General features: G+C 42.1%; 3 protein-coding genes, 1 long non-coding RNA gene and 2 pseudogenes across 11 annotated transcripts in view; 4 read left to right on the top strand and 2 right to left on the bottom strand.

Annotated features, from left to right (window-relative positions):
• STEAP3 (STEAP3 metalloreductase) overlaps nt 1-11,484 on the top strand; it is a 49,250-nt gene extending 37,766 nt beyond the window's left edge. The window contains exons 4-5 of the mRNA XM_021695804.2: nt 1,088-1,252; nt 8,588-11,484. Coding sequence (XP_021551479.1) covers nt 1,088-1,252; nt 8,588-8,869 — 447 coding nt within the window. The 3' untranslated portion in view covers nt 8,870-11,484. The remainder of the gene's footprint in view (nt 1-1,087; nt 1,253-8,587) is intronic.
• A 21,812-nt stretch (nt 11,485-33,296) lies between these two features.
• LOC110585765 lies at nt 33,297-62,804 on the top strand. The gene is made up of 3 exons (XR_002480635.1): nt 33,297-33,399; nt 45,526-45,763; nt 62,764-62,804. It is a non-coding gene; the product is annotated as an uncharacterized LOC110585765 (long non-coding RNA).
• Nucleotides 57,254-117,226, bottom strand: C3H2orf76 (chromosome 3 C2orf76 homolog). 7 transcript variants are annotated; one of them, XM_021695885.1, is made up of 8 exons: nt 117,141-117,169; nt 94,278-94,362; nt 93,398-93,555; nt 91,580-91,724; nt 74,386-74,436; nt 70,511-70,548; nt 66,209-66,290; nt 57,254-57,648 (listed from the first exon to the last, which is right to left on the bottom strand). In XM_021695885.1, the coding sequence occupies exons 3-8, from the start codon at nt 93,497-93,499 to the stop codon at nt 57,572-57,574; spliced, it is 495 nt and encodes a 164-aa protein (XP_021551560.1). In that variant the 5' UTR covers nt 93,500-93,555; nt 94,278-94,362; nt 117,141-117,169; the 3' UTR covers nt 57,254-57,571. The 7 variants fall into 7 exon arrangements, with proteins under 7 accessions (XP_021551560.1, XP_021551561.1, XP_021551564.1 ...); XM_021695886.2 differs by lacking the exon at nt 117,141-117,169 and adding an exon at nt 116,953-117,074; XM_021695889.1 differs by lacking the exon at nt 93,398-93,555 and having other exon boundaries at nt 117,141-117,163.
• LOC110585762 lies at nt 94,266-95,079 on the top strand (annotated as a pseudogene).
• LOC123324361 lies at nt 102,725-102,852 on the bottom strand (annotated as a pseudogene).
• A 7-nt stretch (nt 117,227-117,233) lies between the features above and the next one.
• Nucleotides 117,234-123,043, top strand: DBI (diazepam binding inhibitor, acyl-CoA binding protein). 2 transcript variants are annotated; one of them, XM_021695894.1, is made up of 4 exons: nt 117,234-117,408; nt 118,458-118,575; nt 121,062-121,124; nt 122,748-123,043. In XM_021695894.1, the coding sequence occupies exons 1-4, from the start codon at nt 117,400-117,402 to the stop codon at nt 122,819-122,821; spliced, it is 264 nt and encodes an 87-aa protein (XP_021551569.1). In that variant the 5' UTR covers nt 117,234-117,399; the 3' UTR covers nt 122,822-123,043. The 2 variants fall into 2 exon arrangements, with proteins under 2 accessions (XP_021551569.1, XP_044769525.1); XM_044913590.1 differs by lacking the exon at nt 117,234-117,408 and adding an exon at nt 118,043-118,256.
• The last annotated feature ends 21,136 nt before the right edge of the window (nt 123,044-144,179 follow it).

Genomic DNA, 144,179 nt, shown 5'->3' with positions numbered 1-144,179 from the left:
ACCATTTTGCTCGGCCCACCAGACTCATTTTTAATATTGTATCTGGTAACTGGACCTGGCTTTTTTGTTTTGTTTTGTTTTGTTTTTTTCCTGTTGAAAGAGTTTCTCACAAACCTGTATGAGTCATTCTGTTTTGCAAAGCAGGGACCTGCCTGCTAAGGCAGAGTCACATTCCCTAATAGAAAATACTGTTCCTTGATCTGCTGCTAGAATGAAAGGACCAGCATTTCCTGGGGTTTCTCAGAGAACACCTTGACTTCCAGGAACTCTGCTATCTGGTCTGGTTGGCAAATGACGGTTCCAATGGAAAGACCTTAATAAAAGCTTCCTCAAGTGTGTGCGCCGTATGAGGGAGTGCCGGCCAGGCTGGGAGTGGGGAGGCGGGGTGGTAGAAATCTCCGGGCCCGCAGGGGCTCCCTGGTTTGTGTCTACCTCTAGCTCAGTGGGGGATCCCAGAGCTCTGGGAGGGCAGGCACCCTGGCTCCCTGCAGCCCAGGGCACAGCACACAGCAGGTGCTCCATAAGTGCTCACGACTTGGTGATGGTGATAGTTGTCAGTCTCTGTCGCCTGGCAACAGTTAAGCCAAAGCTATACTCCTCAGGCGGAAATGGGGAACCGAGTGGGAAGTCGGGAGCTGGTGGCTTTGAGTCAGGAAATGTGGAGGGGTCTAGTGTCTCTGTGCGTCTTTGTGTGCCCTGAGTGGAAGGCGGTGGTCTGCATGGCTTACTGGGCTGGTTGACTGGCCCCAGGAAGATTTGAGAAAGCCAAGACCCCGACTGCCTGGGTCCCAATCCCAGCTCTGCCCTCTACTGCCCTGTGCATGACCTTGGGAAAATGACTTGATCCTCGTGCCTCGTTTCCCTCATCTGTAAAATGGGGATCATAGTGCACGCTACCTCATGGGGTTGTTGAGGATTAGAGGAGCTGATGCCTGAAAAACACCTAGAACGGGACCAGGCCCACGTGGGACGTGGTGGGGGTGTTAGTCTTCACAGTGTTTCTCTGGCCCTAAGCTACCCTGTCGCCCACACCCCGGCGCACCAACCTCTGCCACTATGCTCATGGTTTTTCCTCCCCCCACGTCAGGTCCTGGCCAACAAGAGTCACCTGTGGATCGAGGAGGAAGTCTGGCGGATGGAGATCTACCTCTCCCTGGGAGTGCTGGCCCTTGGCACGCTGTCCCTGCTGGCTGTCACGTCACTGCCCTCCATTGCAAACTCGCTCAACTGGAGGGAGTTCAGCTTTGTTCAGGTAAAGTAGTTCTTCCTGTGCTGGTGAGCCTCAGCTCACGTGGCGTTGGCCCCGACACTCCATGAACCAGCTTGACTTTCATAATCCGTGCGACACGACCACTCCCTCAGACGCTGGGGCCTTCCCGAGCCTCGAGGGCTCCCCCCAAGTCTCCTGATAAAGGGGCTGCAGGACAAGCTCATCATCTGGGGAAGCCAGATGTAGACATGTGAAAAAATTAGACAACAGAACAGTGAACCTTGGACTAAACATTCTCCATTCCTACAGTTCTTGAGCTTCCCAAACAAAATTGCATGATTTTGTGCAGTCATTGCGTATCTCACTGGTCTAGCTGGCAGTTAGTGAGCCAGTGAGTGAGCCTCGCCGACCACTCAGCAACCTCCTCTCACCCGGCTCTCTGGTCCCCTTTAACCCCTTGATTCATACAGGGCCAAAGAGGAGGTGAGCATTAGGATCACCGGTTTATAGGGGCTAAAACACAGCATGTCCCGAAGGACACCATTCCTATGAGACATCAGAGAAAAGGAGATCTGTAGTCAAATAAATTTGAGAAAAGATTTGCCTTCCCTAAGACATTCACAATGCACTTTGGCACATCAAAAATTCTAGTAACATCTACAACAAACCAACCCTGTTAACCAGACTTCTTTGAGCGTGAACACCCTCCCTCCCCCCACTTTTTGGGGTTTGGTTTTTTGTCTTGTTTCTGGTTTTCAGAGTATGGCAACTGCACTCCACCAAACACCGCTTAGGAAATACTGCCAATAGCACAAGGCCTTTATGCAGGTATTCACTCGGGCAGTGTTTATTGAGCACTTACTGCATGCCAGGCATTGTGTTAGGCCTCCGATGTGAGAGGGAACAAGACAGGCACAGCCACGTTTCAGTTACAAGGCCGACTGAGACAGGGGCAGTTTTTACACTGCTTTGGCATCCCCCACTGTTCTCTATACAAAGTACGTGGTCAGCCCCCAAGTGTTGGCGGATTAACTCATCCCCTCTGTGGATAGGTGCTGACTAATACTGGATTCTGCCATTGATCTTGGATCAGGGCAGAGAACAGCGCTCATATCCACCCCCAGTATCAACAAAAATCTGTCACATCTCTTCTCTGTGTGGTGAGGACACAGTGCGGGATTCACAGAGGGACACTGACCGTGCAATGCTCTTATGTAATCCTAAAATTAATTGTCCCCGATTGGGGACGCTAACATACCTAGAACAAAACACAGTTGTGGTTGTTTTGGGTTTGTTTGGTTTTTTGAAGTCTGTCTGTTTCTGAATCTCACTGGCTCTGCTCATCTCGGAAGGTCTCCGGAGGAATGCTCAGGGCTGACACATGCCAGCAGCAGAGGGGGAAAACAGAATTTTATTTATCTGCTGCTAATCCCCATGTGTCGCACACCCAAATCTTGGATTTTCCTGTTCCTGCTTGGAGTATCCTGTGGTGCCTGGTTTATCCACAATTAAAACAGACTGCAGGTCGCTCCCCTCACCGAAAAGTTGCCCCGTTAAGCAGCTGTAGATTACAAGCCCGGTTCTGGCTGCCGGAGAAAGCCAGAGGATTTGATTTTGTTAGGGAAAGCGGACTGGAACCTCAGGAGCCGTGCTCGACTTTACATACTGAAGAGCTGAAATGTAAATATCGAAGTCCCTCGGCCACTGCAAGAACAGTGGGGGGTTGCAAGGCTGGGAGATGGGTAAGAAAGGCAGGGTTTTACTTGGGGAAGTCAAACGCCCATAGTCTGTCCACGAGAACAAATACTCTGTCTCCCGAGAGTGCTAATATAGGGAGGAGGAAGTCAGCACCCAGAGCCTGGGGTCCAGCTTTGCATCCCCCTGTCCCAGCTCTAGAATCTTGGGCAGGTGACGAACCCCACCTGAACCTCGCCTTACCTGTAAGATGGAGTTAATGCCTGCAGAAGTGTCATGAGCCCCCGTGAGAAAAACGACATGTGGAAGAAAGTAGAAAGTATTTTGCTATTATTCTTAGGGTATGTGGCCACATTTCCATTACCCCTGACTAAGCTACCAACCACCCATTTCTGAGTTCACGAGAGGCCAAGAGACTCCCATCCTGGGTGTCAGAATGGTCCAAGGCTGGGTTTGCAAACCATGGTCAGTACTCACTGGTGGGTCGTGAAATGAATTCGGTGGATCACAACCAGCTTTTTTTTTTTTCTTTTCTTTTTGTTTTTTGTTAAAGATTTTATTTATTTATTTGACAGAGACAGCGAGAGCAGGAACACAAGCAGGGGGATTGGGAGAGGGAGAAGCAGGCTTCCTGCCGAGCAGGGAGCCCGATGCGGGGCTCGATCCCAGGAGCCTGGGATCATGACCTGAGCCGAAGGCAGATGCCTAACACCTGAACCACCCAGGCGCCCCACAACCAGCTTTTTAAAAATGAAATAGGACAAAATGTTACAAAAATGTCAGAGGGCCTTGCATGTTCTAAGGATAGATTTTTTTTCAGTATTATATTGATTCAGTAGTTATATTTACATATGTGGTGTCTCTGGTTGTGTCCAGGACAGTAATGAAAAGTGTGGTTCTTACTGCGAGCCACCATCTCCAATTTTGAAGTCACAGAGCTCTTTTGGAGAATTACAGATACCCAGAACCACCCCTGACCTACGGACTCAGATGTCCAAGCAGTCTGTTTTCGTGAGCTCCTTGGGTGACAGGTGCACGTGTGTGGTAACCATTGGGGTGGCGGACCCAGGTTGTGGAGCCAGCAGATTCTGGGTTTCAGTCCCAAGCCCGCCGGTGTCCGGACCCCGTCTCCTCCCGCTGCCACGCACGACCACCGGGGGTCACCAGGGCTGAGCAGCTGGCTGTGGAGAGCCGTGCCTCTCCATGGACTTGGCCTGACTCCTAGCTCTGTGATGATTTATGGAGCTAAAAGTCATCAAAACAGTGTGTTGACTCTACAGTGGTGACTTGTGTTTATGTTTATCCTTTTGTTCGAGGCTGTTTTCAAAGGTTTAAATTTGAGGTTTTGTGGTTATGGCTTTATGGCTCTGGTTTGGTCTTGGTGTGCTCACTGCTCGAAGTTAGCCAGCTAAACGTTGTTAGGTTGCAGAATTGCCAGGTCAGGGCTGCTCACCTGCACAGGGACATTAGGGTTCTCCTCTAGCAGCTCAGTTCTGCCCCAGGGTTAGAGGGACTTCCTGTGACCTCGCCCACTCTAGCCACCTGCCTGAAATAATGACAGAGGCCAGCTCTGACCCCAACTCTGTGAACGATTGTCCACAGCCCCTCTACGCCACAGTAAGTGACCAAGAGCAGGAGCCACTGACAACCTGGCTGTTTCTTTTTTGCTAACAAGCTTACACACAATATAAACGGCCTTAGCTTGAGGAGTACGGGGGGTTGTTGCAGTGGGGGGGCGGTGTGGGCTGATTGTTGTTTCAGATTGTTGCCAAGGAGAGAAAGGGTGAGGAAAACAAACTCACTGGAACCATCCAGGTATCCCATTGGGATTGCAAAGTCCAAAGGCCCTTTGTTACTGGCTGATCTTTGGCTGTCAGCCCTCTCTCTAAACCATTAGCCTGAGGCTGGGGCTTCCTGCCATCTGTTACCATGGAATTTTGGATAGCAAAAGGATGGGGATGCAGGAATGGGAGCAGCATCTCAGTGCCCTCCCAGTGCACGTCCACATTGTCTAGCACAATCCGTCACTCCAAATTAGGGGCTGGGGATGGCAGCCCACGTGGGTCAAACACTGGAGCTCCAGGACATGTCACTAAGGGAAATGCTGAGGCCTCCCTGGGGGGCCACCAGGGCTAGGTCCCTCGGCCTGGGTGGGTTTTCATTGCTTCAGCATCTGGGGAAGCCCCACGAGGCTTCAGTGGATCTTTGTGGAAGGCACACATAGGATCAGGTCCATCCTAATCAAATAGCCTGGGCAAAGGGACACACAGAGGCCTCTCATCCTGATGCTGGAAAAGCTTGGGTGATGAGAGTCCCCTAAATTAGTTGTTCTTAGTCCTTACTGCACATTAGCATCATCACTGAATTTCTAAAAGCTAATGATGCCTGAGCCCCACCCCAAACCAATCTCATGTGCATTTCCGGGCCGGGCTTGGGCATTCATATTTTTCCCAAGCTCCCCATTGTTTTACCATGGAGCCGGATGTGAAAACCACAGTCTCAGACTCAGGGGTAAAAGGCACTTCCCAGCCATCTGAGCAAAGCCCAGTAAATCCATGTGAGTAAGGGGAGCCACGGTTTGGGGCCAGGCAGCTGGCTGGGAATGTCAGGGCAGTTGTCCAGCTTGTTCAAGATTTATTTCTGATGGTCAGTGCTAGGGACCTTTCCTTGCCCCTCAATTTTTTTTATTGTAGTAAAATAACGTAACACAAAATTTACTCTCTTAACCATTAAGTAAACAGTTCAGTGATATTAAGTACATCCCCACTGGGGGCAACCATCCCCACCATCCATCTCCAGAGCTCTTTTCTGTCTTGCAACACTGACACTCTGTCCCCATGAATCACTAACTCCCCACGGTCCTCTTCCCCAGCCCCTGGTGACCGCCATTCCACTCTGTCTCTATGACTTTACCACCTCATATAAGACAATCCTACAGTATTTGTCTTTTTCGTGCCCAGCTGACTTCACGGAGCATCATGTCCTCAAGGTCCGTTCATGTCACACCAGGTGTCAGAACTGCCTTCCTCTTTAAGGCTGAATAATATTCCACTGTTTAGAAATATCCTGTTTTGCTTGTCCATTCTTCTGCTGGTGGGCACTTGGGCTGCCTCCATGTTTTGGCGACTGTGAATATGGGGTGTCCACATATCTCTTCAGGACCCTGCTTTCCATTCCTTTGGGGTATAGATCAGAAGTGGGAGCACTGGAGTGTGTGGTAATTGTATTTTTAATTTATTCAGGGAACCCCCCCCCCACCTTCCACAGCAGCTGCCCCTACCCACAGTGCTCAAGGCTTCCAATTTCTCCACATCCTCTCCACACTTGTTTTCTGGCTTTTTGACTGTAGCCATCCTCATGGGTGTGAGGCGACAATTCATTGTGGTTTAGACCTGCATTTCCCTGATGATGAGTGATGTTGAGCATCTCTTTGTGTGCTTATTGGCCATTTCGTAGCTCTCCTTTGGAGACACTTCTATTCAAGTACTTTGCCTATTTTTGAATTGAGGTGTTTGGTTTTCTGTCGTTGAGTTTGGGAGTTCTCTATAGTCTGGATATTAATCCCAAATAGTTCCTCAGTGCTGGAGACCTTCTTAACCCCAGTTTTCAATATCGATAGATCAGAACTTTTAGACAAAGTGGGTGTGGTTCAGAAGTTTCGAGGAGATTTGGAATTCTTGATAGATACATCTAGAAGTGATGAGGAGCTGGTTGTGACTCACAGTCAGGGAGCCTTCCATTTTGGGGGATGACCATTTTAATATGACATACCTGTGGGTAGAAGCACAGAGCCACCCCATGGCTCTTCCCGACAGGTTGTGCAGAGCCAGGAAATTGTGAAAGATGGGATAAAAACATCTTCAAAGTTATTAAAAGCCAAGAAAACACAGAGATGGCTAGGAAGGCTAGAAACTGGGGATCTTTTGGCAACTAGTATTTTTTAGGGGTCAAAAATGCTGTACTTGGGAACCTATCTATGAACATATAGTGTAGAGCCATTAGGAAATGTTTTGTTTTTTTCATAAAAGTATTGCAAGCAATTCTCCTGAACAATGTTCTTCTGCATACCAAGGTTGACCATCCTGGCATAAGCAAGGCGTCCCCCACAATAGAGAGGAGCAAGAATGAGGCATGGTAGCAGAATCAGACCCACTTAGAACCGTGCCTGAGGGGAGTGCAAGCAAGACAGTGTCTCTCAACCAAGCCCCCTGGATCAATGCTGACAAGTGGGGCTGGAAGGAAATCCAGGAGGCCCAATTGTAGCTTCTCTGTGGAAAGCTCCAAGCCAACCTATAAAGAGTACCCCGAGGTACCGTCATACTGCCACATTTCAATTAAGCCCTTCCAGTGTCTCCTTGGAGAAAATGCATATGTGTTCATGGCTTGATGAGCCACTGCTATTTTCATTCCTTATGTAATAAACACAGGGCTCTCCTGCCCCAGATCTCTCAGTGGTTCCTTGGTGCTTACGGAATGCAGTCAGAACCACCCAGTGCTTCTCCTCTGTGCCTTCCACAAAGCCCTGCCCCTTGCTGCCCCAAGCTCTCCATCATCCCTGGCTCCTCTGGTGGCTGCAAAATGCCCATCCATATAGCGCTTCCCCCACATCTCCAACTTTAGCTTTGGGGACCACTTACTTGTCACTGAGGCTCAGTTAGTGGCTTGCCCAGGGTCACAGTGTTGTTCCAGTAGACTCTGGAATGCCTCATTTGTCGTCCACAAGAAACTGCCCAAGATTCTAAGGCTAGAGCTACAGATCAGCACTCCCCAGCCATTTACATGCCCCGGCTCCAATGGAAAGTCAGGATTGTATAGCCCTTGGGGTGATGAAGAGCAGCTTGTGGCTGGAGGTGGCGCACAGAAGCCCACCTGTGGCTCAAGGGCTGGGACGCTCACCTTCGCTGCAGGATGGCCTAAACTGCTTCCGTTTGGGTTTGTGACTGTCCCGGTCTCCATGCAGTAGCGACTCCCTTCTAGGCAAGAGAGGAACCTGGCGGGGTTTCCATCTGAGGTGTTGATGAGTCAGGGTGTGGGTAGGAGGGGAGGGACCAGCCCCTACCAAGAGCATCTACGTGATGCTCGAAAGCCGAGGGCTTCACACATGGTGTCAAGTCACCCGGCCTACAGGCCTCGGAGCCGCCCTCACTACTGATGCCAAATCCACACGCCAAGTACATTTGTTACTTTGTGTCCATGTTTAAATCAACTTCAAACCAATTCACTTTTTTATCTGGCCTCATCTTAGGCCAAATATTTTTGGTGAAATTATGGCTTGGATATGCTGTCAGACACCTGTTACTCTACTATACATTAAACTATGCACAGAACTAGTAAAATGTTTTTAAAATGTTTTTAAACATTTTAAACATCATTCCATCTAAAGTCCTCTAGCAGCCACCAGTGGTACAAATAACACAGTTCGAGGAAAAGCAGCATCATTTACCAGATCCTCATGATTTAGTCGATCCTTACACACCTGCAGGGTAGAGGCATTATTCTCCTTTTTCTGTTGGGGAAACTGAGGCTCAGAGCATTTGGACAGGGCTGGGATTGGAACCCAGAGTCTCGACTACCAGAGCAGTCCTCCTTTCTCCCCCTCGGCCAGGCAGGCAGAATAGCCCTTGGTGGAATCACCCCGTGTCACCACCCTGGCCCTAACTCCATCCTTCCTTTCTCCTGCAGTCGACCCTGGGCTTTGTGGCCCTGGTGCTGAGCACCCTGCACACACTCACCTATGGCTGGACCCGTGCCTTCGAAGACAGCCATTACAAGTTCTACCTGCCTCCAACGTTCACGCTCACACTGCTCGTGCCCTGTGTTGTGATCCTGGCCAAAGGCCTGTTCCTGCTCCCCTGCTTCAGCCGCAGGCTCTCCAAAATCCGGAGGGGCTGGGAGAAGGATGGTGGCATCAAGTTTACTCTGCCAATGGACCACACCCTGGCCCAGAAGACGAGCCACGTGTGAGGTGCCTGCCTCTGATCCCAGAAACCAGACACGGGCAGGACAGTGCCCTGGGCCTGTCAGGGCTGCTTTTCTGGATCGTGCGGTCTGGTGAAATTGTGCGCCAAGTGGTGGTTCGAGGTCTGAATTCCTGGGACCCACATGTATGCGGTAATATTCAGAATGGCACACGTGCGGGTGTGACATATATGTTCATATAGATTTCATATATATAACGGGATTTGCATTTATACTTAGCTAAAAAGTTGAGTCCCTGAGATTTCAACTTGTAGATTTAAAAGCCAGTGCCAGACGTTAGGAGAACAGCACCTCACCCTATTGGGATCTCTGCAGGGACGGACACACACTCTTTGCACAGAAAAGGCAGTGAGAGGCTTGTACCTTGGTGGATTCGATCCATTTGTGTTCCCACTCCCTTTTTGCTGCTTTCCCGAGGCTTTTGCAGAGCCGGGGCTCTAAGGGGGCAGATAAGAGCGCGGCCTGGAGCCGGATTCGGTGCACCAGGCTAAAGAGTCTCGAGCAAGCAAGCAGAGCAGGGGGAGGCCTCCTCCCTCATTCACCTTCAGCAGCAGCAGGAGGTCAGGCGGGAGCCAGGGCCCCTGGGGGGTGAGCCTGCTGTCTGTACCCTGGGAGCCAATTGTCGAGGGGTCCTTTGCCAGGTCAGGGGGGCAGGCGATCCGGGCCCAAGCTGATCTCCCCAGTCCTCCCTGAGCTGGGGAGATTTTTTTTTTCCCTGAAAGTCCGAAGTCACCACAGCGGCGGCACATTGATCTCTTATGGGAGTGTGAAGTCACCTCTGTGCAGGAGCTACTAATGAACCATCTTGAGAACAAGTGTAATTTCTTTCCCTCCTTTAAGTTGGTGATGACCGTTCTTTAAACCACTGTGCCTTCTCACCTTTCAGATCATTAGTGTGGATATCTCTTAGGAAGACCCAGAGCAGGCCCTCTAAAAGTCAGCTCGAGGGGGAGGGGAAAACAAGGCAGACAGCGCTCAGCATCCCAGCTAAGGCTTTCCGGGGCCCCACCCAGCGCATGGAAGGACTGATTATCTCCACTGAAACCGTCCCGTGGAAAAATACTGGGGACCTCATCAGTATGTCCTCCGCTACTACTGCCGGGCAGAGAACCTGCCAGAAAACCACACTGGCTCCAAGTTCCCCACTGCTCCAGGGAAACAGGGAGAACGTGGGCAACGGGACACCCCAAGAATCACCAACCCCAGGCGGTCACGCTTCAGAATCATTGGGGAGGGTCTTTTCTACCAAAGCTACAAACTTGAAGTGCTGCAACCCCAAAGCACAAGAGGCTGGACCACAGCCAGGGTCATAGGACACGTGTCCTCAAATCCCATGCTCGTTCCTATTGAAACCACTTTTATGTCCCCTGTGGAGAAAAAGCTGTTTTGGGCGGAGCCCCCACACCCTAGAACCAGGATGATCTGTCACCTCCACATAAAAAGCACCTGTGAACACAAAGGGGATGAAGTCCCAATGGAAGATGCAAGTGAGGCAAACGCTGGACTCTGCTCTGAATGGGGAGCGTTGGTCATGCTTATGTCTCAGGTCTTCCCGGCCAGGGGGGATCTTAGGAACAGAGAGTTGAGCCAGCAAAGGCTGACAAGACCGCTGCGAGAAGAGGAGGCCCCTGCCTCCCCCAGGGAGGCCTCATGAGCTCATGTCTGTAGAGCACATTAGGGTCCTTCAGTGAAAAGGGGAAAAAAAAAAAAAAGCCAAGTGCAAGAATATCTCATTAGGCCAGTGACTGATGGAGGGAAGGCGGTGCAGGCGAAGCTGTCTGCTTCCTGCTGATGTTTTCCATCTGCTGCTTGAAGGCTGAGCGGCAGAAGCTTGTCTTCCAAATGGGCCCTGATGAAGCGGCCGCTGTGTTCCTCGGAGAGGCTTGCTGGAAAGGAGGCAGGCGAAGCACAGATTCCAGCATTCGATTCATAAAATGAGGGCCCGTCCATTTCCTGCTGATTGGAAGTGGAGAGAACAGGGGCATCTGGGATCCACTAGGGATCTCCAACCCCAGTCAGTATTGGCTGCCTTCCTTCTCCAGCCCTCCCTGGGCCCAGGGAATTTCCTTATACCAAAGATGCTGACTTCCAGCAACATCCAGTATGCTCCCTTCCCTTCCCTGCCCACCTCCTGCTGCAGGTGCTCCTAGGGGAGGGAACTGGTTCCAAGGTGGATGGCAGGAGGGAACAGGTGCAGCAGAGGACCTGGCCACCTACCAGCTGGACAATCAACTCATGAAAGGCAGGGTGTGCTGTGTGCTTGGGCTTGATCTGGTGTCTGTTGCTCTTCCCTACCTCGCCAGGCAGCTGGCAACAGCATCCCCATGAGAGCAAGTCACTCCCTTTCAGCCTGGTAAACTCTATGTGCCTCTGGGTACAAAAGTGCCTGAACCAATGTGCTCCAGAAGTCCTAAATGCCATGGTCTGAGGTTGATGTTTAAAATCAATGCCACTGAAACAGTCTGTGTATTTTGTGTTTACCTTGTAGAGCTTGTCTAAGAAGCAGCAAAAATAAACACCTAACCTTCTGTGAATTTCAGGCTTTTATTTCTGTCCTGCCGATCACTGCCCACTCATTCATTCATTGGCTCCATGAGGCTTCTGATTGGCGCTTGCTCTGAGTCAGGCAGTATGCAAGGGGGGGGGCACAGAATGATCTGGGCTAGAGCTCACCCCTGAGGAAGGACAGGCATGCAGACCTACAGCAACAGGTAAGGAAAGACAGATGAGATCCAGGCGACAACGTGGTAGGGGGGAAGGGGATCGGTTGTGTGTGCAAAAGGAGCACCCTAACCAAAGCCAGTGGAGTCAGGGGAAGGCTTCCCGGAGGAAGCAGTGTCTGTGCTGTGGTCGGAAGCCTGCAGCTTTGAATGTAGGTTAAGAGCAGTGGTGCTTGTCAAACTAGAGTGTGCACAGGAGTCACATAGGGATCTTGTTCAAACACAGGCTCTGAGCCACTGATCTGGGATGAGGCTGAGCCTGTGCATTTCTAATAAATTCCCAGGTGACATGGATGGTGTTGATCCTCAGACACTCTTAAGTAACAAGGGCTTAGATGGCTTCCTTTGTCCCTGCTGTGCTGCATCGCTGCGGTGTTAACCCTCCCCAGGACGTTGGTTCCCTGGCAGCCCTGGAGAGGTAGGCCCATGCACACTGCAGATGCAGCTGCAGCCCCTGTTCTCTGAAAGGCAGAACACCGACCTATTATGCAGTCAAGCTTTTCTACTAAAGCAGAACTGTCTTACTGTATAGGGGGAAAAAGAAAAAAGAAACCCACGTGCATAAAGCAGTCTAGTGGCTAAAAACCATTTCTTGGGAACAATAACCAAAAGATGGCCTTGAGCCCACGAGAAGAGTCTTCCAAAGAAAGAACCGTGGTCAGAAAACAACTTCACTACAAATCATTTTCAACAGCAAAAAATATCTCACGCTTGGAGTTTTGTTTTTCTACTCTGTGTCCTCCCACACATGATGCTGAGAGTTAAGCTTTAAAAGAAGTGATGAAAGAATGTCCATTATTAAGGTGGTTCACACAAGAACTAAGGAGTGACCAAAATAACTCCTAGAAGTTTAAGAGAAGATTTGTCACTCAGCTCTTTGACAAGCTGAATCTTTTCCAAAAGCAGTGACGTGGGCCCTTGTCTTCTACTGGGTCACTGCCCTGCTCTCTTTACAAAGAGGAAGCTGGCAGAAACTCTCAGTCCCACCAAACCAGCACCAACTCTTTCTAACAGATAATTTGAAAACCCTTTTTACTCACCTAAAATGAAATTTAGAAATAGAATCTACCTATGCATACACTTTTTAAATCAATATAAGGTCTTAATTGAAACATGAAGTAGAAATAATTTACACTAATATATACTATAGTAATAATGAATAGTGATTATTACGAGTAATAATCTTACAGTAATTGGTTTTAAGAGAAATACAATGAACGTAACATTATCGACCTCCTTTATAACTGACATTTTAAAATAAGGGTTAAAGAAGTGTATGAGTGTGTATGCATGTAGACATGTGCACTGAATGTTTGAAACACGGTTGAATGCTATGGAGCAGTCAAAGAGGGTGAAGACCAATAAATGTCCACTGGATTTGGAAATACGGAAACTTTACAGTGAGAATGTCAATGGAATGTGTTGGAGGACTGGGGATGAATGAGAAGTGAGGAAATGGAGGGCAGCGGACAACTCATCCGAGATTTGGCTATGAAGTGGGAGAGAGAGAGAGGATCGGAAACTGGGGAGAAATGGGGTAGAAGAAGGAGAGCTGGGGATTTTTCCCCATGGTTTTAACCTGAACATGTTTTAGGTATTCCTGGAAAAGAACAAGATGAACAGGAGTAGTTGAAGGTGAGTGAGAAAGAGAGCGAGAGAAAGAGAATGGGAATCAAAGTCCCAGAAGATATGTAAAGAAATGAGGTCCAGAACACAGGGAGAAGCGGCTTGTCTTTTAATATTAGGAAAGGGGTGCCTGGGTGGCTCAGTCGGTTGAGCGTCCGACTCTTGATTTTGGCTCAGGTTGTGATCTCAGGGTTGTGGGATGGAGCCCCACATCCGGCTTTGCACTGGGCATGGAGGCTGCTTGGGATTCTCTCTCTCCCTCTCCCTCTACCCTCCCTCCCTCTCTAAAAAATAAATTAATTAATTAAATTAGGAGAAAAGGATAGGTGCCAATGGGTGGAGGATTTACTTTGGTGACGTAAGGTGTAGAAGTTCTTTTCTGATGATGTCTGTATCCTTTGTAGAAAAGTCAGTGGCATTTGCTAAGCATAACCGTGAGGAAGAAGATTTGACACTGACGGTTGAAGAGGGAGGAAAAGGTTAAAAATAATTGTTGGAGAAAGTGAAAAGGCAGCTGTCCAGGGAACCTTGATACAATTAGCCAAGACGAAACAAAACAAACAACTTGTTTATAACATTTTTTGTCTAAGGTGAAATGTACTAATTTTGTTTAGTGTGCAAAGTGGAGTTTTTGCTCAGGTAAATTCTGTTTTCCCCCACCAATTTCTGTAACAATTCCAGGTACTTTAACTTATTCAGTTTGACCTCTAATACTTACTCAAAATGCTTTGGATTCATTTTGTTTTCTCTGTTGAGAAATGGACAGTCACAAATGGAACTTTTGATACACTTAGCAAACAAAAGCCTCCATGCCAATCCTCCCATAAAGTGAATAATCAACCCCTTGTTTACTGAGTGTTGATTTCATCTACCAGATGAGAAACCTAGCTTATTTCTATAATTTCTATCATATGCAGAGCCTACTCATAAAAATCTAATTTATCCAACAGTTAAAACTGTTCCCTAACTAGAGAATTCATTAAGGCTTTCACTTCCTGAGGAGTCTTCCTCCTACAAAGCAACTGGTTCTTGGACAAAAGACATACTTTTTAACGTACTGCTAAACTCTCAGGAGGTAAGAGAAATCACCAAGGCAGAAAAGAAATGGGAGTATGCATGCACATACAAATAAACCAGATAGTGCTATCCTTGGCTCCTGGCAGAGGCAAATTTAAGTCCTTCCTGCCTCAATTCAGACCAACCAAGTGGGAGCTCAGTATCTAAGATCAACAAGCCACAGGTGAGAATCGGCAGAAACACAACTCCCCAAGACTTCAAAGAATAGAATTATCAAATAGAAAATAATGATATATTAAAGGATTAAAAAATAGAGTCACAAAAATAAGTAAGAAATAAGGCACAATGAAAGGACCAGGTATGATGAAAAATAGAAAATTCAGAAATGAAAGATTGTTGGAAACAAACCTAATCTGATGGATTTAACAGCTGACTGGAGAAAATCAGTGAATTCTAAAATGGAGCTGAAGAAGTTGCCCAGAATGCAAAAAAAAAAAAAAAGAGAGAGAGAGAGAGAGAAATGGACAGAAAATATAAAAGAGAGGTTAAAAGAGCTAGAGCTTAAAATGAAAAAGTCTAACATACAAATAAGTGGCACTCCAGAAAGAAAAAATGGTAGAGAGGCAAATTTTAAAGAGATAAAGGCTGAGGATTTTCCAAAAGTAATAGAAGACTAGACTCTCAAAAAGCAGAAAGTACAATGTATACCTCTGAGCAGGAAAGCAAATGTGAAAAATGAAACCACACCTAGACACACTAGGAAGCTCAAAAAGCAGCTGGAGAAAAATGACAGATTATTTACAATTGTGAAATTATAACAAACTTAACAAATCAATGGAAATCAGAAAATAGTGATCTAATATCTCAAAAGTACAGAGAGGAAATAATTGTCAACTTCTTTTAGAATTGTAGATCTAGCAAAACTGATCTTTAAGAAAGAAGGCAAGGGGCGTCTGGATGGCTCAGTCGTTAGGTGTCTGCCTTTGGCTCGGGTCATGATCCCAGTGTCCTGGGATCGGGCCCCGCATTGGGCTCCCCACTGAGTGGGAAGCCTGCTTCTCCCTCTCCCACTCCCGCTGCTTATGTTCCCTCTCTCGCTGTGTCTCTCTCTGTCAAATAAATAAATAAAATCTTAAAAAAAAAAAAGGCAAAATAAGGACATTTCAGATATGCAAAGATTGGAGAGTTTACCAATAGTTTTTATCTAAAGAACTTCTAAAAAGTATACTTCAGATAGAAGGAAAATGATCCCATGGGGGGGGCCAAAAAACAAGGAATGGTAAACAAAGAAATAGTGACCGTGAAGATAAATCTAAACAAGCCATGTCTATATAAAATAACATTCATGTCTATTTAATGTGAGGTTTTTTTTAAAGGGGACACTGAAGGACTGGACAACAATGACATGTAAGGTGACTGAGTAAATGATTGAGTTAAAATGTTCTGAGACTCTTGTATTTGTTCGGGGGTGGGAGAAATTATGGACTAATTTAGATTTTGTTAAGTAAGCCTGGAAAAATGCCAAGGGTAACGACTAAAAACCTAAAAATATAACATCCAAATCCTGAGGAGAGGAAAAAACAAAATAAGAAAACAAACAAGTAAAAATTCAATTCTTAAAAAGCAAGAAAAGAGAAAAATAGCATAGAAAAAGCAGGAGACATCAAAAACAAAAAGTAGCTGTTAGAAACAAATCCACATATATCAATAATCACAATATATACAAATGGATTAAACTCTTGAGTTAAAAGACAGAGATTACCAGATTGGATTTTTCAATATAGTTATATACTATTTATAAGTGGCATACCTAAAAACTAAAGATAAGCAATAGTAAAAAAAATGTGTTAGGCAAAAACAAACCAAATGAAAGTTGAGGTGGCTAGATTATTATATAAAGTATACTTTATGACAAAGGACAATATTAGAGATAGAGTCACTATATAATGATAAAGATTTAAATATTTTAGAATTGTCTGCATTTAATAATGCAGTTTCAAAATACATGAAGCAAAAAAAAAAAAAAGAAATGCAGACAAAATCATTGTTATACTGGGAAATTGCAACAAACAAAAAATTGTGTGTGTGTGTTTATAACATAAGAAGCTTGGTATCATAAAGAATAAGGAAATTATGTTCTTCTCAAGAAAACAAATAGAAAATATATTTGACCTGGGCAAATTTCAAAAAATTTCAAGGAACAAATGTCATACAGATATACTTTCTAAACTTGGTGCAAAGAAGTTAAAAATCAAGAATACAAGGCTGCATTTTAAATGCCCATATATCTTGAAATTTAAAATACAGATTTCCAAATAAGTCATAAATCAAAAAGGAAATTAAAGTGAAATTTTTTTCAAAAATTTAAAATGGAATGGTAATTAAATATCTCATCAAAAATTTGAGGATACAGCAAAAATATTACTTAGAAGGAAATCAACAGTCTCAATTATGCACTAAGAATTAATACACTAAGAATCAACCCAGAGAAAGTAAAAAGAAAGGCACACTAAATGTAAGAGCAGAAATTGATGAAATAGAAAGGTCAGTATAAAGGACTGACAAAGTCAAAAGCTGGTTTTATGGTAAGATGAATCAAATAGATCAATCTTTGATAAGGCCAGTCATGGGGAAAAGAGAAAAGACTGAGGAAATCTTAGGTATAAAAAGACAAAACTACAGATGAAACAAATTTAAGAGATAGTAAGAGAATACTACACATGAATTTATGTGATTAAATTGGACAACTTAGAATGGACAAAAATATAACTTACCAAAACTGATTCAGAAAAAAAAAAGTTTGAATATTCCTCAGTCATTAAAGAAATTCTATCAGTAGTTTAAAATTTTCCCACCCCCCAAAAAAATTCCCACAAAAAACCCAAGGCCCAGATGGTTTGGCAGCAAAATTTTACTAAACTTTTAAAGAACAAATCATTCCATCTTACATAAACTCTTCCAAAAATTATAAAAAGATAAACTATTCTCCAACTTATTCTAGGAGGCAATGAGTGATAATAAAAATAGATGAGAACTATATGAGAAAGGAAAATTATAAGCCAATCTCACTCATGAACATAAATGCAAAAATCCCAAATAAAGATATCAGCAAATTTAATCTTGTGATATATAAAAAGATTGAATACCATGACTAAGTTTGACATATTCCAGGAATACAAGTGTAATTTAATATAAGATAAGAAACTCTATAAATATTCACTACATTAAAATTTTTTTTTGAAGATTGATTTATTTATTTTAGAGAGAGAGCAAGTACGAGTAGGAGGAGGAAAGGGAGAGAGAATCTCAAGCAGACTCTGCGCTGAGCACAGATCCTGACCCAGGGTTCAGTCTCACGACTCTGAGATCATGATCTGAGCTGAAACCAAGAGTTGGATGCTTAACCCACTGTGCGTCCCAGGCAGCCCCCAAATTTTTATCATCTCAATTACAGAAAAAGACATGATAAAATTCAATACCTCTTCATGATTTAATTTTTTAAAAATCTCATAGCAAAATAGGAATAGAAGAGAACTTCCTTAACCTGATAACCTATTAAAAATTACAGAAGGGGCGCCTGGATGGCTCAGTCATTAAGCGTCTACTTTCGGCTCAGGTCATGATCCCAGGGTCCTGCTCAGCAGGAGGCCTGCTTCTCCTTCTCCCACTCCCCCTGCTTGTGTTCCCTCTTTTGCTATGTCTCTGTCAAATAAATAAATAAAATCTTTAAAAAAAATTTTTTTTAATTTTACAGAAAAAAATTTACAGCACATATTATTCTTAATGGTGAAATGTTAGCAGCAGTTCACTTAGAATCAAGAACAAAAATGCCCATGATCACCAGTCCTATTTAAGATTGTACCAGAGGTACTAGCCAATGCAAAAGAAGAAAATAACACATGAAATAAATGGTATAGGGGCGCTTGGGTGGCTCAGTCAGTGAAGCATCTGCCTTATGATCCCAGGGTCCTGGGATAGAGCCCTGCATCGGGCTCCCTGCTCAGCAGAGAGCCTGCTTCTCCCTCTCCCTCTGCTGCTCCCCCTGCTTGTGCTCTCTCTCTGTCAAATAAATAAAATCTTAAAAAAAAAAAGAAATTATTTATATTTTTATATATATATATATATGTGTATATACACATATATAGAGAGAGAGAGAAAGACACAAAACTGATTATTTACAAATAACAATTTCTTGGGACACCTGGGTAGCTCAGTCAGTTAAGCATCCAGCTTCAGCTCAGGTCATGATCCCAAAGTCCTGGGATCGAGCCCCACATCAGGCTTCTTGCTCAGCGGGGAGCCTGTTTTTCCCTCTGCCTGCCGTTCCCCCTGCTTGTAAGCATGCTCTCTCTCTCTCTCTCTTGCTCTCTCTGACAAATAAATAAATAAAATCTTTTTTGAAAAAACAAGTAATAATTTCCTATACTGGAACCCCAAAAGAATGTAGAAATTTTTATAAGTAATAAGAGAGTCTAGTTATTCTTAAACATGTTCAAAGAACTAAAGGAGACCATCTCTAAATAACTACAGGAAAGCATGAGAATGATGCCTTATCAAATAGAGTATCAACAAAGAGACAGGAACTGACCATGCTGGACCTTGATCTTGGACTTTCCAGTGTCCCAAACTATGAGGAAATTAGTTTGTTATTTATGCTATCCAGTCTATGGTATTTGTTATGGAAGCCTGAGCCAACTGGGACAACCATGGAGACCAGAGGCAGAAAGGTGACATATTTAAAATGCTGAAAGATAAAGAGAGTCAACCAAGAACTCTAAATCCAGCAAAACTATACTTGCAAAATGAGGGACAGGGAGGTCCACTTCTAACATGACAGCATGAGGAGCTCCAGTGACCACTCCCCAGTGAAACTGGTAAAAATTAATTTTGAAAACAAGCATTTAAAGCCTCTAAAATGGTTTTAATGGCAAATAGCAAATGACAAAACATATATTTAAGAAAATTTAACCCCCGCCCCTGCCAAAATTGGTAAGAAAGGCAAGAGTGGTGGTATTTGAACTAAGACCATGCCTTTCCTCCCTCTTCCAGCTTGGTGAGGTAAAGACTCCAGAATGCTGCAGCCAAGAACCCAGGGCTCCCTCTCCCCAGGCCACCAGTTGAAGGGCTCTCTTCCTAGGAGAAGCAGAACTTCAGTGTTTCTCATTGTACCCCCAGCCTCCTACTGCTGAAGCTAATTCCAATCAAGTATTGTTGAGAAGTGTGGGCTCCCTTCTTCTGCTTAGCCCTACTTGTAGAACAGAGGCTCTACCTTGGGTGTGGCATGCTAAGAATACTGGGGCCCCAATTACCCTTGTTCCAGCTCATCAGGTAGTGGTTCCCTGCCAGGAGAGGCAAACCAAAGGGACTTCAGGCTGCTGCCATTACTCTACCACTCACCTGCTAGAGCAGGGGTATGACTCAGAAGCTTGCCATTGTTCCCACCTGCACCTCTAGAGCCTTGGCTCAGAGATTAGCCTAAGTGGAGAAGCAGGCTATAAAATAGATAGCTCCTAATCTCTTCCCAAGGAACTGACTTCATTTTCAACAGAGCACAGGAAGTTCAAACCTAAGGGCACTGTCAAGAACACCAGAGGTTTTGGAGAAAGGCAATGGGGAGATTCATGGATTTTAAGAAAACACAGCCTAGAATGTCAGCAGGCTAGTTTACAAGAGAACCATGGAGTAAGATGGCTGGAAAGAACCCTCCTAGGATCAGAACAAATATCAAACACAGACCTAAGAAACTACTCCTTCAAAGGAGCCACACTTTGGGGCACCTGGGTGGCTCAGTCATTAAGTGTCGGCTCAGGTCATGATCCCAGGACCCTGGGATCATGACCTGAGCCAAAGGCAGACGCTTAACGACTGAGCCACACAGGCACCCCAATAAATAAAATCTTTAAAAAAAAAAAGGAGCCACACTTTGATTGGATTAGTCTGTAGAACAATTTTTGCCCCAGGGCATTACTGGAATCAGCTAGCAATTAGTGGAGTTTAACAGCTAGATGTGGTCAGGGAAAGAAAGAGAATTCTACCAATACCACTGTCATCCCAAGGGAACTATGGGTATTTCCAAGTTGGATCTCCCTGAGGAGCAACATCAGAAGCCTAACACTGCATAGGAGGGAGGAAATAGATGCCATTAAAATAATCCAGTCACTAAAAAACAAACAAGCAAATAAAAATAACAAACCCTGGTGGGGAGGGAGGGCAGTATCCAGAGTTGCTACAATATATTATCCAAAATGTCTACTTTCCAACAAAAATATATGAGGCATGCAAGAAACAGGAAAATATAACCCATATACTGTGAAAAAAAATATGGCAACAAAAACTGCCTGTGGAAATAACAAGATACCAGATTTCATAGAAAAAGCCTTCCAAATACCCATTATAAATATGTTCAAATATGAAAGAGAAATGAGGATATTCATAGGTAAACAAAAACTAATATGATTAGTTTATATATAATTACATATATTAATTATATATAATATAATTAGAGATAATTCATCACTAGCAGACCTGCTCTTACAAGATATACAAAAGGGAGTTCTCCAGGCTGAATTAATAGGACACTAGACAGTAACTCAAATCCCCATGAAGAAATAAAGAACTTGGTAAAGGTAACTACAGAGGTAAATATAAAAATATATAAATGTATTTTTTATTTATAACTCTTTCTCCCATCTTGTCACCAGCTAGACCCCAAGACCTGACTTCTACTGCTCACCTGCTTGTACCCACTGACCTCTGTCCCACGTTTTTCCTCAATCTCTTCTTCCCAGTTGGTCTCTTAACTCATGCAAAAGACCCTAAATGCATAACATCCCAGTGCTGGAAACCAAAACTACCCCTCAAGCAATAATGACTGCTCAGAGGAAGAGCTCTAGTGGCCCAGACCACCCAGACCAGTTTGAGCTTAACCCCCAACTCATGCCAGTGCAGTTGGGCCAGGGAGTGACCCATGGAGTGACCAACAGTCATTTTACCTCATTATAATACTAAAATCTCCATCCAACGAGGAACACAAGCCTCATTACATAATATACAATGTATGCATAGGCCCATAAGGTGCATGCATGACTTATGCCTGCCTATACATATGAGGACAAGCTCCCCTATCTAAATATTCATCCTAATCCTAAATAAAAGGAACCCATTCACCCTTGCTCAGGGACTCATGGCTTTGGAAATTATTCCCCATCATCTCCTTATTTGCTGCGAATAAAGTTTCCTTTGTACAACAACTCACCTGGTGTAGTTTCTATCTGTGACTCACCAAGGAGTCAACTCACGTTAGTTCAGTTACGATCTAAAAGACAACACAAAGCAATAATTACATATCTGTGTGGATGGGCACAGTATATAATGATGTAATTTGTACAATAACAGCACAAAGGAGGGAGGATGAAATAGAGTAAATAGGAGCAAAGTTACTGAAATTAAGTTACTACTGAAATTAAGTTGGTATTAACCCACACTAAATTGTTATAAGTTAATATATCAATTATAAGTCCCAACACAACAATAAGAAAATGAATTAAAATATATAGTAAAAGAAATGACAAGGGAATTGAAATGGCACACTAGAAAATGTCTATTTAACACAAAAGAAATAATGGAGAAATTGAGGAATGAAAAAGAAGACATGGGGTGCCTAGGTGGCTCAGTTGGTTAAGCATCTGACTCTTGATTTCAGCTCAGGTCTTGATCTCAGGGTTGTGAGATCAAGCCCCATGTCTGGCTCTGCACTGGGCATGGAGCCTGCTTAAGATTCTCTCTCCCTCTGTACCTCCCCACTTCCTCTCTTCAAAAGGAAAGAAAAGAAAAAGATAAAGGAAACAAATAGCAAAATGGCAGTCATAAATCCTACCTTATTAGTAATTACATTAAATGTAAAAAGATTTAACACTCCAATTAAAAGGCAGAGATTGGCAGAATGGATTTTCTTTTCTTTTTTTAGAGACCCAACTATGTGTTCGCTGCAGACGCACTGTAGATTCAGTCACAAATAGGTTGAAAGTAAAAGGATGGGAAAAGATATACTGTGCAAACAGTAACAAAAGAGAACTATATGATAAAATACTATATGATAAAAGACTAACAGACTTTAAGACAATATTTGTTACTGGAGATAACATTTTATAATAGAAGTGTCAACCTATCAAGAATATATAACACTTATAAACATACATGCACCTAACAACAAAAATACATGAAGTAAAAACTGTTGGAATTGAAGAGAGAAATAGACCACTCAACAATAATATTTAGGCCATTTTCAATGACAGGTAGAAAAGCTCGACAAAAGATCAATAAATCAAAGATTTGAACATTATAAAACAACTAAACACACATCTATAGAACACTCCATCCAACAACTGCAGAATATACATTCTCAAGTACACATGGAACATTCTCCATGACAGACCATACAGTAGGCTATAAAACCAGTCCCAATACATTTTACAAGACTGAAATCATACCAAGTACGTTTTCCAACCACAGTGGAATAAAGTTGTAAAACAATAGCAGAAATACATTTGGGGAATTCACAAATATGTGGAAACTAAACAACACACCAGTTGGTCAAAGAAGAAATAACAAGGGAAATCAGAAAGTATTTTGAGATGAATGAAAACAAAAACATGATATACCAAAGCTTGTATGATACAGCTAGAGCAGTGCTTAGAGAAAAATTATAGCTGTAAATACTTATATTTAAAAAGAAGAAACTTCTCAAATCAATAACCTGAAAAAACTAAAAAAGCAAAAGCAAATGAAACCCATAAAAAGCAGAAGGAAATAATGAAGACTACAGTGGAAATAATGAAAACAGAGAAGAGAAAAACAATACAGAGAATTCACAAAACAAAAAGTTGGTTCTTTGAAAATATCAACAAAATTGACAAACCTTGACTGATCAAGAAAAACAGAAAGAAACCTTTGAATGAATAAAATCAGAAATGAAAGTGGGCACTTTTGGGGTGCCTGGGTGGCTCAGATGATTAAGCATCTGCCTTCAGCTCAGGTCATGATCCCAGGGGCCTGGGATCGAGCCCCACATCAGGCTCCCAGCAGGGAGCCTGCTTCTCCCTCTCCCTCTCCCATTCCCCCTCGGCTTGTGCTCTCTGGCTCTCTCTATCTCTCTGTAAAATAAATAAATAAAATCTTAAAAAAGAAAAGAAAAGAAAGTGGGCACATTACTACTGACCTTCCAGAAATAAAATGGGTTATAAGAGAATATTATGAGCAATTGTCTGCCAACAAATTAGATATATTTCTAGGGCAAATTCCTAGAAAATCACAAACTACTGACACCAAGTCAAGAAGAAAATCTGAACAGACCCATAACAAGCAAAAAAGATTGAATTAGTGATGAAAAAACTTCCTACAAAGAAAAACCCTAGACAAGGAGGCTTCATTGGTAAATTCTGCCTAATTAAGAAAAAAAAAAAACAATCAATGATAGTCCTTCACAAACACTTTCAAGACAGAAAATACGAGACATTTCCTATTATGGGTTGAACTGGGTCTCCTCCACACAAAGCCCCCTGCCCTGCCCAAATTCACATGTTGAAGTTCTAATCCCCAGTACTGCAGAATGTGACCTTATGTAGAGATGGGGCCTTTACAGAGGAAGTAAGTTAAAATGAGGTCATTAAGGTGGGCCCTAATCTAATATGACTCATATCCTTATAAAAAGGGGAAATTTGGACAGATGTACATATAGAAGGAAAATGATGTGAAGACTCACAGGGAGAAGATGGTCATCTACAAGCCAAGAAGACAGGCTTGGAACAGATCCTTCCCTGGCAGCCTCAGAAGGAACCAACCTGCTGCCACCTTGATTTTAGACTTCTAGACCTATGAGAACTATGAGACAATATAAGTCAAAACTATGAGGCAGTAAATTTTTATTGTTTAGGCCAGCGAGGTTGTAGTACTTTGTTTCAGCAGCCCTAGCAAACAAATACACTTCCCAACTCCTTCTATGCAGCACCCTCATAATGAAACCAGACAAAGCCATCACAAGAAAACTACAAATCAATATCCCTTATAGATATAGAAACACAAAAAAAGTCCTTAATAAAATACTAGAAAATTGAACCCAGTAACATATTAAAAAATGTTACAATCATAGCCAAGTGGAAAATCAATGTAAAAGGCCATATTAACAGATAAAGGACAAAAATCACCTAACTATCTCATTAGATGTGAAAAAAAAAGCATGTGAAAAAACCCAACACATTTCATGATAAAAATACATGATAAAATAAGTATGGAAGGAAACTTCTTCAACCCGATAAAGGGTTTATATGAAATACCTCTAGCTAACAACATAATTAATGGTGAAAGCTGGGTGCCTTTCTCCTAAGATCAAGAGGAAGACAAGGATGATCATTCTCACCAAACTGTACTGGAGTCCTATCCCGGGCAATTGGGTAAGAAAAGAAATAAAAGGCAGCTAGATTGGAAAGGAAGAAGTAAATTATCTCTGTTTACAGATGACATGATCTTGTATATAGAAAATCTTAAGGGGGGCGCCTGAGTGGCTCAGTCATTAAGCATCTGCCTTCATCTCAGGTCATGATGCCAGGGTCCTGGGATCAAGCCCAGCATCGGGCTCCCTGCTCCGTGGGAAGCCTGCTTCTCCTTCTCCCACTCTTCCCTCTCTCGCTGTGTCTCTCTGTCAAATAAATAAATAAAATGTTTAAAAAAAAATCTTAAGGAATCTACTAAAAGATTAGAGCTAATAAGTGAATTCAGCAAGGTTTTAGGATACAAGATCAATATGTAACAATGAGCTGTACTTCTATATCCAAGCAATGAACAACACAAAAATGAAATTAAGAAAACAATTCCATGGGGTGCCTGGGTGGCTCAGTCAGTAAAGTGTCTGCCTTAGGCTGAGGTCATGATCCCAGGGTCCTGGGATCGAGCCCCAAATCAGGCTTCTTGCTCAGCAGGGAGTCTGTTTCTCCCTCTCCCTCTCCCTCTGCCTCTCCCCTCCCACCACTGTGCTCTCTCTCACTCTCTCTCAAATAAATAAATAAAATCTTTAAAAACAAAAATAATTTCATTAATAATACCATCAAAAATACTAAAATACATAAGAATAAATTTAACTCAGGGCGCCTGGATGGTACAGTTGGTTAGGCATCCAACTCTTGGTTTCAGCTCAGGTCGTGACCTCAGGGTCATGAGATCAAGCCCCACCCTTAGCACGAAGTCTGCTTGAGATTCTCTCTCCCTCTCCCTCTGCCCCTCCCACTCGTGATCGCTCTCTCTAAAATAATAAATAAATCTTTAAAAAAAAGAATAAATTTAACTCAAGAAACAAGAAAAATCTCAAATAAACAAACATTACACTTAAAGGAACTAGAAAAAGAAGAACAAAGAGTCCAAGGTGAGAAGAAGGAAAGAAATAATAAAGATCAGAGAAGACATGGATTGGAAGAACAAACATGGTAAAAATGTCTATACTATCCAAAGCAATCTACACATTTAAAGCAATCCTATCAAAATACCACCAGCATTTTTCACAGAGAACAAACAACCCTAAAATTTGTATGGAACCACAAAAGACCCTGAATAGCCAAAGCAATCCTGAAAAAGAAAAGAAAAGCTGGAGGCATCACAATTCTGGACTTCAAGCTATTGTACAAAGCTGTAGTCATCAAGACAGTATGGTACTGGTGCAAAAACAGAAAGGTCAATGGAACAGAATAGAAAACCCAGAAATAGACCCACAACTATATGGTCAACTAATCCTGACAAAGCAGGAAAGAATATCTAATGGAAAAAAGACAGTCTCTTCAACAATGATGCTGGGAAAACTGGACAACAACATGCAGAAGAATGAAACTGGAGCACTTTCTTACACCATACACAAAAATGAATTCAACATGAATGAAAGACCTAAATGTGAGACAGGAACCTGTGAAAATCCTAGAGGAGAATACAGGCAGCAACCTCTTTGACCTTGGCTGTAGCAACTTCTTACAAGACATGTTGCCAGAGGCAAGGGAAACAAAAGCAAAAATGAACTATTGGGACTTCATCAAGATAAAAAGCTTCTGGGCACATGCACCCCAATGTTTATAGCAGCAATGTCCACAATAGCCAAACTATGGAAAGAACCTAGATGTCCATTGACAGATGAATGGATAAAGAAGATGTGGTATATATACAATGGAATATTATGCAGCCATCAAAAAAAAAATGAAATCTTCCCATTTGCAATAACGTGGATGGAACTAGAGGGTATACTAAGCAAAATAAGTCAATCAGAGAAAGACAAATACCACATGATTTCACTCATATGTGGAATTTAGGAAGCAAAACAGATGAATATATGCAAAGAGGGGGAAAAGTTGGTGGGGGGAGCAAACCATAAGAGACTCTTAATGGTAGAGAACAAAGATCAGAACAGAAATAAATGACATAGAGACTAAAAAAAGAAAGCGAAAAAAGAAAAAAATCAACGAAACTTGGATTTGGTTCTTTGAAAAGATAAATGCAATTGATAAATCCTTAGCAGACTCACCCAGAAAGAAAGAGAAAGGACTCAAATAAATAAAATCAGAAATGAAAGAGGAAAAGTAGAAATTGACACCACAGAAATACAAAGGAGTATAAGAAAATACTACAAAAAAATTATCTGCAAACAATTTGGACAACCTAGAAGCAATGGATAAATTTCTAGAAATGTGCAATCTTTCAAAACTGAATCAGGAAGAAATAGAAAATCTGAACAGACCAATTACTAGTAATGAAATTAAAAAAAAGTACCAAAAAATAAAGTCCAGGACTAGATGGACTCACAAGTGAATTCTACCAAACATTTAAAGAAGAGTTAATACCTAGTGTCCTCAAACTACTCCAATAAAGAGGAAGGAAAGCTCTGAAATACATTCTACAAGACCAGCATTACCCTGATACCAAAACCAAAAACACCACAAAAAAAGAAAACTACAGGTCAATATCCCTCATGAACATAGCGTCACAAAAAGTCCTCAACAAAGTATCAGCAAACTGCATTCAACAATACATTAAAAGGATCATTCACCACAATTAAGTGGGATTTATTCCAAGATTGCAAAGATGGTTCAATATTTGCAATCAATCAATGTGATATATCACATCCACAAAATGAAGGATAAAAAAAATCATATGATCATCTCAATAGATGCAGAAAAAGCACTTGACAAAATTCAACATCCATTCATGATAAAAACTCTCAACAAAGCAGGTTTAGAGGGAACATACCTCAACATAATAAAGGCCATCTATGAAACACTCACAGCTAACATCATATTCAAAAAATATGTGGGTAAAAATGGTAAAAAAAAAAAATGAGCTTTTCCTCTAAGGTCAGGAACAAGACAAGGATGTTCACTCTTCCCATTTTTATTCAATTAGTACTGGAAGTCCTAGCTATGGCAATCAGACAAGAAAAAAGGAATTCAAGGCATCCAAATTGGTAAAGAAGAAATGAAACTGTCACTGTTTGGAGATGGCATGATACTTTAAATAGAAAATCCTGAAGACTCCACCAAAAAACTACTAGAAGTAAAAAATGAATGCAGTAAACTCGCAGGATACAAAATACCCTGAAATTGGGGCATCTGGGTGGCTCAGATGGTTAAGCGTCTGCCTTTGGCTCAGGTCATGATCCCAGGGTCGTGGGATCGAGTCCCACATAGGGCTACCTGCTCGGCGAAGAGCCTGCTTCTCCCTCTCCCTCTACTGCTCTCCCTGCTTCTGCTCTCTTGCTCTCTCTGTAAAATAAATAAATAAAATCTTTAAAAAAAAGCAAAAACAAAATACCCTGAAATCAATAGTATTTTTACATACTAATAATGAAGTAGCAGAAAGGGAAATTAAGAAAACAAACCCATTTACAATTGCAACAAAAATAATAAAATACCTAGGAATAAACTTAACCAAGCAGGTGAAAGAGTTGCACTCTAAAAATTATAAAACATTGATGAAAAAAATTGAAGACAACACAAATGGAAGGATATTCTATGCTCGTGAATTAAAAGAATTAATACTGTTAAAGTGACCATTCTACCCAAAGCAATCTACAGATTCTATGCAATCCTTATCAAAATATCAACAGAATTTTTAACACAACTAGAACAAGTAATACTAAAATTTGTATGGAACCACAAAAGGCCCTAAATAACCAATGCAATCTTGAGAAAGAAAAACAAAGATGGAGTTATCACAATTCCAGATTTCAAGATATATTACAAAGCTGCAGGGGTGCCTGGGTGGCTGTCATTAAACGTCTGCCTTCAGCTCAGGTCATGATCCCAGGGTCCTGGGATCCAGCCCCGCATCGGGCTCCCTGCTCGGCGGGAAGCCTGCTTCTCCCTCTCCCACTCCCCTTGCTTGTGTTCCCTCTCTCGCTGTGTCCTCTCTGTCAAATGATTAAATAAAAATCTTTAAAACAAAACAAAACAAAACAAAAACAAAGCTGCAGTAATCAAAACAGGATAATCCTGGCACAAAAACAAACAAACAAAACAACAAGAACAACAATAAAACCCCCAAAAAAACAGACACATACATCAATGGAACAGAACAGGAAAGCCCAGAAATAAACCCACACTTATGTGATCAATTAATGTATGAGAAAGAAGGCAAGAATTTACAATGGGGAAAAGATACTCTCTTCAATAAATGGTGCTAGGAAAACTGGATAGTTACATGTAAAAGAATGAAACTGGACCACTTTTTAACACCATACACAAAAATAAACCCAAAATGGATTAAAGACCTAAATGTGAGACCCAAAACATAAAAATCCTAGAAGAGAACAGAGGCAGTAATTTCTCTGACATGGGCCATAGCAACATTTTTCTGGATATGTCTGCACATGGGAAACAAAAGTAAAAATAAACTATTGGGACTACACCAAAATAAAAAGCTTTTGCAAAGTGAAGGAAATCAACAAAACAAAAAGGCAACCTACTAATGGGAAAGATATTTGCAAATTATATATTTGATAGGGGGTTAATATACAAAATATATAAAGAACTGATATAACTCAACACCAAAAAAAAAAAAAAATCCAATTGAAGACAAGGGCAGAAGACCTGAACAGATATTTTCCCAAGAAGACATACAGATAGCCAACAGAGGCATGAAAAGATGCTCAACATCACTAATTGTCAGGGAAATGCAAATCAAAACCACAAAGATATATCATCTTACACCTATCAGAATGGCTAAAATTAAAAAGACAAGAGATAACAAATATTAGAGATGATGTGGAGAAAAAGGAACCGTCATACACTTTAGGGTGGATGTAAATCAGTGCAGCCACTGTGGAAAACAGTATGGCGGTTCCTTAAAAAACTAAAAATAGAAATACCATTTGATCTATTAAATATACTACTGGGTTATTACCCAAAGAAAATGAAAACATTAACTTGAAAAGATAACTGCACCCTTATGCTTACTGCAGCATTATTTACAATAGCCAAGATATGGAAGCAACTTAAGTGTCCATCAACAGAAAACTGGATAAGGAAGATGTGGTACACACACACACACACACACACACACACACACACACACACACACACACGGGAATATTACACACTCATAAAAAATGATGAGATCTTATCATTTGCAACAATAGGGATGGACCTAAAGGGTATTATGCTAAGTGAAATACATCAAGCTAAGAAAGACAAATACCATATGATTTCATTGATATGTAGAATCTAAAAAAGCAAGTAAATAAACAAACAAAAAGCAGAATCAGACCTATAAATACAGCAAACAAGCTGATGCTAAAAGGTGGTAGGGGGGTGGGCAAAATGGATGAAGGAGAGTGGGAGATTCAGGCTACCAATTATGGAATGAAGAAGTCATGGGAATAAAAGGTACAGCATAGGAAATATAGTCAATGATATAATAGCATTGTATGGTGACAGATGGTAGCTACACTTGTGGTGAGCACAGGATAATGTATAGAGAGGCTGAATCACTATGTTGCATGCCTGAAACTAATGTAACATTGTGCATCAATTCTACTCAAATAAAAAAAATTAAAAATAAGTAAAACAAAAGGAATGAATTTAACAAGAAGATGTAAATACACTGAAAACTATGTAACATCCATTGAAGAAATCAAAGAAGACTTAAACAACCAGAAAAACACTCCATCTTCACAGATTGGAAGATTTAATATTGTTAAGATGACAACATTCCCCAAATTGATCTACAGGTTCAGTGTAATCTCTATCAAAATTCCATCTGGCCTTTCTTTGCAGAAATTGATAAGCAGATCCTAATATTCATATAGAAATGCAAAGGACAGGGCGCCTGGGTGGCTCAGTCGGTTAAGCGACTGCCTTCGGCTCAGGTCATGATCCCGGGGTCCTGAGATCGAGTCCCGCGTTGGGCTCCCCGCTCTGCAGGGAGCCTGCTTCTCCCTCTCCCACTCCCCCTGCTTGTGTTCCCTCTCTCGCTGTGTCTCTCTGTCAAATAAATAATAAAAATAAAATCTTTAAAAAAAAAAAAAGAAAGAAAGAAATGCAAAGGACAGAGAATAGCCAAAACAATTTTGGAAAAGAACAAAGTTGTAAGATTCCCACTTCTCAATTTCAAAACTTACACAAAGCTATAAATAAAAAAGACTGGCATAAGGATAGCCATATATATCAGTGAAATAGACTTTAGAGTCTAGAAATAAACCCATACAACTATGGTCAATTGATTGTCAACAAGGGTGCTGACTGAATGGCGAAAAAATGGTCTTTTCAACAAATGGTGCTGACACAACTGGTAGTCTCACACAAAAGAAAAAGCTGGACCTCTACCTCACACCATATATAAAAATAACTCATGGGGCGCCTGGGTGGCTCAGTTGGTTAAGTGACTGCCTTCGGCTCAGGTCATGATCCTGGAGTCCCTGGATGGAGTCCCTGGATCGAGTCCCGCATCGGGCTCCCTGCTCAGCAGGGAGTCTGCTTCTCCCTCTGACCCTCCCCCCTCTCATGTGCTCTCTCTCATTCTCTCTCTCTCAAATAAATAAATAAAATCTTTAAAAAAAAATTAACTCAGATGGATATGCAACTTAAATGTAAGAGCTAAAACTATAAAACTTGTACAACAAAACATAGATGTGAATCTTCGTGACTATAGATTAGGCAGTGGTTTCTTAGACATGGCATGTAAAGCACAGGAAACAAAAGATGAAATAGATGACATGGACTTCATCAAAACTAAAATCTTTTGTGCTTTAAAGAACACCACGAAGAAGTGAAAAGACACCCCACAGAATGGGAGAAAAATACTTGAAATCTTTTATCTAATGAGGAACTTGTATCCAGAATATATAAAGAACTCTTACAATCCAACAGTAAAAAGATACCTGATTATATGCTAAAAGCCACCAGATTATATTCTTCATAGGTAAGTTTTATGGTATGTGAATTATATCCCAATTAAAAGAAAGAAAGTGATTCAGAAGTAAATGTGAAGAAACTCTGAGAATACCTTAACCAATTTAATTCACATATATTCTCCTGATGTGTATCCAGAAGAGTGATTTATGATGAAAAGACATTTCAGAGAAATAAGAAATGTTAAGTCATAAGAAAGCATTATGTCATTTTTTAATTGACAATAATTTTTCTTTTATTGTTGTACCAAAATTATGTTACATCTTACATAGATGGCTTCTTAGAAATATGACTTTACAGATATGGCCCTGCAGGTTACTGGGGAAAAGGAGGTAATAATTAATAAATGGTTCTTGGTCAATCAATTACATGTGGGAAAAAATCAAATCCCACCTCACAACATTTATTAAAAACAATTCCAGATAAAGACTCAAGTTTCAAAGGTAAAACATTAGCACTTACAGGAGAAAGTAGAGAACATCTTTATGACAAAGGGGCTGAGAAAGAGTCCTTAACAAGACACAAAGGGCACTAAGCATAATAGAAAAAAATATACTCAACTATATTAAAACTTTTAAAGTCACTGAATGGTACATGTTAAAATGGTAAACTTGATGTTATATGAATTTCACCTCAGTAAAAATATTAAAAACTCTTTGTTTATCAAAAGACACCTTAAATAATATGAAATAGTAACTATACTGGAATTAAAATTAAAACTTAACGTAAATTAATTAATTAATTAAAGTCTCCTTAAAAGAGAGAGAGAGAAAAATAATTTGCAAGAACTAAAATCAATTTTTTTAAAAAAAGACAACCCTAAAGAAAACTGGAGAAAAGACATGAACAGGCAATTCATGGAATAGGATATATGGGGGGAAAGTAAGCATACGAAGAGAAAATGAAAATGAAGGAAAATGCAAATGAAGACCACAAACAGCAAACTATTTCCACCAAGCAGATGTGGAAAATTAAGAAATCTGACAAGTATCGGCACACCTGTGGATCCATGAGGGCTTTCATATTCTACCGGTGACAGCATAAACTGATGCAACAACTTTACTTATTTTTAAAGATTTCATTTATTTATTTGAGAGAGAGAGACAGATGGCGACAGAGATAGCAAGAGAGAGCACACAAGCAGGGGGAGAGGGAGAGGGAGAAGCAGGCTCCCTGCAGATTATGACCTGAGCTAAAGGCAGACGCTTAACCAACTGAGCCACCCAGAGGCCCCAAGATGGAACAACATTAGAAAACAATTTAGCACTATCTTGTAATGCCAAATATTTGCCCTATGAATGTGTCATTTCCCACCACCACCCCCCCCCAAGGAAACTTAGAAACATTCCTGTAGGTGTACAATAGTAAATGTCTATACAAGTATTCCTGGGCACTCTGGGAAGGCAACATGCTTGGTGTTGTAGGTGTGTAATCTCTCCAGATCCCCCACAAAGATAGAGCAGCCAGGATTGCAAAACTAAAATCCCACAGGCAGTACCTACGACAGACCATCCCACAGATCCTGCGAACCCTAAAACTGAACGGGTGGAGACACACCTACAAGACCTTCGTGGCACAGCAGCTGAGTCAGAGGAAGTGACAGAGCAAGGCCACAGACCTAAGAACTTCAAAATAACCAACAGGCAACCACGGGAAAGCCAGTGGGCCAACTAGAGAAGGGCACTTGACCCGGGCAGCGATCCACTGACTCTGACAGCAGGTAAGTCCAAGGGGCAAAGTCTGAAGGGACCGGGGAAGACTGGGCCCAAGAAACACTCAGAACTGACCAGGCCAGGCTCACAACCAGGACAAACCCCAGCTGAGGAGTAACTGCCAAGAACAAAATCCAAAGGGAGCAGGTCAGGAACACAGAGAAAAAAAATAAATGAAATAAAAGGACCCAGATAAAAGCAGGGAGGGAGATGCCATAGTTCTTCGGTACTTAACAAAAATGACAGAAGAATGTGCTGTAAAGTTGTGAAATTAGAACAACTCCTATACCTCCTTTCTTAAAGTTCAGGAATTCTAATATTATGTAAATGTAAGTCACAGTAAAAAAATTAAAGCCAAATCCCATACTGTTATTTAAGGAAAAAGTAAGGAGCAGAATAACATCCCTGTGGATAATGGAAGCATGCCGGAGAAACGCACAGATGCAAACTGTAACCTAATACTTCAAAGATCTATTTATTTATTTGAGAGAGAGAGCACAAGAGGGGGTTGGGTCAGAGGGAGAAGCAGACTCCCCACTAAGCAGGAAGCTCATGTGGGCCTCCATCCCGGGACCCGGAGATCATGACCTGAGCCGAAGGCAGATGCTTAACCGACTGAGCCACCCAGGCGCCCCTGCAGCCTCATACTTCAAAATGGCAAGAGAAAAGAGAGGAGATGGAATGTGAGCCTACAGGTTAAGGGAGATTTAAAAGACACTCTTAAAAAAACATAGGCAAAGCTGAACTGTAGTGTTTAGGACTGGTGACAAAACAGCGAGACCAGAGGTGATCAGCGTAAAAACCAGGCTGGGGGAGGGAGAGCACTGTGTTCGGAAAAGGGAGCATGTCGGGCTGATGGGGTCAGAGTCAGTCTCCTTGCCTTGCGGGTCTTTAAATGCATTCCCTTGTTAACTAATTAACTTTCATTTTGTTTTATGCTCTATATACATGTATATATGTGAGCATATAATGCCATGTTAACAACTAAACTTCTTTTAAAAAAGAATGCTCACAGAAGTATTATTCATAATTGCTCCAAAATGGAAACAGCCCAAATTCCACGGAAAGGAGAACGCATGAATAAATTGTACTATTCAGGCGATGGCCAATTACCCAGCAATGAAAATAAACCACCCATTGCTCCAATTAAACAAAATATAGACTGAAAATAGCCAATAGCATAAAAAAAAGAAAAAAATCAAGAAAAAGCTGTAGGATACCATCTTTATAAACTTCAGAAACCAAGCAAAAGCTATATAATACATTGTTGAGAGTCTACATACATATGTGATGTTAAAAACTATTTTAGGGAGGCAAGGGTGGTAAATACAAAATTTAGGATGGAATATACATATGGGATTTTTAAAACTATGTGCTAAAGGGAAGGGAATGAGAAACCCAAAATTCAGGATGGTTTTCACTTCGAGGGAAGCAACAAGGATGAGATAAGGAAGGTGCTCATGAACTTTCTTCTTAGGTGGTGTGGTGGGTTGGTTGGCAGTGTACTTCCCATTACCCTGTCATAATTTACCAATATGTTCTTCATGAAGAGCTTATCAGATCTGCAGACAAAGAGGGAAAGAAATGAAAATGGAATTCTCCCTTTTACCAGCCATCTGCTCCTTTACTCAGTGGCTCAACAGATAGTTGCTGTGTGCCCATTGTATGCCAGGCACTGGGTGAGGCTCTAGAGCAGAGCAGTGAACAGAACAGACCCCACTGCTACCCTCTGGGAGCACACAAGCTCCGAGGACTGGAGATGGTGCTGAGTGTGAAGCGACTTTTCAACATCTGCAGAAGGTAAGAGCCAGGAGCATCCACAGTAAGCACGATCAGTGTCAGGATGGGTGGGAGATCCCCTCTCAGTATCCCTTGAGGGAGGTGATTTTAAAATTAAGGCAATTAAATAGTCAACAGGAAACAGCAGAAAAGCAGACCAGCACTCCCAAGACCGAGGTCCCCCAACACTGCTGATTCGGTTCCATGAAGAAATTTTAATTTTCTTAAAAACAAAATATATAGGGGCACCTGGGTGGCTCAGTCGTTAGGCGTCTGCCTTCAGCTCAGGTCGTGATCCCAGGGTCCTGGGATCGAGCCCCACGTTGGGCTCCATACTCAGTGGGAAGCCTGCTTCTCCCTCTCCCACTCCCCCTGCTCGTGTTCCTGCTCTCTCTCTCGCTCTCTCTGTCAAATAAATAAAATCTTAAAATATATATATATATATATATATATATATACATGCATGCATACACACACATACAGGCACGCACCCAGGTTATTCCGAGTTTATGTCCTCCCCCGGTTGCTGAGTTAGGATCTCCTTTCAGTTACCTATTCACAGTGACGATGGACGGTGGCCAGGCTTTGTTACACTTTAGGAAAGTACTGTTTAGTTTTAAATGTCCTTACTTGGTAGAATAGAGAGCTGGTGAACCCAAATCAATCCCTAAGATTTAAACTATTTATTATTTAAATCTCAGAGTCTCAGAATTGTTGTCCGGAGTCGTATTTGAACCCCACACTTTCTTTTTTCAAAAGAGAACACAGGGAAAGTGGGCTCACCCCTTAATCACAAGTAATGGGCAGTGTCATGTGCTGGAAGAGAACTGGCCTGGGTTCAGGAGCTGCCTGGGCTGACCTTCCAGCACAGAGTGGACAAGGTCAGCAGCTTCTCCTGGGCTTAGCTCCTGCATCCAGCAGTGGGGATGAAAGCCACCTCCCAGGCTTGTTGCGACAATTAAAGGGGATACTACATGGATGGTAGAGGAGAATGCATGTAAGGAGAGCGCTGGTTGGCTCGATTCCTGGCACCCAAGAGCACCAGTGTGTGGACTTCCGCGTGAGTGTATACACACGCATCGTGTACGCATGCGCATACTATTACACATACAGCCGGTCCTGCAAGATGACTCCATTACAGAACCAGCCTGCAAGAAGTTGTATCAGAAGCTCCAGGGATCCTTTGGGTGGAGTGTGCTGTGTCTGAGGTCAGGTGCTTAATTGGTTAGGCACTTCCTGATTCTGTCAGCCAGGGTAGCCAGCAATTTGCCCTCATTTTAGTTCCCCTTTCACCATTTCTGCCATCCCAGAGAGTGCAGGAGCCTTATTGTCTTTATAGCAACGTTTCCTTCAAGTCGACTCACTTTTTTCCTTGAATACATTAATTTTTAACGTGCTCCTGTGGAGAAGCAGCATAGCACAGAGGTTAAGAACACAAGAGTCTAGAGCCAAACTGGGAGGGTTACTACGCTGCCTCCCCCACTTCTGAACCTGATTTAACCTCCTCGTGCCTCAGTTTCCCCATCTATAAGATGAGGGCAATTATAGTTCTTATTGCAGAGGTTTATAATTAGGTTATGAGAATCAGCGCTCTTTCTAAACATTTAAAACGAGCCTTCCACAGCGTAAGTGCTATATAAGTTGGCTAAAGGAGACCTCTAACATCAGTGGGAAACCAGGATCACTTGCTTCTTAAATAAAACATTAAAGATGAAAACAAAATGGTGCTGTTAAATTCTAGCTAGATAGTTGCCTGCTAAGATACTTTAGCAGAGTAGACCTGGTCTCATCTTAAAAAATGTAAAACAGAGAGAAAGGCAAGAGGTGAAGGAAATCTTCAAGACTTGCCAAGGGCAACCCGAGGCCGCCTCCTCCACCCAACCAGAAGACCTGGTTGAAGCAAAGAAGACCTGGAGAAGCAAAACAAGACTAACTTTCTCGCTGTGCTACCCCCCTGAAATCATCCCCTGGTGCACTAGGAGGAGGCCTGAGTGAATATACACGCTGGAAAGTTCTGGAAGGGCCAGAGGTAAAAAGTTGGGAAAGGAGAGGTGTCCCGAGTAACACATATAAATGAAAATGAAAGCAGGCACCCCCATGTCGATCCATTGATCACAAACATCCCCAAGTTGAGGCAAAATACCTTACACTACCAGGCTGGCTCCGATGCAGAGAATCTGTTTTCACTTTGAAGTGTTGCTGTACCCAGCGCTGCGCGTGGGACTGTCACTCACCTATTCTCCGGCTGTCCTTCACCTGGGGGTGACTCCACACTTCCCAGTAGGTGATTACAGGTGACAGCTCCCAGCCAGCCTGCCTCCTGTTCTCTTCCGTGGGCAGGGCTGGTTCAATTGCCATGTATACTTTCTTTTAACCACCAGTGTCACCTGAGAGGGTGGCTTGAGGGGAGGGCAGCAGGTGTGGGGTCCTAGCACCTCGGGACCTCCTGTTCTGTGTGGCGCATGTCCCCAGCGCCTGTCAAGCTCAGTCTCTGTGGGCCCTGATGGACGGGGTGAGCACCCTGGGGCAGCCACCAACCCCCATAAGAGGATGAGGGGGATGTTTAGAAAGCAGAGCTCCATCCCTGGAGGGAAGGTGCCACAGAGCCATCAATACAGGGTTCTGCATAATCAGTTCAACACCAGAACAACGGAAATGGGAAGGGAAGATTAAAAAATAATCCAAATTTCATAGCCCTGAGGGGTGTGATGGAATGGTAAATAGGGTGAAAGCATTAAGCCCAGAATCACAAAACACTCTCATCTGAGTCTTTTAAAACCTCAAGGCTAAGGTAGGAAACCACATTCTTGCCCTTGGGAGAATTATCTTAAGTCCCTCTGAAAGAGTGCCCACTTCTGAGGTTCCCTCTCTGTGGAGACACTGCGGAGCCTGGCCACTTTAGCTGAGTGTCAGGATAATTCACTGGGCCGCTCACAGTGGATCGAGAAGTTACGGCCCCTCTCCCAACCCGGGAAATTTGTCCACAGGACCCTTGGCAGGAGGCCCAGGGTCCCTGAAAGATGCTGGCAACCATCTCTCTCCAGGCTTCAGGTGGGGTGCCCATGGTGGCACCAAGGGGCAGCATGGGCTTGTGGGGGTCCGGCGTGCACAGGGGTTTCACGCCCAGCATCCTCCCAGCCCTCCCATGCTCTGCTCTATGTAATGTGCTTGCCCAGCCCCCCTGCCTGGGTGTAAGCCCCGGGTTTGCTTTGGTTCTTTCTCCTCTCTCTGCCCTTACATGCCTCCCTCCTCTTCCTCTTGCTCCCCTGTCTCTTCTCCATGCCCTGTTTTTTAAGATTTTATTTATTTGAGAGAGAAAGAGAGCACAAGCCGTGGGGGGGGGGGCAGTAAGGGGAGAAGCAGAGAGAGAGGGAGGAGCAGACCCCCCGCTGAGCAGGGAGCGCACACAGGGCTTGATCCCAGGGCCCCAGGATCAAGACCTGAGCCGAAGGCAGACACTTAAACGAATGAACCACTCAGGCACCCCCATGCCTCATTTCTATTTTAGTGTTTAAAGACTGAGATTGGAGGGTTTTCCCATTTCTAGGTTTTAGATTGCCAAATCCAAAAATCAGAAATTGGGCTTTGACAATGGGACTGAATCTTGGAAACTGAGGCTTCCCAGAAAGTCCAGAATACAAGCTCCATGCGACTGCACAATGAAATACCCACAGACATTCAAGAGCACGGCTGAGACATTCAAAGTTGGCTACCTGGTGGAATCCAGCTTTGTTCACCCTGCTCACCGTGATATGAAAACAGTTTCAGACATTGTGCTGACTCCTCTTCTGTGCCACATGCTTTTCTCCCTCCAAACACTGGCGTTCCTAGAAGCTTCCCATGATTAACCAGCACCCAACATCAGCCTCCCCATGCCCTCTCCATCATCATGACCAGGAGAGTGCATCTCGCTAATATCTTATTGGCCTTTCCAGAACTTTCCAGAATATGTACAGCCCACTCCTAGTGCTGTACTAGGGATGATTTCAGGTGGTAGCTAAGAAGTGTGCATATCCAGCCAATGACAAGAGCTACCTACCCATCACTGAGCCATGCTGTGAACAGGCACCTGCTAAGCACCTGACAGACATCCTGATATTGAATCCTGATGACAGCCCTTGCAGTAGGCACTGCTGGCCTAACTTTACAGATGAGTAAAATGGAGCTCAAAGTAAACTGCCCAGAGTCCTACAGACCCCGGAAGCTGTGATCTTAACCACTGTCTCACTGTGCCCATAGAATTCCCAAAGAGATTTCAATGAGTCACTGGGTTTGTGTGATACTGATTTAGGTATATTGTCAAATTACCTCCACACTGAAAATACTATTCTAGGTTTCCTCATGCTGTTACTACACAGAAATACTGAGGTATATAAGCTTGTGTTCATTTCGTATACTATGCATCTTTTTTTTTTTTTTTGGCAGTCTAACAGCTAAGATATTTCTTATGTTTAAAAACTTAAATACATGCACACATATAAGAAATAAATATACAGGTACGCTTGGGTGGCTCAGTTAAGCGTTGGACTCTTGATTTCGGCTCAGGTCATGATCTCAGGGTCGTAAGATCAAACCCCAAGTCGAGTCAGCCTCCGTGCTCAGCAGGCAGTTTGCTTGAGGATTCAGCGTCCCTCTTCCTCTGCCCTCCCCCTGTCGCTCATGCGTGTGTGCACACATGCGTACTTTCTCTCTCTCTCAATAAATAGATCTTAAAAATATATATATATAATATATATATAAATAATATACATATATGTATATACACACACATACACCATAGGTATTCGCCAATAGAATACTGGCTTATGGCTGACAATCTGTGAAGGATTTAACCCAAAATTTCATGTGAATGAATTTAGATTTGAGTATCTGTAGGTAGCATAATGTGAAAACCTCTAAAATTTCGAGCCTATGCTCTGTGATATTCGCTGTAGAGATCTGAGGCAAATTAGTGTGTCTGAGCTTCGGTCTTCTCATCTCTAAGGAAGGGATGCAATATCCATGTCCCAGGGTTGTGCACAAGATCAGATAAAGGCATTCATACACAAAAAGCCCACCACAGTCCTCACAACACATCAGTATCTTGTCATTTCCTTCTTAGGTTCCTTAAATAAGGGACACACATTTGTTTGCATATTCTTACTAAATTCTTAAAAATCAATAATTTAGTCAAATCCAATTCATATATAGAAACCGATATATAATAAAATTATCCACTGTGCATAAAATCATGTGAAAAGAATGACACAGTAACTATCAACTGACATTTTATTTAACATGATCGAGTGCCACCGTCTTAGTACAAAGTGACCTTAACCACTTCGAAATTCCTTCCTTATTTTTCCTGCAACAAATCATATGGTGAAGGAAGACCTTCATCAGGGTCATGTAATTCAGAAGAGCTTCTCTGGGGATATGTGCAGGCATCTTTGGGGACTTTGGAAGAAAGTCTCAGTAATTGGTTTTAATGAGGCTTCCCTCCCCCCCCCCCCAGGACCTGTCCTGTCTCCCTTTTTATGTGTCAGGTCCTCAATGGTAGGGACCACATTTTACCTGTCTTTTTTATCCCCCAACCTAGCCAACTCAAATCAACAAATACATTTTAAACAGATAGTGCATATCCAACACTGTGTCAGGACACGGAGAGAATATAAAAGAAGGAGAAATTGTGGTCCTAGCTGTGAGACACAGATAATCTCATTAGGCAATTTGGGCATAGGCTGAGTTATCTGGCTGTTATTGCTGGTATGTGAATTCCTTAATGTAAGTTCCAGAAAGCCCAGTGGCTTTCAGAAGAATACAGATGCAATAGGGAAAGTGAACCCATTCATTCATATGTAAATAAATAGACCTGTACATTTATTAAGTCCTGATATGTGCCAAGCAGTGGAGCTACAACCGTGAATAAGACGATCCCCAAACTTGGAGAGAGCCCCATCTTGTGGGGAAGATCAACATATAAGAAAGCAAGGCAACAGTGTATTCTAATGGCTATAAAAAACTGGCCAGGACATGGTGAGGACCCAAAGGAGAGCATAATCGAGTCTACTAGCTGTGAAGTAGTGGGAGAGGTGGGTAAGAAAAGATCTTAGAGAGTGGTGGTCCTTGACTGTCTCCCAAGATGAATGATAGTCTGGTGGAGAGAGGGTGGAACATTCCAGAGAACAGTGTGAGAAACCTGAAGTAGACAGAAGCCTGGTGTGTCCAGAAAGAACACATGGTAGGGACAGAAGACGGCTATGGGAGAGAGGAGGGGGTTGCCAAATCACCAGCAAAAGGCTGGAGTGTGTCTTGAGATTAAGCCAAGAAGTCCCCAACGCCATGCTAGAGTCTGCACTTTATCCTGAAGGAAATGGGGACGACCAGGTGGTTGTAAACAAGGGAGGGCCACAGTCAGACTTGCATTTTTAAAGGAGCACTCTGGCAGCAAGCATGACAGACGGACCCGATGGATGAGAGTCTGTAGGTAAGGACACCAGACAGGAGAGTGTCTCGATGGTCAAGATGAGAAATGATGAGGGCCCAAACTAGGGCAGGAGCAGTGGAAAGAGAAGGAAGGGTGTTCCTGTGCAGTGTTAATTCCAGGAATTCTGAGCTGACTCATCCTGAGGAGTCATGAGAAAGTACTGAGAAGCAAAGAAGGTATCACTCATGGTAGCTACAGTTAGGAATTTTTTTCTAGCACATCCAGTGAGTATAAGGAGCCTCCCCCTTTTACCCCTAGAGTCCCTCCTGCCTTCCTTACAAAGATAGTGTATAGTTGGTTGTGAGCAGGCTCTAAATGCCCCCTCCATCATTTACTAGCAGAGTAACTGAGTGAGAAAACACATAAAGTGGTGAGGCCCCGCACAGACTACACACTCACTAAATACTAGCTGTTACTGCACTACTGAATGAGGTCTCCCTTCCCATGGCTTGGCTTGTCCTGCAGAGGTTGCTGAACTTGTTTGTAGGAAAGATACTCAGACATGGTCTTTTTAAATATGGCTCCTGTCAGTCACAGGAGGTCTACATGAAGGGAGCAACCACCAACCGGAAGCCAAGCAACTAGCACACCCAGTTCTTTTTTTTTTTTTTTTAAAGATTTTATTTATTTATTTGATAGAATGAGAGACAGAGAGCACGAGAGGAGAGAGGGTCAGAGGGAGAAGCAGACCCCCCGCTGAGCAGGGAGCCCGATGTGGGACTCGATCCCGGGACCCCAGGATCATGACCTGAGCCGAAGGCAGTCGCTCAACCGAGCCACCCAGGCGCCCAGCACACCCAGTTCTTAACACAGCAATACTACAGGCTCCCTCTGTGCACATGGCAGCCCCCCCAAGACCCACCCCTCACTGCCACCCCTGCCATGAGGGCCCTGTGCCCATGAGTGCACACACTTCAGAAGGTACTAGAAGGATGGCTAGTCAAATGTTTTTTGATAGAGGTCAGATACACATTTGAAAACAGGGAAATCTCATTTTTTGTTCAGAAGAACAAAGAAGAGTATGACCTTGAAGATCTGTAAAGGGGGCATGATGTGGGTTCAAAGACATTAAGGATCTTTTTTGATTACCGAGTTTTTTTTTTTTTAAAGATTTTATTTATTTATTTGACAGAGAGAGACAGCCAGAGAGAGAACACAAGCAGGACAAGTGGGAGAGAGAGAAGCAGGCTTCCCACTGAGCAGGGAGCCCAATGTGGGGCTCAATCCCAGGACCCTGGGATCATGACCTGAGCCGAAGGCAGACACTTAACGACTGAGCCACCCAGGCGCCCCTTGATTACCGAGTTTTTAACTAAATATGAGATATGAAGTTCTGTTGGTTATGGAGGAAACAGATTTCCCCAAAAGCCTATCTAGGAGAGAATAAATCTCTCTTCACTCCTGAAAAACGAGGTTAGAGTTGGCCAAATTTTGTGCTTTTTAAAAAAATAAAATGGCATTGTTCTCTCTTCAATTCCAATTTCTTGTAATAGAGCTATTCTTCAGTGAGTTAAGTTGGGAGAGTAATTTAGACTGTGTACATATTTCCCTCAAACATCCAAAAATGAGGCCCCAAAGCTAATCTATGGTGACAGAAATCAGAATAGCGGCTGCTGGTGGCAGAGAGGCAGGGAGGAGACGGGGAAGGGGAGAAGGAAATGTCTGAGGCCATGGACATGCTCTGTAAAGACACAGATTGGGCTGTAGGTTACACATTTGTCACAACTCTTAAACTATACACTTAAGATCTTTGCATATTAATGCATGTAAATTATACTCCAATTTTTTTAAAGGAAGGAAGGACAGAGGGATATTTCTAGTTAAACATGATAGAATGACCATATTCACTATAGCACCTCTGGAAACCCTACTAAAATGGAGTAAAGGGATAACATAGGTATAATAAGCCCTTGAAGACAGAGAGACCAGAAGATAAAAGGACAACAGAGTTCATCCCATTTTGGAGATGGAAAGTGGACAGAGAAGTAGGAATTGCCAAGGTAGAGTTGAATTGGAGGAAGCTCCAACTGGAGTGGTCACAGAAAGTGACATCCCTAAGAAGCTGGCTCACTCACCCTTCCAAATCCTGGGAGCCCCAGGCCACTCTGGAGGTTTATTCTCTGGGTTCTGGGGCCTGGAACGCCATGGAGAAACAGGTTCCACCCAGATGTAGGGTACTACTTTGGAGCTTTTTAGCACCTCAAGCTTAAATATAAGTGGACAGACATTTAGGGAATGCCTCTACCATGTAAGAAAGAACCTAAAGCAAACCACTGGGAAAGGAACCCAGAGGAAACAGAGACAATATGGGCAGCAGACTAAAACATTTAGATAAAATGTCAATTAATAATATCTTTAGAGAGAAAAGAGAAGATATTACATCCATAAAAGGAAAGGACACTATAGAAAAGAAATAGAGAATTAGAAAAAAAATTGAAAATATGATAGCAGGAATATTTTAAAATAGAAAAAAATAGGAAGATAAAACTTAGTACACTTGCCAAGAAGGGAAACCAAAAAACAAAAGTTAAAGGCCCAGAGGAACAATTCCAGGAGTCCAATATTTGGCTAATAGAAATGCCAGAGAGAACAAAGGAAACAGAGAAGAAAGAAATCAACAGAGAACCTACACAAGAAAACTTCCCCAAACTGAAAGACATGAGTTTCTAAATTAAAAGTATCCACACCAAATTTAAAACACACCCTTCACAAAAGAGGGAGGAGTTAGGTCAGGAAACTGTGGTAGAAGTCTTTTAGTATGATTGATGTTTTTTTTAAATTGGTAAAAAGTTACACATTTTTTAATTCTCAAAAAAGAAGAGAAGGTTCTTTTGATAATTTGGAAGTAGAATTTCATTCTGTTCTCCATTTTTATCAAATTATCCTTTTGGTTGGCAATAGAAACCAAGAGGCTACATTGTCCTTCCTTAAATATTAAGTTGGGCCAACTCCCGTATGTTGTATATGAATTTGTGATTATAAATATTTGTGAAAGAAATTTCCTTTTTTTTTTTTAGTTTTTATTTAAGTTTCCGTTAGTTAACATACAGTGTACTATTAGTTTCACATATACATCCTCTTTCTTTTCTTAAGTCGGATTCCAGGTCCCCATCTGGCTTGAAATTCAATCTCACTCACTCACATTATTGAGCTTCCTTATCCTCTACCTCTAGGCTATGTAAAAGTCCTGGGGCAAAGTATTCCGAGGAGACTCTTTCAGTCTTCGGTACACACTGGCTTTCCCAGAGGGTCCTCTGTCTCTATCCATGTGATCCTGTGAAGCTGAGCAACCTGTTGGCTCCTGTGAGGAGTGGAGGTCCAGAGTCTTGGGTAGAGTGGGAGGGCTTGCCCCCTCGGAGGTACCTATTTCCTCCCCAGAACACAGACCCCTGCCAGGGGTAGAAACTGCCTTGTGGAATCATTCCAGCCCTCCAGTCCGCTCCTCCTTCCCCTCCACCTCAAGCCTCATAGCAAAACCTGCCTGACCAGCATAAGGCTCCAGGAAAGACTGAAAGAATCTGTCTTCAAGCTGCTTCTGCTTTCAGTCTTCAAGCACCCCTGGGTTAAAACACCAAAGAGCCCTGACTACCTTGGAATGAGAGGAGAAAAGAATACAGAGAATTGCATACAAATTCCCATCTCAATAAATTACTCTGTCCCCTTGGTCTGGAGATCTGAGGAAGGCCAGCCAGCAGAACCTCTGCACACAGGTCTCAACATGTTTCCATCACATATAGGAGACCTAAGACCATACACAGAATGCTCTCGAGGTCAGGAAAGCCCCATTCTGCCCAGGCCTGTAACAGTTTGCAAAAGGGAGAGCTGGGGAGGAGTTGGGGAGCTCCCACCTGATACAGGCCTTCCTAGGATGGTCCTCTCTCCTTTCCAGCTCCTGTGTTTCATCCCAAGTGTGACCAAGTCTCTCCCCGGCATCTTAAAGAGCTCAGTGGCACTGACAGGACTGGGGACCGAAATTCAACCCCAACAGAGTCAACAGCTATACAGAGATCCTGCCATCTCAGGCCCTGCTCCTGGGCTAATCCAGTCCTCTGCCCTAGAATTTGCTTCCGTCGGCCAGACTTGAGCTGAATCGTGAAGAAAGCCCGCAGAGGCAATTCTGCACTCTGGTAGGTTGGTTTGGTTTTTATTTTTTATTCTGTTTATGACCTGAAAGCTGTATTTCTTAACTTATTAAATAACCTAGAAATAAACACAAGGCTTTTTGTAAACTATCGAAGCGTTAATGGGATGTTGCATGTGAGCACTTCCAGCTTTCAGAAGGGAAGAGACAGCACCTCATGCTACCATGTCCCTGAGGTGGGAGTCACTCTGCTTCCAAAGCTCTGGGCTCTGCCGTCAACTCACCTTTTCCCATGCAGAAGGACTGCTTCCAGGCCCTTCCACCAAGCGGAGTGTCTTGTCTAATATCACTGGTTTGGAAAGGGATTTGTTTACGCATCTAAGCTCAGCTAAACAAAGGAAGTTGCACATAATGCAGTATCCTTGGAAGCTTTAAGAAAGGACCTTTTAACACTTGCTTGTCACTTTTCAATCTTTAGCTTTAAAAAATAATGCTCGACAAATAAGCAGGGGCATTTTGCAAAGCATAAATGCATCATGGTATTCTTTTTAGGAATAAGTAAGATTATTGAGGTCTTGATTAAAGGTAGGTATTGGCTTTGAAATAATTAGGCACTGACTTTTGAAATAAATCTGAATTTTAGGCAGTAGCAGCCATATGATCACTTTTAAACAAAAGTACAAAACTCCATACCATTTACAGGCTGAAGGCTTTGACTTTCAGCTAAAGGAGTCCGGCTAAAGGCTGATTTGACAGGTGGACAAACATACCCACTAAGCACAGTCACTGACAAATGCCCAGCCCTCTCGCCCTTGAGACTTTGAGGTCTAGGCAGGCTCTGCTGACACCTGGTGGCAGACAGCAGGCAGATGGGCCTGAGTCCAAAGCAGATTTCCCTCTACCTGACCTGCCACCTGGATGTCGAGTCTGTGTAATGAATGCTGGCTAAAACAGCAGGAAAGGTGTTATATTGGAGGAAGAGCTACAAGCTCTAAAGAGTAATGGCCAGGCATGAGCACCACTGAAGATGCCCAGGCAGATGTGAGGATATCTATACTGCAAAGCCTGCCTTTGCAAGATCGTTCTTCCCAAAGACTGTACGTGTTTGAACAACCTCTGATCCATCTCTATATCCAATCATTCTACCACCCTTATCCCACTCCTGTTACGCAAGTTATGCCCAGAAAATAGGGATGGCCTTACTCTTATGAAAAGGAAATTTGAATTATTCTGCTTTTGTTAATGAACTCGGCCCTAATTGGGAAAAATTCCAACCGGGAGAAAGAGGACGTGTACAGGAAACATTTGACAGGTAACGCGCTAAGGGCACCCAAGGCAAGGGAATGGGGAGGGAAGATTTCTTGGAAAATGAGAGTCCTTCCCTGGGTCGCAGGAGCAGCGCTGGGCAGTGTTGTGGGAGCTGACAGGTGCAGGTGGACGGGAAAGAGCTGACAAGCAGTGGGAAACACCCGACTTGTAGGAAAAGGCCTGGCTTTGCTCCCCAGTGTTTGATGTGCCTTCCCTGTGTCTCATTCTGTGCCTAAACCTTCCCTCTGTGCAACAGGAGTCATCTGCTTTGTGCAAAAGCAACATGGCAGTTCTCCCCAAAACAGAGTACGTGTGTGCCAGGCACCGAGCCTGGTCATCTGACCAAAACCTCAGCGCACTTCCGTGCAGTTGGTGCCATTATCCACCATTTAATGGGGAAAGAAACGGAGACGCGGAGAGACCGGGTGGCTGGCCCAAGGTCACACCTGCAAACTAGCGACAGTGTGTGCGTTCTTCCAACCCAGGACTGTCTGAATTCAAAACCCATCCTCTTTCCTCCTCCTTACGCTTGCCGAAACCAAACACCAAGGGAAAGAGAATTCCAGTACATGCAAAAGTGCACCATTTGCCTTTTTCAATTTGTGTAATTTTAAATGTCACCACAAGTTCCCTTCTAGGTCACTTTTAAAACAAGCAACTTTGCTTTAAGGCAGGTGAGGGGAAAAAAATTCTGCTGCAATTTGTACAGTTGTAGAATCCACTGTTCAATTTTCTGCTTGGCTTTCTGGGAACAGTTCAAACAGAAACAAATGACAACCTAGGACACTTATCTTGCCTATTGTGAATAACCACCACGGCGCTTTTCCACCTGGTAAAAAGCCCTCACATGAGGCACAGGATCGCCTCCAGGCATACACAGCAATCGCACCACACAAAAGAGCTGTCCGCTCCACGAATTTGCAGGTGCGGCAGCAACCAGCTTCAGACCAATAAAAACAAACTATGGATGAGATCATCTCATTTCCTGAACTCCATTTGAAACACGTATGCACTCAGGACTGCTGACCAATTACTCCAGAGCCCAGTCTACATCCGTGCATAAATCTGGATGACCATTCTTCAAGTGCAGAAGCTTCTAGAGTTTATCCAATCTACAACGGGTATACTTTGCTGTGAAATGAGCTTCGAGAATCTGTAAGGTTTCGCCTTAAGATTCAAATACAGTCTCAAAGTCATTCATTCATTCAAGAAGGATTTATGCTGGCCTATTAAGTGCCAAAGACTGTTCTATACGCTGGAGGCATTCTAATAGCAGGAGACCAGAAAAATAATTTTTTTAGAGTTAGAGGGGCAGGGAGTGCTGCAGAAGGCAGGCATTTGCCATTTTATATAGTGTGACTAGGGAAGTCTTCCTAATGGCATTTATGCAGACGCCTGACAGAAATAGGGAAACTCACAAAAATAACTAGGAGAAAAGGCATTGCAGGCAGAGGGAAGAGCAAGTGCAAAGGCCCTGGGGTGTGAATGTGTTTGGCATATACCAGGAAGGGAAATAAGGCCAAGGTCGCTATATGGAGAGAGGAGAGATGCTGGATGAAGTCACAGAGGTCGTAGAGGCTGATCACATAGGACCTTGCAAGCCTCAGCAAGAGACTGGCTTTTTTCCTGAGTAAAGCATGACAATTTATGTTCTAGAACAATCACTCTGACTCCTGGGTAGAAAACGGTGGCAGGGCAGGAGTAGGAGCAGGAAGCCCCGTTAGGCTATTGCAGTAATCCCAGAGGGGGACAGTGGTGCCTCAAACCAGGTGGTAGCAGTAAAGAAAGTGAGTTGAGGCTGAATGCTGGATATACTTCAAAGGTCTGTTCAAAGGAACAGACAGGGCTGGCTCATGGACTGGCTATGGGGTCTAAGACGTGAAAGAGAAAGGACTCCAAAGTTTCTGGCCTACACAAACGGATGAGAGTTCTTTCCTTTGGTGGGGAAGACTGAGTGACCAGGTTAGGGACGACAGATCTGAAGCGTGTTTTCTGACATCTTAAAGTCTGAGATATCTATTAGTTGATTAGCCACCTTAATGGAGATGGAGAGTGGCCAGTTCAATGTACGAGTGCTAGGTTCAGCAGGGAGATCTGGGCTGTGGGATAAAATGAGGAGTCCACAGCATGTCATTGTTATTTAAAGCTGTGAGATGCATGAGCTCATCAAGGGGGTTCCATGCAAACAGAGAAGCCCGAGGACAAGCCCTGGGGATTCCAATGTTGGAGGAGATGACAAAGGACCCGCAGAGGAAATGAGGATGAGTGGCCAGTGGAACATGAGGAAGCCACATAAAGAAAGTGTTTGCCCACAGGGTCATGAGATTGAGCCCCATGTCGGGCTCTGCGCTCAGCACTGAGTCTGCTTGGGATTCTCTCTCCTTCTCCCTCTGCCTCTCCCGCTCATGTTCATGCGCTCACTCTCTCTCTGTCTCTCTCAAATAAAGTAATCTTAAAAAGAAAGAAAAGAAAAAGTGTTTGCAAGAAGGAAGGTGTCCATTGGTTCGCGTCAAATGTTTCTGACAGGTTAATTTGAAGACGGAGAATCATATTCCCTTGGCAGCAGGGGAACCACTGGTGACCCGGACCAGAGCTGTTACAGTCAACTGATGGGAACAGCAGCCCAACCGGAGAGTTGAAGAGAAAATGAGAAGAAAGTGGGAAAAGGAGGGTGTGGATAACTCTGTTAAGGGTTTGCTGTAAAGGGAAGAGGGGGCAACTGGTGTGGGAGTCAAGATGGAAGACACCACAGCATGTTCACATGCCTCTGGGAATGACCCAGAAGAGATGGGGAGGACAGCCCTGCAGTGATGCTCTGGGTGCCATGCCCAGACAGAGGACAGACTTGGAAAGGAGCACCGCTGGCTCACCACTGTCACAAGCAGGGGGACACGGGAGTGCAGCCGGAGCAGGCCATCTGCCAATGGCCTCTGTTTTCTCAGTGAAATAGGAAACAAGGGCGGCAGCCCAGAATGAGGAAGAGAGGAGGTGTCAGGGTCGATGGCCAAAGAGAACCTGGGGGACTAAGGGACCTGGAAGTGCAGAGTTGCAGGGCAAGGTCAGGAACTTCCTCGAGCCTGGCAGTCATGAACCAGAGCTTTGTCAGTCTGCATCCTTTTACCCCGCCATGTTCAGTTCTTCCTGGCACAGAGTGGGATGAAATCCCAGGGCTTGGGGGCGGTGAGGGGATGAGGAGGAGGACCAGAGAATCTCAGGTTAGGGGAGGGGCCGTGAAAAGGTGGTAGGGGCTGTAAACTCCAGGTCTGGTGAGGCTGAAGAACTGCTGGAGGGGGCACCAGACCGAAAGAGAGAGAGAGAGAGAGAGAGGGAAGGGCAGGAGGCATGGTATGAAGATCATGTTACAAGCTGGGGTGTGGTTGCTGGTGGTGACTATGGCTAGGGTGTGACTGCGGGAGCAGGTGGCTGAGACCGAGTCCATGATCACAACACCGCAGTCGAGCTGGTCAGTGGCCTGAGAGCCCCATAGTACTGGAAGGCTTGTCTATACTGAACTACAACAGGAGCAGTACTGGAGAGGTGACAGTGAGCCAAGAGCTAACATGGTGAAGGAATGAGGGGGAGTGGCCTGGGGGCCTGCAGGTGTCTGCAAAGGGGGTAGGGAGGTAGCAGTGCATAATTTGATGGCATAAGGAGCAAAGCTGAGGGGTACAGAGAGGAGGCAGGGCAGTGATTAGGAAATTAAATGAGTTTTTTGTTTTTTGCTAAAGAGAATTTAACACCGAAAGGACAAGAGACAGCTCTTGATCTTTCTGGCTCTCATTTCCCACCAGGTGAGAAATGGAGGGGGGAAAAGCCCTCATGATCCTCATCCTTCCCATTTGCCTTAGTCCTGTTGAAGAAATGGAAACTTCAGAGTACCCTGGTCACGGCTCTGACCCCAAGAACAGCGTCACTGGCAGGGACATCTTTCCCTGTGTATTGGACTTAACAGGAATGAGGCTAAAACCAAAAGCTTGAGTCTCTAAGGCAGCATTCCCAAAACAGCCTGCCTTCATTTATTTCAGGAGTCGTATGACATTATCTGGGACCTGAAATGGATGTGCTCCATCGTAAATCTCAGTACCCAATGAATGACATTACTTACTGAATACTTCTGTAAGTGCCAAAAGCACCCAGCAGAGCGGGGTCACTGCTCTCTAAAAACCACATGGCAGAGAGAGCCGCATGACACACATCCTGTATGTTTCCTTTAAATCGTTACACATGATATAATCCTCTCACTGACTAATGATCGAAAAACGAATCTCCAAAGGCCATTATCTAAAGTCAACGTTAGTATTATAACCCAAAATGCACCTTTGGGGATGGGGGTGGGGGTGGGGAATAGTCTCAGGTCTGATTCATTGAATAAATAGATCTCCTTTGATGGAAAGAAATGGCAAAAGCTGCGCTCTCCTCTACCACCAGCCTCCTTCCCGAACTTAAGTGCTGGCCGTGCCGAGTGAAAGGTGGAGAGTGGCAACAAGTTCTACGCTGTGGGTCCAACGTTAGAGATGGGAGCTGCCCAGGCCTGCAGAACCCAAATCCCACTGTCTTCATAGTGGAGTTCAAAATACCGACCTCAAATCAATTAAGGAACTATTCTTACTTCAATTACCTTTGCTAATCTGATGAATCAGAAGAGTTTTGAGTAAAACGAGGGGCAACTGCCAGCAACCGATAATCGGAGCCCTGCCCCCAACACACACGCACATAATGAAGAAAAGATGACAAGAGTCAGGTCCTCGGACACCGTCATACTTGGACTTCTTCTCTTCCCACTAGGGAGGTGGTTCCACCACCTTAGACGTGCCCTCCTTGCCTCCACATGCAGCGACAGTTTTCCAAAGGGGCCCAGGCAAGGCCACCTCTCAGAGTGTCCCAGGTAGGCAGGAACATCATCCCCTCTCCTGCTTGCGTCTGGAACAGGCAGAAAGACAAGGCAAATAAAACACCTTTGCTATGGAAAAGGCTCCTTGAACTCATAACTAGGCTTGGCTAGTTAGTGGGACTAGGGCCTGTAAGCTCTTGTGGCACAAGAAGAGGAAGTAAGTTCTCTTCAACTGAAAAGGGCAAAAACTCATATAGAAGGAGTGCCAACCACAAACAGTGGGGCACGGTCTCTTGGCCTGTGATTGACCAACTTCCTACCATGTTTCTCCAAGGGCCCGACACCCCTTGTTTTCAAAGAACGGCAGAATGTGGGATTTGAAGTCAGAAGAAAGCTGCTCTCGGACTTAACCAAATTTCAGGTCTTGGGCAAGTGCCTTAATGTCCAACAACATCAAGGTTCTTGGCTCCAAAATAAAGTTGATTCTGCTGCACTGCTCATAATAAGCATCATAAGACACTTACTGAGCATGTAACTTTGTGCTAGGCCCTGTCTACTAAGTGCCCATAGGCAATCTCGCTTCATCCCCAAAACTCTGGGAGGTGGGGATTGTCTTTTCCATTTTACAGATGGGGCTGCCCCCAGTTCTTTCCAATGGGACAACTTAAATGAGATAATAGGTAACATGCAGTGTCCGGCACATAGTGAGGATTCAAAAGGAAAAAGAGACACCTCAACTGTATTTAAGAGAATAACTGTTTTAAATATCAAAGGATAGCGCTTTAGAATGCATGTTTTTAAATAATGACATATGTGCAGAAAAAGGTATGGAATATCAGGCTATGCAAAGAAGTGACCTTTGAAGAAGGGGATTTTCACTTTACCTTAGAGTTGGTTGTTTTTAGAAATCTGAGGTTACCTGTGTAACTTAAAACACACCAGAAAGATCAGAAACACTGAAAAACGTATATAGAAGAAATAACCTAGATAGAATATGCCAAAATGGTAATGGCCATTGCCTAATGGGTTTTTTTTTTCTTGCTTCTTTTAACTTCTACACAGGTATTAGTTTTTACTAATTCTTAACACAAATACATTCTCCTTATAAACATTACAGAGGCTTTTCCCACGTCACCTCCCAGTACTAGTCCCCTCCCCAGAGGTAATCAATGTGATCAATTTGGTGTATATGCTTTTGTGCATATGAATAGATGTGTATATTCATATACATGTACACATATATATACATTATAGATTTTTTTTAAATAGACTCCATGCCCGGCATGGAGCCCAGTGTGGCGCTTGAACTCATGACCCTGAGCTCAAAACCTTAACTGAGAGCGAGAGTCAGACGCTTAACCCACTGAGCCACCCAGGCGCCCCTATAGATATTTTGTGCTTTTAAACAAATGACATCACAGTTTGAGTCTCTGCAATTCCATCCATCAGGATGTGCCAAAGATGGTCACATGTCCACAAATAAGATATACGCCCTTCATTGTTTCAGATTAAGTAGTTGAGAACATAGATACACCGTAGTTTGGCTATTCTGCTACTGACTTCAATTAGGATGTTTACAGTGTTTTTCTATTGCAAATAACACTGTGGTGGATTCCCTTATAAAATGCCCCTTCTGCATGTGTGAGAGGGTTCTTTGGGTCAGAGTCTAAGAAGTGGAACCTCTGGATCAATGGAATCTGCACATTTGTTATTTTAATAGCTAGCAAACCAAATTGCTTGCCTAAGTGACTGTACACGAATTTATATTCCCACTGGCAGAGTGGGCACACATCACTGCCAATACTTATTACCAAGCCCTTTTTACTCTTTGCCAACTTGACAAATGAAAATGTATCCTATTATTTTGAATTTCCCTGAATAACAGGATGTGCATCTTTTCACGTTTATAAGCCATATAGATTTTTTTTTATGAACTACCTCTCTATAAAATGTGTTTTTCTGCTGCATGTTTGTCCTTTTCTCATAGACTTATTATAAAAGTCATTCAGAAAATCTGGAAACTTATCTTTTGTCTCCTTTATAAGTGCAAGTAGTTTCTCCCCATCTTTGTCCTTCAACCTTTGATTTTTTTGGGGGGGAGCTAGTTTTTCATAGATACATCAAATTTAGCAAATTAGAGTATTTGAATTTTGTGTTTTAGGGAGAACTTCTTTATCCCATGGTCATAAATATAATCCACTTTTTTTTCTAATAAGCTCATCATCTCATTTTTCATGTCAAGTTATTTAATCCATCTGAAATTTTAGTGAATGGTAGGAAAAAGGACCCTTAATCATTTTTTTAATGCCTAGTCAGGTGTTAAATACCTTTTTCTTACAAATACCTTTATTATATAATAAGTTTCCAAATACATTAGTCAGCTTAGTTTGCTATTCTATTCCTTTGATTTTTTTTTTTTCTTTTGGTCTATTTCTGTATCACTCCACAGCTGTTTTAATTCCTGCACTTTTAAGATACATTTTTACATCTGGTAGGCAATCCCCCTTCCTTCTTGCTTTTCCAAGTGATCGTGCCTCCTTTTGTACATTTACTTTTCCAAATGAATCTTTCAATCAGTTTGTCAAATTCCAGTATAAATCCTTTGGGATTTGACGGAGGTCACACTAAATTATAGATTCGGTATAAATCTATGTCTTTAGTATACCAAAGCTTCCATCTATAAACACGTGAGGTCTCTTTGTTCAGGTCTCTTATATCCTCTAGTAATATTTCTGTAGCTTTTGTGCACATGTCACTGTAGGTTTGTTATCAAGCACTCTGGAAGTCTCTCATTACTTCTCATAATGTGTCAGTTGATCTTCTTGCAATCCTATTGTCTGCAAATGAATGGTTTACCGCCTCCTTTCCAGTATCGGTGCTTCTTATGACTTTTTTTTTTTATTGTATTGGCTATAATAAGGCCTGCGGAACAATCCTGGATAGTCCTGGCAACAGTGGTCATCTTGGTCCTGTATCTTCTTTAATAGACCTGCTTAAAACACTTCTCCATTAAGCAGTTTTTGTGGGTAACTTTCGTCAAGTGAAGGAAATCCTCTTCTAGTCTTAGTTTTTATTCGTGCCTGGGGTTGCAGATCATCAAATGCTTTTCTGGCATCTATTGAGATAAGCATAATTTCTTTCTCCTTTAATCTGTAGGATTTGTGAATTACTTTGATCGGTTTTCTATAGTTTTGAACCAATCTTCCATTCCTGGTGATAGCCCTTTTTAGGCATAATATAGTTTTCACACCTGTGTTTATAACTACATGTAACTGTCTAACAAGGAAAATACACACCAAAGGGTCATATATGCATATTTTTGCATTTTTGTTAAAAAAGAAAATATACAGGTAAAGATAGACTTAATTTTTCTTAGAAAAGAAAAACGTGTGTAAACTAAATGTGTGCAAAATGAGCAAATAGTGTGTGCTTTAACCTGTTCTACTCACTAAATTCCCTATTTGGGTTAATGTCGTCACCATCAGGCCACTCACTGGAGCCAGAACCCACCGAAGCCCCCACTCCTCCTTCTGCTAAACCCTCTGCACACAGCATTCACCAAGTCCCAGGATCCCACCAGTCACTCTACCCCATGCCTCTAATGGGAGGCCACAGGGCAGAATGGGCAAGGTCAGGACTTCAAGACACACCCAGCTCCAATCCCACTGCACATGATTGCCCTGCTTTGATGAACTACTTTACCTCTCTGGGCCCCAATTTTTTGATCTATAAATAGATAGGATATTACCAAGACTGAAAAGCTGTGGTCAAAATTAAATGAGATAATATATGTAAAGTACCTAGCACGATGTTTGCTGTGTAATGCATGAGCAAATGTTAACACTATCTCACGAAGGTCTCCTCCCCTCTCCTTCTCCTGTGCTGTGCCCTAGGTCAGGCTCTCCAGTCTTCATCTGGTCCATGACAACTATCTTTCTGCCATCAGGACACAGCTGCCAAAGCTCCCTTTCTAAAATACAAATCTAGCCATGTGATGTTATCTGTTTAAATCTTTCCACTGCCTCCCAACTACCTACTAGATAAACATCCAACTCCTTAGCATGAGGGATAAGGCCCACCTCAACCTCCCTCCTGACCTTCTCTTCCTCCACTCTGGTCTAAGGGCTTTCCACACCAGTACATTGAAATCTGTACTTTCTACAGAAAATCACAAGCTCTCTCACCGTGCTTTGCCTTTGCATATGCCGGTCCCTTTTCCTAAAAGCCTCTCCCTTATTTTCTACTAAGCAAAAATTCCTATTCAACCTTTAAGAACAAGCTCAACTGATACTTCTTTTAAAATAAAAATTAATCCCACATAGAATTAACTACCCCATCATCAATGCTCCCATAGCAGTTCTCACTGCCATTATATTAAGATTACTTGCTTAAATATCTTTCCCCACTCACCAAGGCAAAAACTGTGTCTTATTTAATTCTTTGTTAACTCCCCAGAAGCCTGGGTCATTGGTCCTTTTTTAATGAATGAAATGAATAAATTTTCTGTTTTAAATAAGGCTCTACCACATCTTTCAACAAAGCAAAAAAGCATATTCTGATTATGTTACCCAGACTTCAAAGCTGATTTTTTTTTTTTTTAAGTTAGCCTCCTACCACAATGAAACCAATTTGCCTTACTAGCTATTTTAAGGGTTCTTAGAAAAATTCTAGAGCCAACTAACCTCGTAGGAGTCCTGATTAGATATACATCCTGGCTGAGAGGCCCCTTTGAAATCACTAGTCTTCAGGCACTGAGAGTAGCCATTATCAGGAATCGAGAGTATTATATTATTTTGAAAGAATGTATCTTCCATGTCTTAGACTTGTTCTCAATGAACAATTTTCTTCCAGAAGTGCAAACATCCTGCTACCTTCTCTCTCCAAAGAAATGAGTTTGGTTCTATTATAGTCTGTTCCTGAAGTAAGGGAGAAAAAGGGGGGGGGGGGGAATTCAGCCATGTTATTTGTGTGGGCTGAAATATTAAAAGAAGAAACTCTCTTACATCAGAAAACCTCCCTAAAATATACACAATTCAATTCATGCATGGCAGTGTATCATCGTGAGCAAAAAGATGGCACTGGTGGTCATCAGAGACTCATAATCTTTGCTAACTACAGACAGTAACAGTGCATAGTGCTCTAATAGAAACTGAAAAAAATATAAAATGAACAGAATGACCTTAGTCTTAACAATCTTTTTAAAGAACCCAACATGCAAGCCACCCAAATAACCCCTAATTTCAGAAAAATAAGTTATGACTAAAGAACCAATATTCCATGATGATTTTTTTTTTAAGATTTTATTTGAGAGAGAGAGAGCATGAACAGGGGGTGGGGGTGGGGCAGAGGGAGAGGGAGAAGCAGGCTCCCCGCTGAGCAAGGAGCCAGACTTGGGGCTGGATCCCAGGACCCCAGGATCATGATCTGAGCCGAAGGCAGACGCTTAACCAACTGGGCCACCCAAGCACCCCTCCGTGATAATTTTTGAATAACTCTTTCTTTCACTTAAAAAAAATGTTTTTCTCATAAATATATTATTTTATAACAAGAAAGAAAGAAAAAGGGCAGACCTGCAGAGAGAGAAAACACCACAGACTTCAGCTCAAATAGCAGAGCCTGAGATTAATTTTTAAGTTTATTTGTCAATTTCCAAAACTCACTAGTGGAATAAAGAGCTTAATACAGGTATGCAAAAAGGGAGCCCCCAAGAGGTTTTCACCAGGATGAAATGGGATTAGCTTTGTAGTTCTTATAATCTTCTTCACAGAAAAATGCAATTTCAGTTTCATGAGCTGGAAAAAAAAAAAAAGACAATGGAAAAAAATTTTAATGTAAAACTAGATTTTAAGCAAGCATTGAAATCCATATTACTCTGATTCAGTGTTTCAGATGCCTAAAGTGAGAAAGACGAGCTACTTGTTTGGTTTCACATTTCACCAAATCAGTAAGTATCAGCTGTCACTATAAGAATTTAGAATTTAAGTAATTTAAAAGTAAAAAGAAAAATAACCAAAAAAAAATTAAAAACAAGGATGAGTACAAGACTGGTTTCCAGGAAACCATAAAATTACTCATGTTATAGTCCTCTTAACAATCCTAGAAAATAAACGTTTATTTTTTTCCAAATGTGCTGCTCAGTTACTGAAGGAGGAGGGGAAAACGCTTTTTTTTCTCTCTAAAATTAGCCTGTAGGTATAATAATTTAATACTTAGAGGATCAGAATACTTTACAGATCACTTTACATTCTCCCTCATGACCCATCAAAATATGTGTCTGAAGAAGTTAATTTTTTGCCTGCTTATGACTAATTCATGAGCCTTCAACAATATGCAAAGTGAAAGACACAAATTGGCTTCTCCCGCAATACCTTCAAACACCTCTAATTATTCACAGGGGATATGGCACAGCTAAAGGACCCACAAAGGAGCAGAGCAGTCACAATTCTTTCAACCTAGCAGGTCAAGGACTCCGTCTTCTAAAACAGTAAGTCAGCAACATTATTAATTCAGACTGGAGACAAATCTGATGGAGAGCCTTCCAATTATTAAACATGCAATTCTTTAAGGTGTGCGCCAACAAATTCCGCATTTGTTTTTTTTAAATTAAACCAGAAGTTAATACAGTCTGCTTAGCTTTTACAGAAAGAGCAAAAGGGCCTGCAGACTCTCGACAAGAAAACAGACGAGATTATTTGTAATGAATACCGATCACTCAATTAACATATCCTCTAAAAACAGACAAGTAAAAACTCTTCAAGCCAAATAAACAGGATAATAGGGAAAGATGCAAAGGATTCCCACTGGTCTCTTAGTTTACCAAACTCATCTCATCACAGAATTTATCACAAAAGAATGAAATTAAGGAGCTTAGCATGACATTTCAGTTAAAAAAAAAAAAGTTTTTGCTGGTTTTAAGAATATCAAATTTATTGTTTCTCAATCATGAGTTACCCGTGCTCATTACAGAAAATACAGAAATGCTGAAAGAAGAAAATAAAGTCACCCATAGTTTCAGATCCTCATTCCAGTCCCAGTGCATCTTCAAGATTAAATGAAGATTAATCTTGATGAAAATCAGATTGCAAACTCTTGGCACAATGAGCCTGGGGGTGAGGAGGAGACAGGGCTGCGACAAACTGAGAATCAGTGAGAAGAGGCTGGAAACAAATGAACCCTGGGCAAACAAGAAGTTTGTACAGCTGAATTTTACATGAAAATAGCATTTAAAAGAATGGCTAAGAGGCTCCACACGTGGAATCAGTAAAATGTTGAAGGGGGGGGGTTCAGAAAACTCAATATTCAGAGAGAAGATAATTTTGAGATCTATTCCTTTATATAAAAAGCTCCCGGGGTTTCCTTTTTTGAAGGGAAGCAAGCCCAAAGGTAGACCTATATCATTCGCAAGTAATTCTAATCATCCTCCAAATGCAGAATGAGCTAAAAGCACCCTGTTCTTCAGAATCACAATGCAAGGTTTTACCTACAATGTGCTATTTACATACAGAACTTTATATAGCGCTTTGCCCACGCAGCACTTTGCTCAATACACACTAACTGTAATTACAATTTTCACTTACTGCTGTTGACATTTATCTGTACCCCTTTTGAGAAACAAATACATCGTAGAGTTCCTCAGTATGGTAATAATAGGTTCAGGATAAGCTGAAGTAAAGAAGAACTGACAAAGCATTTTTGTTTTGCCACACAGGTTTTCTTGGGTCTAATTAACTTACAGATCAATTCATTACTTATCTGAAGTATTTATATGCCATCTCTCACAATACACGCTCAACATGAGATCCCCTAAGATAAAGATTTTCAGATGAATACTTTCTTTCAAAACAACAACAACAAAACAAGACTGACAAATGGGTTCAACTCCCAATACTTCACGAAGGCTGATAAAATTTACACCCTTCAAAAACTGGAAAACAACACACAAGTTCAAAGTGGGTTACTCTAAACATTCAAAAGTCAGACATAAAATGTATTTTTTTAATTTTTTTTAAAAGATTTTATTTATTTTTGACAGAGAGAGAGAGTATACAAGCAGGGGAAGCCCAGGCAGAGGGAGAGGGAGAAGCAGGCTCCCCGCTGAGCAGGGAGCCCGATGTGGAGCTCAATCCCAGGACCCTGGGATCATGACCTGAGCCGAAGACAGACATTTTACCGTCTGAGCCACCCAGGCACCCCATAAAATGTATTTTAAACTTGAGTAATGTGGTCCTCAAACAAACCAAATAGAATGCTTTTTAAAATCTGTAAAATTCTCTTGAAAATGTTTGAGAATGATGTCCTGTATTTACGCCACAAATTTACTTATCAATTAGAGTGAAAACAAATTACAGAAGATTTTCAAGACCTCTGCATCATCACCCTTTCGACCATTATCCCTTAAATTCTTGCTTCCCCAGTTCTACTTAAAATGGCTCCAAAGAACCCCAAGGAAGTCTACTATGTGCCAGTCCCCTAGGGCACCTGATTTTAAATTAAATGTGCAGCAGGTGCAGTGCACTCAGGTGCAGAGTGCCTTGGCGTGTGAATCTGAAATGAATGTAAAATCTAAAATCCAATAAATACATTGCCGGTTCATCCCTTTGTCTTACTATCAAATGAAATCAAGTAAGAACCCTCCAAATACTGTGCACCATTTTAATGTGACTTTCAAGTTTAATGCAGTGAACACAAGCCAGGACATTCAAACTTTGAAAATGAAATTAATAATTTTTTTAAGATTTTATGTTTTATTTGAGAGAGAGAGAGAGAGCATGAGTCGGGGGCAGAGGGAGAGGGAGAAGCAGACTCCCTGCTGAGCAGGGAACCCGATACGACATGGGGCGGGGGTGGGGGGGGGCTCAATCCCAGGACCCTGGCATCCTGACCTGAGCCCAAGGCGGATGCTTAACCGACTGAGGCACGCAGGGGCCCCTGAAATTAATAATTTTATAATGTGTCCAAACAGGTCAGCTCCATGTATATACACACCTTTAACAGGAAAATAATAATGACTTTAAATAAAAGAATGTAAGAAAAACCAATTTTATATGTAAAAGCTCAAGAAAAATTCAAGGCAATATACTTAAGCTCCTAACTAATTTATTCCAAAAACTCACCTATCAATGAGGATTTATTGCACAGTTTTGAACTCCCTAGCCTGTACTAGTCGGCACCAAAGTAGTATAAGGCACAGCAACTGCTGTCTGAGAAGAGAGACAGAGACCTGCGCACGGACTCTGTAGTACAGATAATTAATGATCAGGCAAGCTGTAATGTGATAATAAGTACAGGTTATTGGCCAAAAAAAAAATACAGGAGTGAGGTCTGGTTTCTGCAGCAATTTGAGACCAAAAGGACAAAGTTTTACCTTCTCTCCTAATCCAGGAGTATATCCTATCCTTCCAAGGTTCATAAAATCCAAAACTACAAATCATTCAAAACTATGCTCACAGCTGAGTTATATATTTATATATATATATATATATATTTTTTTTTTTTTTACAGCTGAGTTATATTTCTAAGTTTGCACCAAAGTGATCCAGCCAAGAGTTCCCAAACACAGTGCTTTATTTCACATTTGCTTCAAGCATCTGTTTTTTAGATCAGTGGGCAGAGAGGATTTCAAGGTTCAGTTTGAAGAGAGCAAATAGTAAAATAAATCTGACCTTTTAGAGACTGGACACAGGCCTGTGGATTCCCACAGTGGTGAAGGGAGGGTAAAAAGGGAAGAACAATCCAGGCCCCTTGTTCTGGAATCCCAAATTCCCCAAGCCCACCACCTACCTTCTTGAATACCAGACTACCACTGTTTTGATGTTTAAGGTAAAGAACAGCCCCTGTAAGACGCCGTTAAGGGAGGAAAGCATGTATGCCCTAAGATATTATTACTCAAAAGAGGATGGGAAAGGCACCTGGAATGTTCAGGAAACACAAATCAAACACGATCCTGAAAAAGAAGTGAGAGCCAAAGAATCCTGCAATATCAGCTGTACATCTGAGATAATCAAAAGGTGCTGGGCACAAAGTCAGGGTTCTGGTTGTGGGCAGACAACATAAGTTGACACATAAAATGAAAACCGACCACAGGGGAGCTTTGGAATGAGTACAGGATCCGGTTTGAAGCAAACTCTTCCCTCAGATAAGCACTTAGGGTTTGGCCTGCTGTATCTTGTTTTAAAATATTTCCAGTAAAACACAACAGGCTTGAAAAGAGTTACCCTGCCACCATTTCTTTCCTAAGGAAAGAGGATTCAAAAGATAATAGTAGTAGAATGTAGCCAAAGGAAAGAGATAAAACACCACCCCAAAAATACTGACGTGCAAATTTACCACTTAGGGGAATGAGTCCATAAAACTACAATCATTAATGACAAGGTAAAAATCTTTACATTTACAAATAACAATTCTAAGTAAAGCTTTCTTCTTCCTTCCAAAAAAAAAAAAAAAAAAGCACATCTTTTTACTGAGGTCTTTTAGCTCTGAGTCCACAAGCGAAAATGTGCCCTGACGTCAGGCGCAGAATATACAATTGGGATCCGCAATACAGTTAAAAGGCTGGGGCAGGAACCAGAGAATTTCTCCGTGAGAAAAGAGATCTTCAAACAAGTTTTTTCCCCTAAGATCCCCCTGCTCACAGTCCTTGTCTTCCTTTCATGAATTCTGCAGAAAAGTCTAATGATAAATTTATTACATTGGCCTTATTCCCATGGCAACTGTGATGGCAGAGTGACAGCTCTAAGCAAGATCAAGTGGGGAAAAGGGAGAGTGAGGACTCGGAATTCTTCTCTTCAACCACTTAAAAACCTAACCAGACATGGCACCGAGGGAGGGGAAATTCCCTAGAAAAATCACACACTTCAAGTGTCATTTTTACAACTCTCCTCCCACTCAGAATTTTTTGTGGCTTCCAGGGACCACCACCTCCTTCCCATGTGGATGTGAAGCTTCTCCAGGGCACAGCATGGCGGCTCCAGGTGACACGGACAGGAAGCCACTCCAGCCGGGCCAGGAGTCACCCCAGACCAGGGCTGTGGGCTTGCCAGGGCTGGGGGGCATCGTGAGGTTCCAGGACCACCCTAAAACTAGTGGGGAACTCGTGACAAGAATCTGATGCTCATCAAAGACCCATGGCCTTACAACAAGAATGACAGAAAGATGGATCTAATTCTTACCTTTACAGCTGGTCATTACATGAGTCTGAAAATGACAGTTAAGCCAACAACTCAGTAATTTTAATAAATTCAAAACATTCGCCAATTGCCTTCTCTAAAATGGCTTCCAAATATGTGTTTCTGAGGGTCTCTACATGCATCGTTCCAGATGTTTTCATAGGCTTTTCTCATTCAACTCTTAGGACAACGCTCTGAAACAGGTTCAGTGGTTTCTGTTTTGTTTTACATGAATCAAAAACACTAAATGGCTTATGAATGGTCACAAAATAAGTAAAATGCAGAGCCCTCATTCAAACCAATTTTCTCCAACTTTAGGAGTCTATTCTTTAAAATTGGCTCCTTAATTTACATGGGAACTGTAGAAAAATTTTAAATTACGAGAACAATTAGATAATATCGAGAAGGAAAAAAAAAAAATCAAATGCTTGCAGTGCCACCAGCCAGAGAACCATTTCTACAATTTTGTTACATGATTTTTTCTTCACATACACATACAGACGTGTAAATATATACATTTATAAACAATAATGGCATCACACAATATATTCTACTTCCATGCAATAAAGAAAGCTCTATATCAGTGATTCACAAACAGGGAAGGTGAGCGAACCCTGCCACCCCGTTGAAGGCACATCTCAACCTCGGGGGAGTCACGGAGCTTAAGGAAGCGTACTCCTGTTGGCCTGGTAACAGATGCTACAGGAAGTTAAGAGTGGTAAAGTCTTACTGGCCAAACTGACCTACAGGAAGTTAGAGGTAATATACATTCCCAACAGTAGTACCAGAGAGTATCCACTTCGCAACACTCTCTTGGATACTACCACTTTTCTTGACGTCTGTTAGTTTTGAAATTACTGCTTGTCCAAGGTCACCCAGCCAGTAAGTGGCAGAATCGGGTTGTAAACCCATGCACTCTGGCTCCAGTCTCTAATTCTTAACCACTTAAAAACCATGTAGTATACTACATAAAATAGCATCTATCTTCATGTGTATTTCTCTCTGGACTCGTAAGGCTGAACTATTTTTCATATGTTAGCTATTTCTTCTATCAGTAGGATTTCTTATATTTTTCCAACCTAATTATAAGAGCTTTTTATAAATTCAGGCTAGGGGCACCTGGGTGGCTCAGTTGATTAAGCATCTGTCTTCGGCTCAGGTCATGATCCCAGAGTTCTGGGATCGAGCCCCGCATCGGGCTCCCTGCTCAGTGGGAAGCCTGCTTCTCCCTCTCCCACTCCCCCAGCTTGTGTTCTCTCTCTCTCTGTCTCTCTCTGTCAAATGAATAAATAAAATCTGTAAAAAACAAACTGTCTTTCTTCATTTAAAAAAAAATATATATATATATATATATAAATTCAGGCTAATACCTTTTGTCATATATGAAGTATTCTTTTCATAGTTTAGTGCTTCTCCTTTAACTCTGTTTACATTTTTTAGTTTTTACATGGACGAATCTATCATTTCTCCCTGCTCTATGGCTCTGCCTTCAAGGTCATGCTTGAAAAGCTTTTCTCCCCAAGATTATGAAACTACTAAGCTACATTTTATTTAAAAACAATTTTTTAGGGGCGCCTGGGTAGCTCAGTCGGTTAAGCGTCTGCCTTCGGCCCAGGTCATGATCTCAAGGTCCTGGGATTGAGCCCCATGTTGGGCCCCCTGCTCAGCGGCGAGTCTGCTTCTCCCTCTCCCTCTGCCCTGCTCGTGCTCTCTCTCTCTCTCTCAAATAAATAAATAAATAAAATCTTTTTTTTTTAATTTTTAAAAAATAAAAAAAATTTTTTACATTATGACATATAATCAATCTACAATTTATTTTGGAATAAAGGTTGGGATAGGATTTAAATTTTATTTTCCCAAATACTTTGGCAATGGGCCCAACATCATTTTCTGGCTAATTCATTCTTACCCCACTTATTTGAGAGGTCAAAACTTTACCATATTGTGAGATCTGACTCTTTTTTAGTTTGTTTCTGATCTTTTCCATAGAGGTTTCAATCCCTACATCATACCAAACCAGTCCGTTGCAAGAATTACAGCTTTATGTTTTAACAACAAGCGGGGCTAGCTTCTAGGTGCCCCGTGCCTCAATAACACAGGTGCCACTTGCTATAATAATATACCAGCATTTGAGGAAATAAATGCCAAAATAAAAACTGTTTTCGAACAATAGCAACCTTACATATTGATAATATGGAAAGACACTAAATGTAGCCAATAGTGTAGACAAACGAGGAAAGTAAGTCTAAGATTTTGTAACATGTTATTTAGAATCCTATTTAAATGAGAAGACTAGTCAGGAACTCACTTTAGCCACACGTGTCACGCAAAACTGAATTCCTGACATATGTCCTTAAAATAACTCAACAGAACACCTGTCAAAAAAAAAAAAAAAAAAGTAAGGCTTCCTAACATGGACCTCACTTAGACGGCCCCGTAAGCTGTGTGTCTGGATAGTTATAAAGTGTGATTTGGACTGTTTCCTTAGAGTCACGGACCACAAAGGTGCGTCAGAGGCATAGCACCTTCAACAGCTCACACCTCCCTGAAAATCTTCACTCCCATTGCCAGATAACCTTCAGGTGTACATACACAGAATTAGAGTGACATCTAATGGTCACAAAACACGTCACATGGCATTTCTTTAAAATAGCACTACATGCACATTCTAGGCTGAAAAGCGAATTTGGGCCCCCTTTCGAGCACACACGCGAGGCTCCTATTTGAAATTCCACGACTCGGCGGGCCCTGAGTGATCCGGAGGACTATTAGAAACCGCACTGCACGCTATACAAACATCTCACTTCATTATTCCACATTAGTTCTACCAGGTCCATTTCTCTCAAACCATCGGTTCAAATGATGCTGATAAGAGTAAGTAGGTTATTAAGTGAGTAATAACCTGTCAATCACTTAAAACAACCCTCAGCAGAATTCTGAGCATACCTGCAGAAAAGAACTATTTGCATTCTGCACATTTGGAGAGCAGATATCGCCTGCCCTCAGGCAAATGCTCTGAACGTACATCATTCTCATCCTCCTCCTTTGAATAATTATCAGGGAGTGTAAAGAGCACCCAGGGTAGCATTTACTTTGCGGTGAGTTATCCAAACATAATCAGCCGGGCGTTGGCAGAGAGGCTGGGGAAGTGAGCGCCCATCCAGCACCATGGGGCACTCTTTCTCACCGATTCCACCGGCACGCAGCGTGCTGTCTTCTTCCAGAATGAGTGTGTCGTCGTCTTCCAGACTCAACACAAGCTCGTTCGTCTAGGAAGAAAGAAAACCTCCATCTTATCGGTACCCGTATGTGCTTCATATTTGGTGAAGGCTTCTCGAAGACACAGAATTGTTACTCTGGGTCACAGCAATAACCAAAGTCACATGCTGTTCCCGTCATCATCAGGGCAGAAGCAAATGGATGTGAGCACCGACCGTGTGCACACACTCCGTAAGTGCTGGGGAGACAGCGCCCTAGCATGGAGCTCTGGGGCCAGGTCTGGATGAAAATTTGGGTTCCACTGATGCCCCACTCTGTGTTCTCCACAAACTACACAGCCTCTCCAAGACTCAGTTTCCTCCTCTATAAAAAAACAGGGAGGGGGCCCTGGGTAGCTCAGTTGGTTTAGCATCCAACTCTTGATTTCGGCTCAGGTCATGATCTCAGGGTCGTGAGATGGAGCCCCATGTCAGGCTCTGTGCTGGGTGTGGAGCCTGTTTAAGATTCTCTCTCTCCCTCCCCACACCCTGCTCCCTCAATCTCTCACTCTAAAAAAAAAAAAAAAGGTGGGGGGGATGAATCTTCTTTCGCCCCATGGTGAGGATGAAATGAGATGAAGTACAGAAAACCGTAAGGGAGTGTCAGTCACAGAGCAAGGCCTCTCCATGCTAGCTGTCACCGTTCTGTGGCTGTTGTCCTCACCATCATCATTGTCATCTCATCCTCACAATATTCCAGGAGTCAGAGAGGTTAAGAAACAGAAGAGGGGGGCGCCTGAGTGGCTCAGTCGGTTAAGTGGCTGCCTTCAGCTCAGGTCATGATCCCGGGGTCCTGGGATCCAGCCCCACGTCGGGCTCCCTGCTCAGCGGGGAGTCTGCTTCTCCCTCTGCCTCTTCCCCCCACCCCCACCCCCACTCACGCTCCATCTCAAATAAATAAGGAAAATCTTTACAAAGAGAGAGAGTGAGAAAAAGAAACAGACCCCAGAGTATACGGAACTGAGGCCCCTAAGCTCTGACCAGCCTGACTTCGGAGAGAAGCAAGTTTACCTGTATGGCCGAAAGTCCACGTATCTAAAAACCTTGCCCTAATAGCAAACACTTGATCCCACGTCATATTAACTTGACCCCGTGTCATACTGACTGTAACCTTTCTCTATGAGGTTTGGGGTGGGAGTGGATGAGTTGGCCCTCCACTGAAATTTACAAATCCAGTTAAACATTATAATATAGGAGAAGATTTTGAGTTGATATCTGCCCCTAAAAAGCATACAGAGGTGACCACTAGTTGGACACACAGTACCACCTGTCAACCAGGTGCTGCTTAGCAACATAGTCTATTTCTAGAATGTAGCTAAGAGGGAACAGAAAGGCCACTCCAGCAGCTAAAACAGAAGGCCCAGAAGCCATGCTCCACAGTCCACAACTTCACCCACTAGAGAGTGCAGGGCTTGACCTCCAGAGTACACAGATTAAAGGGGGGGGGGGAATGTTATTTTTAAAAAAATCATTTTAGGGGCGCCTGGGTGGATCAGTCAGTTGAACATCTGCCTTTGGCTCAGGTCATGATCCCAGGGTCCTGGGACTGAGCCCTGAGTGGGGCTCCCTGCTCGGCAGGGAGCCTGCTTCTCCCTCTTCCGCTGCCTGCCGCTCCCCCTGCTTGTGCTCTCTTGTGCTCTGTCAAATAAATAAATAAAATCTTTAAAAAAAAATCACTTTAGAATAGGTAGCACAAAGGGGCGCCTGGGTGGCTCAGTCATTAAGCATCTGCCTTCGGCTCAGGTCATGATCCCAGGGTCCTTGGATCAAGCCCCGCATCAGGCTCCCTGCTCAGCAGGAAGCCTGCTTCTCCCTTTCCCACTCCCCCTACTTGTGTTCCCTCTCTCGCTGTCTCTCTGTCAAATAAATAAATAAAATCTTAAAAAAAAAAAAAGAATAGGTAGCACATACTCATGATACAAAATTCTCCAAGCACATAGGGAAGGAGAGAAAAGTAAGTCTCCTCCCAACCCTTATCTACCAGGTGGTCTAGTTTCCTTCCAGAGAACTTACACTAATTCTGGCGTTATCCTTCTAGAGGCTGTCTCTGTACACGTTCATGCAGGCAGAAATGTGCAGGTAAACTTTTACAAACACATAACAGCATATTGTATGGTATATTCTAACACATGACTTTTTCCTCTTAAAATATAGCTTAAAATCATTCAAAACCAGTAATACTAGCTGCCTCAATTTATCAAGGCCGTGGGCTATTCCACTGAAGGGATACACACACACACACACACACACACACACACACACACACAACACACTCTGTCCCCATGGATGGACATTCAGGTTGTTTCCATCTCTTGCTACCATAAACAACCCTGCAACAAATACCCTCATAACATGTATCATTTTGCCTTTGTATGAGTTTTACGTGTAAGGTAAGTTCCTAGAAGTAGAATTGTTAGGTCAGAGAGCACATGCAATTTTATTTTGGCAGATATTGCTAAATGACGCTCCAGAGCAGCCGTACCACTTTACAGGAACGCTACCAATCGCTGAGAGTACTAGTCCCCAGAGCATCACTGACACGGTGTACTATCAAAACCATCTGATCCTTGCCAACCTAACAGATGGAGAGTAAGTGTAGTCTGAATTTGCATTTATTTTGAGTCAAGTCGTAAATATTGTTTTTTAATGGACTTGAAGGATAATTTTTTAAATGGAATTATAAAACAGCATCATATACTAAGGAAATCAGGCCTTTTCTGTAATATAAGTTAGAAAATTTTCCCCGTTTTCACTTGTTTCTCAATTTTTTAGTGTTTTTTTTCCCTAGAAAAAGGTGCTGAGTGTTTGAATAAAGTAAAATTATCAATTTTTTATGGTTTCTGGGTTTTCTACCATACTTAGAAAGACCTTCATTCTAAGATTAATTTTAAAATTCCCTGTTCTCTTCAAATGTTTTTGTCAATTTCATTTTTTTTAAGTTTTTAATTATGAAGAATTTCAAACATACAGAACAGCACAATGAACCCTCCACACACCCATCACCCAGCTTGAACAAATGATCTACTCATGTTCAGTTGGTTTCACCTCTGTCCTCACCTGTGAGCTTTATTTTCACATTTAAGTCATTAATCCAGTAGGTATTTATTTTGGCATAAAAAAAAAGATATGGATTCAACTCACTGTTTTCTGGATATCTCCCAATTGTCCCAGTAACACTTACTGAATCCTCATGTTTTCTCCATAGCTTTAAAATATCATATTTACTATACACTAAATTCTGATATATATTTGGGTCAATTTTTGGACTTTTAATTCTGTGCCATTGACCTAAGAGTTCATATGGCAGCACCACACTGTTTTAATTACTAGAGTTTAATAATATGGGTAACACATGTCAGGGCTAGTCATTCCCCTTTCTCTTCCTTTTCCTAACTATTCTCATTTATTTTTTGCATATTAATTTTATAATCAGCTTCTTTCATTCATATATAGATGGGGTGGCATTAAATTCGTAAACTAAGAAAAAACGGACATCTTCATACTGTTGCATCTTCCCATCCAAATATCCTAAGCATTTCCATTTAAGTCTTATGTTGGATCCCTTTTGGCACGTCTACTGTTTTGTGAAATTCAGGTAGAATTTCATATAAATAAAAGGCACAGATCTTAAGGGGAGTTCAGTTCAATGAGTGTGGACAACTGAATGACCCTCACTAGCATTTCGAAGACTCCCCACTGAGCAGGAAGCCTAATGCAGGGCTCGATCCCAGGACTCTGAGATCATGACCTGAGCCAAAGGCAGATGCTTAACCAACTGAGCCACCCAGGCGCCCCAAGCATTTATTTTTTAATTCACCTAATTTCATTGTCTTCTCTAATCCTAGATACCCACCATAAACTCAATCAGCTTTCAAATAACTGTATACCAGAGATTACAAAGAAAATGGCATGAGGGTATGGCTGTTGCCTATGAATTAGTAACTTCAAAAAACATTTTTTTGCAAATTTAATTTTTACGTTAAATATTTGCTTGATATAGAACATGCACGCTTTTTAAAAAATTAACACTCTTTTAAAGGATCTACTACTAACAGGGGCTTAATGGGGTTTTTTTTTTCCTTAATGGCTGTAGAAAGGGTACTTACAAAATAAAAAATGCTATTATAATGGGAAATATTTCAGAAGTACGTGTGTTCATTCATTTATTCACTGAGACAGGCAACAGCGATCACTTGCCATGTGTCAGATACTACTGTACATATGAAACGTACCTTTGCTTTATGTGCTTGATGAACAATCTTTAGTTTATCTGAAAGAAAAAAGAAGTCTTCGTAAAAGATTATTTTAAAACTTCATTTGAATAATCTGAAATGGGAGGGTGCAGCTATGAAAGTGAGAAACTTAAGTCCTTGCCTTATGATCCATTCACTTAAAAATCTAGTATACTGTAAAAAAAAAAAAATTACTTTTATATATCATCACCTTAAAGGTCACTGCTGTTTAAAGATATTTGAAAGCCTTCGTCTTTGACACACACAGCTGGGTGCCATAACCTGAAATGAACTTGGCACATTTTCCCTTAGAATAGAAGACAGGTGGATATTACTCGATCCTGTTTTTTGGAGTTGCAAAAGGCTATAATTAGCAAATAATGTAAAAAATGTCACACATTAACATAAGCAGTTCAAAAAAACCTAGTAATATTTCAGAATACATATAGTGACAGGAGTCAAACAATTATCCTGACAACTTGTTACCACTCTCTGAGCTCAGGCTCACTGGTAATGTGAGCAGGGCTGCTAATGCCCAAAGAATATCAGTATTTGCCTCCTGGTTTTCAAACATTGCACAGGCTCACACCATCTAATCTGCTTTATTCAATCCTCCTTCACTCCTTAATCTGTTTATCTTGATGTCAGGCTATGCTGTGCTTTTCCAGTAAGTCATTTCTCTACATTCGGTGAAGTCCGACTCTGCATCAGTGAGCTCTTAATTATAGCAGGGGCTCAGCATTTAACGGGTTACAAGTCAGAAAGTTTCCAATTCTTCACTCAGTTTTGTTTAACCATCCAATTAATGTATTATGATTACATGTATTATTATATCTGGACAAACTCTTAACCTTAAACTAAAATTCATTTCTATCAATCATGCCATTCGATTCAATAAAGAATTCCAATAGTAAAATGAAATGAAAGGATCTACTTAAAAAACAGGCCTTGATTTAACTCTGTTCTAATAATACGAAAGAAAAGGGTAGCTACCCAGTTAAGAACTAGCACTGAATTACCCATTATTTTAAATAGTCAACTTTCAGTTATCTATTGCAATTTTTAACACAAGGTCAGCCTAATCCTAGGACTGCAACTATGTACTGTTAAGAACTAAAAATAAATCTAATCTAGGTGAAAAAATGCATATTAGGAATGTAAATACACCACAACTGCTAAAAATAAGCTCAGAATGTACACAAGAAAATAAACAAATTGGCTTTTGGATTATCTGTTATTCTGAGTTACCTATTATCTTTTTCTCATTATAGCTAGATAACGGTTTATTATTAGAGACAAGTTAGAAAAGCCAGTAAGGGGGCGCCTGGGTGGCTCAGTCGTTAACCGTCTGCCTTTGGCTCAGGTCACGATCCCAGGGTCCTGGGATCGAGCCCTGCATCGGGCTCCCTGCTCCGCAGGAAGCCTGCTTCTCCCTCTCCCACTCCCCCTGCTTGTGTTCCCTCTCTCGCTGTGTCTCTCTCTGTCAAATAAATAAATAAAATATTTTTTAAAAAAAAGAAAAGCCAGTAAGTTTTTTAACTAAAAGGATCCTACTTAAAGTCTGTTACAACCAACAAGCCAAACTGTGGTTTGATCTTACCTAATATTAGTCATGTTCTACATATTTTGCTAATGAGCCTTTATTAGAAATATCCTTGCTCTAATAGGTCCTGCAAACCCACAATAAGAAGGCCACATTTTTTTTTTAGCAGAATAAGAAATTATTTGAACAGAAATTTTCAGATTTTTCCCTCCAACAGAAACTAGTAAGACTTGGTAAGAGGGTCAGGGAAACAACCAGCTAGCAAAAGATATTGTACTAATAATGTCCTTTTCTTTGTTGAATAATCTCTTTCACTTGTTTTTACTTCTTTAAAAAAAAAAAAAATCTTCATTATTAACAGAAACAGCACCTGTGGGTATTGTACCTGAAGCGCAAATTCCTTGAGGAAAGTCACCTCATAAAAATAAAAAGAATCGGGGCACCTAGGTTGCTCAGTCGGTTAAGCATCTGCTTTCGGCTCAGGTCATGATCTCCAGGTCCTAGGCCCCACCATCAGGTTCCTTGCTCAGCGGGGAGCCTGCTTCTCCCTCTGCCTGCCACTCCCCCTGCTTGTGCTCTGTCTCTTTCAAATGAATAAATAAAACCTTGAAAAAAAATAAAAAATAAAAAGAATATATCTGTGGTGCATTTGATGTGTTCACACAAGTGGGTTTAATCACACATGGCCTTATGAAATAAACAGTATCAGCAGCTCCACACTGCATAGCCACCAATAGTTACTGTACACAGGCACAGCGTCTAGGTGATCAGGATTTAAAAATAAGACCACATCCAATGTGCTTTAGAACCCAGTCTGGTCGGGATAAATCAGTCATAGATGTAGATGTCAATTAAATAGGAGGAGGGGCCCTAAGAAATCTCAGACTCCGTGGTCTGGCCGGCGAGCCAGCCCTTTGCCCAAGGGCATGGAGACAGTAACCAGCAAAGCTGAAATCTGACTCTGGACCCTTTCCACTCCCCAACACCCAATGTGTTCTATTCCCACAGAGCAGGTAGCAATACTGGAGGACAAGGACAGGTGAGAAAGTAACGTTTGGCCTTCCTTTTTGAACACAAAGCAGCAGATTGTTACAGAGCCAAACCCAGACTGGGTCACTGAAAGTCTATCAAAACCCTAGTGTTTCTCTAATTTCTCATCTCACAGATAAATGTGTTCACTTCTTCTGCCAATTCACCTGAATAGTATACAAATCCTAGGTCAAAACAGTGTTAATAAGGTGGGACAATATAAGAGGTACGTTATCTACCCCCGTGATGATTAACAGTCAGATATTCTAATGCATTCAGTATCTAAAACTTATCTTTCAAAATGACTTATATGGAACACAAGTTGGAATATGTATGCATATGCATGCACATGCGTGCACACACACACACACACACACACACCATGCAAAAAGGAAATGGCATCTGTAGGTTGATTCAAGTTTAAGGTTATATTGCAAGTCATTATACTCTGAAAGCCACGAAAGCCAGAATTGAGAAGTTTCATATTTACTTAACTGTGCTTTTTATTCCTTTCTCTTATTCAATATTTAGTATGTAAATTCTTTAAGCCCAATAAATCAAAGTACTTTCCACTCAGTGCCTTCAACTTCTGCTTGACTACCCCTTATGACCTCACAATTAGTCTCTGGATATTAAAATGCATACACACGGTGAAGATTGTGATTTCAAAGTATTTTAGGTCATAAGTTGCTCTACCAAATGGGAACAGAATTAAAAGCCACTCCAAAAAATGATCTGAGGTAATAAAAAATTTATACTTCAAAAAATGTCTGTACCAATTAACAGAAATATTTATTAGATGCGTCATAATTTTCAAGTGAGATCTCAAACTCAAAGTTTGGTGAGTGTCACTATGCTGAAGGTTAATAACTGTACCACCTTTATACCAAATAATGGAACCCAACTTCCTGCCTCATTACTGCATTGTTTAATCGACCCCTGTAACATGTAAAATTACTATATACTATGCTTAAGTTATTGGCATTTAAAATGTTTAATCTCTTCTTTTAATTCCTAGTCTGAAATCATTTTTCTTTCCTGGTTACCTGACAAAGAAATTCATTTTAGACATCATTTGCCAAACATGTTATTTGTTCCTCACAAATAGGCCACTTTCATACACTATTACAATTTACTTCACCGATACACCAGGATTCCTATATTTCTAAATAAACTTCCATTTTGGTTTTTATTTACAGATAGTAAACTCATTTTTGAAAACCAAATTTAAATCGCTATCAACATAAAACTAACGTAAAATTGTATTAATATACGTTTTTAAAGAATAAGTAAAATTAGTTACCATATTTATAATTTCTGAATGGTGGTGGCAGGTTGGTCCTTAAAGGAATATCTATAAGAGAAAGATTATTTTTATTATATTCAAGTAGACGCTTGTAGTATATGCACAGTCTTTTGCTACGTTCTCCTAGATCTCCAGACTAAGCTACTTTGAAAAATTGGTAGAACACAAAATGAAGCTAACACGCCATCAAAATTCAGAGGTCATCTAAAACAATGGAACCACTGAGGAAATGTTGAGCTGTTACTAGCTGAACTAAGAATTCAGTAACGTTATTAAATGAATTGTCATTTTATTAAGTACAACAGCATCTATGTACATTCGAAATATATAGCATGCCTGTGTGAGATATTATTTTCTATTAGGTGACATTCATTTAGCATATGAACCTGAGAACTCATTCAGGCCTGTAGTGGAAACCAATGATCTAGATGAGTGTTATTACTCTTACCAAAATTCAGATAACCTACAATGTAACTCTAACGCAGCAAAGAAAACAAAACAAAAACAAATTAAATATTTTTTAAAACAGAATTTCAAATGTTAGATCTGTTTAATTTATTAGCACTTACAGTTCCTGAACAAGACACTGAAACACTGTGAAGGTGTGAGGTAAGGAACAGAGGGCCCCGTGAAACTGCTCACAGTTAGAGGTGCCTACATTCTAAGAAATCAAATCACAGTCTTCAGTTCAGTCTGGACTTCTGAGAGAAGAGACAGTGAAGGCAAATGAGAGCACTTTGCCTTTCTTCCTCTGGATGTCAGCTCAAGTGCCACTCCACCGAGAGGCCTCCCCTGCAGGCCCTGCTAAGGGTGGGTCTCCCCTCAAACGGTTTCCTTCATAACATTCCTTACAACAGTAGTTCTGTTATGTTGGTCTCCCTTCCCTACTAATTGATAAACTCCTTGAGATTAAGACAGTAGGCCATAGCTCCTGAAACCGAAGACCGTGTCCGCCACATCATAGGTTAATAGATAACTGGTTCCATGAGGGCAGGGACTTTAGCCAATTTTCATTGTGTTACTAGTACCCAAAAGAGTGCTGGGCACATGTCAGGTGCTTAAAAATATTCGTGAATGAATAAATATAACTTAAGCCTTTCATTTGGCAGTTAAGAACTCCAAGGTCCTGGTTGGCCCAGGGTGTCAGAGTTAGGGCTAGAATCCAATCTTCCCATTCTGCAGCAAGGGGAAGGGGTTCTCTTCCGCAATGGCAGAAAGACACCAGCCATTCAACCCATTTGGTGAGATAAGAACTTTGGTGCACAAACACATAAAAAGGCCTGAGGAGGAAGAGACAAAACTAAACACCTTCCTTACGAAAGAGGCAAAAGAGGTGGCTTCTCATTTTGTGCTACAACAAATAAGGCTGCGGGTAGTCATATGCGGACGTGCACTTGCATTTCACCCAGAAGTGGAATGGCTGGATCGTACGGTAGGGGTTGGTTTACCCTTTTAAGAAACTGCCAACTCATCTTCTAAAGTGGTTCCTCTTTACATTCCTACCAGTGGCCTATCAGAGTTCCAGTTCTTCCACATCCTAGCCAAAACTGGGGTTTTAATTAATAAACCTTTTTAATTCTAGCCATTTCAGTGGGAGTGTTGTGTTCTCACCATGACTTTATTTTTTAAAATAATTTTTTTTAAAGATTTTATTTATTTATTAGAGAGAGAGACATTGAGAGAGGGAACATAAGCAGGGGGAGTGGGAGAGGGAGAAGCAGGCTTCCTGCCGAGCAGGGAGCCCGACATAGGGCTCGATCCCAGGACCATGGGACCATGACCTGAGGTATGTACATCAGAGGGCAATTTGATATGTATGAAAATTACATATGCATATGCATATACCCTTTGACCTAGGAATTCCACTCCAAGAATTGATCACAGAGATACATTCTCACACGTGTGTGTTATATACATACAAGGGTACTAACTGTAGCATTGCTTACAGTAGCAAATGCTCAGAAAAATCCAAATGTCCTCCAGTGGGGGGACTTACTAAATAAATAATATGCCCAAAAAATGAAACATATTTTTCAACTGTTAAAAAAAAAAAAAAAGAAAGAGGCACAGGAAGTGCTCTAGTAGTATCTTCAAGGTATGTTAAAGGTAAAGGAAAGCATAAAGCAGACCATTATTTTTAAAGTAAGCCACCTTTTGAGGAAAATGGGGGAAAAGTAAGCATATATGTTTGTATTTGCTTAAACGTTCACGGGGTAGGGGAGAGCACGGTGTACTGGTCAGAGAACAGAAGTGGAAAGGAGAGTTTTTACTGATTTCCTTTTACGTTCTGACCTTAAAACTATATACATGTATTATCTATAAAGAAAACGTTCTTAACCCACACATCTGACTTAGGAAATGTGTTTTCTAGGCAGACACTTAACGACTGAGCCACCCAAGTGCCTCTCACCGTGACTTTAACTTGCACTTCACTAGACTAACGATGGTGAGTATGACGTATCTTTGCTCCAGTGTTTGTTCAGATCTTTTAGCACTTTTTAATAGGGTTAGGTCCTACCTATGTAGTTAGAAGAGATTTTTTGTTGTTGTTTTCTAGGCACAAGTCTTTGGTTGGATGTTCTATAAATATTTTCTCCAAGTCCATGGCTTGTCTTTTCATTTTCTTAACAGTGTATTTTGAAAAGCAAACTTTTTCATTTTGATGAAGCCTGACTAATCTTTTACAGTTTGTGCTCATTGTGCTGTATTTAAGACATTTTTACCAAAATCAAAGTCTTTAACATTTTCTTCTGTGTTTTCTTTTAGAAGTTTTATAGTTCTTGCTTTTATATTTACATTTACATCTTGACAAATTTTGAGTTATTTTTGCATAGGGTACGAGGTAAGAGCTGAGGTTCATTTATTTGCATATGGATATCCAATTGTTCCAGTACCTTTTTTTGGAAAGATCACCTCTTCCCCCCAAAAACACCTTGGTCAAAAATCAACTGAACATACATGTAAGTGTAGGTCTGTTTCTGCACTGGTTTTCATTGATATGTCATCTATATATCAATACCACACACAATGTCTTGGTTGATGTAGCTTTATAGTACTAAGTCATGTAATCAGTGTAATTCCTACAACTTTTTTTCTTCTTTTTGTGAGTTAACTACAGGTTGATGTAGGATAGAACATTAGGGTTCGAAGCCGATGGCCAAGAAAGAATTCTTGAGATGTCTTTGGTGCAAAAAGGTGATTTTATGAAAGCACGGGGATAGGACCCATGGGCAGGAAGAGCTGCACCGGGGTCATGAGGAGTGGCCCATTATGTACTTTCAAGTTGGGAGGGAGTTATAGTTTAAGTCTCTAAGGAATTTAGAAGTGAGGTTTCCAGGACCTTGAGGGGGTTAACTATTGTTGGGAAAAGGTCATTTATTATTGTCTAATACAACCTAAGTCATGAGACCCTTGAGATGTATCTCGGTGGGCCATATGTTTGGGGGGAGGGGGGGAGGTGATTGCCAACACGAATCTTGGGGGGTTTAGAGATAAATAATACGTATCTTGGGGAGTTTAGAGATAAAGGAAATTTCTGAAGGAATTTTTATATGTTAAAGTAGACTTACAGGATCCGGGGTTGGGGGTTTGTCCTAGGATTGTCTTTTGCCCTTAGCAAAGTATTAACATTGAGGCAGTTGAGTCCCTAGAGGAATGTCATTCTGCCTGTTTCAAAGACTTGTCAATGGGCTGTAGGTAGTAAGGATATTTTATAATTTTTTTCTGCCTTTGTTTCCCACATCATAGGTCTTTTTAACTTTCCTTATAAATTTTAGAATAAAATAGAATAAGTTATTTCTAAACTGTAGAGTATATAATTATGTATATATTTATGAAGGGAGGAAGTGTGCTGAGATTTTGATTGGAAGCTATACATCATTTTGAGGAGACATGACCTCTTCACCATATTTTTTCTGACCCACAGACACAAGGTATCTCCATTTATTTTGGTCTTTTAAAAGTTTTCTCAGTGATTTTTTTTTTTTAAGATTTTATTTATTTATTTGAGAGAGAGAGAGCACATGAGAGGGGGGAGGGTCAGAGGGAGAAGCAGACTCCCTGCTGAGCAGGGAGCCCGATGTGGGACTCGATCCCGGGACTCCAGGATCATGACCTGAGCTGAAGGCAGTCGCTCAACCAACTGAGCCACCCAGGTGCCCCTCTCAGTGGTTTTAAGAGTCTTCAGTGCAAAAGTCTTACACTCTAGCAAATGTATTCCATTTCATACTTTGTAATGCTATTATAAAAGGTTTTTTGTAATTTTCAAGCCGTATATTAGTAGTAACACAATTGATTTTTGTGTATTAGTCTTATATCCTACAACTTCCTTAAGCCTCGATTATAGTAGTTTATACAGATTCTGCAGGATTTTATAATAATCATAATAAAATCATAATAGATTATGTAGGTAATCATGTCACCAGTGAATAATGGCAATTTTACTTTTTCCTTTCTAATAGGGATGCCTTTTATTTATTTTTCTTCCCTCAATAAATTGGCTAGAACTTCCAGCTCAGTGTTGAATAGAAGTGATTATGAGCAGACACCTCTGCCTGGTTCCTAATCTTAGGAGGAAAGCACCCAGTCTTCCACCATTAAGTATGATGTTGGAGGTCCATTTTTCATATACCCTTAACCAGGTAGAATAAGTTCCCTTCTATTCCTACTTTGCTGAGAGTTTCTAACAGGAATGGATGCTGGATTTTGTCTTTATCTACTGAGAGATTCATCTGGTTTTCCTTCCTTCATCTATTCATATAATGAATTACATTGGATTGCTTTTTGTTGTTTTTACATTGATTTTTTTTCAAGATTTTATTTGACAGAGAGAGAGCACAAGCAGGAGCAGCAGCAGAGGGAGAAGGAGGCTCCCTGCTGACCAGAGAGCCAGACATGGGGCTCGATCCTAGGATCCTGGGATCATGGCCTGAGCCAAAGGCAGATGCTTAACCGACTGAGCCACCCAGGTGCCCCCACTGATTTTTGATAGTAAACCATCCTTGCATTCCTAAGGTAAACTCCATATGGTCATAATATATTCTTCTTTAACTACTATATCTCTTTGTGTGAAAGATGTTGGTTGGTAGCTGTTTTTTTTTCTTCTAATTACATTCTCTGATTTTGATATCAGGGTAAGGATGGCCTCAGAAAATAATATTTTCTGATAAATATTTCCTCCTCTTGAGTTTTATGGAAGACTTTCTGTAGAATTGGGATTATTTCTTCCTTAAATATATGGTAGAATTCACCAGTGACTGGAACTGGGACTGGAGTTTTCTGTGTGGAAATGTATTTTAATTACTGTTCATTTTAAAATACAGAATTATTCAGGTTGTCTGTTTGTTAGTGGGCTTCGGTAGTTTGGGTGTTTCAAGGAACTTGCCCACTGTCCTGGGATAACATATTTATGGCATAAAGTTGTCTAATGTATTCCCTTATTATTCTTTTAGTATTTGTAGAGATTCTGTAGTAATGTAACAACTCTCACTGTTGATACCAATAATTTGTGTCTTCTCTCTTTTGTTTTTTCCAATCAGTCCAGCTACAGCTTTATCAATTTCATGGATTTCAAAGAATCAGGTATGGCTGATTATTGATTTTCTCTGTGGTTTTCCATTTTCTACTATAATCTTTATGATTTCTTTTATTCTGCTTACTTTGGATTTTACTTTTCTTTTTCTACTTTCTTAACACAGAAGCTGAAACCAGTAATTTGAGACCTCTTCTCTTTTTTAGACACTTCTAGTCCTATAAATATTCCTGTAAGTACTGTTTTACCTGCTTTCCACAAATTTTGAAAAGCTGTGTATTCATTTTTATTCAGTTCATAATACTCCGTCTTTTGATCTCTGCGTTTACAAACCAGTTATTTAGAAGTATGCTATTTGGTTTCCAAATATTTCAGAATTTTCCAGAGATTCTTCTGTCATTGATTTCTAATCTAACTCCACTGTAGTCAGAAAACATACATTATAGGAATTTAATCCTTTTCCATTTGTCATGACTTGTTTTATGGATTGGAATATAGTCTCTTGGTAAATGTTCTGTGTGCACTTGAATGTGTATTATGTTGTTTGGTGGAGTGTTCTATAAATGTCACTTTGGTCAAGTTAGTCTAATAGTGTTGTTCAGGTTTTTTGTATCCTTACTGACTTTCTATCTACTTGTTCCATCAATTATTGAGGGAGCAATGTTGTAATCTCCCAGGGATTGAAGAGTCATCTATTTTTCTTTGCAGTTCTGTTAGTTTTGACCTCATATTTTTGAAGTTCTGTTGTGTCAGGTGCATAAGCATTTAGAATCATTATGCCATCTTAATTGATGCCTTACCATTATAAAATGATAGTCTTTATCCCTAGTAATCTACTTTACTCTGAAATCTACTTTATCTGATATTACTATAGCCACTCCAGCTTTCTTTTGATTGGTATTAGCATGGTATAATTTTTTCATCCTTTTACCTTTAACTGCTTTTTATCTTTATATTTAAAGTGCATTTCTTATAGGCAACATATAATTTAGGACTTCCTGTTATATGTCTGTCGTTTAATTAGGGTGTTCAGACCATTTACATTTAATGTGATTATTAATATGATTGGATTTAAACCTACCACTTTGCTATTTGGGTTTTGTTTTGTTCGGTCCATGTGTTATTTCCTCTTCTACCTTCTTTTGGATTGACCTATTTGACACTTTTTTATGATTCCATTTTAACACGTTTGTTGGCATATTATCTATAACTCTTAGGTGAGGTGTGTGTGCGTGCACATGAGGTTGCTTTAAAGTCTGTAGTAAACATCTTTATCTTATCATTCTACCTCCAAGCGATACTGTAACACTTTATAGTGAAAGAATCTTATGCTTCCATTTCTCCCCTCCCAGCCTTTGTGCTAGTGCATGTATTTTCCATAAATCCCACAACACATTGTTACTGTTTTTCTTTATGTAATGAAATATATTTGAAGAAAAATTATAAAATTTTTTAAAAAGGCATTCATATTTACCCATGTTTACCATTTCCTGTACTCTTCATTTCTTTGTATGCCTCCAAATTTCAATCTGGTATCATTTCCCTTCTGTTGGAAGAAGGTCCTTTAGCATTTCCTATAGTTCAGGTCTCCTGGTGATGGACTCTCTCAGCTTTTGTATGTCTAAAGTCTTTATTATGCCTCCATTTCTGAAAGACGGGAATAGAATCCTAGACTGATTTTCTTTCAGTATTTTAAAGATGTCGCTCCACTATCTTCTGACATGGATTGATTCTGATGAGAAGTCTGATGTCCTTCATACTTGTTCCTCCTTATGTAATGTATGTGTGTGTGGTTTTTTTTCCCCAGCTGCTTTTAAGATTTTCTCTTTATCACCAGCTATAAGCAATTTGATTAAATATGCCTTGGTGTAGCTTTCTTCGTGTTTCTTGGGGATTTGTTGAACTGCTCCAATATGTGGGTTTATAGTTTTCATCACATTTGTAAAATTTTCAACCATCATTTCTTCAAATATGTCTTCTGTCCCCCTGTTCCAGCTCCCATCCTCCTGGCCTCCAATTACATGTATATTTGGCTAGTGGAAGTTGCCCCACCCCTCTCTACTGCTCTATTTATTTTTCTTTCAGTCTTTTGTCTATGCTTTTAGATGGCTTTTGTTGCTTTGTTTTCAAGTTTACCGATCTTTTCCTCTGCCCCATCTGATCTACACGTTAATCCTACTCAGTGCATATCCATCTCAAATTCATATTTTTCATCTCTAGTTCCATTTGGGTTTTTTTTTCCTATCCTCCATCTCTAACATGGTTCAATTGTCCCTCTACCTTCTTGAACATTTGCAATATAGTTTATAATAACTTTCAATTGTCCTTGTCTACTAATTTTGTCATCTGCAACATTTCTGGGCTGGCTTCAATTGATTGATTTCTCTCTTAATTATGGTTCATATTTTCTTGCTTCTTTGCATGCCTGGAAGTTCTGATTTGATACAGGTCATTGTGAATCTTATCTTGTTTGAGTGCTGGATATTTGTGTATTTCTATAAACATTCTGAGCTTTGGTTAAATTACTTGGATAGATCCTTTTGAGTCTTGCTTTTGAGCTTTGTTAGGTGACAGCAGGGTAGAATTCACTCTAGGGTTCATTCTGCCTTACAATTCAGCAATACCCTTCTAGATACTCTGCCTGGTAACCTGTAAATTACAAGGTCTTCCACTCTGGCTGGTATGGAAAAAAACAAAAAACAAAAACTATTCCCAGGCCTATATGAGCTCTGAGCATTTTGCCTTCTGCTTACATCAGGTTGTTCTTTACCTGGCCTCTGGTAGTTTCCTCACACACTTGTGCTGACTGTATTCAACTGAAGATACACATCTGCAAATCTTCAAAGACACTGCAAATGTTCAGAGTGTTCTCTCTGTACAGCCCTCTCCATGCCAGTTCTCTGTTCTATGAACTCTCCAGGCTCCACTCCAGACTGCCAGCTTTGACTCCTGAACTCATGGAACTAACCAAGTTCTATCTGCATTCCCCTTGCCCTGCTCTGTGGCCTAAAGACTCTCTCCACCTTGTTTGTTTCTCCTATCCCAGGGACCACTGTCTTGTGCTCCCTCATGTACAATATCTGAAAACCACTGTTTCATAAATCTTGCATAGTTTTTTCAGTTGTTTCAGATGGAAGAGTAAGTTCAGTCCCTGTTGTTCACCTGGGCTGAAAGGAAAATCTGTGGCATATCTATTACATTCTGGAAAGTATTTCCCACTTTGCACAGAGTTTTCCTTTAATTTTATCTTTCCCCACCTTTGAACTTAACTTTGAGACCTAATGAACTTTTACAGAAGACTGTGGGATTACAAGATGAATTCTGCAAAAAAATCAATTTAATATTTCATTACTGCAAAGTTCACAAAAAGGTAACCACTAACTTTACTCATTCATTTAGGTCACCATAAAAGGCATCCATAGAAAAATTAATTAGTAAAATAAGGCAATTTATTTATTTTTTTTTTTAAAGATTTTATTTATTTATTCATGAGAGACAGAGAGAAACAGAGGGAGAAGCAGGCTCCCAAGGAGCGGGAAGCCCAATGCGGGACTCGATCCCAGGATCCTGGGATTGAGTCCTACGTCGGGCTCCCTGCTCAGTGGGGAGCCTGTTTCTCCCTCTGCCTCTGCCTCTCTCTCTCTTTCTCTCTATGTCTCTCATGAATAAATAAATAAAAATCTTTAAAAGAAAAAGTCTGAAATGTTAAATCACATTTCAATGTAAAGATCAATAAAGTTTTGAACATTATTAAAATATTGATGGGCAATAAAATAATTCTTTACCTCATAGTAAAGCCTCTAAAAATAGAAGGGATACAATTTGTAACTTATTTTTAGATGCTAGCTCTACATTTAAAGACTTTTAGGAAAGCACAAACACCTACAGGAAAAAAAAAGAAATTGATTAATTTAATGACTAATCTGTATGAGCAAGAATACCAAATACCCACCATTAATCAGAACAATGTGCCAACATTATAACCTAATAAGGGGTCTTGTCTGATATTATAGTAAGATTCCAAGGTTAAGATCTATCAAGATGCTTTTCACTTTAATTATGATCTAAACATAAAAAGTGTGGAGAATAGGGGCACCTGGGTGGCTCAGTCAGTTAAACTTCCGACTCTTGGTTTAGGCTCAGGTTGTGATTTCAGGGTCATGGGATCAAGCCCCGTGTCAGGCTCCACACTGGGCACATGCAGAGCCTGCTTAAGATTCTCTCCCTCTCCTTCGGCCCCCAGCCCCCCTGCTTGCTCGTTCTCTCACTCTCTCTAAAAACTAAATTTTAAAAAAAAGTGTGGTGATTAGAACAAAATTCATTTAACCCACCAACCACATTTACTATATTGTCATGACTGCTTCAGACACTTTACTATTTTTTATTAAATAAAACAACATGATACAGTGGAAACCTTCTGTCTTTCCCTAGTCCCCTTATACCCCCCTTCCTAGAGATAACCACTGACTGCCCCTCACGTAACATATCCCCTTTATTGTTATACTCTCATTCCATTGGTCACAGCCACAGAGAATAGAGTGTTAGTTTGTGTCTTAAGATTATAGAGTTAAATATTTAAACTAAAGAATCTACAGTATATTTTATAGTACAAACAAGAGAACATTGCCTCAACACAACATTGAAGGAAGAGTCCCTTTGTGATAAGGCGATAATGCGCTGTGACTTTGCTGCTGCAAAATTACCCTGTGTTGCTTTCTAAAAAAGAGGGGCATCGGAGGACTGCTTCTTTACAGCAGAAGGCGAAACAATAAACGTAGAAGGACTCACAGAGGAAGAAAAATCCTGAGTTTTGTAAACATCAATGATTCAAGTAAGGATCATCAAGAGATACTAAAACTCCTGGAAACCTGATATGTGAATGGTCTCAATGTTTATCACTCCATACACTACTTATTAATCAGAAAGATACTTTTACAACAGAGAAATCCGGTAGACAGTGCCTTAACCAAATGACGGAAATTTGTATGACAAATAACAGGGCAAAGCAACATCAGGCACTTCCCGATGTGATGCAACAGTAAGGAATCACCTCCATCGATTTCAGCAAACTATTTATGTAAAGGCGTGCTAATCAACATTTTAGGTTTTGTGTGACATACAGTCTGGGTCACAACTGTAGCTGTGGTCCAAGAAACTTCATTTATAGAAAGAGGTCGCAGGTCAGTCTTAGCTTGTCATAGCTCGTTGACCTGCAACCTACAGAATAATCTGGCCAAAAATGTTTAGCCTGAATCTAATCACAAGAAAACAATCAAATAAATCCAGATTTTAGGACAGTCTATAAGAATATGGACCTGGATTTAAAAAAAAAAAAATCAATACAATGACAGACAAAAGCTGGGAGGCTGTTGCAGATTAAAGGAAATTAAGAAGACAGGATGTGCCATGAAAAGATACAGTGGAGGGGCACCTGGGTGGCTCAGTTGTTAAGCATCTGCCTTCAGCTCAGGTCATGATCCCAGAGTTCTGGGATCGAGCCCCACATCAGGCTTCCTGCTTGGCGGGAAGCCTGCTTCTCCCTCTCCCACTCCCCCTGCTTGTGTTCCTGCTCTTGCTATCTCTCTCTAATAAATAAATTCTTTAAAAAAAAAAAAGAAGAAGAAAAGATACAGTGGAGCCCTAAATACAAGTTTCTAAGTGAAAGAAACCAGTCTGCAAAGGCTACATATTGTGCAAATCCAAGCACATGATATCCTGGAAAAAGCAAAACTACAGACAGTAAAGAGATGAGCGGTTGCCTGGGGCTTGCGGGGGAGGATGAAGAGGTGAAGTATGGAGGATTTTTATGGCAGTGAAACTATTCTGTATGTGTAATGTGACACATTACTCATTTGTTGAAACCCGCAGAACTTTACAGCACAAAGAGTGAACTTCAATATATGCAAAGTAAAAAAAAAGAAAAGAAAAAACATCACCATTCAGGAGGACAAGAATGCAGACGGTGACAAGAGAATCTAGACGTATTGCAAATGTATGAAACAACCTTCCTGAGGGCAGTGGAGGAAAAGCTGCTGATATCAGTAACTGTGGCAATGAAGACATTTTTTTAAGCTAAGGCAAAAGGAACTGCGCCAAAGCGCTGACTTCTAGTTAATATCAAGTTGCTTCCCAAAGGGTACAGATTAATGACTCTGTATACTGGAATTAAAAAATTAAGTAAATGGATGGCAGATGATGGGAGCCAGACTTCTCAGAGTAGGAATATAAATACACAAGGGGAGGAAGCCAGAAGGATACGTGTTGGAATGGATTGGAAAACATCAGGAAGGACTCATGTTTAACATACAGATACAGATGGTGACATGAAAATACTCATAGATAGGTGTATGTACACAGGGTGATCTATTTGTTTGCTCTTTCAGCTGGAGAGCTTTAAAGAACAATACCCTAGGAGTAGTGAGCACAGCTAGCACCCAGATCTGGCTCTCAGGAACTGGGGCTCCTTTGAGAAATGGCTGATTCTGGGACTGGGGCAGGATATAAACACGATGAGCCTGAAGCATCTTATAGCACCAGAAAGTGAGAAAGTACCCAACACACGCACACAGACAGAAGGGGCACAGAAGACAACTCAAGGTCCCCAGTGGCCAGAGCCAGAAGAGTTTGCACAACAAAACAAAATCTCCCCTGCAGAAGAATTCCAAATAAATGATGTAGATATTACTCCGTAAAGGAGGGGGAACGGAACTCCCCATTCTTGAACTGTATGTGAGCTGTGCACAGCGACTACTGCCTTCCAAAGAGTACAAGATGAAGAGAGAGAAGACTACTTTACAGTGGAGAAGCCTAACACTACCACAGCCGGGTGATCTAACGGCAATGATCAAAATCATGTAGAAAGTACATGTCCTCGATATGACAGGATAAAAGTGACACTTCACCTTCGTGCCCTTCCTCTCAAAAACCCATAACCCCAGTTTAATCACGAGAAATGTAGCAGGCAAATTCCACTAGAGGGCTGTCCTACAATAGGCTTGACCAGTGCTCCTCAAAACCGTGAAAGCCGGGGCGCCTGGGTGGCTCAGTCGTTAAGCGTCTGCCTTCGGCTCAGGTCATGATCCCAGGGTCCTGGGATCAAGCCCCGCATCGGGCTCCCTGCTCGGCGGGAAGCCTGCTTCTCCCTCTCCCACTCCCCCTGCTTGTGTTCCCTCTCTCACTGTGTCTCTCTCTGTCAAATAAATAAATAAAATCTTTAAAAAAAAAAAAAAAAAACCGTGAAAGCCATCAAGCAGGGAAGATGATTTGAGGAACCCATATGGCCCAGAGGAACCTAGGGAGACATGACAACTAAATGTAGTGTGCAATTCTAGAAGAGATCCTGGAACAGAATAAAGATACTAGGTAAAAACTACGGAAACCAGAAGAAACCATAGACTAGTTAATGATGCCTCAATATTGGCTCATTCCTTGCAATAAATGTAGCAGACTAAGGTAAGACATTAGTCATGGGAAAATGTGGACAGGAGCATCAGATACAAAGAAACATACAAAGAAACTAACTCTCCTAGTATTCACCCAATGGAACAGCTGCTTTACAGAGTAACATACCACAAAGAGTAAGGAGAGATAGGGAAGGAGCTCTGAACTAGAAGGTTGGGCAAATCCTCTACAGCTTTTTTCTGTTTCCTGGGCGGACGGATTTTACATTCAGAATCAAGACCTGAAGGATTACAAAATATTTAAAAGCTTCCAAATCAAAGAATAATTAAAATGTCTTCTATTACCTAGATAATTGGTTTGTACACTACTCTGAATCTAGAAAATTAGTCATCTATGTAAGGTAGTATACAGGGTACGTCTGTGATCAGAATATCTGATTAACATCCATTCCCCATATGTTCATAATAGGTTTATTTTATTATATTTACATACTTATACATAAATATAATCTTTTATATTTATATTTATAGTTATAAATAGATGTATTTATATTTATTATATTTACACAACTTTAGGTTTTAATAGCATGATGTTGGGAAACTGATTCTCAATAAGTATGAATCCAGTTTAACCGAAGTTCCTTTGCTGAGGGAAAAACAGACAGTTATGAAAGGACACTAGCTAGATTAAGGATGGCAAAAGGTGAACAGTTAGAAAGGCAACAAGGCATCTAAAATAACCCCTCCCCCGAAAAGATCATTCATCACAATGACCATTTCTGGCTGTATGCAAAATTCACTATGCCACGGTGTCAAACCACTCTTCTAGCTTTCAGGGTTCAAAACACTAGAGCAAGGGGAACTCAATGCAAAGACTCTAGACACAGTGAATCCATTTACCTTGGAGATCCCACTTCACAAGTGAGGCAGTAGATCAGAAGAAAAGCAACGCAGTGTGGTGTTTAAGAGAATGTATGCTACTGGAGGGGCGGGGGTGGGAGGATGGGGTAACCGGGTGATGGGCATTAAGGAGGGCGCATGATGTGATGAGCACTGGGTGTTATACACAACTGATGAATTATTGAACACTACATCTGAAACTCAGGATGTACTATATGTTGCCTAATTGAATCTAAATTTTAAAAAAAGAGTGCATATGCTAAGCAAAGTCAGTCAGAGAAAGATAAATACCATATGATTTCATGCATATGTGGAATTTAAGAAACAAAACAAATGAACCTAGTGGAAAGGAAGGAAAAATAAAATAAGATAAAAACAGAGAAGGAGACAAACCATAAGAGACTCTTAACTATAGGAAACAAACTTAAGAGCTGCTGGAGAGGAGGTGCGTGATGGGCATTAAGGAGGGCATTTGATGAAATGAGCACTGGGTGTTATATGCAACTGATCAATCACTAAACTCTACCCCTGAAACTAGTAATACACTATATGTTAATTAACTGAATTTAAATTTAAAAAAATTTTTTTAAATGTTGGGGCACCTGGGTGGCTCAGTCGTTAAGCATCTGCCTTCAGCTTGGGTCATGATCCCAGGGTCCTGGGATCGAGCCCCGCATCAGCTCCCTGCTCCACGGGAAGCCTGCTTCTCCCTCTCCCACCCCCCCTGCTTGTGTTCCCTCTCTCACTGCGTCTCTCTCTGTCAAATGAATAAATAAAATCTTTAAATAAATAAATAAAATAGTACACGTATAGTTAAACTGCCTGGGTTGAACTGCAGCTTTGCCTTTTATTAGCCATGTAACCTCAGGCAAGTTTCTCACCCTCTCTTTCCTTAGCTTCATCACCTATAAAATGGGATAAAACAGTTCCTACTTTAGAAGGATGAAATAAGGGGCACCTGGGTGGCTCAGTTGGTTAAGCATCTGCCTTCAGCTCATGTCATGATCCCAGAGCCCTGGGATGGAGTCCCACATCGGGTTCCGTGCTCAGCAGGGAGTCTGCTTCTCCCTCTCCCTCTAACACTTCCCCTGCTTTGCTCATTAACTTGAAAAATTCCCCAGAAATAAACTCTTTGGTCTTTGTTATGTACAAAATTATAAAAGGTAGATATGTGGCCCACCACCCTTTCAGAGAAGTTCCACAGTGCCTCCAATCAGATAGGCTTGGGCACAGAGCCCACAACTCAAAAGAACCCGCACCCCAAAAGTTCACCCTTTAGTCAGTGGGACACATTTGCCACATGTACAATTAAAATAAGTAGCAGTTATGTTATTACTAACACAGATGAAAGATGTGGACAGGCAGGGCTGAGCATCTAGCTGTGATCCGTACTACTACTCTGATGGGGAAGGCACCAATGGCATCTGGGAAGAGAAGAGCACAGTGACCCGGGGTGGGGTGGGGTCAGCGGGGGGTGGGGTGGGGAACAGCACATTTTCCCCTACCACTGCAGCAACCTGAAGATTATACCTCATTCTCAAGGACTTTGAGAAGAACTTATCCTGCACCGTACCAAGAACATCGTAGCACTTACTATGACAATACTAAGAAACACTGTGATCCATAATATGCATAAAGATTTCAAAATAAGAAATATAGGGATTTGTTTTTATTTCAAAATCCAAATATGCTTCTGGTGTTATCTTTTCAAAAGCAAGACACTCTGTAATTGGCAATATCTTAGTACCAACTCTCAATTTCCCCCTAACAATTAAGAACACAGCAATAACAACATATGCTCCATATGTCAGCCTACAGTTACTTTAAGGAGTAATGATGTTCTCCTTATGAAATCTTTTAACAGTCACTACAAGGGAGACTGAGCGGTCTGTCTTCTGTATAGGTCGCCTACCTTGCCTACTCCCTACTCAGGTAATACTGAGCAGTAAAACTACCCAAAGTTGGAATTCTTTGTCCTATTTTTGCAACTTTTCTATGTCTAAAAGTATGTCAAAGTAAAAAAAAAAAATTAAGATGGATATAAAGCAATATATTTGTCAAAACTCATGAAACTATAATCTGTACACCATATGTAAATTACATTTCAAGTAAAATAACCAAAGCTCATTCTAGATGTTTTATCAAATGTTGACGATTGGAACACTTTAATAATTAAAAACAGGGGTTAGAGGGCGCCTGGGTGGCTCAGTTGGTTAAGCGGCTGCCTTCGGCTCACGTCATGATCCCAGGGTCCTGGGACTGAGCCCCACATCGGGCTCCCCCTGCTCCGCAGGGAGCCTGCTTCTCCCACTCCCCTGTTTGTGTTCCCTCTCTCTCTGTAAGACAAATAAATAAATAATCTTTGGGGAAAAAAAAAAAAACAAAAAACGGGGGTTAGAAACCCATCAAGGTCCTATCAAAAGCCTTCACTTGGGACACTTGGGTGGTTCAGTCAGTTAAGTGTCTGCCTTTGGCTCAGGTAATGATCCCAGGGTCCTGGGATCAAGTCCCACATTGGGAGCCTGCTTTTCCCTCAGTCTGCTGCTCCCCCTGCTTGTGCGCTCGCTCTCTCTCGCTCTCTGACAAATAAATAAATAAAATCTTTGGGGAAAAAGAAAGCCTTTGCTCACTTCATACCTATTAAATTTTAAGCTCAAAATGATAAATTAGCACCAGTTGGTCTGGCTGTCATTTCTGTGATCTCAGTGACCAACAGCTCTCATGATTTTCTGGCCGTACAGAGGCCTGCCACCTTCCTAGCTTGCTACCCGTGAGGCCCTCTGTGTGCTCAGCCAGGTAACACAATTAGCTACATTGCATTCCCTTGTTAATCAACCTCCAAATACAAAAACCCATTATAAGAAAACCTAGATCTTAATTTTTTTTTAATTAAAAAAAAAGTGGGTGCCTGGGTGGCTCAGATGGTTAAACATCTGCCTTAGGCTCAGGTCATGATCCCAGAGTCCTGGGATTGAGTCCCATGTTGGGTTCCCTGCTCAGTGGGGAACCTGCTTCTCCTCTGCCCCTTCCCCCCAGCTCATGCTCTCACTCTCTCAAATAAATAAAATCTTTCAAAAAATTAAAAAATAACAAATAATAAAAAATTAAAAATTTAAAAAGGAGGGAAAAAAGGTAGAAGCCAAACATGAGGGTAATAATTCCTGAGGTGGGCACACACAGTGCTAAATGAGCCTCGGGAAGGTACTTCAGGCTGATGCCAAGGAACAGAACAGGAGGTGACCTAGTACCTGAGAACCTAGATTAATATCTTTCAAAGTATTTTTAAAAGATTACCATCCATGTAATAGTCAACTATTTTTTCAAAATACTAATAAAGCAAAATGACTAAGACATCTCATACCTTGCTTTAGAAATACTATAAATTCCTTTGTAGTTTGGTCCAAATTAACTCCATGATATACTATAGGCTGGAAATTGCGATGCTCAAATGAACGAATGAGGCGAACTGTAACGGTCACTTCTTTGGAAGCCATGTGGAGAAATTCCTGTGGTAAGGGACATGAGAACAGTCTAAATAACATAAATTCATAATAATCTACAAGTCTGCATTTCCACCATGAGCTCCAGGGCACCCAGCCATCTCTCCCACATCGTATGGTTACTGACAGTCCCCAAACCTAGGCCAGAGCCCAGGCACCCACAAGAGTCCCAAGGTTACTCCCACCTATCCACTGTGACCCCTAGACAGCTTTGTCATAGTCACTAATGTCCTGATTGGCACGAAATGATAAATCTCTCTCCCTCCTCCTCTGCCCCTCCCTTCCCTCTTAAAAACAAAAAACAAACAAACAAAAAACAATGCAGCCAGGTTTCAAGCATCAGTTAATTCCCAAGTCCATGCTCTAATATGCTATTGGGAAATCATGCCAAATGATTTCCTCCCCAAAAATCTGCAAAGTTGCCCATGTTCTAAAGATACAATTACGGTATATTTCTATCTAGTAGTAACTACTTCATGGTACTTTCAACTTTACATATAATTTTCAGCCATAATATACAATTATACTAGGAAACAATACCTGTAATATGACACATTAGAAAGGATGTCCAACCTCACTAGTAATCAGAGAAATTCAAGATGAGACCTATCACTCACCAAACTAACAAACTAAAAAAAAATCTGATAATACCTAGTGTTGGCAAGGAACAGTGTGTAAAGCAATGAGAATTTAATCAGGGAAGGTGGGCATCCCCAACAGGTATCTTTTGATCCAGCAATTTCATTCAAAGGTACCCTAGGGAATCTGTGAAATACATGCATACGAAGAACACTGTTAATTAATTGCAAAGACTAGAAACAACTTGTCTGTCAAGAGAAGAGATAAGGAAATTATGGCATACAGTGGAAGAGTACAAGCAGCAAAAATGAACGGACCTATGCATCAACATAAATGAATCTCAAAAAGATTATGGCAAATGAAAAAAAAAAAGCAAGTTGCAGAAGAGTCATAGTACCCCACCACTTACACTAAAGTTCAAAAACATAGCTTTTATTATGTTTAAAAGGAGATAATTACAAAATTTTAAAAAATAAATAAATAAAAGGAGATAATTGTTATTTCTTTTTTTTTTTTTTTTTTTTAAGATTTTATTTATTTATTTGAGACAGAGAATGAGAGACAGAGAGCATGAGAGGGAGGAGGGTCAGAGGGAGAAGCAGACTTCCCGCCGAGCAGGGAGCCCGATGTGGGACTCGATCCCGGGACTCCAGGATCATGACCTGAGCCGAAAGAAAGCAGTCGCCCAACCAACTGAGCCACCCAGGCGCCCAGATAATTGTTATTTCTGAGGCAAAGGAAGGATTATGCAATTAGAGAGAAGTACATGGGCCATTATATTGGTAGAATTTCATATCTTAAGCAGGATGTTAGGTACATGGATAATGTATTACTCTTTATGCCTTTTAGTGTGTCTGGACTATTTCATAATATACCCAAACAAGCCACACTAATTTGGCCTAGAAAATCTCTGTATCATAGAATGCTTAAACAAATATTTTACTAAGGTTGAGAGAATATATAGCACATTATGTGTGAAAAGCAAAGGCTCAAGCTGTTTTAATACAAAAATTTATAATTTACATTGTTTATATTTAAATGAATGGTTCTTAATGAACTTAATCATTTTTTTTCCCCTCTAAAATAAGGTAAGGGCTCACCTTATAATCTTGCTTAGTATTTAATGACCTCAAATTAACAACTGGAATGGATACTTCCAATATTAGCGATGACATTATTTCTTCTTGAATCTGGATTACCATGCTCTCCCAAAATTCTGATCTTAGAATCTATCAAGTAATAGCACTTCAGCAGACATCTACAAAATTACAATGTAAGATATACTGAAGTACTTGATAAAGTATACTTCTTGAAAAAGGGATACTGTAAAAGATTTCTGTAAAAGATTTTAGAACAGTGTTACAGGTTTGCTGAAATCATGACCACTTCTTCCTCCGGTCATGGAGCTCCCACAACAACAAAGAAGCCCTCCAAAACACACACACACACATCCAGGCACACATGCTAGGAAGCCCTATCATGTAGTCCAAGTCCCCAGAGAGTTTAGACATGGCCAGATCTAACTAAAAATCAACTCCACCTCTTTGCTGTAACACACAGTTGTATTTCACATAATAGAATCTTAATGAATAGTAGCCGCTTTTAGCAAGTCAACTTGGGATAAAATAGGTTTGGGCATAAGGACAGCTCATGGAGGCAGGAGAAGATCCTAGATTCCCAGGTGCAATAAATAAACCATATAAATGGTCTAACGAGGCTGGTCAGACTGGCACATGCATGGCTTGTGAAACTTTTATAATTAGAGGTTTGTTCCTTCCACTTAATAGAAAGCTGCCCAAATGTCATACTTAAATAGTTGAAATTTTGCATTTGTGTTCATACCTAATTTTGGTCAGCAATGCATTGTCGTCTTCATCAGAAATTTGTTATAATTTGTACTCAGTCACTAAAGAATAATAGCTACTGCCCCAACCTCCTCGTCTAGCTTGAAACATGGGCGCCACCAAGATGCCGGCTTACCACTCTTCTCTCATGGACCCTGACACCAAACTCATTGGAAACGTGGCACTGTTGCCTATCAGAAGTCAGTTCAAAGGACCTGCCCCTAGAGAGACAAAAGATACAGATATTGCGGATAAAGCCATCTATTACTTTAAGGCCAATGTCTTCTTCAAAAACTATGAGATTAAGAATGAAGCTGATACGGGCGCCTGGGTGGCTCAGTTGGTTAAGCGGCTGCTTAATTAGTAAAATAAGGCAATTTATTTATTTTTTTTTAAAGATTTTATTTATTTATTCATGAGAGACAGAGAGAAACAGAGGGAGAAGCAGACTCCCTGCCGAGCAGGGAGCCCGATGCGGGACTCGATCCCGGGACTCCAGGATCATGACCTGAGCCGAAGGCAGCCGCTTAACCAACTGAGCCACCCAGGCGCCCCAAATAAATAAAATCTTAAAAAAAAAAAGAACGAAGCTGATAGAACCTTGATATATATAACTCTCTACATTTCTGAGTGTCTAAAGAAACTCCAAAAGTGCAATTCCAAAAGCCAAGGTGAAAAAGAAATGTATACGCTGGGAATCACTAATTTTCCCATTCCTGGAGAGCCTGGTTTTCCACTTAATGCAATTTATGCCAAACCTGCAAACAAACAGGAAGATGAGGTGATGAGGGCCTACTTAACAGCAACTGAGACAAGAGACTGGACTGAGACTTTGTGAGAAAGTTTTTGACCCTCAGAATGATAAACCTAGCATGTGGTGGACTTGCTTTGTGAAGAGACAGTTCATGAACAAGAGTCTTTCAGGACCCGGACAGTGAAAGGAGCCTGGGCAGACACTTTCCACAGCCGTGGGCAGCATTTTACAGCAAGATGTACACAATTATTTGCCTTTATTTGATAAAGTTTTATACAGAAGACAGAAGAGAGCATGTCTTCACTTGAAGAGCTCTTTATCAAGAATTTGGGTGGGGGAGGGAAGAATGGGTGATTTGAAATTTTCTGCAGTATTAAGCTAGTGCTTAATAAGAATAAAGAAATTTCTAACATTCCATGTCAAAAAAAAAAAAATAGCTATTGTCAGGAGGCAACCATTACCTGATTTGTCCTAAGGACGGCAGGAATTGCAGCTTGTAGGGGTGCCTGGGTGGCTCAGTCTGTTAAAGGTCTGCTTTTGGCTCAGGTCATGATCCCAGCGTCCTGGGATCCAGCCCCATGTGGGGGGCGTGGGGAGGGCGGCTTCTCCCTTTGCCCTTCTCCCCACCCCCTACTAGCCCCTACTCCCACTCACTCTCTTGCACTCTCTCTCTCTCAAATAAATAAAATCTTAAAAAAAGAAAAAAAAAGAACTACAGCTTGTTAGTTTAGGGAGGCAGGCATACTGAAGAGACAGTTTAGAAAGCTAATATTACAGATTATAAAATATGATATTTTCCCAGAGGTTCAGCTACTTAAAAAAAAAAAATCTGGTCAAAATTTTTTTTTTTTAAAGATTTTATTTATTTATTTGACAGAGAGAGAGATAGCGAGAGCAGGAACACAAGCAGGGGGAGTGGGAGAGCGAGAAGCAGGCTTCCTGCCGAGCAGGGAGCCCGATGTGGGACTCGATCCCAGGACCCTGGGATCATGACCTGAGCTGAAGGCAGAGGCTTAACGACTGAGCCACCCAGGCGCCCAAAATCTGGTCAAATTTAAAAGGCATACTACTGAAGCGACAGAGAAGCCAAAACCAATAAAAACTTTGGAATAAATTAATAAAAAATATTCAAGGACAGACAAAAGATTTGAATAAATGAAATGACCATGTTGTTAACTATGAAGGCTCAAAGTTGTAAAGAAATCAATTCTCCCCTAAATTCATCTAGAAACTGAATAAAATCTCAATCAAAATATAAAAGGGTACCTTGGGAGACCTGTCACAAATATTTCTAAAATCTATCTGGAAGAATAAATTTGTGAGCTTAGTGAGCAAAGTCATAAAAAAAAAAAAAATAGGCAGCACCAATTATTACAACACATTATTAAGCAATAGTTAGACATATAATAGTATACATGAATAAGCTGGTATGATTCATATACTCACCAAAGTCAGTAATAAAAATTTTAAAGGACAATTAAGCTGTAGCAATTCAAGCTGGATAATGAAACAGGAAAAACTGGCAAATCAGTGGAACACAACAGAAAACTCAGAAATAGACTCAAGATTAGAGAACTGAGTATAAAAGTGGTGTTTGAAGGCACCTGGGAGGCTCAGTCGGTTAAGCGTCTGCCTTTGGCTCAGGTCATGATCCCGGGGTCCTGGGATCGACTCCCACATCAGGCTCCTTGTTCTGCGGGGAGCCTGCTTCTCCCTCTCCTCCCCACTTCTGCTCTATCTTTGTCTCTCTCTCAAAAAAATAAATAAGATCTAAAAAAAAAAAGTGGTGTTTGACATTAGTGGGGAAAAGATTATTTAATAAATGGCACTGGGAAAAACTGGTCAGACATTCAGAGAAAAGTAATGCTAGATCCTTACTGTATCCCTTATACAAAAATAAATCATACATGGAACAAATATTCATACTTAACTGTAAAATCATAGAGAGGCACCAGAAAAATGGGCACATATTTTTATAATCTTACGGTAAGAAAGACCTTCCTAAGTGAATAAAAATCAGCAACCATCCAGAAAAAGGCTGATAGGTATAACAACAGAAATATATAAGAAAAGACCAATACCTTAGTAGAAACATGGGTAAAGGTAATTGGCTATCTTTAGGGGTGGCTCAGTCAGTTAAGCAGCTGCCTTCGGCTCAGGTCAGGATCTCAGAGTCCTGGGATCGAGCCCTATGTCGGGCTCCCTGCTCAGTGGGGAGTCTGCTTCTCCCTCTCCCTCTGCCTCCCACTCTGCCTATTTGTGCTCTGTCAAATAAATAAATAAAATCTTTAAAAAAAAGAGGAGGTCAGCATCCAAGTTCAGACTAGAAAATTCTGCTCAATAAACGACTCGGTTTCTTTTTTGCTTTATTTTATTTTCTTTGTCAGAGAGAGACAGAGAGAGAGCACGAGCACGAGCAGGGGGAGCAGCAGGCAGAGAGAGAAGCTGACTCCCCGCCGAGCAGGGAGCCTGATGCGGGGCTCGATGCAGGGCTCGATCGCAGGACCCTGGGATCATGACCTGAGCTGAAGGCAGACGCTTAACTGACTGAGCCACCAGGCATCCCTGACTTGGTTTCTTCAATAAATAACACAAGAAATAAAGAAGGGGATGAAGATTATAAATTATAAGAGACTTAAAGAGATCAACCAATGCAACATTTTAAATGGATTCTGATTTGCATAAATGTTTTTAATGTGAGAAATTTTAAACATATAAAAAATAGAATATGACGATATTAAGAATATTAATTCTCTTGGGGCGCCTGGGTGGCTCAGTTGGTTAAGCGACTGCCTTCGGCTCAGGTCATGATCCTGGAGTCCCTGGATCGAGTCCCGCATTGGGCTCCCTGCTCGGCAGGGAGCCTGCTTCTCCCTCTGACCCTCCCCCCTCTCATGTGCTGTCTCTCTCATTCTCTCTGTCTCAGATAAATAAATAAAATCTTTAAAAAAAAAAAAAGAATATTAATTTTCTTTATTTGATATTATTATATTTTTGAGTTCTTATCTTAAAAGAGTAAGGTATATATAGGTGAAATGGTATGAATAATCTGCTTTCAAACACCCTGGCAGAGGAAAAACCAGTATGAGAGCATAGATTAAAAGAAAAAATGGCAGAACATTGTTAACTGCTCAAGCTGGGTATATACGGGACCTCATCATACTATTCTATTTTTTATATGTTTAAAATTTCTCACAATAGAAACATTTTAAGAAAAATACACAAAGATGTACATTCAAAGAACTTGTTTTTCATTGAAGTCCTTCTAGGAGTTAACAAAAAATTAGAATCCATCTAGATGCCCATCAACGAAGAACTGCTTAGGTAAACTCTGTCACACAGTTACCATAAGATAAAATCCCCTGCAGCCACTACAGGGGATCCATGGATACCATTTTGGAAGATGGCTATGACAGACCAGTGAACTAAAAAACAAACTAGAAAACCACAGGCATGTAGTATCTCCATAAGCACACGGAGACATCCAGAGTGCCATTTACCAAAATGTTGACAGTGGCTATCTCTGAACGGTAGAAATATAAGAGACTTCTCTGTTTTATATATTTTTAATATTGCTTGATGTTTTAACAACGGTTATGTGTTTTTAAGTTAAGCTGTTTCACTGTATACTTAACATTTGTGCTTCTCTGGTGTGTTTTGCATGGACAAAAAGTTATTTTTAAAACAAAGCCATTTCCTTTTAAGAGGTAACAGGACAAGAGTAAACAAAACAGAATTGATGTATCAATACTGTCAAGGATAGAGAGGGTGAGGAACTTAGTTATGCAACGGACATGCAGTTAAGGGATACCAATAAATCTCAAATGCATGCAACAGTCAGAGGTTCCAGAAGTAGGTCACACACCCAGGACAAGTCTAATCATGTCTGAGATGGCACAGAGGCCCTCGGTACCCAGCCCCTCCCTCCACTCTGATGCTACCCATCACCACCACGATCCACCTTCCATATAGCACTCCAGCAGCCAAGACAGCCCACAGTCTCCCACACATACCACAGTTTCCAAGCATCGGCCATACCTTCCGCCCCCGGCTTTCCCCACGCTCCCTCTGTCCCGCACCTCTTTGCCTCACCACGCGGGCAGCCTTCAAAACTCAGTCGGGACCACCTGCTCCAGGACACCCTTGCCATCAGCAACTCCTCTGCCCTGGGCTCAGCTACCAGACCCTCTGGCTGTCCACAGCACTTGGTCATGTCACAGGGAAGACAGCTGTTGAAGGGGTCTGGCTTATCAGCCCCTTGAGGGAAAGAATGCTATACGGCTTATTTTGGCTACAGCAACATGTGTGGCCTGAGGCACACCAGAACCCCAACAACGTCAGCAGAACCGAGTGCAGCTAAGGGGCTGAGGAAAACCTGAATCCTTTCCTGCACTGCAGTCATAGTACCTCGGGGTCTATGAGCTTTTCCACTTCCCATAAAAATATTTGAGACCTTAGGGAGCCTGGGTGGCTCAGAAGGTTAAGCGTCTGCCTTCGGCTCAGGTCATGATCCCAGAGTCCTGGGATCGAGTCCCACACCGGGTTCCCCGCTCCGCGGGGAGTCTGCTTCTCCCTCTGCCCCATCACCCCGCCCCACCCCCCACCCCCCCCACTTGTGCGCTCATGAAAATTTTCCCCCTCTTCCCAAAAAAAAAAAAAAATTTTAAAAAAAAAAAAAAAGGAAGAAAATATTTGAGACCTTAAAGAAAAGCCCTATTGCTCCAGAATATGAAAACTTTTAAAAATCAGAAGTAACATTTAATCAAATACCTGCACCATATAACATTTCAACAGCAACTCAACCCTATTCATAATAATGTTAGGTTTGATATAGGATATGTGTACATTTTAAATGATGTAGTATGGGGATTTGAAAAGAAACAGTACTGAGGGGTGAGGGGTGTTAAAAAAAAAAAGAGAGAGAGAGAAAAAGTGACAGTGCCTAGGGGTTAGGAAGGTCTTTAAACCTCCCTGCCTAAAAAAAACCTGTTCTGGCTGATACTTACCCAGCTGGTTTGGGATAATGAAGAAGCCACCATATCCAAAGCAAACTCAACTCTTGAAAACAAAGAAAAAACAAAAGAAACATAAAATCTGTGTAGGAACCTCCTCACAGAGAGCTCCCACGTCCCTGACAGGTAACGGGGGTCTCATTAGAGCCAAGAATGGATGCAGCCCAGCAGCCTCCCCTCCTGGATTAGAATTCCCTGGTCCTTACAGGACAGGTCGCAGCTGTTTTTTTATGGCCCAGGCTCCAGCAGCATGAACGGCGAAGATGGAAATTCAGCATGGAAGGGTCAGGGAAAGCCAAGCCAAGCTGCATGCTAGCTTCCCTAAACACCCAGCTATTCTCATTCCAAGCTGGCCCCTCTCCTCATTGCAAAATTCTGAGCGGAGGGACTGTCAACCAGTTGGCACAGGCTCCTGAGGTGAAAAAACTGAGCACAGTATGTAAAGGCTCAGAGCCTACCATGACGACAAGTACAAAATATGCATACTCACAGAACACTTAGTTGTTGATGTTAGGCGGATCTCTATCAGCCCAAATGAGATCAATGAAACAACTAACTGCAGCCAATGCTGGTTATTCGCAGTGGATAAGGTCTATCAAGTGGTCGCAAACACTGAATTAGTGAACACTGAACTGCTGCTCCTAGGGAAATATAGGGTTAGGTTCTCACCAGTCACTGGTGCATCTGGTCGCAACATTTTCATCAACTGACCAATATGTACCTTGTTTTATGTGTGTTTATGTTTAAAGATGCCTTATTTTATATTGCTGATTTCTTACTAACATTCAACACACAGCCAACAGCACTATAACTCAGGTCTGGAAAAAAGTTTATCTAAGGCATGTATTTTTTTCCTTCAGGCACATCACAGCCTTCCTGGACACTTCAGCACTCCAGGTGGGGGCCATTTTAAATAGTGAGATCGCCAACAAAAAGCACAAAAATGTGAAAAGCATGGCACTAAACAGAGCGCAAACCGGACACTTGTTTACAATATGAGAGCTGAAACAAGAAGGTCCCCTGGTTTGACCTCAGCTGGGAATGTGAATATTGGTTAACTCAAATTTTTCAGTGTTCTGCACATTTCAACCAAAAAAGTACTCTGAGTCTTGCATACAGGGTTACAAATAAATGTTAGTGAGTAGGCAAATTCACAAAGAATATGCAAATAAGGAAGACTGACTTTATTACCCAAAAAAAAAGGACATGCGCCTTTGAAGCATTTGAAGAAAGCATGCTCTTGACCTTTTTGTAAGAGAATGGAATCCAAAATGAGTTAAGTATTAGAAGCTGTGACAGTACGAAAACACTCAACATTTGAGCAGTTAAGATGGAGGAGGATTCTATAACCACCAGACAGAAGAGGGTACTGGGTGACCTTCCTTCCTGCAACCCGCAGGTTTCTGAGAAGTGGTGGATAGGACTTGAATTTTAACAGACCCCTAGGGTGAATCATTTTGGAAAAACTAAAAATCTTTGTAAACTTATATCTACTTCCTAAATGTAAATATTATAGAGCCAAAATTGCCATATAACAAGTTTGCTTCAAAGTTCGTCTTACCCATATGGGGCCTTGGCTGGCTCAGTCAGTAGAGCCTGCGACTCTTGATCTCTGGGTTGTAAGTTCAAGTTCCATGTTGGATGTAGATATTACTTAAAAGTAAAATTTTTTTTAAAAAGCTTGTGTTGCCCACAAAGAAAAGGTACAACTTTCAAAAAATTACTGTTCTAACCAAAGAATATATATGTATATTGCACTAAATGCCTAGTTTTCCTCTAGAGTTAGGAACTAATATTACAGGGCAAAAAGTTAATTCACCTTCTTTTTGAAACAAATCAATAAAAAGAGGATAAGAAAGACAGTTTATTGTTCCTTTATGTGAGGAAACTAAAGTGGCACAGATGATCAGGTATAAAAGTAGGATAAAGAAGGAATTCTGCTAAGATGACAATCACTGAAATGCAAATGATTCTAAAATTGTACCTTACTGATTGTGGAGTAAAATAATCATATGTATTGCTAAATTATCATCTAAATAGGTCATTTCACCAAAAAAAAAAAAAGTTGTTTAAGACCTGGGGAGGAGAGGGAAAAAAAACATTATTTTTATTACTCTTAAAAATACTGAGCACCTGCTAAATAGGTGAATGATAAATGTTCGCCTTTTAAAGAGAACTCAACCTTGGCCAATAACTTTATATTTCTAAAGTTCACAAGAATCATTTATGAAGTTCGTAAATTAAATCACATCACATTGAAGATTATGACTAAAAGTGAAATGTTGGGCGCCTGGGTGGCTCAGTCGTTAAGCGTCCGCCTTCGGCTCAGGTCATGATCCCAGGGTCCTGGGATCAAGTCCCACATTGGGCTCCCTGCTCAGCGGGAAGCCTGTTTCTCCCTCTCCCACTCTCCCTGCTTGTGTTCCTGCTCTCGCTGTCTCTCTCTCTAATAAATAAATAAAATCTTTAAAAAAATAAAAATAAAAATAATAAAAGTGAAATGTTAATTTAATCTCTTCTGGCCTGTTTCAAAAGCATTTTTTATGTTTTTTAACTCTTAGAGGGAGAACAAAACTTTATTCCAAAAATAGATCTCAGGGGCTCCTGGGTGGTTCATTCGGTTAAGCAACTGCTCAGGGCATGATCCCAGAGTCCCAGTATAGAGTCCCACATCAGGCTACCTGCTCAGTGGGGAGTCTGCTTCTCACTCTGACCCTACCCCCGTTTCGTGCTCTGTCTCAAATAAATAAAATCTTTAAAAAAAATTAAAAAAATAAAAATAGATCTCGGTGACAATGAAATAGTAAAAGCTGGTCATTATAATACAAATGGGGAAAAATGAACAGGAATTGGCTTTAAATTTTTTCAAAAGCATAATTTTTAATTAGCAATAATCGCGCCTCAGATAAACCTCATTGGCTACAATACTGCCACTGTGCAAAGCTAAAAGCATAATTTTTAAAATATGAAATTAAGTATAAATTTATAGACTAAGACCATGTGAGGATTAAATAAACATTTGAGAAAGTCATTTTCAATGTATTAACTTATGATTTTAAAGTCTTTAACCTCAACCTTTTTTTTTTTTTTTTTTAGGTAGGTCAAGAAAAATAGTCTTCCTCCTTAGGTGTTCACATAGCAGTGTGTACAAAATAAATATTAGAATATTAGCTAAATCTGATGGCTAGCAAACGCTTCTCAGTGTTGTAAGTACTTCACTGCATAATGCCATTAGCAGCTGCCCTTTCCTGCGGAAGGGTCATAAGCAATTCTAGTCAACAAACTGTTGAATGCTGTTCACTCTGAGTATATTACCCCCTGAAAAATCAACACCTATAATTCCACAGACCTGCCTTTGTGACTCTCAAATTAGGGCAAATACACAAAATCACAATTTGTGTTCTCTGCTCAAAGCAAGGCAAGATACTCAGAGAACTGACTATTCTGGACAGTTGAGTTTTCCAAAGGGGTTAGATACCTAACTCTTTGGAAAGAATACTTCACACACTTTCCTTCTGAAACACAACATATGGAATACAAGTTCTATTTTTCTTGATTCACAATCATCAGTGAGAATGTTAATCCTTGTACCGTGTGTTGGGAGGCAAGTCTCCACAGATCTCTCACACGTTTGCATCTCTTATTAGGAACTGTCTGCTCCAGTTCTGAACGCTCTATGCCCAGGTGTGTGTCTAGCAAACAGCCTAGAAATGTCCTCTCTCTCCAGAGAAGACAGGTTTGCTTGCTGTCCAGTATAATAAAAGTAGTGTCTCCGGGGCGCCTGGGTGGCTCAGTCGTTAAGTGTCTGCCTTCGGCTCAGGTCGTGATCCTGGGGTCCTGGGATCGGGCCCCGCATCGGGCTCCCTGCTCCGCGGGAAGCCTGCTTCTCCCTCTCTCACTTCCCCTGCTTGTGTTCCCTCTTTCACTGTGTCTCTCTGTCAAATAAATAAATAAAATCTTTAAAAAAAAAAAAAAAAAGTAGTGTCTCCCTCTGGGCTGAGGTTGGGCAGGTTTGTTCGCAGCACTTTATAAAAGATTAGGATTACCTGAACTCAGGGCTCTCCAGCGTGACTCAAACCCACTGCGTGGACAGCATCCTTCTGGGCCCTTCCCACTCCCCCCAGGGGATCTGTGGGGCAAGAAGCACTGACACAAACATGCAATTCATGCTTCTGCCTGTGCTATATAGAGTCCTCTGTCTCTGACCCCAGAGTGCCGTGTCTTTTGCCAGTGTCTGGCAAACTGTCACAGGCTGACTGCTGGCTTTCAAGTAGGACAAAATCTCAGCTTCTTCACAGTTCTTGGCAGCTGTTGCTGACAAGAATGGATGCTGCCACAGACAGGGCTTTTTGGATCAGGCAAAGGTCTCGTGGGCTTAGGGGATATAAGAAGATCCCCTGGGATCTGGCAGCAAATGCTCTTGTCCAAGCAGTGGGTGTGGAGGAGAAAGGGTTAATTAACTTCTAGAGGATGAGCAGCAAAGGGGAGGACTGCAAGGAGCTGTCCAGTGATGCTTTGGCTGTCCCTCGGTCAGTCACTCTCCCTAGCAATGCTGCACATCACCCACCCCTCTGATGAGAGGCAATGTGGCTGCAGCAACAGTGAAGGAGTCCGCAAAGCCGAAACAAATGATGTCAGCAATGAGGATCTAGAGCTTTGGGTGACTGAAAAGTTCATTAAGTTGAGCCAGGCCACTTGGAACTAAAAGCATGCCTTACTGACTGGCATAGAGCTGCTCTCCTGCTGTGCACCCCCAATTCCTCCCCTCACCCTCTACCCTGACATCTGCTTTAAGGAGGAGGAGGATTATAGGTAGGCTGGGCTCTCCCTGTCCCTAAGAGAGACTGAAGGCTTTATGTATCCAAGTACGGGGAACTTCAGGGAGGGGAGGACTCAAACTTTCTTTTCTTTTCTTTTTTTTTTTTAAAGATTTTATTTAGAGAGAGACATTAGAGAGGGAACACAAGCAGGCGGAGTGGGAGAGGGAGAAGCAGGCTCCCCAGTGAGCAGGGAGCCCGATGCGGGGCTCGATCGCAGGACCCTGGCATCATGACCTGAGCCGAAGGCAGACGCTAAACGACTGAGCCACCCAGGCGCCCGGGACTCAAACTTCCATGGCTCTGTGGATACAAACACCCAGGTACCATCCTACCTGGATCTGTGCTGGGAGGAAGTACTCAGATTCAGCCAATGGGGTTTGGACAGGATTCACGGTGGGAAAGAGACTAACACGACCCAGTGGATGGGGGCCCTTCAGGCCAATTCAAAGTACTGTTGTTTTTACATGTGAATGTATGAATGGTACGTTACATTTACTTACACTTCCCTGTATGTAGTGCCAGAGGGGATTCTTCCCCCATCGGGAAGAGCTACACCACCACAAGCTCCCCAGGCTCCCTCCCTGTGAAGAACCCAAAATGGACACGGTCACTCTGCTCAGTGGCAGAACTTCAAGGCCATTCCCATAGCCCTGGCTAATGTTCCCACAGATGGAGCTTATATTTTTACTGACATCTGAGCTGTCACCAAAGGCCTAGTGGTTTGATCTGCCTCTTGGAAAACTATCCACTGTGAACTGTGACAATTCTCAGCTGCTGACTGAACCACCGGGGCAACTCATCTAGATGCCCTGTTCTCCGATGAGACCCCCTGGCCTCCAGCTCCTGCTGGAGCCCGCACCATCCAGACCGCCACCACTGCCACCTGGGTCCATCCTCATGCACGGGCACAACAACAAGAACTCCACCTCTGAGGAGGGCCACCGCCAGGCTTGTGACTCCAGCCAGAAGCTGATGCGTTGGTCCTGCAGTGAGGGAGGCCACATGGCACACACTGCTGCCCAACCCTCACCCCTGCTCCCAGCAGATGGATGACATTTGACCTTTGACCTCCTCTCAGGACTCCACACTCCCGATGGCAGTTTTTTTCCAGGTTTCAGTATTAATGTTGCAAATCACCTGACTCTGGTCACGCCACCGTGACCCTTGAAATGAACCTGCGCCGTGTGTTTGGTTTTCCATCCTATTTGCAGTCTGACCATGGTTCATCTTTTATCATCAACACTAAGGAACAATGGGCTAAAAGTCGAGGTATTCCATAGACTTTCCACTCCTCCACCATCCACAGCCATCTGGCATCATGACGCATTGAAAAAGCCTCCTGAAAAATCAACTTGAAAAGATTTCTCAGCCGACCTGCCCAACCTCCGGGAGCACATAACATGGGGCAGCAGTCTATGCACTGAATGTGGCCACCCCCAGAAAAGGACTGGCCTCTCGCAGCCATTTCCCAGGTAACGATCCGAACACACAAAATTGAGGCAGGGGAGGGGCGCTTATACAGACCAATGTGAAATCCTGGGATTCCACCCTGGCCATTCCTTTGTATAATGCTTCTTTCTTTCCCCTACAGAAACCCCCCTGCCAGCCCAATTGCTACACCCTCCATGTGACAAGAAGCCAAAAGGGGCTTAGGGAATTTGAATTCTGGATTCTCTTGTTGAACTGACCAGGTCCTAGATCACAAGCATAATGACCACTCAAATACACTGCAGGCCAAAGTGGGGGACATAATGAGTTTTATAAGGGGGACCTCTATGAGTTTTACAAAAATTCCCTTTGGGGGCTGGCAGTGGGGAGTGGTGCCTGGCTGGCTCAGTCAGTGGAATGTGTGACTCCTGATCTTGGGGTCGTGAGTTCGAGCCCCATGTTGGGTATAGAGATTACTTAAAAATAAAATCTTTAAAAAAAAATATCTTCAGGGAATAGGAGCTAATTAGAAGAAAGGTAAAGTTATAGCTAGCGGAATGAGACACACAGATTTTTGTAGAGGTGGAGGGAAGGAAATAACCTCAGCATCTAAGGCATCTACACAGAGAACAACTTATACCCCAGGAGATGTGGGTGGGAAGGATCGCTCATTAGAGATCTTCTGTCTTGAAAACTACCTGCCCCTACAAAAGTCCTCATGAAGCAAAACACCCTGCTGAATTGCCCCCAAACTATTCTAAGCACCTCCAATTTACTGACACCTGAATCTGCCAAGTCCTGAAAGATGGCTCTGACCACAATAGGATCACCATTACCAGAACTGTCTATCAGAAACACATATCCCAGCTCCTATGCCTCCCATGCAAAACACCTGTCAACATTTCCAGGTGTCTTCTTCACTGCCGCACGCCACCCCCTTCCCACAGCCACGCTATGGGACAAACAAATGTCACTCAGCTAGTGGCACAAACAAGACAGACCAGACTGACTGCCCTCAGGCAGTCCCTCCAAAAATAAGTTCCAAATGCAATGATGTGTACTCAAGTAAGAACCCTAATGCCTACCAGCTGGCCAAAGGTTATACTGGAGGCCTTGACGCCTTGTGCCCTCTGAGCCACATGGGTCCCAGTCATACACTGTAAAGCAATTTCTTTCCAAGGACACCATGTGCACCCCCAGGCCTGTGATTTTTTTTTTTTTCCGTGGAAGTCAGTATTAACTTGCCTCCCTCCCTAAAACACTGTTACTTGCATCTTAGTCTTGCAGATGTTTTTAAAAACATCATGAGCAAGCTCTTAATACCAACAAGCAGACCAACAGTGGCAATCACTCCAAAACTAATCTTAATTACTCAGGGGGAGCTTCTAGAAAGATTAACTGGCTCATTACTTCAAGTGTACCCTATGGGTAGTTTTCCCTACAATGAGACCTCCAATTAGAAAAGGTGGTATGAAATCTGTCTCCTGTTTTAGCTACAGTGATCAGTACCACCACCTTGCAGTGCAGGGCATTCGGGTCAGGATCACTCACCAGCCAGGCTTGTTATGGGTGACAGAACCCTTCTAGACTACAGACCTATATGCCTTATGAATACAGATATAAATACCCTTAAAATATTAGCAAACAGAATTCAGCAATATATACAAAGAATTATAAGTCATGACCAAGTGGGGTTTCTTCCAAGGAAGCAAAGCTAGTTCAATAATTGAAAAGTAATCAATGTAATCTGCCATATTAGAAGGCCAAAGAAGAAAAATCACATAATCACATCAATCAAGGCAAAAAAAAAGCATATGACAAATTTCTACATCCAGTTATGATAAGAACTCCCAGAAAAATAGGAATAGAGGGGGACTATCTCAACTTGATAAAGCACATCTACAAAAAAAATCCACAGCTATCAAAATATTTAATGGTGAAAGACTAAATGCCTTTCCCTTAAGATGAGAAACAAGACAAAGATATCTACTCTCATCACTTCTTTTCCTCTCTCATTCCACACAATCCTGGAAGTTCTAGCCAGTGCAATAAGACAAAGGAAAAGGAAAATAGGAAAGGAATTTATTTCCAAAAAAGGAAATAAAAGACACATAAATCAGAAATAAAACTGTACCTATTTGCAGATGACGTGATTATCTATAGAGAAAATGCAAAGGAATCTACAAGAAAAAAAGCTTTTAGAATAAGTGAGTTCAGCAAAGTAACAGATGAAAGACAAACATATAAAAACCAATTGTATTTCTATATACTAGCAATGAACACATGCACACAATTAAAAATACTATATCATCTGCAATCACTCAAAAACAAGCATAAATTTAACAAAACACGTACAGGACTTATGTGCTAAAAAGTACAAATTGATGATCAAATACATTAAAGAAGATCAAAATAAAAGTTAAAACATATGGAGTTCATATATTAGAAGACCTGAGAGTAAATAAATCAATTCTCCCCACACTGATATACAAATTTAATGCAATTCCTATCAAAAATCACAAAAAGATTTTTTTGTAGACATAGACATTACAAAATTTATATGGAAAAATAAAGGAACTAGAATAGCTAGAACAATTTTGAAAAAGAGGAATAAAGTTGGAGGAATCTGTTTACCCAATTTCAAGATTTATTACATAGCTATAGTAATCAGGTCTGTGCGGTATTAATGGAGGAATAGATGCATATATCAACAGAACAGAGAGAAAACCCAAAAAAAGACCACATAAATATGCCCAACAGATTACTGATAAAGGTAAAAAGCAGTTCAATAGGGGAAAGATATTTTTTCAACAAGGTGTTAAAGCAATTAGACATCAGGAGGAAAAAAAAAAGAAAAGAACCTCAAGTGGGGGGTGGGGATGAGTTAAGGGGTGCACTTGCTGTGATGAGCACTGGGTGTTGTATGTAAGTGATGAATCACTAAATTCTACATCTGAAACTAATATCACACTGTGTGTTATTGGAACTTAAAACCTTGAAAAAAATAAGGAACCTCAACCCAAATCTTATACCATATACAAAAATTACGTTATTTGTATTATTTGCATTTACTAAATGCAAAACTATAAAACTTTTTAAAAAATAGGAGAAAATCTTCAGGATACAGAACTAGGTAAAGAGTTATTAGATGCCAAATCCAATCCATAAAAGGAAAAAATGGGTAAGCTGGATTTCAGTCAAAATTAAAAACTTATGCTCTATGAAAGACTCTGTGAAAGGATGAAAAGACAAGCTAAAAACAGTGAGAAAATATTTGCCACAAAGGTCTAGTACCCGGAATACATAAAGAACTCTCAAAACTCAACATTGAAAAAATACAATTAAAACATGTACAAAGACACAAAGAGACATTTCACAGAAGAGATATACAGATGGCAAATAAGCACATGAAAAGATGTTCACCATCATTAGCCATTAGGAAATGCAAATTAAAATCACAATGAAGGGCGCCTGGGTGGCTCAGTCATTAAGCCTCTGCCTTAGGCTCAGGTCATGATCCCAGGGTCCTGGGATGGAGCCCCACATCGGGCTCCCTGCTCCGCGGGAAGCCTGCTTCTCCCTCTCCCACTCCCCCTGCTTGTGTTCCCTCTCTCGCGTTCTCTCTCTCTGTTGAATAAATAAAATAAAATCTTTAAAAAAAAAAATAAAGACACACAGAATGAAAGTGAAGGAATAGAAAAAGATATTCCATGCAAATGGAAATGAAAAGAAAGCTGGAGTAGCAATACACGTCAGACAAAAGAATTTAAAACAAAGACTGTAACAAAAGACAAAGAGGAATATTACACATAATGATGAAGGGGTCAATCCAACAGGAGGATATAACACTCATAAGTATTTATGCACCCAACATAGGAGCCGCTAAATATATAAAGCAAATATTAACAGACATAAAGGGAGAAATCGACAATAATACCGAATAGTAGGAGACTTTAATACCCCACTTACATTAATGAATATATCATCCAGAGGAAAAAAACCAATAAGGAAACACTGGCCTTAAACAACACATTAGGCCAGATGGACTAAATAGATACATATAGAACATTTCATCCAAAGGCAGAATATACATTCTCTTCAAGTGCATAGGAAACATTCTCTAGGATCGATCACATGTTGGCCCAAAAAACAAGTCTCCATAAATTCAAGAAGACTAAAATCATATCAAGAATCTTTTCTGACCACGACAGTATGAAACTAGAAATCAATCACAAAAAGAAAACTGGAAAAAACACAAACACATGGAGACTAAATAACCAATGGGTCAAATAAAGAAATCAAAAAGAAATTTAAAAAAATACCTGAAACACATGAAAATGGAAACATAACCTTCCAAAATCTATGAGATGCAGCAAAGGCAGTTCTAAAAGGGAACTTCATAGCAATGCAGGCCTATCTCAAGAAACAAGAAAAATCCCAAATAAACGGTCTTTCAACCTAAAGGAACGAGAAAAAGAACAAAGCCCAAATTTAGTAGGACATAATAAGGATCAGAGCAGAAATAAATAAATAGCAACAAAAAAAATAGAAAAGATCAACAAAACTAAAAATCTGGCTCTTTGGGCGCCTGGGTGGCTCAGTCGTTAAGCGTCCGCCTTCGGCTCAGGTCATGATCCCAGGGTCCTGGGATGGAGCCCCACATCGGGCTCCATGCTCCGCGGGAAGCCTGCTTCTCCCTCTCCCACTCCCCCTGCTTGTGTTCCCTCTCAGGCTGTGTCTCTCTCTGTCAAATAAATAAATAAATTCTTTAAAAAAAAAAATCTGACTCTTTGAAAAGATAAACAAGATCAAACTTTTAGCTAGACCAACTCAACAAAAAAAAAAAAAAGAGAGGATCCAAATAAACTCAGAAATGAAAGAGAACTTACAACTGACACCACAGAAATACAAAGGATCAAAGAGAGTACTTTGAACAATTATATGCCAACGAACTGGAAAACCTAGAAGAAATGGATAAATTCCTAGAAACACACAACCTTCCAAGACTGAATCACGAAGCAATATAAAATATGAATAGACTGATTACAAGTAATGAAACTGAACCAGTAATTTTAAAACTCCCAAAAAACAGAAGTCCAGGGACAGATGGCTTCAGAGATGAATTCTACCAAACATTTAAAGAAGAGTTAGTACCCATCCTTCTCAAATTATTCTAAAAAACTGAAAAGGACGGAATATTTCCAAAATCATTTTACAAAGTCAGCATCACCCTGATACCAAAACCAGACAGATACCACCAAAAAAGAAAATTACAGGCCAACATCCCTGATGAATACATATGCAAAAATCCCAAACAAAATATTAACAAACCCAATTCAACAATACATTAAAAGACCGTACACCACAATCAAGTGGGATTTATTCCAGGCATGCCAGTATAGTTTAACATCCACAAATCAATCGATGTGATACACCAAATTAACAAATTGAAGGATAAAATCATGGTCATCTTGATGGATGTAGAAAACGCATTTAACAAAATTCAACATCTACTTATAGCAAAAACTCTCAGTGAAGAGGGTAGACATAATAAAGACCATATATAACAAACCCACAGCTAACATCAGACTCAATAATGAAAAGCTTTTCCCCCATTAATTTATCACAACACTACATCTACTTAATCAAAGTGATGCTGTTTACAGACATTATCATATGAATATTTTTAATGAGGACTGCTATAAAAACAAGCATTTACTTGACATTTTTTCCAATTGCTTGCACATTATAATGGCCAAATTTATGTAACCAGTAATAAAGTTGCAAAAGCTCTAACTTTTTAAATCACATAGATTTCCTTATCAAAGGATAACACAAGGGCTCCTTGATAATGGAAATGTTCTGTATCTTAAATATTTCATTGTTAATGTACTGATTATGGTATGTATTATAGTTTTGCACGATGTTACCACTGGGAGAAATGTGTAAAGGGTGTAAGGGATCTGCGTGTTACTTAACAACTCCATGTGAACCTACAATTGCCTCAAAATAAAAATTAGGGTTTTTGTTTGTTTTAGTGCATCATCTCAAAAATAAAGTTTTTTAAAATGGCATTGTCTCTAAAGGTATTATCAGCCAAAACACCTATCATCAGATTTTAATATTTCTAATTTCCTGTTGATGGGCAATAAAAAAGCTCACTAGAAAATTCACCTAACAACCTAGTTCTAAAGCATTTACCAAGGGTCTGTCATGTGCAACTAGGAGCTAGGGAAACAGGCAAAATGAAAGCAGATTTAGAAGAGTTTATACTTCCAATGAGGTTGAATAAGAACTACGGTACTGAACTCAAGCTATCTTCCTAAGGTGCTTCATTACTCCTGTCCATAATCATAAGTATTTCCAAACAGGATACAGGAGTTTTGTCTCAGCAGTGTTTATCTTTACTTATGTTTAAGTTAAGTCTTCAGAAAGTCCTCTCTCGGGGCGCCTCGGTGGCGCAGTCGGGGAAACATCTATCTTCGGCTCAGGTCATGACCTCAGGGTCCTGGGATCGAGCCCAGCATTGGGCTCCTTGCTCAGCAGGAAGCCTGCTTCTCCCTGTCCCTCTGCCTGCCGCTCCTCCTGCTTGTGCTCTGTGTCAAATACATAAAATCTTAAAAAAAAAAATTTAAAAAAAAAAAAAAAAAGAAAGTCTTCTTCCTTACTCCCAGCCAGTGTAGGACACTTCCCCACAACCCCCTGCTCCCAAGCCCTGGTATCCAAGTCTCACCTCAGCCCAAACCACCGCCCCGCCATGTTAGCTGGAAACAGGACTCAGGAAAGGAGCAAATCGTACACATACAGGTCACACACACACTTCTCTCACATCCAGCTTGCTGCAATTCCTCTGAATATAAATACCCAAAGGAACAAGAGGATGGCAGGCGGGAGGGGATGGTTAAGACTTGCAGCTGCCCAGCCTCTAGAAGAGGAGTTATGCCATCAGAAAAGTTAAAGAGACAGAGGAATCGAAAAGAAGGGGGGGGGGGGGGACTACATTCTCAGCTCTTACCCTCCTCCGCCTTCACAAACACCCCCAACTCTGCCCACCTACTATCCCAGAAGCATTTGCCAAGAGCTTCCTTCCCTTTAAAACACACTAATCTCTCACCTTTGCTTGAGCCATGCCTCAAGAATCACATTACAAGAAGTGAAAATAAATACCAAAGGGATATAATTCATCATTTGTGAATACTCTAGCCCCTGCCTTCTAGTAAAGCTTTACTGTAACTGTAGTCCATTTTTTTTAATGATTAGGTTGCTTTTAGAAATTAGACGTTTAGTTTAATCAAGAAACCTAGTATTAGGACGCCTGGGTGGCTCAGTCATTAGGCGTCTGCCTTCGGCTCGGCTCGGCTCATGATCCCAGGGTCCTGGGATCGGGCTCCCTGCTCCATGGGGAGGCCTGCTTCTCCCTCTCCCACTCCCCCTACTTGTGTTCCCTCTCTTGCTGTGTCTTTGTCAAATAAATAAATAAAATATTTTTTAAAAAAAGAAACCTAATATTAAAAAACTCTGGAAAACAGTATGGAGGTTCCTCAAGAAGTTGAAAATAGAGCTACCATACGACCCAGCAATTGCATTACTGGGTATTTACCCCAAAAATACAAATGTAGTGATCCGAAGGGGTACATGCAGTCCAATGTTTATAGCAGCAATGTCCACAATAGCCAAACTATGGAAAGAGCCAAGATGTCCATCAACAGATGAATGGATAAAGAAGATGTGGTGTGTATATATATACAATAGAATATTATGCAGCCATCAAAAAAACCCCAAAATATTGCCATTTGCAAAGACGTGGATGGAACTGGAGGGTATTATGCTAAGTGAAATAAGTCAATCAGAGAAAGACATGTATCATATGATCTCACTGATATGAGGAATTCTTAATCTCAGGAAACAAACTGGGGGTTGCTGGAGTGGTCGGGGTTGGGAGGGATGGGGAGACTGGGTGATAGACATTGGGGAGGGTATGTGCTATGGTGAGCGCTGTGAATTATGTTAAGACAGTTGAATCACAGACCTGTACCTCTGAAACAAAAAATACATTGTATGTTAAAAAAAAAAAAAAAGAAGATAGTAGGAAGGGAAAAATGAAGGGGGGGGAATCAGAGGGGGAGATGAACCATGAGAGACTATGGACTCTGAGAAACAAACTGAGGGTTCTGGGGGGAGGTGGTGGGATGGTTAGCCTGGTGATGGGTATTAAAGAGGGCACGTATTGAATGGAGCACTGGGTGTTATACGCAAATAATGAATCATGGAACACTACATCAAAAAATAAATAAATAAATAGGGAAAAAAGAAAACTACTATTCACACCCACTGAGCAAGAACCGCTTTCACCTGTTAATGTATCTTGCCCGTCTGGCTTTACACTGAGACCCAGCAAGTGTAGCCTGTGAATAGTCAAAATTGGCACCCCCAAGCATGTGAGGGCAGGTTGCAGCAATGACAAGAGCCTCTCTACTAAATGGGGAGGGTCAATTAGACTGATTAGGTGGCTCATCAGGTTCCCCATCTTCCCTTAATATTTGTTTTGTGTTCTGTTTCCAGCTAGGAGTGATACAAAGAGATTACATGGTCCTTGCACCAGAATTCATCTACTTTACCATAGCCTATATAGTTGCACATTCAGTTCCAAAAACTTAGTTTCCAAGTTCATGGCTAATCAAAATGAATACATTTCATAGAGAGCAAAGGAATCTGTTTATCACCTGCCATTTGCTCAGTGCCTAAGAAGTTCCTGGCACTTGGAGATAGAGCACTGACCAATACAAGGTGATCCCTATTTTCCCCGGCTTATGTAGGGGAGAGAAATCAGACAGAAGAATAAGTAAAAGTGATTGTAAATAAAATTATTACGAAGTGTGCTAGTTGTTAGCAAGGATATAAACACAGCTGAGGAACCTGCATTTTCTGGGGATATGAAGAACTATTTCCTTTCCAATGCTATCGAAATCTGGAATTAAAAATTCATACAATTTGTTGATCCCCAAATTTACTCTAAAATCTACTTCAAAAAATTAAATCTCAGATGCTGGCTTGTTAGCTCTTTATTTTAAAAAACAAATGCCATTCCAATTGCCTAGAATAGAAACAGTAAATGGAGGACTTAAGGCAACATTTCAGTAGGTGGAAATCACACAAAATGGGTCCCTGAGGAATGAGGGAAGGAAGAAGGACACAGGCCAAAGAGCATGCCTTCAGCTATTTCAAAACTTGGCCTAGGGTGGGCCCTGTAGCAAGGAAAACCCCTTAGCACCCTGCTCCCTGAGTCCCACAATCCTTACTAGTTATATACTTCACTTGCATTAGGCAACTTTTGTGGACTCACTTGGGCACAGAACCACCATGTGGAAAATTGGGGTTTTTTGTTTGTTTTTTAGGAAAGTGGAGTATATTCCAAATAAGAAAGCAACAAATCAACCTCACTTAAACTGGTGATTGCCAAGTTAAAATACTAGCCTTGCTTTCCACAGTGTCCAGACAAAACTCAATCACATCAACCAATCTTTGAGGAATACAAAGTTACATTGTCAGAGTTACCTAATTGTGCTATTGTGCTAAACACAATAACCTAGTGTTAAAACCTAATGACTTTAAGATACATTTGACTATAAATCTGACCCACACAGACAATAATCTGAATTTCCATCAAGGAATCTGTAAGCACTAAATGATGGAACAAAAATGAATCCAGGCTTCATGTGTGCCGGGGGCAGGGGGGGGGAACAGCTCTGAACTGTCACTTTGGTAGGGGGGACCCTCTTTTTTTTTTTTTAAGATTTTACTTATTTATTCATGAGAGACAGAGAGAGAGAGAGAAGCAGGCTACCAAGGAGCAGGGAGCCCGATGTGCAACTCGATTCCAGGACCCTGGGATCATTACCTGAGCGGAAGGCAGACGCTCAACCATCTGAGCCACCCAGGCGCCCAGGGACCCTCTATTTCTTAAGATTCAAATGTAATCTCCCCAAATTTAACTACAATCTTTTTGTTAATTTGTTTGGCTTTGCTTTCTCTACCAAAATTATTCATAGACTTAAGCCTCTAGATTTGTTCCCTGCTACTGCATCTCCACTTCTTCCCAAACATTTTATAAAGGCTGGCCTACCACTAGTTAGAAGTTACATCTGAAAGCTTTCACCTGGCCTTTCTTTCTAAACACCTGTGGCTGTAAATGGGGGGGGGCTGGGGTGTGTGTGTGAGGATTTCTAGTCTAGTCCTCTTGACACAAATTAGGAATTGGAGAGGAATGATCTTTGTAAATGATCTCCAGTGAATTTTCCATCAATTCCCTCCCTTCACCCAGCTTTGTAACCACCAGAAAATTCTCATCAACTTCAAATTCTGCCAGCCACCTGTGCTGCTCTTTTCTGTTCCCATGGAGAGGATCAGCCTCTACAACAACTTCGCGAAGATGTGCCTCCCCTCAGTCTCATCATCCTCCGCTTAAAATCCTCTGTCTTCCCATCTCAAAATAAAAGCCCAAATTCCTACAGCTCTTATAAAGGCCAAGCTCTGCATCATCTAGCCAGTCTGACACCTCTTTAACTCCCCAGCCTCATCTTTCTACTCTTTCCCTCCACTCTTTGCTCACACCTTTACACTTATTTTCTGCCTGGAATGCTCCTTCCTCTCCCTAAAAGGCTTTCTCAAATGTTACCCTCCCCTACCCTACCTTCCATGTAAAACTGTAAACTTTCAACTCCCTCAGCCCCTAACAAACTGCTCTAGTCCCCCGTGAGGGGCGGAGCCCACTCGTCCTCCCCAGGCCTGAGAGATTACTTGTACAGAGGCGCATCTTCCGGGCTCCTCACTCCAGACACAAGACTGAATGAAGAAGTCTCTGCTCTTCGGCCACCGCCCCCTCCCCTCCGCCCCTGCAGTCCACTCCCCACAGCAGCCGAACCCTGACCCCGACTCGGACCTGCAAGCCCTCTCCAGCAAGCACGCCCGACCTCCGCGGGCCCCACCTGTTCCCGGCGTCCCCTTCGGCTCCTCACTGCGCGCATGCGAGCAAACCCACGTGGGTTCGGGCGGGGTTTGGCGGCGCTGCGGCGGCTGGACACGCCCCCCTAGCGTAGAGCTGGCTTCTGATTGGCTGCCTCTTGCCTGCCTGGCGGGGTTGGAGTCGTCTGTGGCTGCACCTCTAAAGGCGCTGCCAGTCGAGTCGTGTGTTTCCTGCTCTTCGTCGTCTCCGCGGGTTCTCCGGATCTTCGCAACCCCGCCAGCATGTCTCAGGTATAAAGCGTGCCTAGCCTGGCAACGAAGGTGCGGCGAGGCTACAGGCTAGGGGGAGGGGTGTATCTCCCAGGAAAAACTCCGCAGGGTCTTTCCCTTCCACGCCCCGCTGTGCCTCCTGGACCCGTGCCCAGCTCTGACTCTTTGCAGGGAGCCTCGTGAGCGGAACTTGCAGGGTTTGGACACTGCTACCCACCCGCAACCGCTAGAAAGTTGCCCATGGGGTGGACTTCGCGATGAAGCAGGAACAGGGGTCGGAGGCGAGGGTCCTAGGTAGAAAGATGGCAGGTAGAGGGTTCCGTGGATTGAAGGAGCAAAGAGACCGAGTTCCCCATCCGGAAGGTCAGGGCAGGAGTAGGGACGCCATGCAGAATGGGGAAGCAAGGAACCCGCGGCTGACAACTTAGAGGTCAGGGGACATTGGAGGTTAGTGTCCAACGTGCGGGAAGGGGAGGGCTTGGGGAGAGGTGGCCCAGAAGCCTTTTTCCTCCTTCGAATGTAGTCGCCTTTCGGAGACTGAGCTGTGTGGGCTGACCTCTGACTCATCTCACCTCTCTCCAATCAGAACACTGAAATAGAGGTCAGCGCTGGACGCCCAGCCCCAGGGGGCGGGGGTCCAACGGGCTCCGGTCGCTGACACCTCCGTACTCAAACCCCGTCCCCTTCTCAACTGTTTGAAACACGCTGTGCTAGCCCTATCCGCAAGTCAGGGTTTTACTGAGACCCCGGCCTGACCCAGGGGTGGTCAGGCAGTTGACCACGCTTTTTCAGTGAAGTATATGCCTACTGCAGGCACTCCTAGCCTGCTTCCTTCACCATTGTGTTTCCAGCACCTGGTACCTGGTATGGTAAGAGCATCCAGTACATAGTTATCCATCGAACGAGTGAACCCCTGTGCTTCCCCTCCTTGTTTTGCTGAATCTTTCTGGCTGCCCTGTTGGGGAACACACACTGCTTTTCCTCACAGGCATCGCAGGAGTGCTGCCTTTCCACCCTGTCTCTCCCCATTACTGCGCTCTGTTTAGGCCTTTTCTCTCCCTCATGTTTAGGCTGAGTTTGACAAAGCTGCTGAGGATGTTAAGCACCTCAAGACCAAACCAGCAGATGATGAGATGTTGTTCATCTACAGCCACTACAAACAAGCAACTGTGGGTGACATAAACACAGGTATGGGGTGCCTGGGTGGCTCAGTTGGTTAAGCATCTGCCTTGAGCTCAGGTCATGATCCCAGGGTCCTGGGATCAAGTCCCGTGTCAGGCTCCCTGCTCATCGGTGAGCCTGCTTCTCCCTCTCCCTCTGACATTACCCTCGCTTGTGTTCTCTGGCTCTCTCTAGCTGTCAAATAAATAAATAAAATCTTTAATTAAAAAAATAAACACAGGTATGCTGAGATGAGCTTGGGAAGGCCCCCTACTCATCAAGGCAGACTCAGCAGCCTTGACGGGTGCTGGAACTCTTAATCTATGGGAACTGCACACTCAAAACCACCCAAAGCCCTACTCTTCAGGTGGAACATGGTAATGGCTCATGGCGTCCCCCCCGCCCCACCCCTGTGCCAAGATCATGCTCCTGAATGGGGCTCATGGACCCTGTACTGTTCTTGGTGGCTTGGGTAGCAGAATTCAAATCCTAGTTTTTGGAAGGACTTCACTGGTTATCACCAGCATTTTCCATCTACTTGTGAGGAAGTAGAGACCCCAGCCTGGAAGAGACTTAGTCCAAGCTCTGAGCTCAGTAGTAGCTTTGTTGAATCCTACTACTTCCACCGCAGACAGGCAGAATCAAAGTCAGAGCACTCAGCAGCCAGGCCAAGCCTGATAGCCGGAGCAGAGAAGCCGGCTTCCTGAGGCCGGTCAGAAGCATTTTTGCTGACAGTGGTTCCTGCTGACCGTTTCTTCCCTATTGAAAAAAATCTTGGGGCGCCTGGGTGGCGCAGTCGTTAAGCGTCTGCCTTCGGCTCAGGTCATGATCCCAGGGTCCTGGGATCAAGCCCCGCATTGGGTTCCCTGCTCCGCGGGAAGCCTGCTTCTCCCTCTCCCACTCCCCCTGCTTGTGTTCCCTCTCTTGCTGTGTCTCTCTCTGTCAAATAAATAAAATCTTTAAAAAAAAAAAAAGAAAAAAATCTTAGTACAGATTTTGAGGTTGTAGTTTAGACTACCATATTCTGAATACAGTCTTTCCTGCTTTGGACAGTTTTCATTCTGCCCCTAAGTCCCTGCAACTCAGGTGTGTACTGAGGCAACAGCACAGTGCAGTCTCTGCAGGGACTCGGAGTGCAGTGGCCACGGCAGCATAGAAGAAGGTCACCCCCTCCTCTGTTCAGGAGGGAAAACATGGCCAATTCCACCGCACTTAGGGTGGGCGGTGGAGCAGGTGGGTGGCTGCCAGCCATTGGGAAGCAGGAAATGGTGCCCAGAGCAGTGCCAAATCAAAGTTCCCAGGAAGGGCTTAGCTGAGAAGGTCTTGGGGCAAAGATGAGTTCTGTGCTGGGTTTATAAACTTTATATCCTCCCAGGAAGGGAAAGGAGAGATGAAGCGGGGCTGGCCAGAGGAGCTGAGATGCTTTTCTGCCAAACAGGATTTTCCCAGACCCTGGCCTCTGCCTTGCTTTTACATGAGTATGTAGACTGGCTTGGAAATCTGTCGCTTCCTCATTGGGGAGGCGTCAGCTCATTCTAGGGCTCCATTGTCCAATAGATTGTCACTACTAGCCCCATTCAGTTTTAAGTTGAAAATAGTTAAAATCCAGAGCTCAGTCCTCAGTGGCACAAGCCACATATCAAGTGCCACAAGTGGCCAGTGGCCCTGAGTTAGTGTAAATGTACATGTCCATCATCACAAAAAGGGCTTTTGGAGTGTGCTCACTCTTCCTGGATGATGACTCGGTAGGCGCCCTCTCCAGCATCCCTGGAAATGCTTCTCTGAAAGCATCTGAGGAGACTTGCGGTTTCTCAGGCACAGTGGTCTGGGCCATGGGCACTGGGATTGCTCCTCTTGCCTTTGTTCTCAGGGTGGCAGTAAAATAGGTCAGCAGGGAAGTAGCCAGTGTGTTTCCCAAGTGCAGCTGATGACAGGTCTGGTGTAAAATCATGGCGTAACTTTAAGAATGCTTTGCCTTTGGAAACAAAACGCCCACAGATTAACAAGAATTAGACTAACAACTTGGTAGAAAAATGGGGCAAGGATATGAACAGACTATTCACAGAAAGAGGAGCCCAGAAAACTGATAGCAATAATAACATGAAAGAGAGAAATTGGGTGACTGAGAGCAGGGGTGGGAGGGAAACTTTATAGTATTCTCCGTGACAGCATTTCAATTTTAAGCCATATGAATGGATGTAGTACTTGTTTAAAAAAATTTTTTAAGTATGGTTTTTAAAAGGAGAAATTTTGGAGTTAAAATTTAACTTCTAAGACAAAGTCTGCCTAGTAATGAGAACAGTTTTCTTCCTATTTTCTCTAAATTTTAAGTTTGGATTTCTGTACATCTGGGTTTCTGAAGGCAGAACCCACTGTGCTGGACCCATTTAACTCTCTACAGAGCTTGGAAGGAAATCAATGAAATGAAAGATGGCTTTCAGGACAAGAGAGTCGATGATGTTCTCCATTAGAACTTGAAGCAGGTCTAATGTCTTTTTCTTTCCTTGTTTCAGAACGGCCTGGGCTGTTGGATCTCAAAGGCAAGGCCAAGTGGGATGCCTGGAATCATCTGAAAGGTAATTGTTCGTAATCAGTTTCCCTAGTCTGTGAAGCCCATACTCTTCATTATGGAGTGTAAGGGGTAAGGAGAGTAAACAGAGTGAATGGAACACATGCCAGAAACCAGCCTGGCCTGGCCAAAGTGGAAAAAAACTGGGCCACCTACTTTTTCTCCTAATACCATGTATGCCTTCTCCAAGAGCACTGTCTCTGAGCAGTGGTATTGTCGGTAGAGGAGGGGCTGGGGAACAGGTTACTGAAAAACAGACTGTGGCGGGCGGTGGGGGAGGGGGGGTGTGTGAAATAGTTGGCCTGGGCTTTATATGTATTCACAAGAAGGAGTGGTTGCGGGTCGCCTGGGTGGCTCAGTCATTAAGCGTCTGCCTTTGGCTCAGGTCATGATCCCAGGGTCCTGGGATCGAGTCCTGCATTGGGCTCCCTGCTCCGCTTCTCCTTCTCCCTCTGCCGCTCCCCCTGCTTGTGTTCCCTGTCTCACTGTGTCTCTCTCTGTCAAATAAAGAAATAAAATCTTAAAAAAAAGGAGGAGTGGTTTCCTGCCTGCACCTTCCTCTTCCTTGCAAGGCCGGGCAGTGATCCCCTAGCCCAAGCAGCCCTCCCCAGCTCCCTTCCAGCCAGAAAGGCACATAAAGGAAGGGAGTGAGTACTCCCCATGAACGGAGCTACTACACGCTAAACAGCAGTAGCCAAGAAGTACCCCAGCTCCAACTTCATCACGTGTCGCCTGCGGCAGCAAGACCTGCCAGTTGGCACTGAAGCTGCCTACCAGCTTTTGTGTTCTCGCTAGCTAGCTTCTGAATAAGCCCTCTGTCTTCCTGCAAATGAAAAGCCCTCGGATTCAAAAAGGGCCAGGATACAATCAATACACTCCTAGGATTTGCAAGTAACTGGAACAGGAATGCGCGTCTGACTGCCCATCGTCACTGGCCATTCGCATACCGGTGTCCAGGCGCTCTGCAGTGTTTCAGAAAGCGCTCCGATTCCCAGCGTCTCTCCCTCACCGCAGAGTCCAGGAAACCGGGGCTCACTGTCCGTGTCCTTTGGACTGCGGCACGAGGGCAGAGATGTGCCTCATTCACCTCCACGAGCTAGCTGCCTTTGCTCACAGTTCTCGAAACTTTTCCCACGGCTCCTCTCTGGGGAGAAGAGGGTGCCTGGCTTTGCTTTCTCACTGCCAGCTTTCTCCAGCAGAGAAGAGCCCAACAGATAGGTCAGAGCCAACCATGAGAGTCAGAGTCAACAGGGCCAGGAAAGTCACTGCGACTCCCCATGTTAGGCTTTCCGACCTGTCTGGAGCATCCAGCCTTGCCCCTGAGGCTCAGGTTGACCACTCACTCACAACAGTGGGAGACTCATGTGGCCAGCAGGCCAATGACGGGCCTCAGGACAGCTGCACGCACATTAGGGGTTCAGTGCTTTCGGGAGCATCAGCTGCAGGCCCAGCTCCTTAAGTATTTCAGGTGGAATCCTGGACGTCTGTGAGGTGCAGGTAAGAGAAACCCCACTTCACAGGGGAGAAACTGAGCCTCCGAGCATGAAACTGGGACTGTATAGGGCTTTTAAGTCTGCTGCTTTTCTACCGTGCTGCCTCTCTGACAAATAATCCTGTTGATTCCTTCCAGGGACTTCCAAGGAAGACGCCATGAAAGCTTACATCAACAAAGTAGAAGAACTAAAGAAAAAATATGGAATATAACAGACTGGATTTGGCTGCCAACACTGCATTTCATCTAAACCGATCTAATGCCTTTCTTTTCTAATACTGTGGATGACATGAAATAATGCAAATAGCCTGTTAGCCTAGGTCCTGAAGACCGCACAGGGCATGGCTCCAACAGAGTAGGGCCTGCCATGGTTACTGACCTGCGCTGAGTAGTTTTTATCCGTAGATCTATTAAAAGCACATTTGTTACTTTAAGTCTTCAGTAATCTGGGTTCTTGAAATAGTTTACTCCATTCCGATCGCTCCTCCTCACACCCTTTTTCTAAAGATTTCATCTGGAAGTGTTTGAGCTCACCCTCCTCTACTCTGGTGGGGTGCGAGGCAGGTGACACACCTCTGGTGGGGAGGGAAAGGGTTACAGAAATAGCCTTTCCTACTCCTTCTTCCTCCCCCTTCCAGCCACACTGACCAGGTGGGCTGGCTGAGACCTCAGGCCTCAGGGACTGCCAACCCTCTGCTGGAGACATTGCTGGCCTCAAGCTCCAAGTAAAGCAGGGTTGACAAGTATTTGAGGTTTGTCTGAAGTCCCTCCCGTCCATGGTTCCAGAGCAAAGGAGCAAGGCTAGAAGCCCCAGTCAGGAATGAACTGTGCATCTGCCACGGGGTATTCCCAGAGTTCCAGGCCCATGGGCAGCTGGGCAGGCAAAACTGAGTGGGGAAGTGGGTGTTCAGCAGGAAGAAGGGAGATCGGGACCCGGGAGGCCAGGGGTTAAGGTTACAGAGAAGAAAGGCTGGAGCTTGACCCTGGGGGTTATAGGTTGTCGAAAAGTAAGAAAGAAAAAGACAGCCGACAGGCCCTCCTTGCCAGGTGCTCTACCCAACTCACTCCCACAGTCTTGCGAGGAAGGTCGTGGTTTTCCCATTGTGCAGGTGAGGATGCTGAGGCTGAAAGGGGTCAAGGGAGAAGCTCCTCGAGGCCAGACAGCCATACTTTTTTCTTTTTCTTTTTTTTTTTTAAGCCATACTTTTTTAAGCATCTCAGGTGATTCTGAGACTCTGCCAGGTTTGGAAGCACACCCGCGCCCCCCGCCCTCCCCCAACATACAGCCTCAGTCCATTCCCTCCAAAGCCTCTGCCCTGGTCTTAGACCTCGTTCAGCCCACAGTACAGGGAGGAATCAGATTTGCGGTGACTTGCCCAAGGCCACTCGGCTGGCAAATAAGAGCCAGCATTCACACGCTCATCTCCCTGGCTCAGATGCCTGCACCACACAGGTAGCCTCACAGGTGTGCCCTGTGCTGGAACGGGAGAAACCGGAACAGCAGGAAGGGCCTGGCATACAGCATACCTTCAGTGGGAAGTGGCACCAGATAGAAGTCTTGATAATGAAGCTGAAAAGCACCGAGTTTGTCAACAAAGGGGCTAGGCAGCTGCTGGAAAGTAGATGTGGTCAGAGGCATTCAGATTGTGGACCTGACAGCATCTGTGGGTTCTGAGAATGGTGATTGTCCCGTGCTAGCCCAGCCTACACATGGAAAACAAGCCCCAGAAGCTCAGGTATAGATGGGGGGCGGGGGAGTGCTCCTAGTGGGGCCAACGTTCAAAACCTGGACGTGCGCCCTGAGTCAAGTGACTTCTTGAGCAGCCATGTTATTTATACAGGAGTTAGCCTTCCCTGGGCGCTAATGTGACTGAGGGCCTATGAGTCAGGAGGCCCTCCGTTCTCTCTGTTCTGCTCTCCCCCCACCCAGCTCCACGGCACCCAGCCTGCCAAGGCCACGGAACTCCCAGGCATCCCTGAGCCCGAGGTGGGGGCAGAGCGACTCAACTATACCCATACCTGCATTCTCTCCTTGGATCAGTTTTTGGCTGCTTCAGGGGTAAGCCAAAGGAAAAACCACCTTCAATGAGTCCAGGGCATGGTTCTTGTCCAGACAGACCTGGCTCTGGGTCAGGCCTACCTCACTTAACCTGGAGGCTGGTGGTCAGTGTGAAATGTAATTGTGTGAGGAACTCCTGCCTAGCGGGGGTGCCCGGTGTGTGACCCTTGATCAGGAATTTTTCTCCCGCCGATTTTCTACCAACTCTTGTCCCTGGCAACATCCCTTGCAATGGCTGTCAGAGTCAAGGACCTAGCCCCTGTGGCGACACTGGCAGGGCTGTGAGCAGAAGAACCTGCCCGGTACTCGAGCTCGTGAAAGGAAGCCGGAGCAAGGCAGATGTGTGCTCGGGCGCCGTACTGCCGCCTAGCTGCCGGCCAGCATCAGGGAACGGGCCTCAGCCTAGGGAAGCCCTGACAAAGAGGGGGCAGCCTGGCCATCTGCAGTTACGTGGGCTAGGACTGTGTTAGGACTACGCCATGGTTCTTCTCCCCCAGACGCAGATGGCAGAGAACCACCACGGGAGCGGAAAGGCCCACCTGCCCACAACTGGCGTGGCCTCCAGTTACCGGCTGTCGTTTGCTGAGAACCTGCAGGGTGAGCCTCCCGCTCAGGTTCATTACTTCGGTTGGTGAATTTAATCCCGCGGTGCTTTGAAGTCGGTACTACACCTCAATGCTCTGTGATGGGAATGACTGGACCCATTATTCAGATGAAGGGATGAAGACTCCGGTGACGTGAATGGATCCAAACCCAGGGCTCTCTGCCCAGGAAGGGCCTGTTTGTCCCCTTCTGTCACATTCTCTCTCGTGACCACCGGCTACCACTCAGCTTTGCAGTGCCCCTGTCCGATGACAAGGGTGACCCTTGCCCCACTGGGCTAGGAGGAGGTGCTGTGAAGTCCCCCGCCTACTGTGCAGGTCTTTCTGAGGGGCAGGTCAGGGAAGCAGATCACATCTCCCAGGCTGGAGCGGGGACCCCCAATGGCCCATACTTTTTTCTTTTTCTTTTTCTTTTTTTTTTTTAAAGATTTTATTTATTTATTTGAGAGAGAGAGAATGAGAGAGAGCAAGCACATGAGAGGGGGGAGGGTCAGAGGGAGAAGCAGACTCCCCGCCGAGCAGGGAGCCCGATGCGGGACTCGATCCAGGGCCTCCAGGATCATGACCTGAGCCGAAGGCAGTCGCTTAACCAACTGAGCCACCCAGGCGCCCCTTTTTCTTTTTTTTTTTTAAGCCATACTTTTTTAAGCATCTCAGGTGATTCTGAGACTCTGCCAGGTTTGGAAGCACACCTGCGCCCTTCCCCCCGCCCCACCCCAACACACACACACACGCACTATAAAGTAGTGGAACTGGTTTCTCCAAAAGTAACAAGCTGTGGTGTTCTTTTTTTTTTTTTTTTAAGATTTTATTTATTTGCCAGAGAGAGAGAGAGCACAAGCACGGGGAGCGGCAGGCAGAGGGAGAAGCAGGTTCCCTGCCAAGTAAGGAGCCCGATGCGGGGCTCGATCTGAGGACCATGGGATCATGACCTGAGCCGAAGGCAGACGCCTAACCGCCTGACCCCCAGGCGCCCCACAAACTGTGGTGTTCTGGGAACACGGCACCAGTGGCTTCAGGGGCCATGCCCTAGACACTGGGTATGGTCATATGACTTGCTTTGGCCAATGAAATTTGATCAGACATGATGCAAGGAAGAGCTGTGGATGCGCTTACTTGGCTTGGTTTGCCCTCATATACTTTGCTATCTGCCATGAGAAGAATATTCCTGAGGAGAATATTCCTGAGGAGCAGCTGCCCCAGGTAGATGTGAGAGACAGGTAGAACACACCTGAACCTAACCCACAGCCTAAAGTTAAGTCCAGTTGGTCTCCGAGAAGCCTGGCAGAGCCACCATCAACTGAAGACCTGTGAGCTACTACACACTGATGAGAAATGTTGTTGTAAGGTCCTCAGTCTTGGGGCTTGTTGGTTATGCAGCATTTTTGTAGCACATGTTCACAGAGGACATTTGACGTTTTTGTCCATCCAGCATCCCCTCCCTCGCCCATTTGAGCAACTGTTGAGAGGTGGTTCTGGTAGGCTGCCAACCACAGAACCTCATTCCAGAAGTGGACATATCTGAGTCCATTCAAGACAGTGGGAATGGGGCGCCTGGGTGGCTCAGTTGGTTGAGCTTCCAGCTCTTGATTTCAGCTCAGGTCATGATCTCAGGGCCATGAGATCGAGCCCCGAGTTGGGCTCCATGCTCAGCGTGGAGTCTGTTTCAGATTCTCTCCCTCCCTCTGCCCCTCGCCCCGCCCCCCATGTTTTCTCTCTCTCAAATAAATAAACAAGCCTTTAAAAAACAAAGATGGGGGAAGGAGAAGGAAAGGACAAAACGATATCCCCTCCCATCTGAGGATCTCCAGTAGGCAGAAAAATGATGTCCCAAGGATGTCCATGTTCTGATCCCCAGAACCTGTGAATATGTTAGGTTACACAGCAAGGGGCAATTAAGGTTGCAGATGGAAGTAAGGTTGTTAATCAGCTGACCTTAAAATAGAGAGGTGATCCTGCGTTATCTAGCTGGGCCCACTGTAATCACAAGGGTCCTTAAATGTGGAAGAAGCAAGGAGAACAGTCAATGTCAGAATGATGTGATATTGCTGGCTTTGAAGAAGTCATAAGCCAGGGCCTCCAGAAACTGAAAAAGACAAGGAAAGAGAGACTCCCCTACAGCCTTCAGAAGGAATGCAGCCCTCCTGGCACCCTGACTGTAGCCTAGTGAGATCTGGGTCAGACTTCTGACCTCCAGAACTGGAAGGCAATAAATCTGTGTTGTTTTAAGCTACTAAATCTGTAATAATTTGGGCGCCTGGGTGGCTCAGATGGTTAAGCGTCTGCCTTCGGCTCGGGTCATGATCTCAGGGTCCTGGGATCGAGTCCCGCATCGGGCTCCCTGCTCCTTGGGAGCCTGCTTCTCGCTCTGCCTCTCTCTCTCTCTCATGAATAAATAAATAAAATCTTTAAAAAATAAATAAATAAATAAATCTGTAATAATTTGTTACAGCAACAGGAGACTAGGTAAGATGATAGGAAACAAATCCAGGATCTGTCCCTGAAGAACCACATACACCTCTGCTTATGTCTCATTGGCCAGAATTTAACCACATGCTTAGCTATAAGACACACTGTGCACCTTGTCAACCCAAATAGAACTTGGATGTCATTAACAGGGGAGAGGGCGAGTATACAGATGGCAACCTAGGTCACAGAACTCCATTCCTTGGGCCACAGTGATGATCCAGCATGGTCAGGACTCAGCCGATTAGCTCTTACCATAGATTTTATTTGGACACTGGAAGAAAAAAGTTATCTGTTGCTGTATAACAAGTCACCCCCAAACTTAGTGGCTTAAGACAACAACAATAATTTCATTACCATTCTCATGGTTCCGGCCTCGACCCGGCTTTCGCTGGAGGCTGTTTTTCAGAGTAGCTCACGTGGTTGCCGCTAGATGATCATGGGGATGGAGTCCCCTCAGAGCCTCGTCACCCATGCTGGTGCCTGGTGGCTGAACCTGGCTGTCAGCCAGGACCCCTACACAGGGCTCGCCATGTGGGGGAGGCTTCCTAATAGCACAAGTTCCCAGAACGGGTGTCCCAAGAGACCCAGGCAGAACCCGTAACACCTCGCCTCCCAAGCCACATAGTGGCACCTCCGCCATCATCATAAGTGCACCCAAATTCAAGGACAGAGAACACAGGCCCCATTGCTTAATAGGAGAAGTATCAAAGTCCCATCGTTGGAAAGGCCTGTGGGATGGAAGACACTGTTGCAGCCACTTGAGGGGGGGACTGGGGTATAACCTGTCAGAGATTCATGACCTTATCACATGAGGCCTCCTTCAAGCTGTCCTTTCTAGATAACTGAACCATTACATCCCCTTTTTGCTTGAGCTAGTCTGATGCAGGTTCCCGTCACTTCCTGGTGACAACGTTTTAATGCACGTCTCACGGGGCTACTCTCGGGATAAGATGACTGATAATGCTTGCAAAATTCACATCACAGTGCTAACTCTAGGGACCTCCTAAGTGAAATTTCCCTTCTCCCTGTTCCTTCCCTTCCACTGACCCTTCACTTCCCCTGTGGATGGTGGGAACTGGCAGCCAATGCCGTCAATGATGCAAGATAGCAAGAACAGCAGCCTTTACCACGATGGACAGTTCACACCCCTTGCTTGCAGTTATACTCTTGGGAATTTTGTAATGCATTTGCTCCAGCCCAATGCAGACAAAGTTCCACTCTTCAGCGATAGTCTTTTTTTCCCTCTACCCACTGACTTAACATTTCCATCAGTTTGATCTTAAACGGGGTCCTGCACTATCTTCATATTAAAGCAAAAGATTTGACAAATTGATTTTAGGAGTTTTTAAACAAACCTTTTAAGGTACAGTCTCTTTAAATGCATCATACTGTGAATCCCCAGTAGACCTCTCCTTCATAGCTCAGCTCCAGACTGCCACATTGAAAATTCTTTTCTAATTCGAAAAACAATGTGCATGTATTATAGCTAACTTGGAAAATACCAGAAACTATAAAAAGGAGAACAAATAATCTCTCGTAGTCCTTTAGCATATCATGAGGATCACATTGTGTAGAAAGTTCTATAACCTCATTTCTCCCCGCTAAAAGTATATCGTGAAAAATGTCTGGGTAATATTTGTATCACATTGTTGAACTGCCATTGAATTAGTATCCTGATAAGTAATATCCAATTTTTGCTATTATTATGATAACTTATAAAATATCTTCATATTTAGATCTTTGAAAACATTTCGACTTTTCACTTAGAGATAAATCCTTGGATATAACTTACGGATTCAAAATATAGAATTTCTATACATATGTAAAATATTTCCATAAAAAAGCTTTTACTGGTCATTTACCCATGTGCCCTGCCATCATCACATCCTTGCCAGCATTGAGTAGTATCACGTTAAAAATTGTTTTGTCTTTATACTTTGGAGGGTGAAACATGGTGTCTTGCAGTTTGAGGTTCTTTCTCAGGTCCAGCGCTGCTCCCCAAAGTTTAATTCAATGGCCAGGGAGCAGAAGGCCAGATGTTTCCCATGAACCAAGGTTGTGTGTGTTAATAGGTTAACCAGGGAGGCCCTGAGGTGCCCAGGAAGCCGAGTGGGACTGAGGCGTCCCCACCCTGCCTCACAGGCCAGGTGCCACGCAGGGGGCACCAAATGCAAAGCCTTTTTTGGTGTCACTGCAGTGACAAAGCCACCGTCCTGAATCGCGGCACATGATCAAGACCCAAATGCTCACAAAGGAGCCTGAGCTCCTGTGTGGAAAGAGGGAAATGTGTTGGAGGCTCCAAGGGAGGAAGCCACTTTCCAGCACTGATAGCCACGGGACAGAACAGCGCGACACACAGATGGAGGGAGGGTCTGCAGGAGCTGGTGACAGGGAGCAAGAAAAGTTAGCCTCAGAGCGCCTGGGTGGCTCAGTCATTAAGCATCTGCCTTCGGCTCAGGTCATGATCCCAGAGTCCTGGGTTCGAGCCCCGCATCGGGCTCCCTGCTCAGCAGGAAGCCTGCTTCTCCCTCTCCCACTCCCCCTGCTTGTGTTTCCTCTCTCGCTGTCTCTCTCTGTCAAACAAATAAATAAAATTAAAAAAAAAAGAAAAGAAAGAAAGAAAAGAAAAGCTAGCCTCCTTTCAGCCTCACCCAACTTTAAAGGATTTTGAGGGCTTTCATCTTATTTATTTCTCTCCATTTTACTGGGAAACTTTTCCAACATACAGAAAAGTTGAGGGCAACCCTCGTGGGTCCCCTCCCTCTTCAGGAGCTTTGTACTATCGCTCAATAAACTTTGCTTTGCTGCCCACTAAAAAAAAAAAGAAAGAAAGAAAGAAAGAAAAAGAAATAAGAAAGAAAAGTTGAAAGACTTTTACAGTGAATACCCATGTAGCCACTACCTAGATTTTTACCACAGCATTTTACGCCAGTCGCTTTCTCATACAGCAGCCCATCCACCCCTTAATCCTGCAAACTGAACTCTTTTTGATGCATTTCAAAGTAAGCTGCAGATATTAATATGCTTCCCCCTAAATACTTAAATGGGTATATTATTAACTTGAGCTCAACATTTGTTTACAATTTTATTTCTTTGGGGTCAAATTCAACCACGATAAAATGCAAGCATCTTAAACATACCACGATAAAATGCAAGCATCTTAAACATACCACTAGATATGTTTTAACAAATGCACATACTTAGGGCGCCTGGGTGGCTCAGTTGGTTAAGCGACTGCCTTCGGCTCAGGTCATGATCCTGGAGTCCTGGGATCGAGTCCCACATTGGGCTCCCTGCTCAGCAGGAAGTCTGCTTCTCCCTCTGACCCTCCCCCCTCTCATGCTCTATCTCATTCTCTCTCTCAAATAAATAAATAAATAGATAATTAAAAAAAAAAAACCAAACAAACAAATGCACATACTTGTACAACCCAGATCCCTGTCAAAATATAGAACACTGCTATAATCCAGAAAGTTCCTTCATGCCCCTTCCAGGTCAATATCTGTCACCGTGCTCCTGGAGGCAAATGCTGCTCTCATTTTTTTTTTTACCCTAGATTAGCTTTGCCTTTCTACAACTTCATATAGGTGGATTCACACATTTGTATTCTTTGTGGGAGGTTTCTTCCACCTTATCTAAGAACACTTTGTGATGTAGGAAAAAACTAGCAAACTACAGGGCCTACTGGGAGCCCAGCGTTCATGTGGGACAAACATGGAAAAAGGTTTTCCATTAAATATAATTTAAAATGACAGTGGAGGGACACCTGGGTAGTGCAGTTGGTTAAGCGTCTGACTCTTGGTTTTGGCTCAGGTCGTGATCTCAAGGTCATGAGATCAAGCACTGCGTTGGGCTCTGCGCTCAGCACAGAATCTGCTTGAGATTCTCTCCCTCTCCCTCTGCCCCTGCCCCTACTCTCTCTCTCTCAAATAAATAAATATTTAAGAAAAAAGACAGTGGAAAACACCATTAAGAGAAGCCAAAAGTAACCCAGAGTGGGAAAAAAATGTTTGCAATATGTCTATCCTACAAAATACTCGTATCCAGAATATATAAAGAACTCCTACAAATCAGTAATAAAAAGACAGATAATCCAATGGGAAAAAAGAGCAAAGGACTTGAACTTCTCAAAAGAGGCTATGCAAATGACCAATAAACACACAAAAAGGTGCTCAACCTTGCTAGTCATCAGAGAAATTTAAGACCACAATATGATACAAGTACACAGCCACCAGAATAGCAAAAATGAAAAAGAAAAAGAAATGTCAAGTATTGGCAAAATGTACAGCAATCAGAACTCTCATATGCTGTTGATGTTCCATCAGCACAAATATTTCAGCTCAAATATCTTAGATAACTGTCTGATAGTAAAGCTAAACATATGTATACCATAGGGCCCAGCAACTCAATTCCTGGGTATACACCCAACTGAAACGCATCACGAAGACCTGCACAAAAATGTTCATAACAGCACTATTCATAACAGCCCAAAACTGAAAATAACCCACATGTCCATCAACAGGAGAACAGAAGAAGTAATATGGAATATTCATGCAATGGAATAATATACGATAATAAATGGACAAACTACAACCTCATGCAATAGTACAGATGAATCTCACAAATATTACAGTGAGTGGGGAAAAAAGACACAAAACGTTACATAGATGCAAAAATCTTTAATAAAATATTAGCAAATCAAATCCAGCAATATGTAAAAAGGATAAAGTGAGATTTATTACAGGAATACAAAGTTGGCCTAACATTCAGAAACAAATCACTGCGATTCACCATATTGAAAGACTGAAAAAACAAAATGTGATCACCTCAGTAGATGCAGAAAAAGCATTTAACAAGTGTCGTTCCCCATCCATGATACAAACTCTAAACAAACTAACACTATAAGGAAACTTCTCCTTATGGTGGTAAGATGTCCACTCTTACCACTTCTATTCAGCAGCATCCTGGAGCTTCTAGCAAGGACATGTGGCAAGGAAAAAGGCATCTAGATTGGAAAGAAAAGAAACAATATCATAGGATACAAGGTCAATATTAAAAAATCAGTTCTATTTCTATGGACTAGCAATCAACAACTGAAAATCAAAATTTAAAAAACTTTACAGTAGCATCCAAAAACATGAAATAATTAGAGATGAATTTAACAAAATATCTGCAAGACTTGTGCAATGAAAACATCAAAGCATTGTGAGTGAAATTAAAGAAAACTCAAGTAAAGAGGTATACAATACTAATGAATCAGGCGGAGAGATTCCAAGATGGCAGAGGAGTAGGAAACCTTAGTTTCATCTGGTCCCAGGAATTCAGCTAGATAGCTATCAAATAATTCTGAACACCTGCGAACTCAACCAGAGACCAAAGAAAAGAATAGCTGCAACTCTACAAATAGAAAAGTGACCACTTTCTGCAAGGTAGAAGGTGCGGAGAAGGGAATCCAAGGTGATATAAACTGCGGGGGGAGGGAGCCTCCGTCAGCCAGCTCCGGCAAGTGATAGAGCAGCAGAGAACAAAATCAGAACTTTAAGAAGTTGGCTCTGGTGAGGGATGTCCTCACCTGAAAGGTGTTCAGGTGGCAAAGCGGATTGGAATCCTAGGTGAGACAGTGTGGTCTCAGGACCCTTGGGGTCACAGAAAGACTGGGGGTGCCTGAGTGAGGCAGAGCTCCCAGGTATCGGAGCGGGGAAGCCGGCTGTAACCAGTGAGCCTAGGAGTGGGCTCTCAGCTCAGTGTTGCCATAAACCCTGAACCTTGACATGGTCAGGTGACTGCTCCCCAAGCAGGGGCCCAGCAAGCTGCAGAACCGGCAAGACCCTCCTTCCTCCCCCAGGAGGAGTGGTGGGGGAGCCCGCTGCAGGTGTCCGCAGGGTTTGCAGACTCAAAACAGGGTCACATGCCTGAGATAGAAACGCTATGTCACAGGCCAGGTGCACAGACAGCTGAAGGAGACAGGAGTGATTGACTGCTTTTCCCAGAGGACTGCTGAGGAGTGGGACCCTGAGCTCTTGGCTCTGGGGCCAGAGATTGGGAGGCTGCCATTTTCATTCTCATCCTCTAAAGCTGCACGTAAAGGCTTCAGGGAACAAAAGCTACAGAGAGCAAACTGGAGCAGATTACTTAGTCCCTCCCAGCGAGGGCGGTGCAATTCCGCCTCAGGCAAAGACACGTGGGAATCAATGCAACAGGCCCCTCCCCCAGAAGATCAGCAAGAACATCCAGCCAAGACCAAGTTTACCAATCAACAAGAATTGCAAAACTTGGGCGCCTGGGTGGCTCAGTTGGTTAAGCGACTGCCTTCGGCTCAGGTCATGATCCTGGAGTCCCGGGATCGAGTCCCGCATCGGGCTCCCTGCTCGGCAGGGAGTCTGCTTCTCCCTCTGACCCCCCTCCCTCTCATGCTCTCTGTCTCTCATTCTCTCTGTCTCAAATAAATAAATAAACTCTTTAAAAAAAAAAAAAAAGAGGGCGCCTGGGTGGCTCAGTCGGTTAAGCGGCTGCCTTCCGCTCAGGTCATAATCCCAGGGTCCTGGGATCGAGTCCCGCATCAGGCTCTCTGCTCCTTGGGAGCCTGCTTCTCCCTCTGCCTCTCTCTCTCTGTCTCTCATGAATAAATAAAAAAAAAAAAAAAAAATCTTTAAAAAAAAAAAAAAAAGAATTGCAAAACTCCAGCACTAGGGGAATATAAGATATAGAATTCATGGGGTTTTCCCCATGATTCTTTATTCTTTCAATTTTAATTTTTTTTTCTCTTTCCTTTTTCACCCAATTGTTATTTATCAACTCTTTTTAAAAATATTTTTTAATTTTTATTTTTATAATTGCATTCTATCCTTTCCTTGTATTTGCTTATATATATATATATATATATATATATACACACACACATATATATATAAATTTATATATATATACGTTTTTCTTTCTTTACAATTCTGGGATACAGTTTCTTCTAACAGACCAAAATACATCCAGAATTTAGTGTATGGCCCTGTTCTTTTCACCTGTCTAATCATATTCTCTCGGTTTTTTTCTTTCTTCTTCTTCTTTTTCTCTTTTTTGTGTTTTGTTTTGTTAAAGTCTTTTTTAATTTTCATCTTTACAGTTACATTCTATCCTTTCAATGTATTTAATTTTATTTTTGTATATATATGTTTTTTTTTTCTTTATAATTTTGAGATGTTGTTTCTTCTAACAAACCAACAAAAATACACTCAGGATATAGTGTATTGCTCTGTTCTGTACACCTATCTGTTTATATTCCTTCTTTTCTTTCTCTTCTTTTTTGTCTTTTAATTTTCATTTTTACAGTTACATTCTATCCCTTCATTGTATTTAATTTTATTTTTGTACATATATAAGTTTTTCTTTCTTTACAATTTTGAGATCTAATTTTGTAACAAACAGACCAAAATAGACACAGGATCCAGTGTATTGTTCTATTCTGTTTATCTGTCTGATTATAGTCTCTCTTTTTTAAAGATTTTATTTATTTATTTGAGAGAGTGAAAGAGAGAGATCACAAACAGGTGGGAAGTTTAGAGTGTTAAGCAGACTCCCCGCTGAGCAGGGTGCCTGATGTGGGGCTTGATCCCAGGTCCCTGGGATCATGATCTGAGCCAAAGGCAGACGCTTAACCAACTGAGCCACCCAGGCACCCCTATATTCTCTTTTTTTAAATTATTTTTTCGGTTTTGGGTCTCTTCTAATTTGTTTAGTGTATGTTTCTCTGGGGTGTTGTTGCCATTTTATTATTTTGTTCTCTCGTTCATCTCTTCCTCTCTGGACAGAATGACAAGACAGACAAACTCACCTCAAAAAGAGAACAAGAGGCAGTACTGACTGGCAAGGACCTAATCAGTATGGACATAAGTAAGATGTCAGAACTAGAGTTCAGAATAATGATTATAAAGATACTATCTGGCCTTGAAAAAAGCATAGAAGATACTAGAGAATCCCTTTCTGGAGAAATGAAATAACTAAAATCTAATCAATTTGAAATCAAAAAGGCTATTAATGAGATGTAATAAAAAATGGAGGCTCTAAAAAAAATGGAGGCTCTAACTGCTAGGATAAATGAAACAGAAGAGAGAATTAGTGTTACAGAAGACAATATGATGGACAATAAAGAAGCCAAGAAAAAGAGATAAACAACTACTGGATCATGAGGTGAGAATTCAAGAGCTGACCATAAAGCAAAACAATATTAGAATAATTGGGATCCCAGAAGAAGAGGAAAGAGAGAGGGCGGCAGAAGGTATATTGGAGCAAATTATTGCAGAGAACGTCCCTAATCTGGGGAAGGAAACAGGCATCCAAGTCCAGGAGGCACAGAAAACCCCCCTCAAAATCAATAAAAATAGGTCAACACCCCGACATATGATAGTGAAACTTGCAAATCTCAGAGACAAAGAGATAATCCTGAAAGCAGCTTGGGACAAGAGGTTCATAACCTACAAAGGCAGAAACATTAGACTAGCAAAAGATCTATCCACAGAGACCTGGGCAGGCCAGAAAGGACTGGCATGATATATTCAGGGTGCTAAATGAGAAAAATATGCAGCCAAGAATACTTTTTCCAGCAAGGATGTCATTCAAAATAGAAGGAAAGATAAAAAGCTTCCAGGACAAACAGAAACTAAAAGAATTTATGATCACTAAACCAGCCCTGTAAGGATCCTTTAAGTGAAGAGAGAGCCCAAAAGTAACATAGACCAGAAAGGAACAAAGACAATCTACAGAAACAGTGACTTTACAGGTAATACAATGGCACTAAATTCATATCTTTCAATAGTTATTCTGAATGTAAATGGGCTAAATGCCCCAATCAAAAGACACAGGCTATCAGATTAGATTAAAAAGTAAGACCCATTGATATGCTGTCTGCAAGAGACTCATTTTATTTTATTTTATTTTTTTAAAGATTTTATTTATTTATTCATGAGAGACAGAGAGAGAGAGAGAGAGAAGCAGAGGGAGAAGCAGGCTCCCAAGGAGCAGGGAGTCCGATGTGGGATTTGATCCCAGGACTCTGGGATCATGACCTGAGCCGAAGGCAGACGCTTAACCATCTGAGCCACCCAGGCGCCCGAGACTCATTTTAGATCCAAAGATACCTCCGGATTGAAAGTGAGGGGGTGGAAAACCATTTATTATGCTAATGGACATCAAATGAAAGCTGGGGTGGCAATCCTTATATCAGACAAATGAGATTTTAAATGAACGAGTATACTAAGAGATAGGGAAGGACACTATATCATAATTAAGGGGTCTATCCAACAAGAAGATCTAACAATTGTAAATATTTATGCCTCTAACAGGGAAGCCGCCAATTATATAAACCAATTAATAAGAAAATTAAAGAAACACATTGATAATAATAGAATAATAGTAGGGAACTTTAACACCCCACTCACTGCAATGGACAGATCATCTAAGCAGAAGATCAACAAGGAAACAAGGGCTTTGAATGACACACTGGACCAGATGGACTTCACAGATATATTCAGAGCATTCCATCCTAAATCAACAGAATACACATTTTTCTCGACTGCACAAGGAACATTCTCCAGAAGAGATCACATACTGGGTTACAAATTAGGTCTCAACTGGTACCAAAAAATCGGGATCATTCCCTACATATTTTCAGACCACAGTGCTTTCAAACTGGAACTCAATCACAAGAGGAAATTTGGAAAGAACTCAAATACATGGAGGCTAAAGAGCATCCTACTAAAGAATGAATGGGTCAACCATGAAATTAAAGAAGAATTTAAAAACTTCATTGAAACAACTGAAAATGAAAACACAACTGTTCAAAGCCTTTGGGATGCAGCGAAGTCGGTCCTAAGAGGGAAGTATATAGTAATACAGGCCTTTTTCAAGAAACAATAAATGTCTCAAATACATGACCTAACCTTACACCAAAAGGAGCTGGAGAAAGAACAGCAAATAAAGCCTAAACCCAGCAGGAGAACAGAAATAATAAAGATTAGAGCAGGAATCAATGAAATAGAAACCAAAAGAACAGTAGAATAGATCAAGGGAAACTAGGAGCTGGTTCTTTGAAATAATTAATAAGATTGATAAGCCCCTGGCCAGACCTATCAAAAAGAAAAGAGAAAGGACCCAAATAGATAAAAGCATGAATGAAAGAGAAGAGATCACAAGCAACACTGAAGAAATACAAACAATTATAAGAACACATTATGGGCAACTATAGGCCAATAAATTAGGCAATCTGGAAGAAATGAATGCATTCCTAGAGACATATAAACTACTAAAACTGAAACAAGAAGAAATAGAAAACCTAAACAGACCCATAACCAGCAAGGAAATTGACGCAGTAATCAAAAATCTCCCAACAAACAAGAGGCCAGGGCTGGATGGCTTCCCAGGGGAATTCTACCAAACATTTAAAGAAGAATTAATACCTATTCTTCTGAGGCTCTTTCAAAAAATAGAAATGGAAGTAAAACTTCCAAACTCATTCTATGAGGCCAGCATTACCTTGATCCCAAAACCAGACAAAGACCTCACCAAAAAGGAGAATTGCAGACCAATATCCCTGATGAACATGGATGCAAAAATTCTCACCAAAATACTAGCCAATAGGATACAACAGTACATTAAAAGGACTATTCACCATGACCAAGAGGGATTTATTCCTGGGCTGCAAGTGTGGTTCAACATCTGCAAATCAATCAATGTGATACATTAAATAAATAAAAGACAGGACAGGAACCATATAATCCTCTCAATAGATGCAGAAAAAGCATTTGACAAAGTACAGCATCCTTTCTCAATTAAAACTCTTCACAGTGTAGGGATAGAGGGAATATACCTCAATATCATAAAAGCCATATATGAAAAGGCCACAGCAACTATCATTCTCAGTGGGGAAAATCTGAGAGCTTTTCCCCTAAGGTCAGGAACATGGCAGGGATGTCCGCTATCACCACTGTTGTTCAACAGAGTATTAGAAGTCCTAGCCTCAGCAATCAGACAACAAAAAGAAATAAAAGGCATCCAAATTTGCAAAGAAGAAATCAAACTCTCACTCTTTGCAGATGACATGATACTCTATGTGGAAAACCCAAAAGATTCCACACCAAAACTGCTAGAACTCATACAGGAATTTAGCAAAGTGGCAGGATATAAAATCAATGCACACAAATCAGTTGCGTTTTTATACACTAACAATGAGACAGAAGAAAGAGTAATTAAGGAGTCAATTCCATTTACAACTGCACCCAAAACCATAAGATATCTAGGTATAAACCTAACCAAAGAGGCAAGGGATCTGTACTCAGAAAACCATAGAACACTCAAGAAAGAAACTGAGGAAGGGGCGCCTGGGTGGCTCAGTTGTTAAGCGACTGCCTTCAACTCAGGTCATGATCCCAGGGTCCTGGGATTGAGCCCCGCATCGGGCTCCCTGCTTGACGGGAAGCCTGCTTCTCCCTCTCCCACTCCCCCTGCTTGTGTTCCTGCTCTCACTATCTCTCTCTCTCTGTCAAATAAATAAATAAAAATCTTTAAAAAAATAAAAAATTTTTAAAAATTTTAAAAAAAGAAAGAACTTGAGGAAGACACAATGAAATGGAAAAATGTTCCTTGCTCATGGATTGGAAGAACAAATATCATTAAAATGTCTATGCTACCTAGAGCAATCTACACATTCAATGTAATCCCTATCAAAATACCATCAACTTCTTTCACAGAGCTGGAACAAATAATCCTAAAATTTGCATGGAACCAGAAAAGACCCTGAATAGCCAAAGGAATGTTGAAAAAGAAAACCAAAATGGTGGCCTCACAATTCCAGACTTCAAGCTCTATTACAAAGCTGTCATCATCAAGACAGTATGGTACTGGCACAAAAACAGACACATCGATCAATGGAACAGAATAGAGAACCCAGAAATGGGCCCTCAACTCTATGGTAAACTAATCTTCAACAAAGCAGGAAAGAATATCCAATGGAAAAAAGATAATCTCCAACAAATGGTGTTGGGAAAATTGGACAGCCACATGCAGAAAAATGATACCGGACCATTTTCTTACACCATACGCAAAAATAGACTCAAAATGGATGAAAGACCTAAATATGAGACAGGAATCCATCAAAGTCCTTTGTTCTTCTTGCCCAAGATTGCTTTGGCTAATTGGGGTCCTTTGTGGTTCCATAAAAATTTTAGGATCATTTATTCCATTTCTGTGAAAAATGCCATTAGAATTTTGATAGGAAGGCTCCTAGCTGGCTCATACAACTCTTGATCTCAGAGTTCTAAGTTCAAGCCCCACATTAGGTGTAGAGATTACTTAAAAATAAAACCTTAAAAAAAATAATTTTGATAGGGATTGTATTGAATCTGTAGATTTCTTGGGTAATACAGACATTTTAACAGTTATAATTCTTCCAATTCACGAGCACAGAATATCTTCTGTTTATTTGTGTCATATTTAATTTCTTTCATCAATGCATTTTAGTTAGTGTACAGGCTTTTCACCTCCTTGATTAAATTTATTCCTAGATATTTTATTATTTTTGATGCAATTGTAAATCAGATTGTATTCTCAGTTCTTTTTCTGATAGTTTATTATTAGTATATAGAAATGCAACTGATTTTTGTATATTGATTTTGTATCCTGCAACTTTAAAGAATTTGTTTATTAGTTCTAACAGTATTTTGGTGGGGTCTTTCAGGTTTTCTACATATAATATCATATTGACTGCAAATTATGACAGTTTTAGTTGTTCCTTTCCAATATTGATGCCTTCTATTTCTTTTTCTTGCCTCATTGCTCAGGCAAGGACTTCCAATACTATTCCAACATTATAATAAAGGTGGTAAGAATGGGTATCCTTGTCTTGTTCTTTTTTTTTTTTAAAGATTTTATTTATTTATTTGAGAGAGAGAGACTGAGAGAGAGAGCACATGAGAGGGGGGAGGGTCGGGAGGGTCAGAGGGAGAAGCAGACTCCCTGCCGAGCAGGGAGCCCAATGTGGGACTTGATCCAGGGACTCCAGGATCATGACCTGAGCCGAAGGCAGTCGCTTAACCAACTGAGCCACCCAGGCGCCCTCCTTGTCTTGTTCTTAATCTTATAAGAAAAGCCTTTAGCTTTCCACTGTTAATTATGATGTTAGCTGTGGGCTTTATTATGTTGAGGTATATTCCCTCTGTACCCACTTTGTTGAGACTTTTATCATAAATGGATGTTCCTTTGTCAAAGATCAAAAGATAAAAAATGGACCATTTTCATATGGGTTTATTTCTGGGCTCTATTCTATTCCATTGTTCTCCTTGCCTATTCTTTCCCTAATACCACACTCTCTGGATTACGGTAGTTTTATTAGTCAGTTGATCTTTGACAATGGTTCCAAAATAATTCAGTGGGGAAAAGGATAGAGTTTTATTTTTTTTTAAGAATTATTTATTTATTTGACAGAGAGAGACAAAGCGAGAGAAGGAACACAAGCAGGGGGAGTGGGAGAGGGAGAAGCAGGTTTCCTGAGGAGCAGGGAGCCTGATGCAGGGCTCGATCCCAGACCCCCGGGATCATGACCTGCGCTGAAGGCAGACGCTTAATGACTGAGCCACGCAGGCGCCCCATGGATAGAGTTTTAACAAATGAAGCTGAAACAGCTCTATGTCCTTAGGGGAAAAAATTAATAAATCCATCCCTTATTTCATACCAGGTACAAAAAGTTAACTCAAAATGGATCATAGACCATATCAAATATAAAAGATAGAACTACAAAACTACTAGAAGAAAACATAAAAGACAATATTTGAAAACTGGGGTAAGCAGAGATTAGGTAGGACACAAAAAGCACAAACCATAAAAGAGAAAAATTGATAAACTGCACTTCATCAGTATTAAACCTTTACCCTTTAAAAAAACATAGTTAAGAAAATAAAAGGGGAAGCCTAAACTTGGAAAAAGATATTGAAAATACATTTACCTGACAAAGAAACTGTATCTCTAATATATGAAAAGTTCTTACTAAAAAGAAGTTCTTACACTAAAAAGACAAACAACCCAATTTCTAAAAATTGGCAAAAGATTTGAATAGTCACTTCACAAAAGAAAATATGCAAAAGGTCAATAAGCACAAGAAAAGATGCTTAACATCATTGGTCATCAGAGTTAGTTAAAGCCACAATTAGATAACATTACATATCCACTAAAATGGCTCAGATTATAAAAGATTAACAGTACTAAGCGTTGAAGATATGGAGCAACTGGAATTCTCATCCATTGCTAATGGGAATGTAAAATGGTGTGACCACGTAATAATTTAGGAGTTTCTTATAAAGTTAAACAAAACCTTACCAGATGACTGAGCAATTCTTCTCTTTGGTATTGATTAAAGAACGAATGAAAACATGTGTCCACACAAAACCCAAATGTTCATGGCAGTTCTATTCTCAGTGACCAAGAAAGAACTCCACTGTCCATAATGGGAGCATGGAAAAGCAAATTGTGGTGTATTAATACACTGAAACTACTATTCAACAATAATATGGAAATACTGGTCCACAGATGAATATCCAGTACATTATGCTGAGTGAAAGAACTCAGACACAAGAGTACATACTTTATATTTCACTTTTATATGAAACTCTAGAAAAGACAAATCTAATCTGTAGGTTCAGAAACCAGATCAGTGATTGCCTTTGGCCAAGATGGAAGCTGGGAACCATTGATTGAGAAGGGACACATAGAAATTCTTTTGGATGGGGGCGCCTGGGTGGCTCAGTCGTTAAGCGTCTGCCTTCGGCTCAGGTCATGATCCCAGAGTCCTGGGATAGAGCCCGGCATCGGGCTCCCTGCTCAGTGGGAAGCCTGCTTCTCCCTCTCCCACTCCCTCTACTTGTGTTCCCTCTCTCGCTGTGTCTCTCTGTCAAATAAATAAAATCTTTAAAAAAAAAAAAAAAGAAAGAAATTCTTTTGGATGATATAAATGTCCTCTATCTTGATTATGGTGGTCTAACATGGTTATGTAAATTTGTCAAAATTCATCAAAATATGCACTTAAAATGGGTGCATTTTATAGTATTAAAATATATCTCAATAAAGTTAATATTTTTAAAGTAACAAAAACATGCATTAGAGGCAAATATAAAGTTGTACTTTAATTACATCTTATACTTCTTTTTTTAAGATTTTATTTATTTTTTGACAGAGAGACAGCAAGAGAGGGAACACGAGCAGGGGGAGTGAGAGAGGGAGAAGCAGGCTTCCCACCGAGCAGGGAGCCCAATTCGGGGCTCAATCCCAGGACCCTGGGACCATGACCTGAGCCAAAGGCAGATGCTTGACGACTGAGCCACCCAGGTGCCCTACATCTTATACTTCAAGCCTATTAAAATTTGGATACACTTCGGGTCTTCCTATAGTAGGAAAGGCTATCACATACATGATAACTATTCTAAAATAATTTATCATAGGAGAGATATGTCTTGGGAAAACATCTGATAAATTGATTTAATTTGTTTCAGAAATGAAGATAATAGGCAGAGGTCCTTGTGGGCCAGCAAGTTATCACCCTGGAGAAGGCAGAATTTGAGGCAGACATTACATTGAGTAGAATCTGTGTGAGAAGCAGAAGACGGCATTGGAGGCGGGAGCAAAGCCAAGCCTGAAGCTATGCAGGTGACCGTGGCCGTGACATACCTGCGGTAGGAGAAGGCTGGGCTGTCAGGAGACCTGACCGCCCAGCGTCCCAAGCAAAGGCCGGCCAAATCTACCCACTGTCGCATAGGAAGCAGGGTAGGGGTGGAGACAGTCTAGAGAGAGCCAACTACAGTTCTCAGAAGGACATGCAGAGAGATGGTGTCATTGATTTCTGGGGTGGAATGGGCCCCGATCTGGAGGAAAGAAGGCCTGGGGGGCTGATGAGCAAAATGTGTAGCTTCCGGGTAGCCCTAGAACAGAAGGCCTAAAAGCATGAGATTTATTTCAATGCCAGCAGGTTTGGATTCCAATCCTGGCTCCACCACTTGCTAGTTAACCTCTCCATGATTCCATTTACTCATCCGGAAAGGGGGTTGTTACTAGAATTCAAGGAAATCGGATATGTTTAGATGTATGTAGTGCTTGGCGTCCAGCATCTGCTCAATAAATCAGGCAATTTTTCTTGTGTGGAGGAAACAAGGACTTGGTGTACAAATTCGAGGTGAGGACAAGGAGTTCTTACTTATTATGGACACATAGCCAACCGCTTCTCTGGGTTCTTATGATATCCTACGAGTATGTCTCTTGGTGGACTCATGACAGGCATGACATGTAAAGGATCTGTTTGCGTCAGTCGCCCCCATTGCCTACTAGACTGTGGGATCGGAGCTGTACCTGACACACAGTACACATTCTGTGTATACAGTAGTCCCTCCTTATCCATGGGGGATACATCCCAAG

The sequence above is a fragment of the Neomonachus schauinslandi genome, chromosome 3 (assembly GCF_002201575.2).
Source record: "Neomonachus schauinslandi chromosome 3, ASM220157v2, whole genome shotgun sequence".
Taxonomy (NCBI): domain Eukaryota; kingdom Metazoa; phylum Chordata; class Mammalia; order Carnivora; family Phocidae; genus Neomonachus; species Neomonachus schauinslandi.
The sequence above is the reverse complement of the archived record's forward strand: the minus strand, read 5'-3'. Positions and strand labels throughout refer to the sequence as shown.

Coding starts and splice junctions, on each gene's coding strand:
- C3H2orf76 (XM_021695885.1), bottom strand. CDS start 93,499: ATGGTAATCCAGATTCAAGAAGAAATAATGTCATCGCTAATATTGGAA. Junction 70,549..74,385: donor ATTCAGAAATTATAAATATG/GTAACTAATTTT, acceptor TTTTTCTTTCAG/ATAAACTAAAGATTGTTCAT. Junction 57,649..66,208: donor GCTGCGTGCCGGTGGAATCG/GTGAGAAAGAGT, acceptor TTTTTTTTCCAG/CTCATGAAACTGAAATTGCA.
- DBI (XM_044913590.1), top strand. CDS start 118,188: ATGCCTACTGCAGGCACTCCTAGCCTGCTTCCTTCACCATTGTGTTTC. Junction 118,257..118,457: donor AGCACCTGGTACCTGGTATG/GTAAGAGCATCC, acceptor CCTCATGTTTAG/GCTGAGTTTGACAAAGCTGC. Junction 121,125..122,747: donor TGCCTGGAATCATCTGAAAG/GTAATTGTTCGT, acceptor GATTCCTTCCAG/GGACTTCCAAGGAAGACGCC.